Here is a 122,762-nt window from a genome sequence, read left to right on the forward strand (position 1 = left end):
CAAAAGGAATAAAATTCCTCTCCAACTTCCATTCTTTTTCAAACACTCATCCAACGGCAATAAGGATTTGGACACGCATCCCTAGGTATTGGGATGGATATGTTCAAGTCATCTTTATTGTTGGATGGGTGGTTGAAGAAGAGTTGGACGTCCAAATAGTTGGAGACAATCTAAATCCAACTCACAAGCCCAGCAACATCTTTATAATTTGGATAAAAAAGATCCTCTCAAACCCCAACTTCTCTTCAACCATCCATCCAATGACAGATAAGACTTGGACAAGTATCCTCAGGTGTTGGGATGCGCATGCATCCCAAACCTTGTAAGCCATTGAATGAATTGTTGAACAGGAGTTAGATGCCCAAATAGTTGGAGATATCCCCAACCAGTCATCACTGCATCCAAGTTTATCATTGATCTGAACATTTTTGAACCTCTTTTCAAGGTCTTTATCATCATTCGTAGAGTTTAGCAACGTTGACTTATCCACACAGATCCAATAAACGTACGGTCTTAGTCTTTCCCCTTATTAGTTAGGGGTATTAAATAACCTCTTTCCCCCAATAGAAATAGCACAAACGGTTTTTCAATATACCCATCCAACGGATTCTCATCTATTTGTGGCTACTGTTCCAAGTCAGAGACAGTCTATATAACCAGTTGAACCATTTCTTAAACTAAGTTGGTACCGAATGATACGGTATAGATGGTCGGTTTAATTTCTCTCTCTTTCTCTCTCATAAATAATACCGCCTAAGTTTATGGGTGAAATTCGTGAAAATGAGATACTGAGACGGACATTCTATCTTTCATTGTGGAAAAGAATGAAAAATGTTTCCAGAAGCTTAGATGATGTACCATTTGCATATGCTAGTAGTCCTCTCTCAGCTCCTCATATCACTTTCAATTTTAAATCGCTTTCACTTGCTCTTTATGGAGGAAGCTTTCAATAGCTAGCGATTAGCTAGTTGGGAGTGTGGCCCAATATTGAGTGAATTATTACTTTTTGGGTGTGACCATTGTGTAATATTGAACCATGCAAAAAACGACCTATAGTGACACTTGCTAGCTAATTAACATGTCCTAGCATTTGGATGTTGATCTCCTTAATTTGGATTTGAACGGTAGCTACTTATTATGGTGGTTGGTGTACACAATTTTAAAATTTGAAAGTTGGGAAAGGGTTAGCTGGCCGGTCGATCGTGGGGAATTTGATGGCATGAGAGGGAGAAAAAACAAAAACAAAAAAAGAATGGATTATCGATCTTTTGTCAAATGGAGAGAGAAATATTTGATTTTTTTTTTTATATAGAACTTAGACCACAGTGTCACTTATCTGGTTGATAACTAGAAGATTTCTCTTAAAAAATTGGGTTTCAGCATGTCATACATATCTAAACTACAAAATGGTACATGTATATTATCATTTAACCATGGTTAAAATTTTAGATGGATATAAACAAACCCTTGTGTTATTATAGAGGTTAAAAAAAGAAATGAAATGGAAAAGTTAGGGAAATCAATTCAATAGTGGTCATATGAAGATTAAGGAGGAAAAGCTTATACATGGCTAGTCATAAGATTGATATCATGCAATTACCATATTTGACATGTGACTTCCAAATTATTTTTTTTTTTGTTGAGCTCAGCACCGTTGGATGTCCGACCTGCCACGTGTCGAGATCTCTATCCCGAATTATCGCATTGCACAGTTTTAGGGAATTGGAGAGGATTATTTTCCTTTAAGTCCTTCCCTTCTTTGCTAAGCAGGAAGAACAGAGTCACCTAGCCAAGGATACTCTGTGGAGCACAAATGAACCTTCTTCTCCCCTTCTTTTAACAAAGAAGAGGAAAATGTATACATGAGAGAGTGTTGGATTTTGTGTTTTTCAAAAAGCAGTTTCAAAACTTTCCTTTTTGAAATATAAGTTTCAAATATGAAAAACCCTTTCCCTCCACTTTGTTTTAATTTTGTTGGAAACACTTGTATATGTGTGTGCATGGTGGTTTGAACCAAGGACCTCTTGTATAAACTTGTAAGGAAACTTGAAAAGGCTTGAGAACCTCTTCATGTTTAGTCCCACATTGATTGCGGACAAATAGAAAAGTGAGCTAATATGAGCTCATGTAGCTTACAAGGGATAGAGGGTTCTAAGGGAAGTCTCTTTTGTCCCATGTGCGAGGTTGGCGTCTGGGGTGCTTTTCACACACGCATGTGCTGAGCTGGGCCATGGTCGAGGTCGAGGTCGAGGTCGAGGTCGAGGCGGGTGTGGGTGTGGGTTCATAAGATGTATTCTTTTTGGTAAAATACATGCACATGCACCCCTTATCCGAGATGGCATCATGTACATGTATTGTAGTACATATAGGCACATGCATGTACATGCACCCATACGCAGGGACTTGATATGTATATATACCTATACGTAGAAGGGTCTATATATGGGGGTGTACGTGTACAGGTGTGTAGAGACACATCCCATACGTACAGGTACTAGTAGGCCTATGTATACAAATGGGCTTTGGGCTTCAAAAGATACAATTTATGCAAGTGTTTCCTGTGCTCTGTAAATAGTGTGCTCTCTGCATTCTGTTTGCTTCTGTTCTTGTTCTTCTTATTCCTTTCTGATTACTGAGTAATTACCTTCGGGTACTCCGTATTGTAATCACTCTTGGGTGCTGCCAATTGTGATTGAAGTGGTTTTATCTTGGAGGTAGAACGCTAAGGTCAACCCGGATTTGCACGTATAGGGGCGTTCAACACCTTAAGGAAAATACTCTCTGTACGACTCCACTTGTGTTGCTGTTTGCTGCTTAGGAAGAAACAATGAGACATTCGTTGTGATACTATAAGTTGTTTTATTTCTGTATTTATTTTGATATTTCATTCGGGTATATATATATATTACATACAAGTAGATTCTGTCAAGTCTTATACCGATTGTCTAGAATCCTATTTTTTACACATAGAGCGAGAGAGAGAGAGAGAACATGGATCAGTTTCTGAAAAAGACTAACAAACAAAGAAGCACAAAACAAAACCCAAAAGGAAGAGAAGAAAGTGAGAGAAATTAAGGAGAAGATATTAAGTGAAAGAAGTGGTACATAGGGTCGACCCAATAGCATCACTCCATTTCTGCCATCATTATCATGTTTGGGTAATAAATATCGCATTTAGTTATGGGGAGAAAAGAAGACTTGCTTTGATCTCCACTGCAATGACTATATATATAAAAAGCCCACAATTAATTAAGTTAATTAGATCTCAAAAGCAAAAGCCATCTCAACAAAGAAACCCATACACTCGATCCATTCATTATTTTCTTACAGATTCTAAATAATAAATGTGTAGAATGGAGAGACCACACTTTTGTACTTTAATTTCACAAACAACCAAAGTATATTTCATAGATCTCTTTAAGTCTTCATATTGGATTTGGTATGATCCTTAATTACTTCCATAATTTTATTTTTTTTTCCTGGTTGAAGACCAAATTAAAGAATGTTAAGGTTCCTTTTCTATTGTATTACTTTAGTCTTTATCAGACTCGATCACAGTGGAAACTTAAGATAATGGAAAAGAAAATTATTAGGAATTAAAAAGCTGATGTTTCAAGGAAATGGTTGGTCTTATATATCTGAAATCTTATTAATGAAGGCATTAGGAGGCTATTGGTTTCGAATTTTCCCTTTCCTCCTTTTTGATTGTTCCAAATTCATCTCAACCACCTAGGCCGGCTTGGTCCTTTTTTGTCCTTTATGTCCCATTTGGATAGGATTCTAATAATGGACTTCAATGATCCTAGCAAATTCTATTATTGAGCACCTAAATAAAGGGTAGTTTCAGATGGATCCAAATCCTCTACTGGCGAGCTGCTCGGCAAGACCGTGCTGCTCAGACACGGTGTTGCGTGCAATGATCGCCTTACCCTCACTTGGGCAAGGCGTTTGGGTAGGGGTCAGGCAGACATTGCACGCAACACCGTGTCTGAGCGGTCCTACCAGACAGCTCAGCAGTAGAGGATCCAAATTGGTTTTAGATTGGGCGCACCTTGTTGTCGCTAAGGTAGTGAAGTGAGAAGTTGTAATATTCTTTTGATTGTCACTTGTTTTATTTTCATAAGTCAATGAAGTTATTAGGGGTAAAAAGATTTTTCAAGAAAACGTACAAGGGACTTATCATTGTGTGATTCTCAAGAATTATTATTATTCATGTGAAATAACATGATTTACCCTCATTGAAAAAAAGCGCAATATTAAAGAGGACAAAAATATATGGTTACAACTTCTTTTTCACCAACTTTGGTTACAACAAGATTTTCCCTTCTAGATTTGCTTGCTGGTAGGGGTGCGAGTTTGGCCCTATCGGCCCAAACCCGCCCTGAGCCCGAACAGGGTCTAGGTTGAGATATTTGGTCCTGAGGGCGGGTTAGGACTGGAAATTTCTGACCCTGAGTCAGGGTCGGGTCGGGTCGGGTTAGGGTTGAGGCTTCAGGCTAAGCTTGGCCTGGCCCGGACCGACCCTAATTTAAGTTATACTATAAAATATATATTGATATAATATATACATTATAAACTTTAAATGTCACCTACATTTTTTTATATAATATATTATATATGACGACAATAAGTGATATAATACTTTTTATTATAGTGTTATTTTATGTAAATTTGATAATGTTCTCCCCGGCCCATTTCAGCCCATGCATTTCTTTCCCCTTCCCCATGATCAGGGCTAATCAGGGTCAGCCCGGCCCGACCCTGAGGGCGGGTCAGGGTTGGATTTTTCTGGCCCTGAGTAAGTGTCGGGTCGGGCCTGGGCCTAGCTAAGGGGACTTAGGGTTGGGCTAGGGTTCTATAAAGCCCGGCCCAACCCGACCCTGTTGCAGCACTACTTGCTCGTATGCACCCACGCAACTACTTAAAATGAGAATCTAAAAAGTGAATCACCATTATAATCTCTTAACCGATGTCTAAACTGATGTTAATTTGGGGGAGTTTCTCTCATTTATGCTTCTTGCATTCAAAAAACCAAATTCTATTGATTAAGATTTAAAAAAATTGTCTCATAAGAAAGAAAGATTTAAAAAAATTGTCTCATAAGAAAGAAAGGGACCAAGTCCTCTGTCACCCACAATAGAGAGAGAGAGAGAGAGAGAGAGAGAGAGAGAGAGAGAGAGAGAGAGAGAGTTTTTTCATTATTTATCATAAAAAATTTTAAAAATTTTATTCATCATTATCTATACAACAGTAGAAGGTGATGTTTTCAAAAATGATAAGACAAATCTGGGTCATTCATTTTTATTTTTTAATTTAAATAGTCGATCCATTACCATTCAAAGTTGGGAGGCTACATTCACAGTCATGTTTACAGTACCAATACACATGCATGGATCATGCAAGGGATGTATGCAAATACAAAAGGAAATATGAAACTCTAAATTTGACATGTGGCTAGTCTAGATCATGTTCTCTCTATCTGATGGTTGGATTGGACACATTATCTATCCACATGACATAATAGATGTTTTAATTATGACATTTGGAACAATAAAAGACCTTTGTAAAATAAATAATCTATCTTATTTATTTTTCTTTTCTATTCTTTTCCTGTAAACCAAACATACCCTGCAATCTAGAATCCAAAGTAAAGCCAAATAAACCCAAACGTAGGTGAATTCGTAATGGTCTATTGAAGCTTCTTACCTATAGGTAGAACCGTAGAGGTTAAGGGTAAGGAAATCTCTTAGCAAATAGAGTGGATAACGGATAAATGGGCATTACCTATTTACCCCTTTGGTTAGGGGCTATTAGCCAGTTAGGTGATTTTATGAGTATATATTTTATAAACATAACAGTAATCTTAGGCTCAGCTCATATATATCCCATCTAATCCATATATGGTTCATAGACCGTACCAATGACCTTTTCCCTACTCCTGATACCATCGATTGATAGTTTTCTAGTTTTTTTTTTTTTTTTTTTTTTGGTAAAAAGCAAATTCATTGATAAATCGAGTCGATACAAGCAGTGACATCTAAATTACAAAGATTTATCAGCCACTGAGAGGTAACTGGCCAAGCAATTGGGGACTCATCCGAAAGGGCCGACCGGGCCAAGGAGTCTGCAACTGAATTAGACGACCTTGGAACTAAACTAAAAAAACAAGTAGCAAAGGAACCTTGAAGCTGAAGGATATCAAATCCCACCCCAATGATCTCCAAATCGAAGCTTTTAGAGTTAATTTGGCAGATCAAATTTGAGCAATCCGACTCCACCACAATGGAAGAGAAACCACACTTCGCTGCTTGAAGAAGCCAAGTTCCAACAGCAACAGCTTTAGCGAAAAGACTTGAGACACCATCAAAACCTGCAGTAAAGGCATGAAGGGGAATCCCAATATGATCCCTGATGATGATTCCTAAACCCCCTCTATTGGTCTTCTTCACCCAGGTTGCATCGCAACTTACCTTCACAAAAGGATCATCAGGAGGGGACCAGCCGCCAGGAGGGAGAGGAGAACGAGCTGAAACTGCAACAGGGACTGAATTAGACTTAAAACAAACCTCAGAGAATTCATTGAAAGCCATTTCAGCCATTGATAGTTTTCTAGTTGAAGTACCATTGATGATGCTTTACACATTTTGTTTATTTGATTAGTAATAAAAATTTTAGAGAAAGAATATTCTCCAGCTATGTAATGAGAGCACACACGTTGGAATCATGGGGGTTGGGCTGTCATTTTGCCCCGCTCTGTATCTGGGTGTGGGTGCCTCATGCCTAGGCGGTATACACCCTCACAAAGAACTTATCTCCAAAGTATTTACACATACCCTACAAGAATGGTCTATACATGAGGATCTTTATCCTCTCAGGTTCCCTGCCCAGTACAGTTCCCTAATGCCTCTAATAAGAGGATGGTGGACCCCACCTGGGTAGTGTGTTTGGGTAGGGGATAAGGTGGTCATTTCTGCCCCCTATGAGTGGAACTGTACGAACTGCACTGTGTAGGAAACCTGGGAGGATAATTTTCCTATACCTGGTGATATTGGCTGCTCCTCTACTCAATAACTATTTCTTGGATTTGGTGCAGCACTTTGCCCGGGCTGCACGTGCAGCACCAGACTCAAGGTGGCACACATTGATCGCCTTACCCCTACCTGAGCACCTTGCCTAAGCAGGGGTAAGACGGTCAATGCACACCGCCTTGAGTCTGATGCTGCATGTGCAGCCCGAGCAAAATGCTCACAGGATCTTTTTCGTTGTCCCAGAGCCTTCGGTATTTGGTTGGTCCTTTGACCCAATTTAATTTGATTCCTTCCATTGGATTTCAATAAGAATATAATTTTTTGTAATTTGACTTTACTTGCCTTTGTTTCTCATTGCTTGTAACCAGATGGAACCAAATTAAGCATCACATTTCTTAATTCCCATAATAGTCACACACCTAAATAGATATCCCACAGAGTGAGGCATATTCATGCTTGCTTTTAATTAGGAGGACTTGGTGACAAGTAATCAATTAATTAAGAAGAAGGTTTTTTGGCGCCCAGGTGAAAGAGAATCTCTTCATCTAAGGTGGTTTGATGCTTTGGTTGAACTCTAAGAATAATGAATATCATTATTAACTCCATTGATCCAAAAACCCTTTCCAAGTCGTCCAATCAAATTCTGTGAATTAAGAGGTTGTCTCTTAATCATTCGATCCATTAACTAATGTAAGAGAACACAATTAATGAAAGCGTTGGGCAAAAGGGATTCATTTGAACCCCAAGGGGCAGTGCAGTTGGCGGGACGAGGCCTAAGGAAGTTAAAGGTCATGAGTTCGACTCCGCCTCCTCCCTTAGGGCCATCTGCCTGAGAGGAAACTCCTTGGTGAACTTGGGGACCCCAGTATCTCCCGATTCGTGTATGTTGCGAGATCATGCACGAGCCCTGCGGGAATTAGTCGACAAAAGACCGGACACCTCCAGTTCCCACAATAGGGACTCATTTGAAGGGAACCATTGATTATCGTTCCATCACTAAATTTCTTCCCAAGAGAAAGAGATATTTTAAAACACCAAACTCTCTCTCCTTGTTATTTTCATCACATCAAAATCGTTTTCTTAAATGCCTTGAGTCTTCAACAAATTTTAAAATCACAATTTCCACGGATCTTTATCACTTTCAGTTCCCTGCCCTGCCCAGTTCCCTTAGTTAGTAAAGTCGCGTATCATACGCGTATTATACATGTTCCCGTATTTTTAAACGTATAATACTCCCGTCCCCGTATTTTTATAAAAAACGCATTTTTTAAGCAAGCACGTATTATACTCGAATAATACACGTATTATACGTTTTTTTTATAAAAAAAAAATTATCCAAAAGATTAGAATTTAGGGAAACGATTTCACTTTCCCTTTCGTCCCTTTCGATTTGCGTTGAACATCCAACCGTAGCAGGCAAAAGTAGCCGCCCTCCATCTCCAATCATCCTCGCCATCTCCGTTCAACAAAGCGGCACTTAAGTCTTGTACTTTCCTCTTGTTTCTCTGGTCTTTCAACTTGCTCATGTCATTTTCAGACAATCTACATTCATTTCTTGTAGATTATTGATATTTTGGTATGTTAAATGATAATCTTAGAGATGTTATATAGCATATTATATTATTGTGTTTATTTTAGTTAATAAAATCATGATATTATTTTGTTTATTAGGTGGTGAATGCATGTTATATAATGAATATATGTCCGTTTTTTTTAAAGTATTATTGCCGCTCTATGCCATATTATATCCGTATTAAACGCGTACCGTATTATTACCGTATGCATTTTATGAAGCCGGATTTTTGAAAAGTATTATTACCGTCTAATCCGTTTAACTGCCGTACGTATCCGTTCCCGTTCAATTGCCGTTCCCGAACTTACTAACTAAGCCAGTTCCCCAGTTCCTCTAACAAGGGGGGGACTGAAATGACCACCCTACCTCTGCCCAAACACTCTGCCCGGATGGGATCCACCACCCCCTATTAGAAGAACTGAGAAACTAGCCAGGCAGAAAACTGAAGAAGATAATTTTCCGAATTTCCACCCCCTTCCCCTTAACAAAAAATGAAAAGCTTTTAATTGGCCAGTATTGAATTTGGATTTAAATCCATGTTCTTTTTCCATGATAACTTGAAAATACTTGGAAGTGACATTTCGATTTGAGTTTTATTAGAGAAAAGCTAAATAATCACTTTATGTTATTTCTTCTTATTCTCCTTACATGCAAATTACAAAAACCCATCACCAACCAGTTACTCCTAACCATAGATGGGATCTTTTTCTCCTAAAATTCCCTGCCCGTCCATTTTCTGCAATTCCTCTTATAAGGGGCAAAAATGACCACCCTACCCTCTCCCAGATGAGATCAACCCCACTATTAGAGGGACTTGGGTAAATGGACCAGACAGAGAATTGCAGGAGCTAATTTTCCCCATAGATGACAATGGATTGGGTGAAGAATGGATCTTTGTCCCCTCTAATTCCCTACCCGGGCCAGTTTCCCCCCTGCTTGTAATAGGCGGGGGGGGGGGGGGAGGGGGGCACAATGACCACCCTACCCCTGCCCGAACACTGCCAGGGTGGGATCAACCACCGCCCCTTATTACAGGCACTGGGGGAACCGGGCTGGCCAAGGAACTAGAGATAATTTTCCGTGAAGAACACACGTTGGCCTACCATCAAGGGTTAGGTTAGGTTGGGCTCATGTTTAATGGAAATTCCATGAACCAGGGACGGCTCGAGTATCTAAATCTGCTCGACTCAGTGATCGCTGCCGATTCTGATCCGAATAACCATGAATCGTCAATCAAGTTGAATCAGCTAAAAGAAAACCCTACAAAACCTGTCCAAATCAGCCGAAAAATCAGAATTTTGGTCCCCATTGGTCGATTCGATCTGATTCCTTGAACCCCAAGGTGAAAAAGTGTGGCAGAGTGAAATAACACTAAATACTAAAGCAGGTGCATGGATACATACACGGACAACTGAGAAAATACATGGATGCAGATAACTTGACCACCATGCTTAAGAGAGTTCAAATGAGAGTTCATTAGCTTGTAGTTGTAGAGTGGCTTCTTTTATATGTTGCATCTAGGTTTTTACTGTACAAAGATCGGACAAGCCAAATTGACCGGAATCAAGATCAGCCTCGACCAATTTGGCCAAATCAGATCCCAATTCTTTCATATTGAGGTCTGGGTAATTGATCGTATGAACTTCACCCCCCAGTGTAATGCAAGTCCGGATCAGCTACCCACTTGGGTAGCATATACCACTCCCCCCTTATCTCTTCTTGTGAGGTAAGCAAAGACCCCCTGAAGGAGACAGAGAGGGAAGAGACGGGGGAGGAAAGCAGAAACATTTCATTAAATATGTTGCAACTTGCAACAATGTAGAACCTTCATTCTACACCCACACAACGTAAATCTATCCTACTAACAGATACTGTATGAATAATTGGTAAATATTTAGCCTTTTCACCGTGATTGTAATCGCTTCTCCATCCAGTTGATTATGTCATCTGCTATTTCTTCACGCTCAGGCTCGAAAAGTAGGTCATGCAAGAAGCCTTCATAGAGTATTATGTCTTTGAACTCTGAGGCTGCTTCCTTGTAGAGGTCCTGAGAAGCAAGAGGGTCGGTGACTCTGTCAGCAGTGCCATGGAGTACCAGGAATGGGACACTGACCGTCTTCATGTTTCGTAGCAAGTAAGAGGATATTCGGAGAATCTCATGACCCGTTCGGACCCTTATGGGTCCAGTGTACACCAGCGGGTCTGTGTACTTGGCCACCATAGCAGCAGGATCCCTACACACAGGAATTCCCCTCTTATTGGCACCTTTGAATTGGAATCTGGGAACAACAAGAGAAAATAGAGGTGCCACAGCCTGCACAGAAAAAAAATATATGTAAAACAGCTCTCAGAAAAACGTGAGAAATTGGACGGTGAAGAGTGAGTGGACGGCAGTGGGTTTACTCCATCCTGGCAGATGAGTGGCTAGCAAATAACATGAATAGCATCTCCCAACCCCCAACCCCATTCCCCCAAAAGAAATTCCCCCAAAAGAAAAAGCAAATTTTGAGCCTAATTCCCTTCCTTGTATCAGCATGCATCACAATATATGTTCATGCACGCCAACTCATACTCCAACCATTACTAAATCTTCTCTAATTTTTTTATGCACGCTTATATTTGCCACTTTGGCAAACTCTGTTTGGGTTGGAACTACATGTGACCATAAGGTATATTGGGGTCTACCTGTCCATAAAATTTCAACTCATCCAACTTGCCACATGGCAAATATAAACGCAAGATCAGGATTTTTTTTCTAGCCGCCAGTCAATAAACCCCAAGCCAAAAGAAAAAGAAGCAACACCATGGAAAAAGCATTCAGGCTTCATTGTAAACACCCCTGAGTTAAGGCATGGTGATAAAAGAAATGTGGCTAAGACCCTAATAACCTTAGTTGTCTTAAACAGATACTGTTTTGTAAGTGAGATGGAAAGAAAATTACCCCAACTATCGGATGTGCCGGCTTAACACGCAAAGCTGGTGATGTCAGTACAATTCCCTCCAACATACGGTTGATGTGAGGATAACAAGCAGCCTAGAAATAGTACGGTTAACCACTGAGAAACATGCCACACACCAGAACTCCACCAAAACTTTGACAAGGTAAACTTCTGAGGTCTTACCTTCAACACCACAGCACCACCAGTAGAATGACCAAAGAGAAAGCATGGAATGCCTGGATTCTCCAATTTAATCTTCTCCAAGAAGGCTCCCTACAGGACATGGAATACACAGTTCTTCAGTGTCCAAGAAATTAAGGAACATAATTATTTTATAGGCCTGTATGTTTGGGCTATTGGGTATGAGTAGTGAGTACAGTCTATGCAAACAAGCTAGAGTTTCAGCCTGGATAGCCTTCCATAACAATGGAAACTCAATAAACTGACTGCCCTCTCACTGTTGTCAAGCAAATGTTTGAAGGTACTAAACAAAAAACTAGAACAAATTTAGGACAAACTTACAGCATCTGCAACAACATGATCAAGTGAAGGTACATATCCATGCAATCCATCACTCCCACCATGACCTATAAAAATTACAAAAAGGTTAAGGAGTGGCAGCAAAGATAATCCGAAAAGGCAAACAGTAAAATACCATGATGATTGGTAAGCTGACAAGTTAAAAGATTCCTATATCAAGGAAATGTTTTGAGATATATGTGAGGTACAACGAAGACAGCAAACAACAAATTCACAAAGCAATAGACCTGATGATGAGGTTTATGTCATCATATTATCAAAGGACACACAAGGTCAAGACATCAGAGAACATACATACATTCTAATGTGTCGACAATACTACAACAGCCAATTGAACCCAGAACAAGTATGGTGCCTCAAAACCCAGGTTTAGCCAATTCAATCTACAAACTTATTAGCAGGAATCAGATTCCATTGGAATGAGGTGTTTATGAAAGAAGCTACACAACTTGCCCACCTAATGAGATAGGTGAACAACCCGGGGGGGGGGGGGAATCCTCTACCTCGCATTCTTGGTTTGTATGCAAGAGATGTTAATTAAGCTTCCATGATTCTTTTCCAAATTCCGATCAGTTTTTATCTTCAATGATATTCCTCCTTTCTGAATTATATACAACATCCACACCAAAGCGGCCCCGAAGAGATTGCTTATGTTTGATGCATTTTACATCACAACTTTGAAGATTTTAGGACTGAAAAAAGTAATCACAAGGATTGAAAGAACTGACCTATCCAATCCATCGCATAAACCCCAAAGTTGCATGAGGTTAGTTGCTTAGCAAAATGAGCATATCTTCCACTAAAGACAGCCATCAATGATGAACCAGAAAGCTGTTAATCATAAATTGCAATGCAGAAAAGAGCTGAAACAAAAAATGAGGCAACAAAGTTGAAATACCATAGTGTTACCTGTGTTCATTAAGTCCGTGAATAATGATCATAATGCCCCTGAAAACACAAAGGGAAAATCCTTATCAACAAAATTTGGGGAAAAGAAAACAGAAACAGCTCAAAGTGTAGATCCATACATTCATGAGGCAAACCAGTGACAAACATATACAGAATAACCAAAAATATAAACACTACTGTGCAGAGGGAATAAACAAATTAAACAGAACAAAGCCTTTCCATAGCAAGGGAATGATAATAAGAAGTACTGGTGGGCCAGTGGGTTGGTGGCATTCCTTGGTCATTAGAAAGGGGTGATTGTTGCCTTTATACCTATCAAATTTAATAAATTCATTATCCATGTAGAAGTAGAAGAAGAAGAAGAAGAATTATGGGTCAGTTATATAATACTCAAACTGAAACAGGATGACACAATGCAGTCGCCCTGAAGGAAGGAACTCTATAATTTCTCTTGAACTTCAAATGTACTTCTCAGGGAAACATTTGGAAACAAGTATATTGACAAAAACAATCAATTGCATGTCAACAAAATTTCGAAAGGAGAATGCATATGCACAAGGGAAACCCCAAGCTGAAGCAAAAATTGTGAACAAAATGCAGAGCTTAAAGAAAGGTTGGTGAAACGGATGGAATTATCATTGCATCTACTTTATCCACCCAACTCTAATTCTATTAATGACACAATTATCATTGCTACTTATCAATGATTGAACAAGACTCCAGAAAAGAATGAATTTATAGTTTCTTTTGGAGTCTTGGTTATCAATCTTTTAAAATCCGCCATTTCTACACTACTTCACAGAAATTGATACCAAACGATTTTCCGTTAAGCCAGATTATCTCAAAACCATTTGGTTATAAACATATACAATGGCTCCTTAATCGTTGCTCATGGTGTGCTGATAAGCAACCACCTTCTCTAATACAATTTAGAGGAAAAGTTACAACTTTAAGAAGAAAATCAAGGATTGAAGCCATGAAAAAACAAGTTCCAATACAGGTAAAGGCACAGAAAATAAAAATCATAGCACTTCTCTTCACGTGGCAAGGCACATCACTCATCTGGCAAGGTTACTATAATCACCCTTCACAGGCTTCCAGCTACAAGAGAAAATGTGACAGACTTCCGAATTCAAAGACTAATCATGCATATTACCCATATTTTTTTTGGGTTCCTATGAGTAAATGTTGACTTCAACTAAACACAATACCACCGAAGCTATGTTAGCTGTGCACCGCCATTAATGCGTTAAATATAGGATATAAGCCATTTTGCCTCAGTTGATGACAGAACTAATTGAAGTCCGTCACCAAGTTAGCCGCGAAACATGAGCATCTAACATTACAACGAAGTGTTTGAATGGCAATAGCAAATCATTAGGATTGCAGTAGTAGTACTACAATGTCCTCTTAAGACTTTTGTAAGTTTGTAACCAAAGTCGCAGACTCGGTGTCAGAACTATGGTCTAATAAGACGAGAGAGGGGCGATTCACGACATTGTTATATCGTACCACCCAAATTGAGTAACTCAATTCCGTAAATAGCAGCTGGCAAGAAGGACAAATCACAACAAATAAATCCAACGATGCTAAAAAAAAAAAAAGCTCTTAATTCTTCCGAAAATTCAAAGAACAAAACCCAAAGGAAATTTAATGCAGAAGAACATCCAGCATGCGGCACCCAGAACTGTCTTCTAAAAGACTCGGCAAGGCTAAAACCGAACTAAAACTAAAAAGAGAACCAATTTTCTTCTCAAAGTCAAATAAACTGGCAACTATTGACCTTTCCAATTAGGAAGAGCTACACAAACCCTAAAAAAGAAAACAAGGGAGGGGGAGGAAGAAGCACCCCTACAAGAATCAATTCACACACAGAGGAAGAGGAAGAGAGAAAAACAGAGACGAGAACAATAAAGCGAGGTGGCTGGACCTTACTTCATTTCTCCAGAGATGGGAACCCAAGAGCGACAGAACAAAGCGTTCCTTCTGACTCCAAAGAATACTGACGTACTCCAGCGGCAAACATTCCCCTCCTCTGTTCCGGAGATCATCTCCAAACTCTCAGCCAAAGCTCTCCGCTTCATAGCATCTTCTTCATCTTTCCTCCTGCAAACCGAAATCCTCTTCGACACTTTGGAAGGAGAAGAAGGAGAGGAAGACGTGGAAGATGTCCACCACAAGCGGTTTCGAGGCAACAGAAGAAGAAACCAGAGGAAGATCGATTGAATGAAAATGAAGGCACGCCTCAGAGACTGCAGAGAAAACACAGATCTCCGAAGACCTCTGAAAACTGGAATTATTCGTCCACTCGCACCAGAGGTCAGCTCCTCCACCCGAATCGATTCCATCGTCGCCAACGGAAGAGATGGCAGAGAACCAGAGAAAGAGAAAGAGAATTCTGAAACTGCGTGTTTCCAGGGTATTTATAGGAAGAGACGCAGTAAAGAAAGTTCTAAAACTACGGTGTAGCTTTTTTTTAAAATAAGATTAAACTGCGGTGTTGCATTGGACGGTTTAAGAACCTACGATTAACCATGGCTAGGTTAATTATTCGTATCAAACGTGTAACGACTGAAAGAGCATTTAGGGGTATTTGTGTAAATATATGATTAGTGAAGGGGTTCTTTGGATACCTTTTCTACTCATTAAATTGGTGGGTCCAGATAATCGCTCACCCGCGGGTGAGAAAAATATGGACTAATGACGAATAAGACAAAATCTGAACCAAATGATGCGGCCTGGAAAACGACTTTGGAGTTTGGTCATCTCGCCCGTCCGATCTTCGATGCAAGAACCAAGGACCCACAACAAATTGGGACCCACTCAACACTTTCATGAAACCGTTTTCCTTTTCCCTACAGTGTTTTAAGGAGAGGATTCTGTCCCTGGCTGCGTGGCCCCTACACAGAGTATGGGACTAATCTAGCAACATTGAAGATTTTCATTTAATAGGGAGTGGGGCAGTCATTTTGCCCTTTTTCGAGTCTTGGAGAGTCATCTTTTTCGCTTAATTTTAATAAAAAAAAAATTTGGAAAAATTTAAATAAAAAATTATTTTTAAACAAATTTATCTTTTTTTTATAAGAATCATTCAATCAAGAGATCAACCATGTATTTAATCACAATGAGGGAGATCAACCTTCGATACCAATATTTAATTCTATGGCATAGATAACTTGACAGGTCTAATCACAATGAGGAAAATCTACCTCGGTCGAATATCAAAATTTAATTCCATGATAGGGAGAATATTTAAAAACTTTAAAGTGGGTGTTTGGATTTAAGATCAAATTTTGATTGAGCTCAAGAGGGGTATTTTGAACCTTCAATAAGAAGGGTAGGAATTTAAACAAAGAATTGCTCAAGTTTCTTTCTCATGAATATTTTAAAATTCTCTGGCATTTTTTTTCCCTAGAGTCTTAGAAATCGCTAATCTTACAGTTTAACTTTTCTAGTATTTCTTTTAATTGTCTAGAAGATACCAATCTTATAACTATGTTGACATATTTGGTCCGTAAAACCTTCATTGAGAATAATGGACATCTCTCTGAGGCCTCTCTTATAAATTACTATATTTTCTAATTAATATATTCTCTTTTTATTTAAAAAAATAAAAAAAGAAAGAAGGGTAGGAGTTAATGCTGATAGTCACTCTAGAAGTTCAATCATAGCGGCAAAAAATCATCAGATTCTCTACACCCCATATGATGAAAACTTTGCCATTATTACTTCTTCTACAAAACGAATAATCGAAATACCTCTATCCTCATTATTACACACGCATCTTATGATTTTCATCATTCACGGTGAATGAATATCTCTTTTATGGATTTATCGAAAATGAATATATACTTACCTCGTATATACATTTACTTTAATAGTGAATTCTACAATTGAAGAGTCAAAATCTTGTACTCAAACTCAATATAGACTCGAATCCACCATAAAAGTTTCCACCCCAAAAAAAGAAAAAATAACATAAAATTCAAATTAGCAGATAAAGGTACATATCCAAACACACATTTATGTAGTTGGACCCCTCTCTCTCTCTCTCTCTCTCTCCTTATATGGTTGGGTGGGCGTGGCTCATCCATATGAGTAGCAATGCTGCTTTTTTGACCATTTTGCTACCAACCAAATTATTAAGAAAGATAGTACCAAAAACGTTACCAACGAAAGTGAAATAAAAAGAGAATACTCCTACACTTTGGTTCATGCTTTTGACAATTTTGATTTGATAGATAATCTCTTTAATTGAGGTCCATCAAATGGTGAGCAGTCTTATTCGGTAGAGCCGTATCAGATCTTTAAAACTAATTACCCATCCACGTAGAGATTTTGAAATGTGATTATGTGACATTGCAATTATGGAGTGTTTTAAAGAATGAGACAAATTGAAAATTTGAATCCCCTTATCACAAATATGTCCAATACTTTGACAAACTCCATTTTGTTATGTCAAGTCATATATGTATATATGATGTGTGGTCCTAATATTACCCGTTAGGGGTGTGTATGATAGCTACGCGGGGGAGAAAGGAGAGAAAAGCACGAAACCTATAGAAGAAACCATGTCTCCTTCTCAAATAGAGAAAATATAAGAACTTCAAAAAATACTTTATTGAAATAGGAAAAATATAAGATAGATGGTTTGGAGACTATTCTATCTATGATGTTTGTTTTCTTGATTGAGCTTTATTTTCTCCGTTATCTTTCGAGGTTCTTGGTTCCTCAACGTTGTGGACTTGGCTTTTATGAAATCTATTCATGAGAAGGTCTTGGCAGTCCCTCTTCCATTTTCTAGGGTTCAAGATGAGAAAATATGGACTTCGACTCAATTGGGTGCTCATTCGGTTTAAATATGGGCATGGAACTTTATTTGGGACAAGTGTACTTTGGCTGCACGGTCCCCCTTTGTGTGACAGAAATTACGAAGTTATAAAGTTCCAAATTCTTTTGGTTTCACTATGCAATTTGTGAGGAGAATTAAAATTGAGCTTATGAACAGCTTTCAAGTAAGCTAATTGAATGTGCCAACATATACTAAAAGAAAGGGCAGGTAACCAATTCTTAGAATAATGGCACTGAAGTAATGGCCTGAGGAAGTAATAGTAGAGAGGCCGAATGTTAGAAAATCAACGCCCAGAATGGTGATTTCGCAAAAGAAAAACGAAGAGCAAGAGAAGAACAAGCATAAGACAAGATTTACGTGGTTCACCTCCAAGAAGGAAGGCTACATCCATGGTCGAGTGATAGAACGATTCCACTTCTTATGTACAGCAAAAATTACAAACCCTGATCAGTCTCAGGATAATAACACTTTATAAGAAAACTTTAACCTAGAAAGTACAAAACTACCTCTAGAGACCTGTCCAGTCTGGTTCGGACTTGAACCAATTTATGTCGAAATACATATCAAATCGAAGATCTTGACGACCTCAATCTCACATCTCTCAAGTAAAAGGTGAAACGGTCCGCCAAAAAATCAGTACAACACTTTCTGGACTGAGAGTCTGAGATCAGGCTTCACCAATAATGCCGAAGACATAGAAATACTAGTTATCCATGGATCTAATTCATTGACAATAGAAGTAGGCAATTTAAAGCATGAAATGTAATGTAGGGGAAGTCCAGAAAGACTTGATTGGATGAGATCATGGCAAAGAGATTTTCGAAGTTTACTTCCCACAAACGGAAGCCCTAGATAGGTGTCTGAACCTGAAGAAGAGTGAATCTTGAACCGATCAAAGAGGTGTTTTAAGACTAGAAGGAACGTTAGGAATGAAATGAGCCTTTGTCTTGTTAAGATTTGTGTAACAAGGACACAACCTAACTAAACCTACCCATTATTAGGAAAGAGCATGGTTGGATACGGTATTGCTTGAGACTGATACCAATCTGTTATCGATATGAATTAACTCGTATCAGATAGATTTTCTTCTCGATATATTTAATAATCAATATATATTTTATCATTTTACCCTTGGTTTGTACCAAGTCACAGATGTAGAATTGGCCAAGAATCGATATTGACCCCTACCAATACCAATACAATTTGACCAATTCAATCCGGCAGATCCGATACCGATACAGATACCTCAAACCAGGTTCCCATGTGCCTTATACAGTATACTGAATTAGGAAGCAATCTTGTATTTTCTTGGATTGTACTAAATACAGGGGTCCCCAATGGTTAGGCCACAATACACGGAAAGATCTTAAGATATTGCTAGAAAATCCGAATTGGATTTAATTTTCAAGGTGGGAATACGGCTAAAGTTAACCTGTTCTTCACAAGAAGCATTGAAGAAGCAAACAAATTTTTAATAGTTGAACTACAACTTACTTCTTCTCTCCCAGTTTCCAGGTGGGATTCTTCATTCATTCCTGGGTTGACACTTCCCGTTTGGACGTTTCGTTCTCATTCACAAAGAATCTCCTCAGGACTTAATGTTCATGTTCATGTTCATGTTCATGTTCGCTCCCTATTCTGACTTTTTATCAACTTTTCCCATTATTAGGTTTCTCACAGATTTCGAGATCTCAATTTTTATTACTATTAATATCTGCACCAAGATCACAACACGGTATCCTCATCAGACAAAAATACAGATAAGGTGGTCCACTCGTCCATAGTAAAGGTGTCAATTTGGGATTAGAATTAAGATTTACGAACCCTTTCGGAATCGATTCTATTTATCAAATAGGATGGGTTGGGAGTTGATTTTTGGGATTGATTATTACATAGAAGATGATTCTGGAACCATGGTTTTAGGGATTGATAGCAGATTGGTGGAACTGTACGATCCAAATTGGTATCGGCAATCCTCGTTTTTTATTCTTGGCTAATCTTGTGTTGGTAAATCAATACAGATGAAGGGTACAACAACAACTAAACCTATCTCAATTAAATAGGGCCGGCTAATAGATGAAGGGTAAAAATATAAAATAAAAAAAAAAAAATTTTAAATGAAAGAGAGGTAAATCTATCCAATTCAAATTAATACGGAATGATCTAGATTGACATCGATCGAGACTGATCTCGTACTAATACCAATTCCTTAAACATGTTTCTACCGATTACATAACTAAAGGACCAGTAAGGAATCAGCTGGAATCGGAATCATAATTACTAAGAAAAACATGGGTTGTTTTTTTTTTATTTGTAGATGAGGAATATATACCCTTCAATTATTTGTGCTTAGGAAGTTATTAAAAGAAGAATATTTGATTTTTTCCGATAATCGGAACTGATTACCCAAAACCGACTTTATTGACACCTGTAGGTTTTTTTTATGGTAGTTTGTTGACACCTGTAGTCAATGATGAAGATTTGATCCCTGGCTCGCTGCAGTCCTGGTCTTTATTTATGTTTTGGTCTTAAACATGGGCAAGGGTTAGATAAAAGATATCGTGAGCACTTGCCCTTCTGTTTTTGGGGATCAAAATCCTCTTTGAGTTTTAAATGGTTTTCCAAAATCTCTCACTCGCCCTCTCATATCGTCCTCCTCATCAATATTTTGAGTTTTAAATGGTTTTCCAAAATCTCTCCTCGCCCTCTCATATCGTCCTCTTCATCAATATTTAGATTAGGGATGTAAATGGATTGGATTCGGCTCGGATAATGTTATATCTATATCCGCATCCGATTAACTTTCGGATGGATTCGGATAGTGCTAAATGGATACTAACATAGATACAGATCGAATATTTTATCCTTTTACATGTAAATATAGCTTTTCGGATAGCTATAGCTTATTCGTATTCGTATCCGTTTAGCTTTGGGATAGATTTAAATAGTACTAAACGGATACGGACACAAATACGAAAACGAATTTCGATTATTCATTTACATCCATAATTTAGATTATCAACCATACACCTCTCTCTACAAAGCCCTACCATCTCACGACATCCCTATTCTCATTTGTAATGGTTGTGTAGACTTGACTTCCTTCTCATGTAGATGAGTGTTACATGTCTAATGAGATTCGATTTAGTGTATGAACACTAAATTAAACCAACTTAATATATAATAAAAGACTTGATTTAATGCATTCTATCAGCTCTGAAGCTTTTGGCATATCAATCAAGTACTAAACAATGGACTGCGATTTTATCATCCAATTCCAAATTTCACTCTCTAAATTGGGTGTTTCATAGAATGTGTTGGCATCAAAAGCCAGATGAATTATCTGGGTTTGTATCGCACCATGGAAGGACTCCGGCAGATAGCGCTGATCCCCCCATACATGGTTGTCACAAGGGGAATCAAAAAGACTGGCCGCCTGAACTTTTTGATAATTTCTTCAAACTCTATGATTGTATATCTAAAGGTCAAGTCTCTATTGTTTGTACAGATGAACATTTGGAATCTGTTGCCCCTAGGGCTGTGCTAAGCATGCTATTGTAGGTAATCTCACTATGACCCTTCATCAGGATATAGAAACGTCTCTAAAAAGCCTTTTCTTTTGCACCCAACAAGGAAAAGATGGAAAAGAAAATCATCCTTGGAGTTTTGGAATGGGTCTGAACTCTAGAGCCTGAGAGTTGGGACTTGGGACTAACCTGAGTCATTATCAATCAAACCAGAAGAATACACCAGCTTTCAGCAGAGCTTAATACACATCGTAATGGCTAAACAGTTGCTCCTCGTAGAAGTTAGAATAAGCTTTCCAGAATCAAACCCATGTTTACAAGAAAAATCAGAACCGAACCCTAGATTTAGATAAAAGTATAACATCCTTCCTTAGATAGGCTTTTCCTGAGCTGAGCCCAACACAGCTTGTAACTTGCCCATTAGATTAGAGTAAACAAACATTGGTGGAAAAAACTCACAGGCCACCAAAAACCAGTTTGGGCTCAGCAATTTGGCAGGCTTACCAAGAGCATATGGACAAACAATTATTCTCAGGAACCTGTATGCAGCAATCAAGCAAGGAAGAAAAGGACCCAAAGGGCAACTTAACTAATAGAACTTGTACAGTAAAATGATGCATTAAATAAAATACTCAATCGTCCATTATAGAAACAAAACTATTCACATTCCATTGTCACATCTTTCACCTGTCATACTAGCACTACAACCATACACAAAAAGCTTAATAGTGACATTATCTTTCTTTTTCTTTTTTTTTTATCAAATTTTAGATGAAAACGTGATTCCAAGTGAATTTATGTTTAATTTTCTCTAAATTAATTATCTAATCAAAGAAGTGGATCAGGCAAGAGGAACCCAAGGATCACTATTGTCTACAGTCCACAGTATGCCTAACATTTGACTTGAGATCTGATCAAGAGTCCAAACTTAAACACAGACAAATCCACCACACAATTGATATGAATAATTACAAGATCATACTCATTATAAAATTGAGAAAACAAATGCTTCAGACAGTAGTATGACATCCATTGGATTGTTGTATGGCAAACCTTGAGATATACTTGTAAAAAACAGAGATTTGCAAAAGGATCCTCCACCCAAAAGATGCAGATATTTTTTCAAATTTGAACTTATGATACAAGCCCTTTTGGCACAATTGCATTTTTGTCACTTCATACAAGTATGCAGGTTTTGTGTGTTGATCCCTAACCTAATTCTGAATTTTTCCTACAAAACTGTTTAGGATACTCTGTTACAAGGTGCACCTCTTGGGGCATACTCAATGACCATGAGTTAGGTAAACGAGCAGGTTGCTTTCATTGGGATTAGTCGAGTGCAAGCAGGACGAGCTCCTCCAGGACTAGGTTTCTCCGCCAGATCATTATCTGCCAGTAAAATTTACAAGCTGTCTTCTATATCATCTGGTACATGTAATTTCTCCATTGCAGACTGCAGAATTATAAACAGTTACATTAGCTTCCTCATTGAAGGCATTCCATGTTTGCCCATGGCCAATAAGTTATCCTTGACAGAGCGTCCCCCCCCCAAAGAAAAAAAAAAGAAAGAAAAAGAAAGAATGTTTCGGGTAATATTCATGCATGAAATGACTTTTTTTTGACAGCACTTCATTGGGAATGGTTAAACAAATGCACCCAATAATTTATGGTTTTCCAAGTTGTGTCATCTACTTGCTCTAGTATTCCTTATTTTAGGACTTTCCCAGGACGCTAGGGTACTATTTCCCTCTCACATGGGTTTTCTTTTACTATACTGTCTCTGGCTCTGACTATGTGCCCCCCCCTGTGGATGATACCATTCTCCGCACCTCCATTGGTGTGGCGTGCAGATTCCTCCCCACACTGGTATCTCAAGGAATCCTCTCCCTCCAGTTTGATATTAAATTCTTGATTAAATTTTGACATGTCTAGCTTCATATCACACTGTACTTGAACTTTTATAAGTATTTTAGCAGATGATATAAAAGGATATAACATCAGCTACATATGGTAAATAAAGAGGTTTAAGTGGCCATGACTTCATATAGAAGGTGGAAGACTGTTCTCTTTGAAAAGATGTCTCAATCTGTTACATGAAGACTGTCCGTTTTAAAGAAAAAATTACCTACTGTATCCTGCACCAACTACCAAAGTTAGCTTTCTAATATTGTCCTACATATAATTACTAGGCAAGAGTTTCCCTGGTTGACCAGGTAAGGGGGTTCCTGATCGGGAGACTCGGGACACCAAATTCCATCACGTGGAAAGATCAAATGATAAATTTGTCATTGGATACCTAGGAGATGGTTTGGATAGACCATATTTAAATTTCCGACCCAAATCCAATCGTTTATCCCCCAGTGTAATGCCATACTGATGCAGATAAATCACTTAAATGGGTTTATTTTATTAGAAATAAGCATTGGTTGGGTTATATATGTGTTGGGCATTTGGTCCAACGGGTTTTCTTTGTAATGGGCCACTTTAATGGGCCTAAATTATGGATAATAGGTAGGAATACAGGATTTACTTTATTAATTTAGTTCGAGTGTTTTATTTTATTAACTGTTATTTCCTTGCTTGTTAAGATAGGATAGAGTCTTGCCTGAATAGAAGTCCTATTCCTACTTTGGATAGAGTTTTAGTTATAAGGGACATCTATTCCTATTATGGATGGAGTTTCCTATTTCTTTCTTTCCTATTTCAAGTACACTTTCCTTTCCTATTGTATGTACACTTTTTCTATTTAAAGGTTGTAAGCCCGTAGAGCCCCCATGGTTTTATCAATAAAAAAATGCTTTGCTTCCTCAAGTTCTGCGGTGAATTAGAATTCTGTTGTGGTGCTTCAACAGGTGGGTTGGTGCCTGGTGGTGGTTCCAGTATCTGCCACATTGCAGAAGTACGAACTCAACCATAGCTTGTGGTAGATGTTGAATGAAGAATAACTTTATACCATGGCAACAGGTATTGGAGGGAAGTGGAAATTTTAAAAAGAGGGTAATTGGGCAAGGGCAGCCTAGTCTAATCATCCTCATTCTGTCCACTGGGCACTAGGTGCTCCCGTGGTTTGCGACTGGACAATTATGACGGGACAGTGAACACCCCAAAACAGGACAGTGTTTGTGCGACAGAGTAGCAAGTCTTACCAGCCAACATGGTCATTTCGTATTCACATTATAGGCTCCTGTTAATTGTTTACTCCATTGTATAACGATTACTTTCCGAAGCCTTCTACCACTATATGTATATAGCATATGCATAAACATTAATCCCAAATGATTTATTATATCTTATATCCCATTGTAATCTCTGTCATTTGAAAAGTACAACAATACAATACAGCCAAAACAAAGAATATTGTATGAATATAGAAAAGGCTTGGAATTAAAAAAAATATAGGGATGGAACAGAATATAAGGCATCCAATCCAGAACTACTTTATAGTATTTAATATCTAACAGTTTGTAAGAGCCATTTCCTCGATCCAGATGGTTCATAACGATTTTAGCTGGTATGAGCAGCAAAAGTGATCATTCCACTGAAGTGGCTAACTCATCTCAAAAAATGTGACAACCAAGGTGACACTTTTCTGCTCAGGTAACCAAGGAAGCTTAAATTCAGTCTAAAATCATGGTTAAAATATGCATTTCTCTATACTGTTACTGTGAGAGGTGACATTATGCATTCGTCTAAGCCTGTAAAGTGAGAGGGTTAAACAACACACTGAGATTCATTTATACTCTATTGGGAAGGAGAAAACAGTCTCTCCGCGAAGTGGGGGTAAGGCTGAGTACATTATGACCCTCCCCAGACCCCGCAGTGGTGGGAGCCTCGTGCACTGGGTATGCCCTTTTTTTTCGGAAGGAGAAAACAAGATTGGCAGAAGATTGGTAGAGATGGGGAGAGATGAAGACTCACCAGTGGTTGTGGAAAATAGGCTTGTTTCAAGGCTTGGATTGGGGTATCAAGATAGATACTAACTCGGTGAATTGGGTCAGATGTTGAAAAATAATAAATTTAGACATTAGTGAAATTAATGGGTAGATGTTGGATTATCAAAATGTGTCCACCTGCTAGAGGTGTAAGTGTAAACAGAAACCCTTCTTATCCATGTGTTTCTGCAGTTGTGTGCTTTACAACAACAACAGCAGATCAGTGACAATTGAGTACTCATTACACCTTGGTAAGCATTTAATTAATTTCAGAATGGAAGTCAAGATAAAAATGACAAAAACTGGAAATTCCAGCCTCAAAAGGCATGTTTACATAGGGATTGAGTGGTCCCATCTTTTCAAAATTTATGTTGCAGTAGACAACATCAGATTAATGAAAAGAGTGTGTCCAACAACTTGAGTGAAACTACTCTATCTATCTTCAATTGTGCTCATTGCAGCAATATAAGGGACGAGTATGAGTGAGGTACCTTAATTGTAGCAACATCAGCTGCAGATGGTTTTAAATCCAAGGCAAGTCCAAAATGAAGCATGGCTCTGTCATGCATATTAAGCCGCTTATAGATCTTACCCATCAATGCATAGACACTGCTTTCACGAGGGGCATACTCTTTAAGCTCCTCTAGAACCTTCAAAGCTTCATCTAATTTTTCAAGACTATAAAGTATGTTGGCTTTCTGATACATGGGAAGTGGATTCTTCCTATCAGCAAGAATGGCTTTCTCCATCATCCTCAAGGCTTCCTCACTTCTCTGTAAGATGAAAGAAACACAAACGCTAAACAGAACAATTACTGAAGAGTGCACTATAGCAAAAACTAAGAAGTACTATATGTGTTTTTCAGGAGAAGAATGCAACTTTGTTGGAACATTACAGTTAATAGAGCATAAGGCCAACCTTTAAAGCATGTGCAGCTGTCCCTAGATAACACATGATAACAGATGACCGTGGATTGATTTGGAAAGCCTTTCGAAAGTGATGCTCGGCAAACTCAAACTTCTCCTGGCGAAGATATACCATCCCAAGACCATACCACGAGTTATAGTGTCTTGCATCTATTCTAAGGGAACTCTGATAGCTCTTTATTCCATTCTCAAAATCTTCTAAGGCTACATACCTGTTAATGGACAGAATATAGTGCTAAGGACATAAAGCCAAAAGATACAGAAGTTAATAACATGGAGTAACCAGAAATATTTTTCTGGACCAAGCACAATTAGGATTCTTAATTGCAACTATGAAATTGTAAAGAAGAAGGTGAGTCCCTTACTCATGGCCACATAGGGTATGGGCATATGCAAATCTTGAATTGAGATTAACAGCACGCTGAAAATTTTTCAGAGCAGTTTCATGATCTTTCTGCAAGCTATAGCAGTTTCCTATTGCACACCTGCATGCCAATTGCATCAGAGAAGATCCCCGGGGGGGGGGGAAGTGAATTTTCCATGGCATTAAAAAATAAAGTATGAAATGAAGATGTTTCCCTCAGAATCTTACAAGCAGTTTAAAAAAGTCATCGAAGGCTAACTCATAATTAACATACTGGAAAAGAATCAAAATTTTCAACTGATAGATTATATTCCTCTTGGCATAATTTTATTTTCAAGATATTTTTAAAATTCTCCACTAGCATCAGACTCAAATACCACAACAACTCAGCCTTATCTCAATGGGGTTGGCTACATGGATCCTTGCCCTTCAATCAACTCTATTCGAGGTCATACTTGGTATAAGTAAGCAATTCATGTCTTTCCTCACCACTTCTACTAAGGTCATTTTAGGTTTGCCCCTGACTCTTTTAGTTCCTTCAACCTGAATCATATCACTCCTCCGTACTAGAGCATCTAAAGGCCTCCATTGAACATGGTCATGCCACCTCAAACTACTTTCTCGTAGCAGGATCATGTATCAGAGCTACTCCCAGACCAGCCCTAATATAATCATTCCTTACTTTATCCTTCCTAGTTTTGCAACTCATCCATCTCAGCATCCTCATCTCAACCACGCTGAGTTTATCTATGTGATGCTTATTAACTGTCCAGCATTCTGCACCATACATCATAGCTGGTCGTATGATTGTCCTATAAAATTTTTCTTTTAAGTTTTAAGGGAATATGCCAATCACACAACACTCCTGATGCACCTCTCCATTTCATCCATCCTATTTTAATTCTCTATGAAACATCATCCTCTATATCACCTTCTTTATTTATGATTAAGCCAAGATATCTAAAATAATCACTTTGCGGAATCTCCCTCTCATCAATTTTCACCACCTCATTATCCGTCGTAGTGTAACCAAAGTTACACACCATATACTCCGTCTTCGTTCTACTTATCTTAAAATCTTTTAATTCCAAAGTTGTTCTCCATAACTCTAACTTGGCGTTAATCCATGCTTTTGTCTCATCCACCAAAACAATATCATTACCAAAAAGCATACACCAAGGAATCTCATCTTGAATGTCTCTGGTTAAATCATCCATGATAAGCGCAAACAAATAAGGGCTTAAAACTGATCCTTGATGTAACCCAATTGTAATTGGGAATTCACTACCTTGGCCCCCCAAAGTTCTTACACTTGTCACCGCACCATCATACATATCTTTAATTATGTCCACATATTTAATTGAAACACTTTTCTATAGTACTTGCCAGATTAACTCTCCAGGGACTCTGTCATAAACTTTTTCTAAGTCAATAAAAACCATATGGAGATCCATCTTGCAATCTCTAAATCTTTCCATAAGTCTCCTAATTAGGTAAATAGCTTCTGTCGTGGATCTTCCTGGCATAAAACCAAATTGGTTCTTCATAATACAGTAGTTTCTTATTTCAAGTGGGTTTCAATACCCTCTCCCATAATTTCATAGTATGACTCATTACTTTTATGCCTCTATAGTTATTGTAGCTCTGAATATCACATTTATTTTTGTAAATTGAAACCATTATGCTTCTCCTCCATTCATTTGGCATTTTCCTTGTGTTCATAAGCTTATTAAATAGCTTGGTTAGCCAAGATAAACCACAGCTTCCTAAGCTCTTCCACACTTCTATTGGGATCTCATCTGGGCCTTGTTGCCCACTTTCATCCTCTTTAAAGCTTCTTTTACTTCAGACACCCTAATTCTTTGTATATATCTACAACATGTCGTGTCTTGATGGATAATGCAGTCTTCCGGAATACTATTACTCGAAGTTTATTCATTTAGTAGGCTGCAGAAATAATCTTACCATCTCTTCTTAATGTCCTCATCCCTTATTAGTACTTTACCATCTTCACTTTTAATACATCTAACATGGTCGAAATCTCTACTCTTCCTTTCCCTCACTTTAGCTATCTTTTAAATAGTTTTCTCCCCTTCCTTTATGCTCAGATTGTTATAAAGATATTCATGTTTCCTTGCCCTTGCTTTTCCCACAATCTTCTTAGCTACATTTCTGGCCAATTTATACATTTTTATAATCCTCTACATCCTTAGTCCTTTGCCATGTCTTAAAACTAGCTTTCTTAGTCTTAATGGTTATTTGAACCTCATCATCCCACCACCAAGTAGTCTCTCTAGAAGAATGGCGTTTTCCTTTCGATTCGCCTAGAACATCTTTAACAACCTTCTTAATACAAGTAGTCATCTCATTCCACATCGTATTAGTATCTCCCTCAAAGTCCCACTTTCCTCGTTTGACTACTTCATTAGTAAATGATTTCAAAGTATCTCCTTTTAAGCTCCACCACCTTATCCTGGGGCAAATAAGCTCACCTTACAATTCTGTGTAGTGAGGCACATATCCATAACCACTAATCTATGTTGTGTGGTTGAGCTCTCCCCTGGTATAACCTTACAGTCCTTACATAACAATCTATCAGACCTTCTAGATAGCAAGAAATCTATTTGGCTACTATGATGTCCACTTTTGAAGGTTACTAAATGCTCCTCTCTTTTCAAAGTAAATGTTCACAATGGATAAATCATAAGCCACAGAAAAATCTAAAATTGAGATCCCCTCCTCATTCCTCTCTCCAAAACCATATCTCCATGTACACCTTCATAGCCTCTACGATCTTTCCTAACATGTCCATTCAGGTCACCCCCCTATAATAATCTTTTCTCCTTAACGAAAACCTTGTACTAATCCATCCATGTGTTCCCAAAATTGTAACTTACTACTTTCATCCAATCCTACTTGAGGTGCGTAAGTGCTAATTATATTGACAACCTCTTTCTCCAACACAAGCTTGATAGATATAATCCTATCTCCGAATGTTTGGTGAGAAAAATATGGCAGTAATTTTTTCAAGGAGTCCAAACCATAAGACTTACTACAGTGAAATATAAAAAGAAAAATTCATGTTTGTTGGCAATAGGGTAGTACTCTGTAACTGGCCAGAGCATACGTGTGCTCTTTAAAAGCAATGGAGAAAGACAGTAACTATTGTTCGTTTCATAGGTTTGAAATACAAAACTAACAAAAAGAAGAAAAGTAAGAAGTTAAAAAACAACTGTTTTTCCCATCAAAGAAAATAAAGAAAGAAGAAAGGTAAGAAGTTCCACCTTGTAAAAACACAAGGCCACAGAATGTTGGAATTTGAAAGTGAAGTACAAAGCTAGTAACAAATAATTGTGCAGAATTAAACGGTATGTAATTGATTTTAACTTGGAAGAACATACCAAGATTGAGGAGCTAAACGATCAATTGAAATCAGCTCTTGAGCAAGGTAGCTTAGCTTCATCTCTTCCTTCAAATGCTGTAAAAGAGGAATATTGACATTTAGTAAAACATAGATGTATTTAGATCAAGGTCAAATGGACCGGAACCATCAAATATGGCAAGTACAGTATTAGTAATTTTACAAGGTATGCTCAGGGTACCGAGTATCTGATGTAATAGAGCTAAGTAATATACATCACCTCAATATGACAATCATCTACACTAGCATTGCTCCTATACTTTAATTTGCACAAAAAAGCTACGAGAATTAGGTAGAAAACAACTAGGTGCATTGGCATCCTGACGCAACTCACTAAGGCACCAAGTGATAACTAGGTTTCACCAACACAAGCAAAATAAAACGATATTTGATGCAGGCACTGCCATTAGTGGTAAAGGAGACTCCATAGTAGCTGTGAAATGCATGGAGGAGGTCCAAGAGATCTGTGGCATCTGCCAAATTTATTTAGGAGATAATGGTCTCTAGCTCATCGTTGAAAACCTCGTTTAGCTGTGAATCCAAGATCAAGCAACTCCTGATGGTGAACTCAATGAGAGAAGGGAATCGTTTCAAAGAGAAAAGAGAAAAGGAACTTGTCGACCAGGTCAGCAACTCACCACACACAAGCACTGAATGCAGATAAGTCACATAATGGGCTTATTTTATTGGAAATAAGCCTTGGGTGGGGTTATGTATGCATTGGGCCTTTGATTCCATGTGCTTTTTTTGGTAATGGGCCCACTTTAATGGGCCTAAAATGTGGGTTCAAGGAAGGCATACGGGATTAGGCTTAATAGTAGCTTATTTTCATTAACCTAGTTCATTCCTAGGTTAATTAATGTAATGGGTTTTACTTTCCTAGGTAGTATTGATTAGTCTTTTAGTTTTCCTAGCTAAATAGTTATTGTCTTTGGAATCCTCCACCCATGTCTTGGGAGTTTCAAAAGACCATTTAATGTTTTAGTTGTTCATGTATCCAGCCTTTTGGAATTCTTCCCTTTGTTTGGAAATTGCAAATGCTGACTAGGATGTAATCAATTGAGGCTCAGCCTCCATCTATAAATTAAAATCATGGGAGAGCACTCAATCAATCATCTAAGAATTCAAGAAAATCTGAAATATTTCTACTGCTTTCGTTAAGAGTTTTTCCTTGTGAGCTGCAAGAAGGTTTGTGAGACTCAAACGGGATCAAGGTGGGACTCCTTCGATTGTGGCCTAGGTGGGACTCCAACGGTTGGCAACCAATGGGAGTCAGGGCTGCACCTATCCAATATTCTCTACCAGAATTGGTCCTGGCGTGATAGCTTCCTAGGCTACACCAAATAGCCTATGAGTGCTACACCAAGCACTACGTATCCAACAACTCAAAACTCCATTCATCCATTCTAATTCTACTCTTTAACGTATTACATAGGTAATATAAAGAAAAACTCCCTTACATGATAATAGAAATCCAACTAAAACAGAAACTAAACAATCTAGGCAATGTATCCAATATGGAAAGTGGAAACTACCAAAAGAGATCCTAAGTAGTCTACCCACCCATATAAAATAAAGATTGCATCCTATATGGTCTACCCGCCCTTGCCAGATAAGAAAACTGGTTTAGGACCAGTTCTTGATTTAGGCCTTCAAAGTGGGTCATGTCTGTCCAACCAGGCTAAGGCAACAGCAACAACTCCATATCAGATGCACTCATTAAAGTCAGCATCTGTAAAGAGGATGCATATATAGGTTAGTAACCGGTAAGATCATAATCATATCTTTTCTCTTTGGGTTTCCCAAAGGAATGTCTTATGAGTTTCTCCTTTGTTGTGTTTCTTTGTCATTTGTTGTTAGTGGTGATGGATGGTAGATAGGTCAGTATCTGGATTAGCCACTTGTCAAATTTCAGAGCCACCTTAATCTTTTATTACCCCTGTATTGACATTCCTCCTTGAAGTTCAACAGTCTCAACTGATTTCTAGGACAAGTTGACATTTTCAATTTTTCTGAATTTCTATTTATTTGCATGGTGAAATACATTAAGCTGAAACTTGGCACATGACCAGAGCCTTTTATGAACAATAGGACCACAAAATTCATGTTCCAGCTGGAGTCCTACATGGCCATGGAGAGATCCTGCTCTCCCGCTGCCCCCCCCCCCCGCCCCCCTCCCACAAAAAAAGGGAAATTTGTTCATTTGTCTGGCATTCCTCGTCTGGCAACCTTCTTTGTAACTGGAGGGATGGGGCTGGTTGGGTAATTCAGGCCATTTAGGAAAGCTTTCCCTTAATGAGATCCATGAGATCCAGTAATAGTTAGAAACCAGGTATGGATTGATTCCACCAACGAAAAAGGAGCTGAGAAGATAGGAGGAAGAAGGAAGAAGGAGAAGAATTGAGAAAGAGAACCGTCGGGAGAGAGAATCGAATTCTCTCCCCTATATTGTCCATTAAACATTCCTTGAAATTACATGTGCCTCCCTAGGGAGGTAAAAAGTAAAAAGATAAAAAGGATAAAAATTACAACTCAATATGACATTACAGTAATCTAGTGACTAAAGTACCCCCTACAACATAAACTCTAACAGTAATAACATGTACATAAATAATAATAAGATGAAGATGATCGTGATGAAAATCGTTTCTTTCACCAGAATTTTTTTCCTCCACCCTAGGTTTTCAAGAGTACAACATAACTGAAAATGCAGTAGGATACCCAACCGAATATGAAAATATCATGCAGTACCAAATACAGCTATCAATACAAAAGAATATAAATACATGCATGGCCAAGCAACGTTTAATTAGCTTATGGGTCATCAAAACCGTTCAAAAGAAACTCACATAAAGAACTGTAGAGTATAAATCCATTCCTTCTAGAATATAAGGTGCTGCTCGGCGCGCAAGAGTAAAGGCTTGATCAGCTTCTAGATAATCCACCAGCTCAAAATATGCTTTTCCTACCTGCATTGAACATTAACTAGTATTGAAGAGCCAAGTATTTAAGTATACAGTAAAATTGGTACATGTTTAAAACAAAGAACCATATGAGGATGCAGATGCAATAAAATGTGAAATTAATCCACTCTAGTTGCACCCTTTTTTCCCAGAGAAGGGGATAATCAATAAAAAATTTCTGATTGAAAATCATAATGACAAAGTTTCAACCCTGAATTGCCATCAAAAGAAACTAATGTGTTTAATGAACAGAACATAAATCAGCAATAAGTAATTATAGATGATTTAGGGTTAAAGCCAAATATGTGAAGAAAATAATACTTCCAGATTTCTTCTTTGGCCCTTTCTAGTAGGAAAAACATCTTTTAGGCTCCAAAACCATCAACTATCATAAGAGGGACTGTTCTGGATCCCCAGAAGTGGACATTCCCATGTCTGAAGTAAGGGAGAGAAAAAAAAAAAAAAAAAAAAAAAAAAACTTATCAAAACTTAGATGCACTGAAGTGCATAGGCCTGACAAGGGATGGGGATCATAAGTTTCTGTCTTGCTTAGTATTTCCATTCAGTCACGATTCAGACAGCATCTAATAATCACAACAGGACATAATGCTCATTTTTTCGTGTGTGTGCGACAGAAGGGAGAAGAGAATATGCAAAACCAAAATTACCTGGGAAAGTACCCATCCTGTATTGTACTGCTTGTGAGAAAGCTTCAGAAAAACATCCAGAGCATCCTGTTCCCACATTAAAAAGTGCTCCCAAAAATCAAGTCCAGATGCATTTACATATAATGTTCACTCATTTGTTTTCAAAAGTCACACTGAAATACCTGGCACCTATACATACAGGAAAGCCTGTAGCCTTCTCCAAGAGTCCTCAGGAGGGCAAGTAGCTCTGATACACCACTTGCAACTCTTGAACCATTTGTGATAGCCCCACCCATTAACATGCTCTTTTGCTCCCGTTCAAGAGATCTATCGTCCCCCAAGGGAAATGCACTAGAAGAAGTTGTTGCTGAATTATCCATGCGAGCTTCAGCAAAAACCTCTGGTCGTTTCCCTGCAAGTAAGGTTGAAGCATGAGATACTACTATTGTTCTGAAGAGTAATGAGCCCTCAGGCAACAATAAGCAGAACAAAGGCAAAGAATAAAATATTCATTTGTAACAGTAGCTAAACAGGATTATTTGCAATCATATCAAAGAAACAACCAAATACACAGGCTTGACCTCAGCCGGCTGCAGTGAGAACATAGCAGCCTGCATAGGCTTCCACCTAAACAAAAACCACCCCATGCCTAAGACCAAAAGCCAATCCTATCCAAGGCAAATTAAAAACCAATCTCAGTTACAGTTTTTGGCGTAGTAAAAAATGATGCCAAGTGGTAAAATTAGCAGATTTTGGCCAAAATTTAAGTGAAATAGAAAATGTTGTACAAGCCTCGGCCAAAACCTGGAACTAATGAAATTCAAAAAATGCCATCAAATCTGAAACTAGGGGCCAACAGATGAAACATTAAATATTGAACCTAAATAAAAAGGTCAAAAGTAGAACTAATGAGCCAGAGCATATAAAATGAGTATTCCTATCCACAATTTAAGGTAAAAAAGATTTCTAGATTCCCCACAATATGATACCATGGATTGTCAATAGTTGTCAAGGTGTCGCCTAGGCGTCCAGGCGCCTTGGTCGCCTAGTTGGCGTCGCCATGAATTTGGACCCTCTCCGCTGCCGTGACAACTATGATTGTTATTAAATATCAGGCAGTCTAAAAGGAAAAGTATGAGGAACTCCAGGAGGCCCCATTCATAGTTGTCAAGGCGTTGCCGATGCCTAGGTAGGCGCCTTGGTCGCCTTGCGTCCAGGCCCCTCCAACGCCATGGTCACCTAGATGCCGTGTCAACTATAACCCCATTAATGGATGAATTGCATCTAACGGGCTCCAGATGACAAATCATGCTGTAACAGTTACATGCATTATGACGATGCTGAATTGCAACTAATTAAACATTCTAACATTTAAATATAGCTACTTTCATCTTGCCTTACTGTCACTGACATGACTTTTCATACATTTTTGCACATCAAGAAAACCAGGTCAATTTTCTGAGAGTTATTTGCAATACATTTCCCTGCTCATGCCCTCAAGATGCATAGCATGTAGTGGTAGGTTAACAAAAGGTAAAATGCTGGAGAGTAATGTTTTTAATACACCCTTTAGAGTTTAGATTACTATTAGTGACCTTCCAAGGGCATCATCAGGGAAAAATTTCCTCACGAGAGCTGAGTGCCAATTAAATATGTAGCTCCAACCATCACTCCTTACAAGTTACCAAGTACCAACAATAAAATGGAATTAGTTACAGTTGAAAAAGGATAATTTCCAGATGCCAGAATTTATTTTTCTTCCCCCATCCCTCCTATTTTAATCCTGTTCACTTCTGCAGAGTAATTGCAGTCAAAGAACATCCACTGAAACAAAACTTACGAACATAATAAAAGATGAAATACAGGGACATTATGTTGGCATGCCTAAAAATACTCAGAAATTGTGGTTTTATTCATTTAAATATAAAAAAATGCTAGGCATGATTGGGAATTAAAAAGGATGGACTGTTTCTGAATTGGGACCAGAAAATTACAGGAAATTTTATCAACCTTCATCAAAACTTTCGCTAGACCAGGATTGTCCCTTTCGAACAGTCACAGAACGAAGACTTGCAGAACTCAATTTCGATGATGATGATGAAGAAATTCCTCCAAGATATTTCGAGGAGGAATGATTGGGTCCATTTACTCCAGCCTGCATGATGTTAGAGTTTGAGCTAGCTGCTGCTTCTCCAGAAAGCCTTGTACTTCGTCTAAGCCCAGATTCAGAAAACAACCTCCCTGAAACCTGCACAAACTCATCAACGCAGAAGATTTAAGAAACATATAGGCCTCTAAAATTAATGTGATACTGAAATATACCCCAAGATGCTGTATTCTGTAATAATTAAAACAACCCACTGGGGCATGAATATGATGAGATATGATCATGGATGATAACATAGGTATAGAGGACCAAAGAAACAAAGGATGAACAAACACATGAGATTGTCCAAAAAATACAAGGAACATGAGCATGCACCTGAGAGCAACGAACACGAGCAGAGGATGGATGGGAATTCTGCACTCAAGTCCAACAACAGATAATAAGACGAGGACATAACCAAGATACAGAATTGATGGCTAGGTGAAAGGAGAAGACAAATAGCTTAAGGGTATAATAAAACCAAGGGGAAACAGAAAATACAGGAGATACAAGTTTACAAAGCCAACCGCTCAGATAGAAGGAAGATGTGGGGAAAAAAAAGTAGAAAACAAAGGACTGGAAGGAACCCAAGGGTATGAACAGAGGACCTAATAGATTCTGAAAAGCATTATATGTGAGAATCAAGGTTTCAGTTTTGAACTAAATTTCAGCGCCCTTGAAAGTACACAAAAGTCGTGGAAGTTTATTGAATACTGTAGAAACAAGGTAAAAATGCCAGAAATTATGCAACACTGAGAAGACCTTATGAAACATATTTCCAAGAAAAAAAAAATTTAGCTCATTAAACCATAACCAAAAAAACACCCAGGAAAAAGAAACAAGAATGAATGCAAGGGATAGAGTTTAATAACCAGGATCTGCCATGAACAGGGTAATTTGAATATGTCAAAATAGGTGTTTTTGGTTAAATTAGGGTTAGGGTTTAATGGAACCTAGGTTTTGATGGTAGGGTTATGCTAAGTTGATGTAGGGGAGTCTTCCAGTGAAGGTCTTGTTAAGTATTAACAAGTCTAGGCCTTTTAATTAGAAGCGGCAGCAAGGTTACGGTTAGGGTTTCGGGTTTTTGAAAAGAGGAAAAGATGGATTTTTAGGGTTTATGATCGTCAGATGAGGGAGCAACTTGGATCGAATTTTCCCTAGTATGAGAGGAGAATTCCATCAAAGTTTGGTGTGATTTGGCTGATTGGTTTGGTTTGGGCAGAATTTAGGTATTGGGAAAATTGAAAACAAAAGGGGGAATCTTAGGGTTTGGGCTGTGAGAGGATTAAAAGAAGAATTGTAGGGGATGCGGATTCTTCAAACTCATTGTTGTTGCAGAGAATCCTGGGTAGCAGCTTGTTTGAATAAAAATCAGAACTTGAAAAGAGAGCTTCAAAGGAACCACCCGGGCTTCACAGCGCAAGGGTATCGATTGGATCACACACCAATCCCACCAACCTTGATCAGCCACAAGACAAAACTCCAATGGAGAAGACAAGTTGCAGCAGCAGCTTAGAATAATTTTTCAAACATTCAATGGGGGAAACAGGATCCCCACGAATGGCTTTTATTAAAGGCCTAAAGCCAAATTCCTAATCAGACTAGGAGACTAAGGAGCCCCTAGCCGATTCTATTACAAATCACAGCCTCTCAAATTCGTGGAGAGGTGTGGACCCAAAATTATAATTTAACAAATAAAATAAAGGTGACTCAAGTCACTTAAATTGAACCACTGGTTCAAACCAGTTTTGGATCGGTTCAATTTAAAACACTAAAACATGAAAATAAACTAAGTATAGAAGCTAATCCCGTATGCAACCTAATTACCCATACTTTAGATCCATAAAAGTGACCTATTACATTGAAAACCCATGGGATCAAAGGCCCAACATGTATATAATCAAACCCTAGACTTATTTCTAAGCAAAGAATCCCAGTTTGGTGATAAATCTGCATCACAACACATTGCCTACTATAAGATCAGCCTTTACCGAGCTGCAATAGTGGATGGTGGATCAGCTATATGGGCCGACAACTTAATGGATCGGATCATATATGTCAAAACCCCTGTTCTATATTTTGATTGTTCAGTCTATAATGCTCCATCTACCTCTAACTCCAATTGAAGGGCTGGAACCCTTACCACCTATTTTTTGCATAAAACTTGAAAAGAAGGAGATTTGGAGAGGATGAAAGTGGTGCTGGAAGCCTGGAAGTGGTAGGTACATTGGCCAACAATTTTAAAAGATAAAATTTCCCATTTTGATCCCTTTTTCGAGTATTTTTGCAGGAACCCGTAGGTGGTGACATTCCCAAGTGAGAGAAGGATTTCATTAAGAAAAGTAGTAAATTTGAAGCATGTACGGTTGAATTAAAGCACTAAACCAAACCTTTTGCAAGACAAAATTTATAGCATTTTATGTAAAATATTGAGATACTTTTTATTTCCTTTTCCATTACTGTGTTTTCACCATTTCGGTGATTTTTAGCACTTTCCAATCCTTTCCTGAAACTTCCAGACTTGATCCTTCCAGCTCATCTCCTTGTATGAATTTGATCCTCTATGATCACTCTTGACACAAATACTTCTCTAGGGTTCAAATTTCAATATACCATCACAATCCTAGAAACTTGCTGCTAGTTTGTTCACAGAACCAAATCTACCTTCATCCATATTCCTACCCCCCCCCCCCCCCCCCCCCCCCCCCCCCCCCCCCCCCCCCCCCCCCCCCCCCCCCCCCCCCCCCCCCCCCCCCCCCCCCCCCCCCCCCCCCCCCCCCCCCCCCCCCCCCCCCCCCCCCCCCCCCCCCCCCCCCCCCCCCCCCCCCCCCCCCCCCCCCCCCCCCCCCCAACCCCCCACACACCCCCCCCCCCCCCCCCCCCCCCCCCCCCCCCCCCCCCCCCCCCCCCCCCCCCCCCCCCCCCCCCCCCCCCCCCCCCCCCCCCCCCCCCCCCCCCCCCCCCCCCCCCCCCCCCCCCCCCCCCCCCATCGGATACCATAAAACCTTGAATTGGAAATTTAATCCAATAAAAAAAAAAAAAAAAAAATTTGATTTCCTTTCGAAAAAAATTACCCCCCACCCGTAAAAACAAAGGTTTAAATCCAAAAAAAACCAAAACCCCCCCTTAAAAAAAAACACCCCCTTTCCAAAAGCAAAAAAAAACCCCCCCCCCCCCCAACCCCCCCCCACTAAAAAAAAATTAAAAAAAAAAAAAAAAAAAAAAAAAAACAACCAAAACAACCATCCAACAACAACCACCAAACCCCCCCCCAAAAAAAAAAAAAAAAAAAAAAAAAAAAAAAAAAAAAAAAAAAACAAAAAAAAAAAAAAAAAAAAAAAAAAAAAAAAAAAAAAAAAACACCCAAAACCAACCCCCCCCCCCCCCCCCCTAAACCCCCAGGCCCTTTAGCGACCAGTCCTAATCCTACTAGGAATTCCTAGTACAACCATCACAATCTAGAAACTTGCTGCTAGTTTGTTCACAGAACCAAATCTACCTTCATCCATATTCCCTAGGTTTCAATTCCCTAGGTTTCAATCTCAATCATCATGCCTAAAGAAACCTGCCACTTGTTTCATCTACTTGTTTTGGCTAGAATTGGCACACATCTGATCCTTCCCAAGTTCCTTTTCTCAGACCCGGATCTGATGAATTGAATTATATTCTCTATTACCAGATCTCCCTACATCATAAGGCCAATACAACTGTAGTTGAAGCACATCACACTCTTCTTCTTGCTCTTAAATATTTCAGTTATCCCCAAATGAATGCAATTTCATGTATGCAAAAATTGCGATTGCTATCGGGCACTCCATTATTTTGCAGTCAAGGTTCCCAAAGGAAAATATAGAATTAATTAAAAGGTGGGTCAGCTGTCAATATTTTATCCTTTGTTTTTCCTTTTCAAATGTCCTATCAGTTCAAGTCTTCAAGACCAATCTTAGTCCGCATAATCACCAGCTAACAGTTATGTACCTTATTGAATAAAATCTAGACAGAAAAAAGATGGGAAGCTTGAAAAGTTCGGAATGGGACTGATCCCAGGGCCTAACAGTTCGAAAACATGATTATAAGCTACAATAATGACACGGATGTTTTAACAAACTTAAGAATGACGATAGAAAAGATATAACCAAGTTGTCAACCTTTCGTAGTTTCCCTTCGTCCATGAACTTTCTTCGAGGGGCTTGAACAACAGCATTTGCAGTTGATCTTGGAGAGCTATCCCCACCCGACATGGCCAGATTTGGCTGCACATTTCTACATAGAGGTGGTGGGCCAACACTGGACAACTACAAGGTAAAAAAAAAGGTATTAAACGATGATCTACCATCAAGAGAATATTCAGATGGTAAATCATGAAAGGAAATGCAGCACCTTTCACAATACAAGCAAATAGTAAAAGAAGCATTATTCTATAATCTATAACTGTAAGTATATTAGTGCACAGTAAAAATTGCTAGCACGAGTACAAGCTACAGAAAAGAAAAATATGGAAAGATGAGGAAGGCAACCAATCATTATACTCTCATAGGATAAAATTTGAAACTAACAAAGTCAATCATACTATTACAGAACAAGGGTGAGAACACATTATTGGTGTACTGGAAAAAAAGGATGACTTAACAAAAGTAGTGATCCAAACACCCTTATTTCCCCGTCAGTTCAATAGACAAGGTTTCAATTTGGTGCAGAAAAGTGAAAAAGAAAACTAACACTGTTATGAAGGCAAACGTCTCATTGCTCACTAAAATAAAAAATCTTACCAAAATGCAATCACATAAGACCCTGCTAAAATGCAGCCATGCATTGTTAACTCCATATTCAGACAGCTCCAAAGAATGTTCAGCAAGATGACAGGATTCATTGCAAAAATCTATTCTGGATTTAAGTTCGAATTCTAGTAGCTTGATTGATAGAACAAAGACTGAATGAGAACCTATTATTTGAGAATTTTTTGGTGGCTCTACGTCAAGATCGCAAAGTCTAAAGGAATAGAAAAAGAACACCTAACAAAGAAGTATTTATGCAAATACTACTAAGCAGTTTAACGAATAGGGATAGGAAGAAGCCATTAAAATCCTACTTCTAACATGCTTAAATAAATTGATCAGAATAATCATTTCTGTCTTCTTGAATATCATTGAGATAGCTGAAAAAATAAATAAAAAAATGAATGCCAATTTGGGTGCAGCATGTTATCAACAAGTTCATAACAGGTACCCAGGACAATAAGAAGGAAGCCATTTCCTTTTTCTCCTCCCTCTTATGCTCTTCCCCCTCCCCCCTGGCCCCATCAATAAATTTGCCCCTTCCTCCCTCTTGATTCCCTCCAATCTATCCTCTCCGAGGAAGAAATCCTTAAAGCGGTCCTTTATCATAAATCCAACCGGGCTCCAGGCCTTGATGGATTCAGTATGGGATTCTTCTCGGCCAGCTGGGATATCATCAAAGATGACCTTATCAAAGCTATCCGTAGCTTCTTTTTCAACCCCAGCCAACTCCCCAAGATCATCCAAACCTTTCTTTGCCTTATCCCAAAGAAAGAGGGAGCTTCATCCATGTCAGATTTCAGACCTATCTCCCACTGCAACCTTCTCTATAACTTCATTGCCAAAATCCTGGCTAATAGCCTTCAGCTTTTAGTTCCTTCCCTTGTTAGCCCCAACCAATCAGCCTTCATTTCGGGCAGAAGCATCGCTAATAATATCCTTCTTTGCTCGGAATTGTCAGAGGTTTTGATCGTAAATCGCACTCCCCTGCGGCTCTCATGAAAATTGACATCAACAAGGCTTTTGACTCCTTGCGTTGAGATTTCAGTTGTGACATCTTGACCCAGATGTCCTTCCCACTAGTGTTTGTCCACTAGATCCGCTATTGCATCTCCTCCCCTTCTTCTCTGTCATTGTCAATGGCTCCCCTGCTGATTTCTTCCCTTCCAAAGTTGGAATCCGCCAGGGCTGTCCCCTCTCTCCTTTTCTCTTCTCCCTTGCCCTTGAGGTCCTCTCTAGGAGTATTTAGGCTAAAACTGACCAAATTCTCATCTCCCCCATCCCTAAGTGCAAAGCCCTCAACCCTATTCATCTTGCCTTTGCTAATGACCTCATAAGCTTCTCCAAGGCTTCCCCCTCCTCTATCTCTTCCACTATATCCTCCCTACAGCTCTTCGAGAGTCTCCCGGTCTTCGTATAAATCTTCTGAAATTCCACATTTTCCTCTCTGGTGTCTCCGATGCGGATAAGGATACCTTGCTCTGCCTTACAGGATTTACCCTAGGCTCTCTTCCTATGAAATACCTTGGCCTTCCCTTGATTCCGTCTAGGCTGACCGGTCATCATTGCACCTCTATGTTGGACCTTATCCGTAAAAGGCTCCAGCTTTGGAAAGGTAAACTGTTCTCCTTCGCAAATGCGATTGGGCAGATCCATTCAGTCCTTCAATCCTCGTACATCTACTGGTGTGGGATCTATGGGCTTCCTAGATCCCCCAGCAAAGGTATGGAATCTCTCTTCTGCTCCTTCATTTGGTAAGGCAAGGAATCTTCCAAATTCCTCCACCCGATCAATTGGGCTTCTATCTATCTCCCAAAATCTGAAGCAGGTTTTGATATCTGTAGGATCTGTGACTATAATATTGTAGCCATCCTTAAGCTGATCAGGAAAATCTCCACCGAGCATGATTCTATCTGGGTCAATTGGGTCTATTCCTACCTCCTCAAAAATGACTCCATTTGGACTGCCCCCTCCCCCCAACCAGCTGATCCTTCATGTGTTTAGCGTAATCCTCCTCCTCCGTCCCTTAGCCCTCTCAACCACCTCCTCTGTGGTCGCTAATGGGACTTCTATTTCTCTCTGACTAGATCCCTAACACCCCCAGGAGTCCTTTACAACTTCTTAGGAGCTCGTTCGGTCTACTCCTCTGGCATTCCCAAATCTGCCTTGCTCTCCACAATCATATCCCTAGGTTCTTGATCCCCTTCCCCCTTCCCACTCTGTCTCACCCAGGTCTGGGCGTTTCTCTCCCCTCCCCCCCCTCCAAAACCCCTCTCTCTCGGACAAGGTCATTTGGCTCCCCTCCCTTAATGGGGATTTTAGCCCTAGATCTGCCTAGGAATTTATTCGTCCCCATGCCCCCATTGTCCCCTGGCACAATATTGTTTGTGTTGGAATATATAATCCAGCATACCGTGGGGGTATTCTGGTCTTTTTGGGGTAGTTTTATTCTTCTTATGTTATTAAGTGTAAGTGGGCTATGTGGGTTTTAGTCCCACATCGCCTAGTTTAGTCTCTTTGTAATTTCCCCTCTATTATAAATAGAGGGGCTTACCTATCAATGAATACACACACTCTTATTCTCTCATTCTCTCTTTCTAACCCACGATTCTGCCAACATGGTATCAAAGATGGTCTGATCTCGGTTAGAAAAAGAGAAAAAACCCTACTCCATCTCTCCAATCGACCTCTCCTTCTTCTCTCTCTTTCTCTGGTTTTCTTCTTCTTCTCCTTGTAAGGGGGCAGTACTAATGAGGTAAAATCCCTGACCAATGATTTAGTTGTTGCCCTCCTCCATTCCATAGTTGTCATGGCGCCGCCATGGCGTCCTGGCGCTGGAGAAGCATGCATGTCGACCTACGCCATGGCGTCCCTCTTCAATTTCTTCTTCCTGTCTCTCTTTCCCTCTTCGATTTCTTCTTCCTGTCTCTCTGTCTCTGTTTTGCCACTAAGAAGTCACCAGATCTGATTCCAGGAATTAAATACTCCTTGTTTAGTTGATTTCTGTGATGAGTTCTTGCTGGAATTGATAGAACATGGTGTGGCGATGCTTCGCCTGAAGGTTTAGACTGGACCGAGAAGAGTTGAAGGAGTTATCTCCTTCGTATTGTGCTGTTTTCCGTCCCAGGCTGAAGTCGTAAGGTTGAAGACAACCATAAATCCATAATCCGATCGTGGGTTATTACAAACCCTTATTTTTGCCTTTTTCCTAAAGTACCCTTCTCTTCTTTTATTCCCCTTTGTCCATACTTTACACATCCCTCCAAGTTTACCCTTAGTCATTAAATCAAAACCCTTTTATGCCCTTTCTTAGATTCTGCTTAATTACAAGATTGCCATCCTTAAAACTTGAGAAACAATAGAGAAAAAATAAAACATGGCTTGAGTATACATCTATTAAAACATTAAAAATAGAAAAAATAAAAAATAAAACATGGTCGACATGATAGCCATGGCAACGCCATGGCAGGCGACATGTCGATATATCGACGTGACACCCCTCCACCGACTTGGATCGCTGTGACGCCCTGACAACTATGCTCCATTCTATCTACTTTTTTATAGTAAAATACTGCTGGAATCATCTTTGCGATTTGGGGTTTTCCAGAATTTTTTGGAGATCGACTTCCTATTACTATTGAAGGCTGACCTTCCACCATTGGAGCTCCCTATGCACCCTTCTCCAGCCCCTTTCTACCCTATTCCATTATCCTTATTCCCTATTTCCTTTTTCTCCAAGCTTTAATTAATTCCAGCCACCATACCCTAATCGATCTCAACTTGTTAGGGTTTTTCAAAACCCTGACTCCAATCGATTTTGGTGTTTCCTTTTTCAGATGCAGCTGATCTTTTGGGGGTGATTCCTTATTACTACAAGCCCTACTCGACCTAAGTTTGGACCCTTTCTGATGGCTGGATTTGTTTCTACTGCAAAAATTCCTTAACCTGCTAATTTGGTTACCTGCCAAAAACCCTGACTTTCAGATTTCGGTTTTTGTTAATTTTTTTAGGGCTGATTACTCCCACTTCAAGGACCAATCGACCTCAATATTGCACCTATCCAAGTTTCTTGAAGACCCCTACCCCAATTGATCTCTTCTTTTCAGGGTTTTCCAAAACCCTGATAAAAATCGATTTGTGCTAGGGATGTTTGCTGCTGTTCGAGTGCTTTGGAGGTGGTTCTAACATTAAAAGAGAACTCTCCTTCATCAGTTCAAGGCTTGAAGAAGGTCATTTATGCTAGTGTAGTGCTGTAATGCTGCCCTGCTCTACTTCTGCGATTTTTTGGAGTCTCTCCCTTTGAAGATCAGGTCTTACTCTTACTGGAGATTGATTGTTCACCTTGGAGGTTCCATTCTAGCAGCCTTAGTCAGTATCTATTACATGTCTGCATCAGCAATTACAGCCCCCTTTCCCTAAATTGATCTCAATTTCAGGGTTTTCTAAAACCCTGACAACAATCGATTTTAGGGTTAGGGTTTTCTTATCAAGCTCATATTTTGAGGAGAGTCTTATGCATATCAGAGGAGTATTCAACCAATATTTCAACATCATTCATCAGTTATTTTTGGAAAAAATTCAGGTTCATTCTTATGGCTCGATTTCTCCAATTATCAACCTATTTCCTTGTTCTTATGTGGCTGGTTGCTTCAACTACCTATTGGATCTACCGAGTGATTATCTTATATTTGCTGGTTCTATTGAGCTTTACTACCTAAATTGCTGGTTCTATTGATTGGCTTCTGTAAGCATGACTGGTTGACATGTTACTGCTGCCTTTATGTGGACTACTGCTGCCCTATTATTGAGATTGAGTATCCTACTATTGGAGATCGAATTTCTTTCATTATTGAAGACTCGAATCTACTACCCTGGAGATCAGCTTATTTGGGATTACAACAGTGTGTTCCAAGGTTATTGGTTGCAACTACGAACCTATTCAGTTATGTGAAGCTTTTTTGGTTCATATCCGGCTTACTTTGAGAGCTTGATCCTAGCCTTATTCACTAATTCAGATCTGATCCAAGTTTTTAGTTGAAGCTTCTTACATCCATTGCTGTCCAGATATCTTCGTCAATTCTATTTAGCATGTGGGAGTTTATAGTTTGGAAGTTTGCACACTGGTTCTTCCTTGTGTGAAGATCGATCAAGTTTTTGAAGAATGGTACCTTCTCCTTCTAAAAACCAGACCTGTTTTTTTATAATTCAGATCTGATAATTGGAGATTGGTGTTTTTGGAATTAGTTTGATCGATTGAAAAAGGTTGAAGATTACTGTGTTGCAGTGTTTTTGTCCATGGTTCATTATCCCATTGCTCTTTTCACTTCACCACCTCCCAAAACATACCTTTGGCATATACCCATAACCACTTTGGACGATAATGGTATTCTCTAATTTGCCATTTCTTCCTTTTCCATTACCCGTAGCACCTCTTGGAAAATTCTGGAATATTATGTGTTTGCCCTATCTCTTACATCATCTCTGTTATGTCCACGTGTACTACACGTGAGGGGGAGATTATGTACAGTACACCAACAGACATTGTAGAAGCAGAACTTGCAGGAACACTTGGTGCAAAACATAGAAGATCAGAGTTTCCACCATTGCCATTGGGTATCTCCTTTGTTATTGGGTTGAGTTTGCCGTAAGGGGGTTATTGCCTGCCTATGTGAGGTTCTACAGTTGGGTTGATCATTTATCATTTCCGTTGCCTGATTCATTTATTTTCGCTGCTTGCTACCCTTGTTACTTATCTTCAAGATTATCATTAAGAGATTCATCACTGGACAACTGTAGAAGATTGGTGAAAACTGCCTTTTTAGGAAAAAATTCCAGTCCCTGTTTGCTAATCAAGTCTGCCCAGGTTTTGAGGATCTATTTCTCAAGTTCTTGAAGGTTTATTTGGGAGTTGCATTCGTCTTAAAGCTGGATTTTGCTACAACTTAGTTTTTTCCCTTTTTTTGTTTAAGTTGGGCATTAGTACCTTGTATACGCCAACTTGAGGGGGAGTGTTAGCATTATTAGGAGTTATTTTTTCTTTAGTTCAAGCTGGATCTTCTTTCTTTGCTTATTTGTATAATCCAGCTTGAGGGGGAGTGTTGGAATATATAATCCAGCATACCGTGGGGGTATTCTGGTATTTTTGGGGTAGTTTTATTCTTCTTATGTTATTAAGTGTAAGTGGGCTATGTGGGTTTTAGTCCCACATCGCCTAGTTTAGTCTCTTTGTAATTTCCCCTCAATTATAAATAGAGGGACTTACCTATCAATGAATACAACACATTATTTTCTCTCATTCTCTTTTTCTAACCCACGATTCTGCCAACAGTTTGGTTCAAAGGTCACATTCCCCGCCATAGGTTTAATGCTTGGAGATCCCTTATCTATTGCCTCCCCACCCAAACATTTCTTCTCCATCGCCATATCCCTGTCCCCCCCCCCCCATCCTGTGTTCTTTGTTGGAATGACATTGAGGATGTCTATCACCTCTTTTTACCTACCCCCTAGCACACAGTATTTGGAAAAAGGCCTTAGACTCTATTTGGCCTCATAGTAGAAGACCTCTTCCCTTTGCTAGGGAGTATCTTTGGATGGTGAGAGTTTTCTAAGGTGGTACAATCTGCGATACTGCTTGTATGCTAGTGTTCGGGGCAGCTATATCTCACATTTGGATGGAGCGGAACCTCCGAAGATGGACCTCCAATTCCAGTTCTATTGACATGATTTGGAAAGCCATCTTTTTTTATGTTAGCTCCAAACTCTACATGCTCCCCCTTCTTGATACCCCAAGAAACAAGCATATTGTTGTATCGTAGGGCCTAGATGATTCTCTTCTTCGGCCTCAAGGCCCGCCTTCTTAGGGCTTGTGGCTTGTATTGTTCCCACCCACCCCCCTCTCTCCCTGTGTATTCTTCCCCTTCCCCCCCCCCCCTTCTGGGGTTTTGGTAATGATATTTATTCATCCAAAAAAAATCTGCGAAGTGTAAGGAAAGAGATTATAAATCTCACCTGTGTTGTCACTGGAGAAGGAGTATTATATAATAACGCATTAGAAGAACCACCATTGAGAGGTTGGCTAACAGAAGCCACAGATAGACCTGCTCCATGATAATTTCCAGGTATATCTCTAAGATTGCTCCCATGAGCATGTTTTGATTGCCTTGGGCTTACATCTTCAGGGCCCAAGTTTCTACTAGGAACCACAATATCATCACCAGAAGTTTGCAAGTTTTGCAATCCCAATTCACAATGTAGATGTTTCTTTTGAATGCAAAGAGCAGCAGCTTCCCCAAAAAATCCATTTGCTTCTTCCACGGCACCTGAAACATATGCAACCAAACCTTGATTTAACATGGATGATATGTAAGACAAAAAATTCTAGAACACCCTAAGAATAAACATTAGATTCCTAGGTCCCAGATATGCAATCATTTGATCATATGGAGGGATGAGTAAAATAAAAATCATTCTAGAATATATTATAGAACACAAAGCATAAATTACTTTACAGTAGTTGACCAACTGATCACAAAAAAAATCCAGACTAGACAGCAAAGATGCCCAAGTACTGAACAAGAACTTCAGTAGGATTCCACATTTCCAGAAAACCAAGGCTACATCTAACATGCTGACATTATGCTTTGGCTTTTTCTTTCCCTCTAAATTTCCAGGAAAGCTATTTCATATTTTTTTTTCTTGTATTCAAATCATGCAAGGTTTAAATAAAAAATAATTAGAACATACAGCTTGCTCTCCAAGGTGCCACAAGATAGTGATAATGTTACTGGGGGTGTAGATAGCACCCAATTGGCCAGAGGATTAGACCCTAAATAGAGGGATTTTAAATCACTTCTGGAAACCAATCAATAATCAGATCAGGTACGGAATTGAGTGCTAAGACCAGATTAGATTTCAGGTCCAAATCTAGTTACATATCAAATTATCATGACTGGTTTCTTGTAGGTAAAGATGTACCTTTTAATGTTTATTTGAGTTTTTATTACTTATCAAAAATAAAAATAAATAAATAAATTTGAGTATTTTGTTGTTTTAACTTTTATACTAAATCAATACCTTTCATAATTAACTAGTGCTCATCTCCCGTAGTCCCATAAAGTTCTTCACTACTTCTAACCTTCCAAACATCTTGGTCTCCAACCTACTTATGGCTACTTAATGGTCATGCCCCTTTTCCCCCCACTTTGTGGGAAGAGCGGTGTTAGAATATGTAATCCAGAATACCGTGGGGGTATTCTGGTCCTTTTGGGGTTAGTTTATTTATTATGTTATTAGTTTATGTCGGCTATGTGGGTTTTAGTCCCACATCGCCTAGTTTAGTCTATTTGTAATTTCCCCTCTATTATAAATAGAGGGGCTTACCTATCAATTAATTCATTCAAGTATTTTACAACTTCCATCTTCTCTTCTCTCTTTTCTTCTCTCTAGAGTTACTGGTTACAGGTCCTAGGTTTTCTACATGGTATCAGAGCTAGGCAACCAGTGACTGATTCTCTCCGAGATTGCTGTTTTGAGAGTCGTTTAGGGTTCCTTCTTTTTAGAAAGAAACCCTAGTTCATCGAAGAAGAAGAAGAACTAGGGTTTCATACATTGAGTTGCTGATTTGATTTGCTCAGGTTCAGATCCGATTTTTCGGAGATCTATTTTCTATAGTGTGTTTTTTTTGGAATCGATTGCTGTACTGTTTGAAGATTCCTTGGAGATCGATCAAGGTTATTATTGGGAACAGCTCTTTTTTTTGGCCAATTTCGGATATGGTTCTTGTTTGCCGCTACTTTTATTTAAGGAATTTATTCCTTGTTGGGTACGTGATAAGCTGCCGCTACTACAATACCCTTGCCACGGTCAATGGTTGAAGAAGCTCTACTGCTATGGTTGAGTTCTTCGATTTCTGGTTTCCAGGGTGATTCTTGCTGTGGGAAACTTTATTTGGATAGATTCATCAACTGTCGCTGCTGCTGTTTACTTTGATTGCTATCGAAGGTTTACTTGTGGAATCAAATCTGCAGTTCTTCTGTTGCTTGCTGCCTATTTGAATCGGTCCCTGGTTCTATTGTTGCTATTGATTTGCTGCCTCTGTTTCATGAGGAATAAGACTTCCTCTTCATTGTGGCCATTTACTTCTATCTATTTGGTGCTGCTATTTCTTCCGGGGTTCTTGAAAGTTGATGGGTTGAAGACAATTCCTATTCTGGTTTCTCAGTTGCTGGTTTCGTGACTGTGCGGAAGACAGTCGCGATTCCTATTCGAAGGTTACCACGTTGATTTCTGCCGGATTTTCTCCTCTTGATCGATGGATTGAAGAAGGTATACCCCTTGGTTTCCCCTTTGTTTCCGCTGGTTCAGAGCCGTGATTGTCAAGAGGTAGAAGACAGTCGGGACTCTAAATTCTCATCATTTTCTTTTCCCATATTACCCCTAGTTGGTACCGTGAAGGTCTCCAACACTTTCTCGGTTAAGCCCTATTTTTCAGGTTCCACCTTGTTTTATTGCCTATTTTCCAAGTTTGCCCCCATCTTCTCTATTTGTGTTAGTGAAGTATCTTTTTACGAATGGCTTCTTTGTTGTTGGTATTTAATGCTATTACCCTACCTTTAATTATTACCCCTCCTTTCTCTCTTTATTTCACTTAAGCCATTCTCTAAATTTTCATGTCATCATGTGCCATCATTACCTTATTTGAGTTTCCAGCTTTACCCTTATTTTTTGAAGTTATTTACTCTTACACCCTATGGCCTTCTTTGTTTTTTTTTCAAAGGAATCCTAACTTGTTCACCATATTTACCAGAATGCGATCCCTTATTCAACTTTATGTTATTTGCAATGTTTCTTTGATCCATTACTTTTTTATTTACCAAGGGCCCCTTACAAAATTCTGGTTATTTACGGAACTGCCATTCTCTTTTAATACATTCCCCTATTTGACTACCCAATTGACCCTTGAAAATTCTGATTTATTACCAGTTTGCCCTTTGGCTTGGTTTGTATTTAAAAATGGATTTCCACCGAATTACAGCCATGCCATCCTTTTTTTTTCCAACACCATTCCCTTTCAATAATTCTAATTCCCTTCATATCCCATACCTTTGGCATATACCCATAACCACTTTGGACGATAATGGTATTCTCTAATTTGCCATTTCTTCCTTTTTCATAACCCTTAGCACCTCTTGGAAAATTTCGAAATATTATGTTTTTGCCCTATCTCTTACATCATCTCTGTTATGTCCACGTGTACTACACGTGAGGGGGGGATTATGTACAATACACCTGCAGACATTGCAGAACGCAGAACATGTAGGAACATTGGTGCAAAACATAGAAGATCAGTTTTCTCCACCATTGCTATTGGGTATCTTTTGTTATTGGGTTGAGTTTGCCGTAAGGGGGAGATTGAAGTATTGAAGAGTATTGAAGATATTTGGTTGTTGCCTATTTGAGGATTTTCAGTTGGGTTGATACGGTATTTTTTCTGTTACCTGATTCAGTTTGTTTTTCGCTGCTTGTTGCTCTAGTTATTTCCCTTCAAGATTCTATGTCACTATGACAACCTGAGATTCATCACTGGATAGCTATTGAAGGTCGTTGAAAGCTGCATTTTTTGGAAGACATTCCAGTCTCAATTTGCTGATCATGTCTGTCCAAGTTTTGAAAATCTAATTTTTCAAGTTCTTGAAGGTTTATTTGGGAGCTGCATTCATATGTCAAACTGGATTCTGCTGCAACTTAGGTTTTTTTTCCTATTTTGTTCAAGTTGGGCATTAGTACCTAGTATGCGCCAACTTGAGAGGGAGTGTTAGCATTATTATGGAGTTCTTTTTTTTATTTAGTTTAAGCTGGATTTTCCTTCTTCTCTTATTTGTACAATCCAACTTGAGGGGGAGTGTTAGAATATGTAATCCAGAATACCATGGGGGTATTCTGGTCCTTTTGGGGTTAGTTTATTTATTATGTTATTAGTTTATGTCGGCTATGTGGGTTTTAGTCCCACATCGCCTAGTTTAGTCTATTTGTAATTTCCCCTCTATTATAAATAGAGGGGCTTACCTATCAATTAATTCATTCAAGTATTTTACAACTTCCATCTTCTCTTCTCTCTTTTCTTCTCTCTAGAGTTACTGGTTACAGGTCCTAGGTTTTCTACAAGCGGAGAGTAATATCACTGTCCTCACACACTATTGATTAGATATGTTTGCAATCAACTACACTCCAGCATCCAGTATTTTACTACATGGGTGGCTAAAACCAAGAATTCAAACAACGGCATGGCATATGTATCAAAGGATCTAGGTGTAAGAATAGCTGGCCCAAACCAATCACAGCTTGATGAGGCTCCTTTCCTCTACCCCCCCCCCCCTAACAAAATAAATAAATAAATAAATAAATATATATATATATATCAGCAACATCAATAAACAAATTAAACAATGAATCGCAACCACCAAGTAGGACACAAAGATCAATTTTGAGACACACGGATGTTTCAAATGTAAACAGGCTCCGAAGAGGGTGGATGGAGCCGTTGATGGGCACTGGAGAACCTTGGGATTTATCAAGTATTACTCACACCTTCTACTAATGGCGGCTAGGAAATCCTACGCTAGGGCTGTGGGAGTAAATTCGTGGCCTGAAATCGATTCTCTTCCAGAACCGATTCAGGCAGGAAACTTTAGACGGATTGTCATTCCTCAACTGGAGTATGAATCAAAAAGGCAGATTTTTTTATTTGCTCTTATTGGTCGCGTGAATTTCTGTTTGATTTCTCTGGATGATCTGCGGCAAGAGGCAAAAGAGGTATGGAACCTTCAGCAGTGTGTGATAATGCATCCTTTGGGAAAAGGATTTGTTATATTTCAGTTCCACTGCGAGGGAGATATGGCAGAAATATGGCACCGAAGTCCTTTGAAGATCGGTTCTCAACTGATTGGGTTTCAACGCTGGAAACCGAATTTCAGTATTCATGAGAAGCAATCTACAACAAAACTTGGTTGGGTAAGATTCCCAGATCTCCCACTCGAGTATTGGCACGAGAATGTGCTTGTTTCCATTGCGAAAGTAGTAGGTCGGCCAGTTGCTTTAGACCGACGAACACATCAGGGTATACTAGGTTATTTTGCCCGTATCCTAGTGGAAATCGATGTGTCTGATCCAGTCTCGCGTCTAGAGGAGGTGCAAGTGGAGCATCGTGAACCTGGTTCGAACACAATGTTTAGCATTTTTAAAAAGGTGATATATGAAGAAGGGTTAGGCCGTTGTGCATATTGCAAGCGAGATGGTCATCAGGTTTCGAAGTGCCGCCATAAAAAGTTTGATGAAGCTAAGCAAGACACCAAGGACAAAGCTGCGGAGGTTCCTGGAGCAGTGTATGTGGAAGGGATTACCTCAGTTTCTAGGGGTAATAGAGTCAACTCGCAAGCTGGGAAGTCTCCGAATTTGGAATGTTTTCAATCTCTTTCCATTCAAGGTGTGCAATCTTCCCATTTAGTTGGGAACCCCCTTAATAGTGGAGAGAAAGAAGGGATAACCACGGCTGGGCTTCAAGCCAGCACGAGTTCTGCTCACATGGGAAATCTCATTGAGGGGTTACAAGAGAATGAGCTGGCATTTGAAGGCGGTGGAGACACTCACATTTCTGGGGTCTTGAATGCTCAAATCGGGTCAGGGTCTGATTTGGGTCATGGATCGAAATCCGATCCAGAAGATCAGATTGAAGGTTGTGTCGAGGAACATGGTACTATTGAGACGGGGCATCAAGGTAAATCTTTGGTGCCGAACCAAAGAGAGGGAGGGAGTTCGACGGTGCATATTTCCCATTTTCAAGATGGGGCTATCGTTTTAAATATGCCTAATGAGGTGGATTCAGTTCAAAGATCGGATTCTCGTGAGCCGGGTTATGACCAATCTGATCAAGAGGAGGTGCAAGGCGGGTGGACTCAGGTGTTGGGTCGAAAAAATCATGATGGACATAGGAATGCTCTTCGAGGTGGTCGTCTGGATTTCCATTTGGCAACTCCATTTATTGGCAGAACTCGAAGTGAAAGGAATGCAAGTCTTGGTGTTAAGGCGGTGGATGTGGCGGCAGAAAAACATCACCTTGAAAAGGAGTTAGGGGTGGATTTGCAAAAAATTCCATCTCCCTTTTCCCTAGAGGAGGAGGCTCTTTTGGCCCGTGTAGCTCTTGATCGGCCTGGCTTATATGCTGAGATCCCCGGACGATCGAATAGGATAAGGACCCCCTCAGTGCACCTCACAGAACCCCCGTAGCCTTATTTTATTATTTCTCTTGGGTGAGTGAGTGGCTTGTTGCCCTCGCCAATATGTTTTAGGTGTTAGTCCCATTTTTAAGCTTTAGCTTTCTTTGCCTTTAGTCTGTCTTTAGGCTTGTTTGTCTCCTTTTAATCTTCAATAAAATCTTTATTATAAAAAAAAAAGGACGCAAAGATGTTTAATCGTGAAAAAAAAAATTAAACAATGAATTGAACCTAATGTTGACTATTTGATGCAGCTCAAAAAAAGGAAAATGCTAATAAGAAAGATAATGAAAAAAGTACAGGATAATAAGGGTCAGAGAGGACCACTTAATTCTAGGACTCTTGGAGACTCACTCAAGTGTGTTACTCACCACATGAGGACCTCAAACGGCATAGCCACAAGTTCCAAAAATATAAATTACAAACTCTACTTCTTCAAACAAAAAGATAAATGCATATATACACACATATATAAGGGAGGGGAAAGTGATGAGGTATGGTAGGCTGAAACAGGTCAACACTATCAAACCTAACAGAAAACCAGAATCGCAGTGACTAAACACAACAGAATTTGTGGACAGATGATAAAAGATTTAATTACTCTAAATCAAACCAATGGATGGTGCTGAAATTACAATCAAAGGAAGGTCCTGTGGGGCTGGTTATGCAACAACAACAAACTCAGCCTTATCCCAACTTAATGGGGTTGGCTACATGTATCCAGGCAAAACAAAGTAGGGGAAACTGGAAAATGACAAATGAAAGATGAAAGCAAGAGGAAAGAGCCCAGCAAGTCAGCAGAATCTCAGCTAAATGGGGTCTGCTACATGGATCCTTGCCCTCCAATAAGCTCTATCCGAGGTCATACTTCAAACAAGACCTAAACTATGCATGTCCTTCCTCACAACTTCTCCTATGGTCATTTTAGGTCTGCCCCTACCTCTTTTAGTTCCTTCGATCGGGATCATATCACTCCTCCTTACTGGGGGCGTCCCTAGGCCTTTGTTGGCAATGACCATACCACCTCAAACAACTCTCTCGGAGCTTGTCATTCATCGGCACATTTCCCAAGTCAGCTCTAATACGTTCATTCCTTACTTTGTCCATCCTAGTTTTTCCGCACATCCGTCTTAACATCCTCAACTCTGCCACACATAGCTTCTCAATGGAAGGGATTGGGAGAAACAACCAGTAAGAAAAATTAGAATGTTTTGAAAACAGAAATTAGTAACTAAAGAGAATTAATAGAACTTCCAATCCAGCAGTCTGATGGACTTCAGACTTGGATTGGAGGGAGCAGAACAGGGGAGAAACAACATATCTAAACCTCAGATCAATCTAACGGTTAGATATTCTAAAATCAAAGACTGAAGATCAATATATGATGCTTTCAAATAGGCTATCGCAGACACAAAATAGGGCTGGAAATTTTCAAAACTGACTAAGAAATTGAGGACCAAAAAATATAAGTTAATCAAGCATTAAGACAGCACTGATATACCTGATAAGATCCACGACAATGAAAGATGGCTGCTGGACTACTGCTGGACAGAGATGAGAGAAAAAGGGAAGATAAAGAAAGAAGAGGGAAATGGGGATATGACCTGGCTTCACCACCAAGGTGATGCAAGCGTCAGGATAGGCTGCTGGACTCAGATCGGGAGAGACAGAAAAAGTTCCAATAAACTTGAACTTGGATACAGTATTTTTCAGAACTGCAAAGCTTGGGAAAATGGACAGAACTCTCTGGATATGACTCGAAATGAGTTGATTCCAAAGCCAAATGAAAGAAGAACCGTGTTTGGTGAAAGATTTCTCCGATTGTGACTGTAGGTTGGTGAAAACTGGCTGTGAAGATAGGATTTATGTAAGGACGAATTCTGGAAATAAAAACAACAAAGTATTTTGGATTTTTGTAGAAGGGATAAAAATGGGACTGAAACACCTCTCTTCTAGGATGTGTTGCAGCACCAAGAGTGTTGTTGCAACTCTTCTAGGAAGCAAGTAACACAAGGAAAGCACCAACTCTTCAAGGATGGTGAGAAACTCTTCTAGGTTTCAATGAGAACTCTTCTAGATTCAAGGGAATTCATCAACCACTTTGTATTATCAAAACTCAATGCCTTCCAAGCACCATAGCTAGGTTTTTAATAGGCAAATAAAGAAAACCCTAAAAATTATTGTAACATCTCAACCCTTGATCTCAATGGTGTACCAATGGTTGAGATTAAAAGAAGAAAAGAAAAACCCAAAAGATAACATAGGGGGTTGCACTTGTCATAGATGCTTCTAGCCTCTTTGTAGTCTTCAAGAAAGACTCTCTTGGACTCGTGGAATTTTGTAGTCTCCAAGGAAGACTCTTGGGAGTGGCCTTCTTTGTAGTCTTCAAGAAAGACTCTCTTGGACTAATGGAATTTTTGAAAGAAGGGCTGCCACATCATCAAACATTAAGGTAATTGAAAGTTGAAACAATCACCAAGGAGACCATGTTTTGGGGCTGGACCTGGTCCTTGGGTCTTGGCGCATGACTTGGTTTGTCCTTGGACCACGTTTTGGGGCAGGGCCTTGCCTTGAGTCTTTTGGGCTTAAATCCGAGCTGAACTCCTTAGATGTTTTGGGTGGTTCAAGTGTTCATAAATCTGATTGGTCATATGGGTGTGGGCTTGGCCTGCATCACAAGGCCTGTGGGAAAGGCTTCACCACCAATCCCAACCTAGGAATCACCACCTAGGGGTGCATCTTGATTCACACTACTGTTCCATTGAAGAAGACATTGTCATCAATTCTCAACCAAATCATGGGCATAGGAGGCCCATCATCTTTATTTATAATCTTCAATTCAACACTACAAAATTAGCAACTCTCAATAGTGAGGGGAAAATGATTGGCTGCCAAGATAACTGAAAAAGTAACTAATCTCAAAATAGAAACTTCTATCAATCTAGCTATTAACTAGAAAGCAATACATTCCAGCAAGTACTGAAAATAGAAACTAAATATATAAGATCCTAAAGAATATTGGCAGCATCTTTCATCCATGCCAACTGTCCATATGGCCCAAAACTGAAGCATGAGAACTGTCCATATGCTGGCCCAAAGGCTGGCTTGAACTAGGCACCAGAACCAGAACCGTGGCCATTGTTTTGGACCTCGTTCTGGCATAAAACCTGGCCTATCTTCTTCGAAGTTCGAACTGCATTAGAAAGAGCCGTTGGAATATAGCTCTAAGATCAAATTGATGCACCTCAAAAAAAAAAGGAAAATGCTATTTAGATAGAAAATGAAGAAAGGTACAGGATAATAAGGGTCGGAGACGACCACTTAACTCTAGGTCTCTTGGGGACTCAGAGGACCTCAAACTTACAATAGGGATGGCACACCCACAAGTTTCAGAAATAAAAATTATCAGCTCTACTTCAAACCAAAAGACAGTTAGGTCGTGGGAAATATATATATATATAGCCATTAGAAAAGACCCGCGGGAATATAGCCATTAGAAAAGACTCGTGGGAATATAACCGCTAGAAAAGAGCTGATGGAAACGTATTGGAGAGAGTGCATTTGAGAAAAGAACCATTGCTTGAGAAAGACATTGGAAGAGTGGGAGAAAGTGGAGCAGGCATTAAATGCTCATCATGATGACTACATCACTATCATGTCACAAATTGTCATAGTCTACAAGAATGAAAGATCATATGAGGATAAGCATTGTCGTTAAGTACATGTTCACCCACAACTAATTTTCATAACCATCACAGGGTAATATTAAGTATTAGAAGAGTTGATGCAAAAGAGCGATTGTCATGACTAACAAGGATGATTGAGTTGGTCTAGTTGAGGATGGAGTTCACTCATGATGTGATTATGTGAACATTGCCACATGAATTAGGGATCCTCAATTACTTTATATTAACCACAAAGGGGGGGGGGGGACAATTGGACAGCCATAAGGAAGGTCATCAAAGTTGACAAGGTGCCGCCTAGGCATCTAGGCACCTTGGAAACCATCGTCGTTTTGTTGGTGTCGCCTTGCATCTAGGCCCTCTCCAATGCCTTGGGTCACCTAGACAACTGACAACTATGGAGGCTAAATACACAAGTTTAGCCCCCCCCCAAACCCAAAAAAAAAAAAAAAAAAAAAACTTAGCAATAATGGTTACAGTCAAAATACTCAGAGAGAAAAAATATCTTATCAACCTCACAAGAAGTGCATGGGTGTGCTTTGGACTGACCTAATATACACAGCTCTTCATACGCAGCCCACAATAAGGGATCTATTGATAAAGCCTGCTTGAAGTGATCGACTGCACTTTTTCTTCTATCAGTGTACCTGAAATGGAAAAACAGAAGGATGATGAGCTTAAATGTTTAAAATGCAATTGATGCAACATATGACTGCAACAAAGGATATATCACACAAAGCCAGAAAAACTCTGTAGCATTCAAGATAATCAAAATGACAGAGAGCAGTAACACAACAAATACATGGCACTACCAGCAAGAATAGACGACATACCATTTAGTTCTGAATCAACAACAGAGAGCAATAAAATATCTATCAGCATGGATATATTATATTATTCCAAAATGAACCATTCATCTACAAAATTCAATAATTCCAAAATGGCAAATATGCTATTGCTGTGATGGAAAAAGGAACAGGGGGAATTTCCTAAAGCTGATCTTAGAGAGAGAAAGGTCACACATAAAGTACAACAGAGTTGATTACCACTGGAATGCCCTGGACCAGGCAATAACACTGTAACACCTAGCTTTCAAGAAAGAAGAGAAAAGGGTAGATAAAGCCGCCTAGGGGCTAATAAAACACTGAAACATTCCCCTCCCCTTTTCTCTTAACATAATCTGCTAACTAATTGAAGACCAAAAAATTTCCCTTTCCTTTCCTCTTGAAGTAAATTTTTAACTAATTAAACTATATGTGGCTTCTCTTAGAGTCCAAAAATTCAAGTTCATGTGAGAAGAGGATCGATTAGAATGTCAATCAAAGACTTTTATAAACAAAGAGGAACATAAAAGAAATAAGGGATCAATCACACGACATGAACTGTTTTCTATACAAAATGTTATTCAAGTCCAATTGAAAGAACAAACTTAGCAGCAAGATTTCAGAATAGGAAGAAATTGATTGTAGACTTTGAAAATATAAATCAGTTATGTAACACCATAATACCATATATGTCGCTGGGATTCTGTATTGTCAGCAGAATATTACTAACTCAACACAAACGGCTAGTAATAAAGAGGAGGCAGGTTTAATCAAAGGACTGAGGGCCATAAAACAGAAAAAAAGGAACAACAGAAGACCAAAAGCACACAAAAATCACCAACTAAAGATGGAAAATAAACAACCAACCAAAAATAAGCCCACCTCCTAAGGGAAATTTATGCTGCGCACCCCACTCGTGCTACCACCTCCACGTCCAAAAAGGCAAAAACCCAACATCTCCATCTACTCGAAAACATTCTCAGAATTATTAAACTCTTTCTTGCCCTTTCTGCCTCATCTATACCTCTTCCCCTAGTATAAAAGCTACTGCTTTCAACTGTCACCTTCTCTAAAGATTAAAGAACAATTAGATATATTACAAGACGTTTCATAAAATCCAATATTCAATTGTTCCATAATTGATTCTTTTCTTGCATTCACATCATCCAAAATGAAAAATAAACACCGACGGTTATTAATGCATTTCCGATTAAAAAATAGGCCCTATTTTTATGTCTGAAGGTTATGGGTTTTCAATTTTGTGGGTGTTAACTGTAATGGCCAGAATGACAAAGCCCAAAAGTATAGTCCAAAGGGAGCATAGTTGTTATGGCGCCGCCATGGCGTCCTGGCGCTGGAGAAGGTTGCATGGCGACCTACGCCATGGCGTCCCTCTTTGATTTCTTCTTCCTGTCTCTCTTTCCCTCTTCGATTTCTTCTTCTTGTCTTCGATTTCTTCTTCCCTCTTCGATTTCTTCTTTCCCTCTTTGATTTCTTTTCGATTTCTTCTTCTTTCCCTCTTCGATTTCTTCTTTCCCTCTTCGATTTCTGAATTTTCTTCTTAAAACTTGAGAAACAATAGAGAAAAAATAAAACATGGCTTGAGTATACATCTATTAAAATATTAAAAATAGAGAAAATAAAAAATAAAACATGGTCGACATGCTCGCCATGGCGGGCGACATGTCGATATATCGACGTGACACCCCTCCACCGACTTGGATCGCCGTGACACCGTGACAACTATGAAAGGGAGCACGAAATTCTTTTAACTAATCAGCCGCCACGTCAGTGTTTTTATTGTGGTAAGCCTAATCACACTGTCGATAAGTATTGGGCTAAGTATGATAAACCTGAGTGGGCACAGCGGTCGACCGATTTGACAATAAATGAAGGGTGTTCTGACGCGGTGTTGTCCAATGACACCAACTCTGCTTCTACATCTGGATCTGGTCCATCAAACTCTGTATCTCGCGACGACTATACCAAGATACTTAAAGGTCTTCAGCAGCTTGAAGCTTCCTCTTCTTCATCCATTGTCACACTAGCCCACACAGGTACTACTGCGCTTCTTGCCTCCTCCCTCTTCTCCTACCAGTTGGGTTATTAACTCAAGTGCATCCAATCATATGGCCCGTAAGTGTAATGTGTTTTTTTTCTTTCCATAAACTAGTTGTCCATCCCGAGTAATTCTTGCTAATGGGTCCTCCATTCAGGTTTCCAGTCATGGTGTAGTCTATCCCACTTCATCTTCATTGTTGTCCTCCGTTTTTCATGTACCTCAATTACCATTAAATCTTTTGTCCGTTAGTCAAATTACCAAGTCTCTAAATTGCTCTAATACCACATAACAATAACAGAGAAATAAGAGATCAGTACCTGTACATGGTGATGTGAGAAGAAGAAGAATAAGATGAAGAAAAGTAAAAAAGTGAACAATATGGCTCATGGTTTGACCGTCTCTCCAAACTGTGAGCAGTGTTGTACCTATATAGCTGAAATATAAAAACATTACAAGTATACTACGTATACCCCTGATCCACATTTACACAAAAACCTCATAACATAAGAATGTATGGCTAAAATACCCCAGTGGTAGCACTATTAATCCAAATATTCTCAACAAATACGACTAAGAAAAATAAGAAAAGCATAAAACAATACAACATAAGCACCTTTTTTCCTATGTCCTCAAAGGTTGGAACAAATCATGTTGGTAACCTTTATGTTATCGCTGACCAGTGTAATTAACTATGTTAATAATGAGACAAAAGAAACTTTCTATAGCTTTAGACACATCAATAAAAGAAGATCATAAGGAAATTGCATGACAGGGAGACAATAGATACTAAGATGAGGGTAAAAAATGCATGAGCTTTGATAAAATTAAATTTGAGACTAAAGAAATTGCATGACAGGGAGACAATAGATACTAAGATGAGAGTAAAAAATGCATGAGCTTTGATAAAATTAAATTTGAGACTAAGGCAAGAAAACAAAAAACCTATAAATGAGCCCAAGAAGGTAACAACCAGCGGCACCATTTGGAACCTGCAAGAGTAAAGACAATCAAAAACAAGAAGCATGTCCTTTTGTATTGTTTTTCCCCCACCCCCTCCTTTTACTTGTTCTTGTGCAAAAGCAACATGCAATTTCATTAAGAACAGAAATGTAAAGTACAATGATAGAAAGAAAGAGACTTAACCTAATTACAAGGCTACATAACATTACAATACAAATATGATCTCTAAACCCCTTAGTGTAGCATGAATATATTCAAAAGAATTTGTTCACCAGAACGCAAGAGAAGACACATTCAATTTTGTCGTTTATAATGGACACCTGATGTAGCAGCAAAGATGACCAATCAGTTTCAGGATCACTTTGACCGATCATTTTCTGTTAGGCCTGTAAACAGATTGGGTTCGGCTCGGATACGGATCAGATGTGATCGGATCCGGATATTCCCTGGCCGAATATGAATACCTCTAAACGGATTCGGATGGATTCGGATGCAAATCAAATTAGGATTTTCGATCATCCATTTACATCTCTGCCTTGTGTAACCTGGACCTCCCTCCACCTAGCGGATACAATTCACTCTCAATCCATATCTCTTAGATCATGATTCTCTTTTCCTCATATTCTTGAACCTGTTGAATCTTCAAAAACCCTCAAGATCATTATTTACTTAATTTTTTATTATTAAGTATTCGGATTTTTTTCCGGACAGATTTTATTGGAGTATTCGGATTTTTTTCCGGATATCTCTAAACGAATACGGATGTCCCTAAACGGATACGGATGCGGATCGAATTCGGATTTTCGGTTATCCATTTACAGCCTTAGTTTTTGTACAATGACCCACAAACATAATTAACTATTTGGATGACACAAGAAGAGTATGCAACATTTATCTGTTTTTATTCACCACCACCACCACCCAAAAAAAAAGAAAAGAGTATGCAACCTCATACAAATCTTTCGTAATATTGTTGTCATAGACTCATATCTACAGTCATTCAAAGTCAAAGCCCAATGAAATAGATGAAACTTTTGTTGAGATATGATTTACTTAGGTTTGGTGATTACTAACTGCGTGTGTCCATAAAGGAAAAAACCTTTAACTTCTGATATCTATTCTCATTTGTTGTTGTGTAAGTTGTGCAAGATGATTTGTGTGATTTGGTTCCTTGGATGGTCAATTCACTATTGTGATCTTGGCTTTCCAATATATGGCAACAAGTGGCAATTGAATGGTATATAACTAGCCCTTGTGTAAACCCATGCCTACGGTCAAAAGACCATAACTTGGCATGAAGTGTTCATCACTTCTACAAGTTCTTTTCGGTATCAAGTGACACCTTTATGTATTACTATTCGCCTTGTATAAATAAGTCCATCTTATTTTTGACTTGTTTGGTGTCACTACCATTGGGAATTCATCAAGAGCATCTCTCCAAGTCTTTAAAGATTTCATCAACATCAAGTCCAAAGATAATATTGGGTCAAGAGCGAGTCAAGAGCTTCAATGGAATCATCAAGGGGCTCCATCAAGTGTAGATGACTTCTTGTAGTTAGGAATTTGTAATTGTAATTTGTATATTTTTAATTCCTAGCACACATGTAAGGTGATTCTCAACTTAGGACATCCTAAAGACACCTTGAGCAAAAATTCCAAAATAAAACATATTGGCATTCTTAGATTTAGACTTTTTGGTAGACTTACCTCGGGAAGCCACATGACCAAAATTGAGTATTTTTTACTTAGAACACATCTAAGTTGCATTTGAAATGAGTGGTCAAAAATCAGAACTCAACCTTATCAGCAACCAGCTCACCTGATTAGCAACCGGCTCACCACTTGGCAACCGGCTAATCTCTTTCCTAGAGCTCTAGGTCGAACCGGCTCACCGATTCCAGTCGGCTCATGCACCCTATTTCTGCACATTGCACAACTTCAAACCGATTTTAAGTGGCCGTGCACTTAGAATTGGACTTTGGCCAAAACATGAAAGTTGTAGCTCTCTAAGTCTAGTTTCAGATAAAAAAAGAATCAGGTCAATCCAAGCTAGTTATATCAAAAATACCGGGCAAAGGTCAGGCAACCGACTCATGTAACTGGCCCGCCAGTAACAGTCCAGTTCAAATTGGACTTCGGACTTTGGCCAAAACATGAAAGTTGTAGCACTCTGAGTCTAGTTTCAGACCAAAAAAAAAAAAAAATCAGGTCAATCCGAGCTATACCGAATTAGTTATGTCCAAAATACCGGGCAGAGTTCAGGCAACCGGCTCATGTAATCAGCCCGCCGTAGCATTTCAATTACCGTAGCAACAGTCATAAAACAGCTACACTATCAACGACTTTATTCAAGCAGGACACCTGTTGGGCAAAATTTTTCCCGCTGAAGACCTTTTTGTGTACAACTTTTTGCCCTTCTTTTTCCTATAAATAGGGGAGGTTTAGAGGATTTTTTTTACAAGTCTTTGGGCACATATTGGAATACCCTTTAGGGTGATCTTTTGAAAGACGATGAGGGTCAAGCTTGGAGGATCTCAAGTACACCATGAGCCAAACTTGGAGAAGTCATTCAAGGGAGCTTGAGGAGAAGAACCAAGCCTAGTGAGCCTCAATGGAAGATTAGCCTTCAGGAGGTAAATGATTTGTTATGAGCTTAATCTTGTATATCTACATCAGAGAGGTATATGGTTTGTGCTTAAGTTGTTTATCTCCCTACAAAAAGGGATTGTGTATTGAGCTTGTATTGGTATATATACCTAGAAGAGGTTTTGTTTGCTTGAGTTGAATAACTCAAATCTCCTATAATGGAGTTTGTAAAGGTTAATTGTGAGCCTTAAAACACTCATGTTTGGTGTACCAGCGAGAAACACCAGGTTTGATGGCAAACCTGAAAAATCATTGGGTTAGTTGTGAGCCCAAAAAACAATACGGTTTAATGGTGAGCCATGGAAAAGCATTGGGTTTGTTGCAAGCCCACAAAACAATTGGTTGTGTAGTGACATAGGCAAACACCTTTGTAAGGGTTTAATTGCCACCCGGTAAAGCAATTGACATAATGGAAACGCAAGGAGCAAGGAGCTTCTAGGAGTGGATGTAGGCAAGGTTACTGAACCACTATAAATGTTTGTGTCTCTCTTTGTCTCTATTGCTGTCATCTTCATCCCTTACATTGTAGTAAACGGGTGTTAAGTTCTAACTAAGTCTATCTTTAGTTTGAACACAAAGTTTTATTTGGGCAAATGTTTTTAATAGGTTACTATTTTCCGCAATACCTAATTCATCCCCTCTTGGGTTGCCACATGACCCAATAACTTAATCAGCTTACTATTTCTATGAATACCTACCACCATTATGAGAGTTGCTTTTGCAAAACACTACCCAACTTCTACCATGAGGCGATAGGTGACTTCCTATAAACACTTGATATATAACCATTTAAAATCTAACAATAAATAGACGTCCTCCCAACATTGTTTAGTGTAATCCATATGAAGAGAAAAGAAAGGTTTATCTTATACTTCATCTATGAAACATATCTTAAAACCTACAAAAACTTAACCTAGTAAAATACAGTATAATTGTTGACCATGGGGTACATGCCTCATTTTTTATTTTTTTTTTGTGGGGGGAGGGAGTGATGAAACAGCCTTGGCCCTTGGGTGATGATAAGATTGGGATTACTAACATGTATTTGTATGTGAAAGGTTTAATCAATCACATAAGATTTTTGGCACCAAGAAGGTTATTTGTGTGTATACAGGCACCAAGGAGCAAAAGCCAATGGAAGTCTCAAGTTTAACTGGAAAGATTCACTAAGACCCAAGCTGAAGAAACTAAGTTTTAGAAGCATCATGAAGAAGACAACTCCATTAGACAGAGGTTTTTAAGCTTTATTGTGCAATTCTTGTAAACCTATGACGTAATATCTCTCACTTTCTTAAAAGCCACTAAAAGCCAATAAAGACCTAAATGGTTTAATCCTGCACTTAGGTGGCTAGCAATCTGGGTTAAAATCTGTCTACACAGCATCTTTGTTGTCAGCAATCATCAGCATACCCATGGAGACGTCTGCTTAAAATTGAAATATTTGTTAAGTCTTTTTTCAGAGGTCATCCGCATAACAAAGGAGACGTCCATGTACTTACACAGAAATCCGCATAACCATGCAGATGCCCGTTCAGTGTTAGGCTTTAAATGGGTCTTTGAGCCAAAGTACATCTGCAGAAAGATGCAGGTGTCAACGCTACTAAGGAGACGTCCGCTTAATCATGCAGACGCTTATCCAACAGCTTTGACTCTCAGACATTTTAAGGTCCCTTAGTCTGACAGATATCTGTGATCCTTAGTAAATGTCAGCCCAACTAATTCAGATGTCCGCGTACTTGTATAGATGCCTGCATGGCATAAATTTCAATGGATATATCTCTTGACCGTTGGAGGGCTAATGGCTATATTTTGAACCGTTGGAGGTCAGCGGAAGTCCACATAATCCGAGCCGTCATACACATGGTGTTTTTGCTTGAAAACAAGCATTTTATTTCAAAACACCTTTGGCCTATATAAAGGGGACTTTTGGATAGTCAAAAAACAACTATTACAACAGTGTTTGAAGAGCTTTAACTGAGCATTCTTTTCATTCTTTGGCTTTAGTGTTTGTGAGAGATTTGTGCTTTTATTTTGCTATTCACCTTCTTAGAGGTTGTATTCTTTTCTCACTTTGTAAAATTGTTGTGTTGCATGTGTGGAGGTTGGGGCCACACAAGAAGTGTCATGTGGTGACAGTGTCAATGGTTTTGGTGTGATACTAGAAAACACCTTTAGATTTATAGTGAGCTGTGGAAAAACTAAAATTTGTAAGGATTTGATTGCTACATGAGAAGCAATTGAGACTAGTGGAAATCCAATTGCTTGTGTAACCTTGGTAGTGGACGTAGAGAAGTTGCCCTAACCCCTCTAAAATTTTGCCTCTCCTTTGCATCATTTCTCTTATTCTCTTACTACTTCTTGAGTGTAGGTGAGTGTTCAAAAACTAGTTTCTTCCGCGTTTATTACTGATCAAAGTTTTTGAACTTCAACTTTAGTCTTTCAAACTTAGAATCCCAATTTTCACCCCCTCCCCTCTTGGGAGCTCCCTGATCCTAAAATAATATATCTACAACGATAATTTACAGAAAGTGGTATGATACCTCTGCATTAGGCTCATTAGCAGGGCAAAGTGCTGCTTCAGCTTCACTAAGAAGATCCATCTGAAAGCATGATATTGCAAACAAGTAGCGGGATTGAGCCATCTTTGTTCCTTCATATTTTAAGACCAAAAAAGAATAAGGTTTATAAGAATCACATTTATTCTTTACAAATAAAAACTAATAATGGGAAACTGAGATAATATGAATCAAGGCAGTGTTTGGATGAACAAAGCACTTCTCTATTTTCTGAAACAACAACAATGTTTGGTATTTCTTAAAAGTAGTTTTTGAAGGATTATGAATATTTGATGAATTTTTCAAGAATTGTAAATTGCTGAATAGATATGACCAATGAGATGCATGTGTGTTCCTCTATAACAAAAAATTTCCGCATTTGTGTATGTCTAGCACATGGAAAGGAAGCATGACCTTGTGAGGATGCTAAATGTGAGGAAATTACCTTTCAAAATATGGTATGCACAGTAAGCTTGTTTATTGTGCAAGTAACAACTGGCCAATAATTGCAAATTCAACTGCAATTAAGAGTAAATTCAAAATCAGATTAAATAAAGAGATCTAAAATGACAAACAAAAACGAGTTGCACTTCAATGATGAAAAAGAAATCGGTTCTGACATAATATTGCACTTGAGTTATAACTTATAAGCAGTGAGACAGTGATCACTATCTTAGGATGAAGAGATGGAGCATCCATGTAGAGTACATGATATACACTTTCCCTGCCCCCTCGTTCTTTACTCTAAAAAGATGGACAAAATAACCAAAGCTGCACATTTGATTTTATGATAAAAAAAAAAAGGGCGTACCCAGTGCACGAGGCTTCCGACACTACAGTGTCTGGGGAGGGTCACAATTTACGCAGCCTTACCCCTGCTTTCGCAGAGAGGCTGTTTCCAGACTCGAACCCGTGACCACTTGGTCACAATGGAGCAACCTTACTGTTGCACCAAGGCCCGTCCTCATTTGATTTTATGATCACTCAATAAAATTTATAAAATAAATTTCAGAATCTCCACACCAGCCCTAACCTTATGTAGGGTCATAAAAAAAAAATTGCATACTTTAATAATATGGTTAGTCGAGGCTGTTAATGAGTTGCAAAGATCCTCAAAAGCACCTTAAGATTCAAAACATTGAGTGCATAAGAAGGGAAACAAGCCTAAGAGGGATAGAACCATAAACAGATGCATCAGAAAAGAACTAAGGAGTAGCACAAAAGGGTTATAAGATGAACGAAAGCTGACTGACCTGATTTGGTAATACGCAGTGAAGAACAAATCAATACACAAGTAAGGAGTGTAGTGGCGAGCTCAAAGAGTTAAAAGACAAGCAAGAACCAAAAATGACTTGGATTAAGTAGCAAGCAAGGACATTAAGCTTACATTTTACAAGAAGATGTAACCCTAAAGAGACTGGAACAGAAGACATCTGGCCAAAACCTAGTAGTTTGGAAAAGATTTAAATGAACTAAGTTGAGCTTTCAGTTTCTAATAATGCTAGCTGTCGAGAGATTTGGTGGTCAAATAATTAATCACAGCATACATTTACCAAATGGTATTATAAAAATAAGGTAAAAGTAGACATTCATATATGCCTGTTACCCTAACTCATAAAAGTTATAGAACAACATCGCAATTAGGAATTTAAATAACTTGTTTTTCTAATTGTAATAGAGAGCTGCACTTAGCACCTAAAAAAAATTTGAGTGCAGTTCTGGAGTAAATCTCATTCAGAAACCCCCTTCGCAGCTACAAACCCACAGTCCATAAAAAAAAACTCCTTTTGCTCCTTTCGTAGTAATATGCAACCCTTAGTTCACCTCAGCGAAAAGTGTGTGTGTTTGTGAGAGGGCACATATTCATGGCATTCCCCGTCTCGTTTTTCTCTCGCATTTGAAATACTAGTAAGTTTCAGCAATTAAACTATACTCCTAACAATTAACCCATGTAACGCATAACCAATATAAATCGCTAACGAGTCGTGAGTTTCAGCACTACTACCTCATTTTGAGATCGATCAAACTTTGTCTCGCAACTATAATTTACTAATAAAAGCTTAATCAATAATAAAACACTTCAGAAGCACCGTTAAACATAAATAAATACATAAAACCCCCCAAAATAACTGATTAGAAACAACTGAGCCAACACGTAAAAGCTCCGCCAACTGAATCTCTGTGATCGAGGGGAACTCTGGACATAGGCAGAGAAACATATACAGTAAAATAAGAAGATGAATTTAGATACAGACCTCTGATGGAAACTCTGCACAAAGGCGCTCGCAGAGAAAAATGGCGTTTCGGTGCATGAAATGACGAAGACTGCTCTGCACACAGTCGAAGAGTAGGGTTTCCATACCGACGGTACAGAGAGAGAATGGGGGAAGAGACGGAGAGAGAGCCAGCTTCAAAGGCAGTGAAATTTGGGTTTTTGTGTTTGGGGCTTTTAATTCAAAAATGTAGAACTACACGTGCGAACCATTAATGGTTCTTTCGATTTCAAACGCACGGCACGTGCCAACAGACGAATCTATCTGGTTCTCAACTTTCATGTGTGGGAGAACAGTGAGGCACTGACTTTGGTGTGGGTAACGTACTCAAGCGGCTTAACCGACGCAAACACTCACAACCGTTTCCTTATCTGATCAAATTCTAATACAATTATAATCCTCTTATTAATGTAAATAAACTTCTAATTAAATATCTGGAATCAACAAAGGAATCGGCTTCCTTTGAATTGAAATCATTCGAAAATCGATTGGGAATCAGCTGGAATTGTCTTGAATACTAGAAAAAACAAAAATTAGGTAAGATGAATACTAGAAATTCAGTATGGGTCGGAAGCTAAATTGGTTTGCCTCCGCAAAATGATTATATTAAACTATAGAGAATGTACAACATTTAACATCCAAGCATACCTAGATAGGAAACATACAAAATTATCTAATAGTCCACCTTCGGTGTGGCTTTCAGCGGAATTATCGATAACCAAAAGATTGACTCAAGGATCCATCTTCGGCATAGCCATCAAAGGAATCCATAAACCAATAAACAATAAATAATCAGAGTCCGTACTGTCAAACAATTAATTCACAAAACTATAATGAGGTCTATCTTGGCTATCGGCTATCCCAAGCCATATTATCACAGACAAATCTTGGGCATGTATCCCAGACGGATGAAGATTGATGAGATGCACATTTCTTGGCTAGAACATTTGCCACAATGTTTAATTTCCTGTAGCAGTGAGTAATTCTCCACCTGATCAAATCCAAATATGACTTCAAATAGAGCCTCTTTTGGGGGAAAAGCCATGAGATAGATAAGTTATAAACACTAACCACTTCCGCGTTCAAATCACATTCAATCCACAGATTTGCAACTCCACTGTCAATAAAAAAAGCCAAAAATTATGCATACTTATTTGAATGATTTCCCAGGTAAGTAACAAAGCTACCCACTAGTATCTCAATTGAGGTTCTAAAAATTTTGGCCGCACTTGAATGTCTTGGGTTCCCAAGTGTACATCCATCATTATTCAATTTGAATGTCCCAATGTCCCAATCTCTGGCTTATTCCATATGATTTTAATAATTCTGCTAGCTACCGAGTTGGGGAGAGTAACATTCAAGATTCTAGTTACCATCAAGTCATCAATAGAGGAGATCTTGCACGATACCATAGTAGATGTATCTCAGATATCTTTCATAATATCAGAGATGACATATTTAGATTGTTTCCCTTTGTCTTCAATTCGTCTAGCATTTCTCTCTTTCTATAAGCATAAAGATGCCAAAATAAATACGGACATCCATTTAAGTTTCAAGGGAACTATAGTAACCTTCATCTTCCACCAGTTATATAGATCTCGAAAGGGACCTTAAAGAAGTTCAAGAAAAAATCACAAACTTTTTTGAAAAAACTGCAATCGCAAAATATATGATTCAAACTAACAATAATTCTTGTGCATAAATTGCATCTCGCTAGAAGCCATGTGCACACCATTTTTTTCACCACCTTATCATCGGAGAGAAGCTGATTGTGCAAAAGAAGCCATATGAATAATTGAGATGTATTTAAGGGGAAGAACGGATACAAAATCCTTTTTTCATGATGAACAGAAATATCCATCATCTTTGGTGGACCTTGAAATCGTAGTTATCAAGGTGTTCAGACAATGCCTAGGCATCCAGACGACTTCGTCACCTTGCATTTAGGTCCCTTCCAATGCGTTGGGTCACCTAAATGTTGTGACAACTATACTTAACATTATCATATCGCTAGATCATCAACATAGATCATTGAACAAATTCCAAATGTGTTTTTTTTCAAACCAATGTTTTAAAGTGAATGTGTGAATTGTGTCATCCAATTTCCAATTAACAAATTATAACTTAATTAACCCCATAACCCCTTTGCATCCTAATTTTGAAGATGTGATGATCAATACCACGTACATAAATCCTCACAAAATCCTTGTCCATTCCTATTATCTAGATGAGGGTTTTGAATGTTGGGGTAATTTGACAAAAGACATTCTAGATTAATTGCATTGAAGATTTAAAAAACCCGGATTCGGGCATGAGATCGGTCTTCATCGGTTCAGATCAGATCGAAAATTGGCTATAAATCAATTAAAAACAGCTTTAAAAAAAATAGAATTTTTATGCCTTCATGGCCCGAATCCAAAAAGAATTTTGAGAATCAAACATAATCGGAAGCGAGAGGTCAATCAATTCATATTTTAATTAGCCAGCCAACCCCGACCCCAGTTTTTAAAGGGACTTTGAATGTATTTGGAACTTCCTCGTTTACATCAGTTTCATGCCACTGTTAGGTGTTTGCACTTTTTTCATGAGAATAATTAGTTTTAAATCACATCAATGACGTGCTTTCAGTCTCATTAGTCGAAGATCCCAATCTAATTCTTGCTCTTTTTCTTTTTCTTTTTCTTTTTTAATTTTTGGTACCAAGATGAGCCCACCACGGTGGTGGCCCGGAAGAGGACTGGCGGCCCAGGAAGAGGGGAGTATGGACTATGGAGTAATAGAGAAGAGAAAGTAGGTGCCAGGCTGCCACCAATGGGAGAATGGATCATCTGCATGTACCAACAGGTGAACGTACATGTGAAAGCCAATCACATTTTAATTTTGTTTGCATAAATACCTCTCTTCCCCTTGTAAATGGTAAAACTATGATAGGTGGTTGGCTCTCACATGTAGGTTCACCTGTTGGTACGTCTAGAGGAATCGAACTCCACCGATGGTGGGTAGGAGTCGATCACAAGTTGGGTTTCCATTCTCGTACATGAATGTACAGGAATGGGTTCAAGCCATCCAGATGGTATCCATTATGTGTGGGTCCCACCATGTGGATGCCATTTGGATGGCTGGAACCCATTTTCATATGTTCACGTAAGAGAATGCGAACCCGCCTTGTCAATCACTCGATATTCCTAGACTTGCACCAAACCCAGTAGATGGCAGCCGACCACTGCGCCTTCCCCGCCGGCTTCCTGGATCCTTTCTTTGAAAGGATATGCATTGCTATTTTCATGAAAGAACCATGATGGTATCACAGCAAAGAGAGATCTATGACCTATCTTGAAGGCAATGTTATGGTAAAGAAATTTTTTTTTTTTGTGCATGCTATATCTTTCTTAAATATAATACAAAAAGTGGGGATGCCATTTAATTCATTTGTTAAGGAGCCTTCCCTTGAAGTTCCACCCTTCAGAGTTTAGAGTCAAATTGATGTCTCCTCACGATTCCTCTTAAAATTACCCATATCCCAATTTTTTGATCCAATCTCTAACATATGGTCTATCATGCTAGTATTTTATTCTTTTATATTCAATGATTAGATGATTAAAAAATTATATTTTCAAAAAAAAAAATTTAAGAAAATATATCTATACATGAAATTAAAATGAGATTAGGTTGAAAATTATTGGATATACAGAAGATGACGTGGGCTATACATCTAAAAAAATTGAGTCCCAATAGATAAGTGAAAATTATTGGATTTATAGAAGAGGACGCGGGCTATGCATCTAAAAACTGAGTCCCAATAGATATGTAGTGGAAGACATTTGGAACATCAAGAAAACCTGATGTAGGCCAAACTCAAAGGGTAAAGAAAATAAAAAGAGGGTTTTCAAAATAAGTTGAAAGTAACTTACTATTATGTCAATTTTAAAAGCTATCATAGTCCATGTGGCCATGGGCTTGGGCCTAATTGTGGTAACCAACTTTGGTCTCCTGATAAAAAGAAAGAGATGTTGGAGGAGCACTGGTTGGAGAGGCATGTGACCATGGTCTTGGGCCTAATTGTGGGCAGCACCAAAAAATTTCCTTGAATGGTATTGTCAAGGAAAACTCTGCCCATACAAATAATAATCAAATTAATATTATTAGGAGACCAATACACAAATATTAGAAAGCCTAACAGACTCCTTTTCTAGTTTCATATTCATTAAAGTCGTATGCATTTAGACGGTGGGCCTTGGTGCAACAGTAAAGGTTACTCCATTGTGACCAAGTGATCATGGGTTCGAGTATGAAAACAGTCACTTTGTGAGAATAGGGGTAAGATTGCATAAATTATGACTCACCCTAAACCCCGCAGTGGCAAGAGCCTCATGCACTGGGTATGCCCTTTTTTACATGGAGTTACACTTGCACTTGGATAGGTAGTTCAACATGGAAATAGATGGAAGGTTATGCAAAGTAACCATAATCTCAAAAATGCTAACCTTAGAAATTATGTGATCGAGTCTCGTGAACCTTATGGTCCAAATCAACTTTTGGAAAAATAATTTTTATTTTTCCATTCTCTCTATGAACCACCTTTCCTCCTTCCAAGATATCTGTGAACCACCTTAATTTCCCGTGGCCACTCTCCTTTTCTCTTAGCTTCTCTCGTGATCCCTTAATTTAAGGTTTCTTTAGATCTTTATGTTCTTATGGTTGAGGAACAAACAGTACATCTAAACTTTCCTTTTCGATCATGCTTTCCCAAGAAAATTAAAAGAAAGCGAAAATCCAATAAAGGAAACCACTTGTCATATGGTCACAGAATGACCAAACGTGAATGACCAACTTATTTCACTTTTTACCCATCAAAACCATTAAAAACAAACAATAGTTCCCTCACATTTTACATTTTAACTTTTTTGGTTTTGTTTTGGTATGACATTTTACATTTTAACAAGTGAAGGTGATAGTAGTTGCTATATTTTGTGGAGGAGAATGTTTTCTGCGTGGGACATAGGGTCACGGGCAATTTGGATCCTCTAATGCCGAGTTGTCCGGTAGAACCCTACTGTCAAGACACAGCAAGGCGGTAAATGGCCACCTTATCCCTAATCGGGCAAGGCGCTTGGGCAGGGGTAAGGCGGTCATTCCTCGTCTTGCTGTGTCTTGGCAGTAGGGTCCTGCTGGGCAGCTCGGCAGTAGAGGGTTAGGGTCCGGGTCATGGGCCATGCCCACGCACAACAGGGGTCGGAATGACCGCCATGTCTCCCATGTATGGCAAAAATTCTGTCCCCTTTTGTGCCACCGCATACGCTCTCATTGACTGGAGCGCGCGCAACATGGCCCTGCGTCCCACCCAGAAAACAGCACCCCATTTTGTGATTATCTCAAATTATAAAAATTGCAGCTTCTAGGTTTTAGCTCAGTCTAATCATGAAAAAATCTAGTGCATTCATGAGTTCTCTTTTTCTTTTTTCTACATTGATTGCATGCACGAGAGTTTGCAGGTCCAATCGTATCAACCCTTTTGCTTCCAAAAAAGAGTTGAGCTGAAATGATATAAATTAGGGTTAAGTGGCAAATTTCTTCTCACAAGAGATAATAGCCGCGCGGTTTCTCAAGTTTAATTATATGAGTCATGGCACCAAATGGAGAGACACTTGTTACTTCTTACTCGAGGAACAACACCTTCTGCAAAACACCTAGGTTCTCAATGGAAGGTCTCCATAGGACTGTTTCCGATATCTCCTTCGAATTAAGCATAGAAGCCATCGATGCAAAGCTTCCAACGATCTCTGAAGTAGAGGATGCTAAGTGTGAGTGTTGTGGTATGAGCGAGGAGTATACGCCGGAGTACATTCAGCGGGTGCGTGACAAGTTCTCCGGCAAGTGGATATGTGGGTTGTGCTCGGAAGCTGTGAAGGAAGAGGTGGAGAAGAATGGTGGGAGAGGAGAAGAAGGTTTGAATTCTCACATGAATGTGTGTGTGAGGTTCAATAGAATTGGTAGGAGCTACCCAGCTTTGTTCCATGCTGATGCAATGAGGGAGATATTGAAGAAGAGTACTATAGGGTTGGAAGGGAGAGGAGTTAGGGCTAATAAGACTATGAGCCCTAGGGATAGGGGTAGTGTGAAGAAGGGTGGGATTGCGAGGAGCTCAAGCTGTATCCCTGCCATTACCAGGTAGATGACTGACCTGAAAACGGTGGCATGAGTTGATGGTAGGCAGGGTTGTGGGTGAGGGATAATTCCATGGTTCTTGAAACCAAAAGGAGCTTCCTTAAAGAGTAACCTGATCTTCACCTCTGTTCCTTAAGTCAAACTTCTATCATTGAGAATCTTTTTGCCCTTTTTTAGGGTTTCCACTTGAGTCCGGAATCTCTACCCACAAGGGGGTGTCACCGGATTAAAATCCTTTCAGTCCGAGTATCTGGTAATGTACTACAATGTAGTCCTCAGAGCTCGATATGGTGGAAGAAGCTTCATCTAACGATGCGAGCTCAATGCAAATCAATTTTTTTTTTTCATTTTCTTTTCTTTCTTCTCAAGCTTGGCACCGTTGGATATCTCATCTTTCAGGTGTCGAGCTCTCAGACCCGCATCGCAGAAGATTTTTTCCTAGGTGTCTCCACGTACACATGGATCTCATCGTCTATGAGGGGGGTACAATATTCACTATTTGCATGCGGGACCCATATCCCATGGACAGTAATATCCATGTAGACACATTTCATCGTAGAACTGTACGTGAAGCCTTCACTTATGGGTAGATGTGATCCATGTTGGAACTGCATGGGTCCAGCAGGTCCCACACATACCTCCTTCACTTGCTTCACCGGTGCTTTCAAGACTCGAGAGGATCCATTGTTTTGATTAACATTTACATCCTAGTACATTTCCTGCAGGGTGATTGACCTTTTTCTCTCTTTGAACCTTTAATGCATTCCTCATGATCAACTCTTGCAGTTACCCTCTAGGGTTTTATCCTCTAATGTTCTTTCTTATGTAATTAGGGCTCTCTCTCTTCATTACAAGGCCTCTTTTTGTGCCTTGGTTTGAAGTTTGACTTAAATTATGTTATTGCTTCCCATAATTAAACAACTTAATGGAATTAATTGTATTTCTTTCTCCTTCATATGATAAGGCAGGATCTCATATTACTTGAAGAGTTCAAAGCTATATATTATGTAGAAAACTCCACATTTAAGTTCCTCAGCTTTCTCCTAATTTCTCAAAATGCTCAAAAAATTAATGCATTGTGTGATCAACCGTTAAAAGTGAATCGCAGGTCATGAAGATTTTGCAAAGTCATATGATCATGGCAATTTGGGCATAGAGAAATCCATTTAGTAGGACACTAATAGCTAAGATCACTTTTTAAGTTAGTTCCTTTTTATTTGGATACATTGATGCCTCTAAGTTCAATTTATGAGTGCAACGCATACTCCAAGTGGTTCAATGTGTATATTCTGTGATTCTTCCAACTCGAATCGGAATTGAATCGAAATTGACAAGAGCCATTTCTGATCCGATTCTATTCTTTGAAAACTTGACTACAATGGTTCAAAAGCATTCAACCACCACAAAAGGAAAAACGACTTTGATTCACAAGGTGGAGTCATATCTGATCTTGACTTGACCAGAATTTTGATGTTTGAGACATAAGACTTTGATTCCTAGGTGGGTCCTTTCAACCTCAACTTTTTGAGAAAGTTCAACATTTGTGTCCTTCATTTCTTATTGAAATAATAGTCTTCATGAAGGTGACCCTATATAGTTTGGAAAAGGAACCTTGGAAAAGGCTTTGTTGAATTGTATAAACCCAAAATACACTCCAATGCGACCCAAAATTTAATTAAGTGAACTAAAATTCTTTTTACCAATAAATTTGATAAGTAAATTTTTTTTGATGATTTACCAAGAAAGAACCAAAACTGTTGGGAGAAGCTCTATGCACTTAGCTGCAGAGCTATTAAGTCCTCTACTAGTTACAAAAATTGGGCCAAGATCTAATTGAACTTTTGAGATATCATGAAATTTTGGGCCAATTCTATTTAACAAGTTTTCTATTTGCAAAATGAAGGTCATATTTCTCAGGATCCGGTTCCACTACTTCCATCGACTGTACTTCTATCCTACTTCTATTGCCTCACACCACGCCACGTGTCTTGACACACATCCAATGTTTGGGGTTGAAACAAGTCAAAAAAATTCAAAAAAATTGATGAGACCTTGAACCAAACCTTAAACCCCTAAACAACCCTGTGGAAACCAGTCATGCCAAGATTGCTTGGCTTAGGTTTAAATCATACGTGAGGGCTCTGATACCATTGTTAGTTTATAGATATACAGTGATAAACCCTATCACTATCATGTCCATATGAAATCTTAGAACACAACAATAATAGAAATAAAAGGGGAGGGATTGTACCCTTCACCTTCGTATGTTGACGAAAAATAATAATAGAATACCCAATTGAGATCTCCTCCTCTAATCTGCAGCCTTAGACCAATAAACTTGAAGGGATCTTCTGCAGTCTCCCGTTCTTACTGTGAACACCCTTTTCTTGTGGGAGAAATAAGAAAGTGAAGTAACGAGACTACAGGGACCCTCCTTATTAGTATTTATAAAAATATTGTCCCAAAACCCTAACTCACTTTCACAATGGGCTAGGGTTAGCCCATTCCAATTAGAATCGGGTGACATGCTTGAACCAGCTCTAATATTAGAATCCCCATCAATTAACCAGTCTAAGTAATTAATTAAGCCCACAATTATTGAAAATTTCTTACAATCCCAACTCAACCAATTCAAAGTGACTCAAACCCCAAACCCCAAACCCATCAACACTCAAATCAAATCTCCTCTCTGTATACGATAAATCCCCAAATTAGGACTTTGACGACCTTTTTTTTTTGGTCAAAACTCTCTGATGACTTTGACTAAAGAGTAAGGAGTATTGATCGGACAAAAAAACTATAGTTTGTTTGGAATTTGAAGTCTTGGGCGCATTCAAAGGATGGAAGAAATTAGATAACACAACAACTACAATCATGGATTAAAGATTGAATCGAAATTGGATTAAACTCATTCACCGGATTCAACACATACCATTTATGTCATTTCTCTCTTGTTTGATCACCTTAGTGCCAGAGTAGGAAGTATCCGGGTTAGATCTTGTTCTAGCATTCATGATCCTCGAGTCTTCAAAGTGATGCAAACCCTAATTCCAACGAGAAAGAATTGCAAATAAAGCAATTAAATCATAAATTTCAAGATGATTTTATTTTGTCCAAAAAGACCCATATATAAAGAAATCGGATTACAAAAGGACCAAAAAAACTAAATAAAACAAGAAACGAAATAATATAAAATAGGAAACTAATATCCTGAAATTGTGTACAAAAGACAAGAAAACCTAAATAAAATAAGAAACAAAACAATAGAAAATAGAAAGCTAATATCTTGAAATTGCGTACAAAAGAAGAATGGTTGTTCTATTCGAAAAGGTTTTATGGTTCTGTAACTTCATCCTAGAGAAAAGTTATGGCCATCAAAATTTGAGATGGAAATTAAAATCTTCGACCTGATCGTGTGAACTTCTATCGACCTAGAAATTCTTCGAAAACCTCTACATCATTTAGGGTTTGTATGACAATATTTTTGTTCCAAACTATTGTTTCGGAGTCAAAAACAATTTTTTATATTTTTGTGATTTTGGAGTAACTCTGTACGAACAAACGATGTATGGTAAAAACTGAAAAATTTTGTTTTTGCCACTAGAAAAAAAAACATGTATGGATTGCATATTAAGAGAAGAATTTCTTCTATTTTGCTGGGTGGTGGTTGTGATTATGTACATTTTTTCTTCAATTTGTGTTTCTATTTTTTCGAAACTTCTTTTTTATGTTTTTCAAAATCGATGTTACAACCATTTCTTTTACCTGATTCATTTAAAAAAACTCAAACACAAAAACGGATTGAACAACACATACATGATCTGTTACATTGAACCTGAAAGCTCGTTATCAGCTAATTCCATCCAACTCGAATCAAAATTTGATCAAAACCGACAGGAGCCAATTATGATCCAGTTCCGATCTTTAAAACCCTTGACTGAAAAAATTTAACCCAACAAGAATTGAACACATGGTATTGACTTGACCATAACAATTTTGATTTTTGATAACACACAACTTTTAAAATTCCTAGCTGGGTCCCTTCAATTAGTTTCAACCTCAACTTCTCGATAAGAAAGAAAGTAAGTTCGTATAAATATCATAGTTATGGCAATGATCGATGAGAGCAAAATTTGTTCATTAATGGCGTCGTTCATTTCATTTGTATTGAAAATAGTTTTTCTCACCACTGTGATGAGCCCTGCAACAATAACAGTAGCGTCATCTTCTTCTTCTTCACTAGTTGAAGCTAAGGCTCTTCTCAACTGGGTAAACGGTAGCTACAACTATACTGGTTCCTGGAATGCAGCTGATACAAGCCCATGTACATGGTATGGGATAACTTGCAACGATGCTGGAAGAGTAGCAGAGATCGACTTATCTTATCCCTACTACGTTTATCCCAAGAAGCTTGAAGATTTCAATTTCTCCTCTTTCCAATTTCTACTCCATTTCAATCTCAGTGGGAGTGGATTGTACGGAACAATCCCACACGCCATTGGTACGCTTTCCAAACTCACCCATCTTGATCTGTCTTCCAACATTGATCTCCAAGGGGAAATCCCTCCTACCATAGGTAAGTTGAGCAACCTCATCTTTCTCTCTATCTATGGCAATAGTATTAATGGTTCAATACCTGGAGAGATAGGAAACCTCAGAAATCTCAATCACTTGGGCCTAGGCAATAACAGAGTTTCAGGTTCAATACCTGCAGAGATGGGGAATTTGAGAAATTTAAAGTGGTTGAACCTAGAAAGTAACAACCTTTCAGGTTCAATTCCTGCAGAGATGGGGAATCTGATAAATCTAAAACAGTTGATGTTAGGATATAACTCAATTTCAGGTTCAATACCCACACAGATTGGGGATTTGAGAAATTTAGAACATTTGAACATAAAAAATAACAAGGTTTCTGGTTCAATACCTACAACAATGGCGAATCTCAAGAATCTCTACGAATTGGACTTGAGTAATAACATGTTTACTGGTTCAATTCCCATGGAAATTGGCGATATGAAGCAGTTGCAGAAACTTAATCTCAGCCACAACAAGCTACATGGTTCAGTACCTGAACAGTTGGGGAAACTCGATTTTCATAATTTCTGGCGGGATATGGACTTCTCCTACAATGATCTAGAGGGTGTTGTTCCGGACAAAATAGCTTCTGAATCTCCATATCGAGCATGGAAGAATAACAAAGGTTTGTGTAGTCATTATTGGGGTACCACATGTAAAAACAGAGAGAAAGGGCTTAAATGGAAGATTTCCATTATTGTATCAATTTCTAGCATCATACTTGTTGCACTTGTGATTGTTTCTGTCTGGTTCATCCTCTCCAGGAAAGGACAGTCCATAAATTTCATCAATGATACAAGAACACCAAAAAATGGAGATTTATTTTCCATATGGAATTTTGACGGAACGATTGCATTTAGTGACATCATGGAAGCAACAGAAGAATTTGACATCAAATATTGCATTGGCCGTGGAGGCTATGGGAGTGTTTACATGGCAAAGCTACCTACAGGGAAAGTAGTAGCTGTGAAAAAAGTTTCATCGCTTAGAAGTTGAAAAGAAAAACCATGAGAAGAGCTTCACTAATGAGATACACGTATTAACAACAATTCGGCATCGGAACATTGTGAAACTCTACGGGTTTTGTTCTCATCGAAGGGACACTTTTTTAGTTTATGAATACATAAATAAGGGAAGCTTAGCCTATGTACTTGAAAATGAAGCAGAAGCCGTGGAATTGGATTGGAGGAAACGTTTAAATGTCATCAAAGGGGTCGCTCAAGCTTTGTCTTATTTGCATCATGACATTATGCCACCAATAATTCATCGGGACATATCAAGCAATAATGTATTGTTGGATGCAGATCTTGAGCCTCATGTCTCCGACTTTGGAACTGCTAAATTTCTAAATCCCGATTCTTCCAACATCACTATATGTGTAGGCACATATGGATATATCGCTCCAGGTAAGTTAAAATGTATTCATCCTTTTTCAATGCTTATAATTCTAAGATTGTGTATACTGATTGTGAACCATTCAATCTTTTTCACCTTAAAAGAAATTCAGGTTTCTTTTGCAACGTTGCAAGGGATATTTGAAGTGGAATATATTTTACTGGAAATATAAATATTTTCTTTCACTTCCCCATCCCACTTCCCTTTGGTTGCAAGGGATATTTGAAGTGGAATATATTTTACTGGAAATATAAATATTTTCTTTCACTACCCCATCCCACTTCCCTTGCAACTAAATGAAGCACAACCTCAAGTTTAAACAATTCATCTTTTAGGAATGTACTGGGTCTACATATAAATAGGGTTGGTTAAGGTCCCAACTAAAATCCAAGGTTAGGCCCATCTAAAATTCAGTTTCTCAGTCCAAGTTCCATTCATATACTAGTAAGCCCATCCGAAATTTAGTTACACAATGTTCATCACTGGTTGGCCCAAGCCCAAAGGCCATTATCTTATGAAGTGCTCATGCAACTAACTACACACTAGCTAGCTGGTCTACCTTGGTAAACTCTCATTCTAGCCCTCAGTTACTTATCCCCCTTGCTCCCTATCCCAAAAAATAAATAAATAAATCAAATTGCTACCTCGTTGATGTATAATATTGCATATTTTTCGAATTGATAATCTTTGAATTTGAATGTTCCATAAGATAATATGAAGGAATTGAGTTTTTTTGTTTGTTTTCCCCCCCTTTTTTCAGAGCTTGCTTATACAATGGTTGTGACTGAAAAATGCGATGTTTATAGCTTTGGGGTACTGGCACTAGAGACAATTATGGGAAGACATCCTGGTGAACTCATCTCTTCATTATCATCGCCGAATGCAAAAGATATAATTTTAAAGGATGTGTTAGACCCACGTCTCCCACCACCAACAGAATTGGTAGCTCAGGATCTGACTTTCTCAATGATGCTTGCAGTTGCATGCTTGAACACCAATCCAAAATCTCGTCCAACTATGCAATTCATATCTCAGGAACTACGAAGTCTAATGAAACCTCATCAGAATCCTTCAGCATAATTCATTCATTGTGGTCATCAAGGAACCTCCAAATAAAATCAGGTCAATAAACTTTCATGAATATGTATCTTATATTGCAAAGGTGTACGTTTTTTCTTGTATTATTTAAAGTATTGTTAGTTTCTTCCTTAAATTGAACCCCTTTGTTTTTAGGTATTCCTAAATTGAATCTTTATAAGCACATCGTTGCATGAATTAAATAATAATAATCCATGGAACTTTTTCTTTAGAATGGATTCATCCACATGGTGTCTTTGTTATATATACATTATCAATACTTCAAGAAATATAAGCTTTATCATCATATAGGTTTTTGCTTGGTTTGTACTAAAATGAATTCTTGGGTAAGATTTTTGCTTGGTTTGTAACATATTTCAAATCTCAACCCCTTCATGATCTAGTCCAATATTGCATTATGATGGAATGGACTCATGACACTTGAGCTTCTCTATTGGGTCAGTTTGAACTGAAAACTATGGGCCGGATCGACTTCAACGGAGCCAAGCCCTGGTTCAATTAAATCCTTGCTGAGGCATTAACCGATGAATCGTATTTTTGTTTCTTCACCAGAGAAAGAAATAAACACACACATAATGAATGATCAACCTCTTACAAGGGCTTATTGATCTTCTCTTTCCCTTTTATTGAGATTCTTCCATTATTTTGGGTTAATCGATCCAAAGAATTATCAAGCTCTTACAAGGGTTGTATCTGATGGAGTGGAGAAGGCAGAATGCGCGAATGTTGCGAGCTAATTGAGGGATTGTACTATGAATCGTTATCTCTTTCAATTCCTCCAATTTCTCACATGGAGGGCAGAAATGATCATCCTACCTCCTGCCCGAATACACTGCCAAAGGTGGGGTCCACTCCCCCTAGAGGAATTGAAGGAATTGGAAGTGCCCGCAAATTGGAGAGAATAATTATTTATTGTACTATTGCTTACATTGGGAGTGTTATGGAATCCCACTGTGGTAATTAAATGGGTTGGTGTGCTTTGTTCTGAAGCTATGAAGGAAAGAAAGATTAAAAGGGGGTTAATTAAAGGGATTTTTTGTTTTATAGAAAATGTTTTATTTTTGTTTTTTTTTTTAAATATTTGTTGACCACCGGAAAATAAATTGTAAACCACTTAGGAGAATCGGCTGATTCCTCCAACTAGAATCAGAATTGGATCGAAGTTGTGAGGAGCCAATTCTGACCCGATTCCATTCTTTAAAACCTTGACTATAACGGCTCATAATAAGCATACAACCACCACAAAGGATAAACGACAACTCAACAAAAATCTATTATAGCTTTAATTTCCTAGTAAAGGGTGTTTGAAAAACTTGTGATATTGACTTGACCAAAATTTTGATGTGTGAAACACAGGACTTTGATTCCTAATTGGGTCCCTTTCAACCTCCACTTCTTGAGATTCACATTTGTGACCTTTATTTAGTTTGGTAAAGGTTTTGTTGAGTTGGATAACCCCAAACAACACTCCAAGGTGACCCAAGATTTAATTAAGTGACCTAAATGTTTTGTTTACCGATAAAGGTTTTAAGGTGAAATTTTATTGATAGTTTACAAAGAAAGAACCAAAACTGTTGGGAGAAGCTCTATGCACTTGACAAAAATTGGATCAGTTTACATCTAATTGAGCTTTAGGCTATGTTTGGAAGTTCAGAAAAGAAAAGAAAAAATTCAAAAAATTTTGAATTTGAAGAGAGAAATAGACATATAAACCAACGATTGTATCATCATGTATTTTGTCTTAGGGTAAATTACATGTCATCCCCTGATTTTCAAACGAAACTCAAATCATCCATTGGGTTTTGAAAAAACTCATCTGTCCTCCCCTACAGTAACAGTGTTATCTTAAATCAAACCAAAAAGTAAAAAGGAAATTTTAACCTCAACTAACATAAGATAAACAATGACAATTGAGGTATCCAACGTTTGTAGAAAATGCACTTTAGATACCCAAAGCTATAACAGAACCACCGCCACCCCCTCCAACGTTGCCGGCAAACTTACCATTACCAAAAATACAACAAATGCGGTGGAGAGGGTTGAGGGTGGTTTGGAGGTGATAGTGGGTTTCAAAGTGGCGGCAATTAATAGGTGCAAGAGGGTTTCATTGTTAAAACCCTAACTCCATTCTGTTTAGCAATTTGGGGAAGGAGAGGGAATATTCCCTCCTCGATTCTTTATTTTAATTAAAAAAAAAGAAGTAAGACTTCACATTGTTTTGGGGTTTTTAGACCAAGGGTGAAAAAATAACTCTACACTAGGTAAGGGTAATTTAGGGATTTAAATTTATTTAACTGGCTAACATCATCACTTTACAGCATAAAACTAACGGTAGAGACTAATTTGTCATATTGGGATCTAAATCAAGGGGTGATTTGAGTTTTTTCAAAAATCAGGGGGGTGATCTGAGTTTCATTTGAAAACCAAGGGGTGACATGTAATTTACCCTTTGTCTTATTATGTTTTTTTTTTCTTGGCTTCCAAACACCGCCTTAGATCTTGAATTCGACTTTGTTGGGTGATCAATTCTATTTAACAAGGTTTGCTATTTGCGAAATTAAGGTCATATATATTTCCGGTAGATGAAAATCAACCCAAACTGGGAAAGTAATTGTTTTGCATTTGTAATCCTTCATCACTTGTCTAGTTGTCTACAAGGTTTTAGAAAATGGAATTGGGAATCGTATTGGATAGTGCTGATTCAAGTCTAAATCAATCAGAATTACTCAGAATTAGTTAGAACCAATTACCAAATTTTTTTTTTTTGGGTAATGAATTGCCAATTTTTAAAACTACGCACATCTAATCACTTGGGTTGGGAAGTTCTATTGTTCTATAATTCCTTTGTTTCTAAATGGTAATGGCAATAGACCTCTTTTATTTTATTTTTTGTTTTAGTTTTGAAATATATTTATTAGAGGCTAAGAAGCAAAAAAACTAGAGTTTGGAATTTGAAGACCTCGTTGACTCTTATATCAACTTTCCTTGTGGGAGGGGCAAAAGACTTTGATGACTTTGACACAAGAGTAAGGACTATTGAAACCCAAAAGCTAGCGTTTTGGAATTTAAAGACCTTTTTGACTCTTATATCAACTTTCCTTATGGGAGGGGGGCAAAAGACTTTGATGACTTTGACTCAAGAGTAAGGAGTATTGAGACCCAAAAACTAAAGTTTGGAATTTGAAGTATATTACTGAGATGGCTTAACAGCTAGGCAAATTAGAAGGATGGAAGCAAGCAAGGAAAACAACTACAATCATGGATTGGATCGATTCACCTGATTCAACTTGCAGGAAAAATACCATTTATGCTATTTTTCCCTTTATTTAAAAAAAAAATAATAAAATTGGTACAAGAATTTTTGTTTTTGGTCCTCGTTTCACTACCGTAGCTTCTAAAACTTGGGAAATGTTATCATTTTTTGGATGATTTACAGACCCTATAGTTTCAAATTAAACCAAAAATCTTCGATTTGGGAGATGTATGGAACAATTTTCAGAATTGGGAGGTTTATCATGGAAACTGAGGTAAAACTTGATTAGTCACAATAATTTGTTATTTAACTTATTTATTTTAAAATTAATAAATATAAAGTTTTTTATTTTTTAAATACTTTTAGACTGATTAATTAATAATAAGTTGTGAACCGGTTAGAAGAATCAGCTAATTCCATCCAACTCGAATCGAAATTGGATCAAACCCCGACAAGAGCCAATTATGATCTATAAGATAATAAGAACCTTGAGTACAATGGGTCAAAAGTGTACAACCAGACTTGTGGATGGTATCAAAAGAACACATGATCGATCTTGACTACTTGACCATAACAATTTTGATTTGTGAAAGTTCAGATAAGAAATCTTGTTATAATTTGTGGCAGTGGTTCTAGAGCAAGGACATTATAAGCCAAAATTAAGCAGAATCAAAATTAGTTCATCCATGGCTTCCTTCAATATTGCATTTGTTGTTCTACTATGGGCTTCTTTCACCACTGTGATGAGCCCTGCTGCAACAATAGCAGTACTAGCATCTGAATCATCATCATCACCAGAAGCCAGAGCTCTACTCAACTGGAAAAATCTTAGCAGCAACTTTCCTGATTCTTGGAAGGCAACTGATACAAGCCCATGTAGTAAGTGGGATGGGATAACTTGCAACGCTGCTGGAAGAGTAACAGAGGTAGACCTATCCGAATTCTACTTATTACAGGCTGAGCTCAACAAATTGAATTTCTCATCTTTTCAATATCTAGTTCGTCTCAATCTCAGTAGGAGTAGATTTTATGGAACCATCCCAGACACCATTGGTACGCTTTCTAAACTCACCCATCTTGATCTGTCTTCCAACATTGATCTCCAAGGGGTTATCCCTCCTACCATAAGTAAGTTGAGCAACCTCATCTTTCTCTCCCTCTTTGGCAATAGTATCAACGGCTCAATACCCACACAGATGGGGAATTTGAGAAATCTAAATGAGCTGGACCTAGGAGAGAACTCGCTTTTAGGTTCAATACCCACACAGATGGGGAATTTGAGAAATCTAAATCGGTTGATGCTAGGACATAACTTTCTTTCAGGTTCAATACCTACATGGATGGGAAATTTGAGAAATCTAACTGAGTTGGACCTAGAAGGTAACTCACTTTCAGGTTCAATACCCACACAGATGGGGAATTTGAGAAATCTAACTAGGCTGAACCTAGGAGTTAACTCGATTTCAGGTTCAATACCTACATGGATGGGAAAATTGAGAAATCTAACTGAGTTGAACCTAGGATTGAACTCGTTTTCAGGTTCAATACCTACAGCAATGGGAAATCTTAAGAATCTCAACTCATTTGATCTGAGTTACAATAAGTTTACTGGTTCAATCCCTAAAGAAATTGGAGATATGGAACATCTGGTCCGACTTGATCTCAGCAGCAACAAGCTAAATGGTTCAATACCTCCACAGTTGTGGAAACTCAATTTTATTACTTACATGGATCTCAGCTACAATGATCTAGAGGGTGTTGTTCCAGACAAAATAGATTCTAAATGTTTATATGAAGCATGTAGGAAAACCAAAGGTTTGTGTAGTCATTATTCGGGTACCACATGTACAAACAAAGAGGAAGGGCTACCTAAAATGAAGAAGATTTCCATTATTGTATCGCTTTCTATCATCATACTTGTTGCACTTGTAATTGTTGCTGTCAGGTTCAACCTCTCCAGAAAAGCAAATTCCATCATTGAAACAAAAACACCAAAAAATGGAGATTTATTTTCCATATGGAACTATGACGGAACGATTGCATTTAGTGACATCATGGAAGCAACAAAAGAATTTGACATCAAATATTGCATTGGCACTGGAGGTTGTGGGAGTGTTTACATGGCAAAGCTACCTACAGGGAAAGTAGTAGCTGTGAAAAAGTTTCATCGCCTAGAAGTTGAGGAGAGAACCTATGAGAAGAGCTTCATTAATGAGATACACGTATTAACAACAATCCGACATCGAAACTTTGTGAAACTTTATGGGTTTTGTTCCCATCGAAATGGCACTTTTTTAGTTTATGAATACATGGATAGGGGAAGCTTAGCCTATGTACTTGGAATTGAAGCAGAAGCCATGGAATTGGATTGGAGGAAACGTTTAAATGTCATCAAAGGGGTCGCTCAAGCTTTGTCTTACTTGCATCATGATTGTATGCCACCAATAATTCATCGGGACATATCAAGCAATAATGTATTGTTGGATGCAGATCTTGAGCCTCATGTCTCCGACTTTGGAACTGCTAAGTTTCTAAATCCCGATTCGTCCAACCGCACTATATGTGTAGGCACATATGGATATATCGCTCCAGGTAAGTTGAAATGTATTCGTCCTTTTTTCAATGCTCATAATTCTAAGATTGTTTATACTGATTTTGAACCATTCAATCATTTTCATTCACTTCCCTATCCCACTTCCCATGCAACTAAATGAAGCACATCCTCAAGTTTATGTGATATGTGATACTATTGCTTGTCTTCCCTTGTTTCCTTTTTCTAGTAAGCATATTAATGTTTTCATTGTTTGAGTGGAACTATTCACCTCTTAGAACATCATTGTTTTCAATTCATCTTTTGGGACTGTACTTGGTGGATTAGTGTACATATATATAGGGTTGTTTAAGGTCCCAAATAAAATCCAAGGTTGGGCCCATCTAAAATTCAGTTTCTCAGTCCAAGTTCCACTCATATACTAGTAAGCCCATCCAAAATTTTGTTACACAATGTTCATCACTGGTTGGCCCAAGCCCAAAGGTCATTATCTTATGAAGTGCTCATGCAACTACACACTAGCTGGCTGGTCTACCTTGGTAAACTCTCATTCTAGCTCTCATTTACTTATCTCCCTTTCTCTCTGCTACACAAAAAAATTAAAATTGCTACCTTGTCGATGTCAAATACTGCATATTTCTCGAATATATAATCTTTGAATTTGAATGTTCTCATAAGATTATATGAAGAAGCTGAATTTGTTAATTTTCTTTTTTCCTCTTTTCAGAGCTTGCTTATACAATGGTTGTAACTGAAAAATGCGATGTTTATAGCTTTGGGGTACTGGCACTAGAGACAGTTATGGGAAGGCATCCAGGTGAACTCATCTCTTCGTTATCATTGCCAAATGCAAAAGATATAATACTACAAGATGTGTTAGACCCACGTCTCCCACCTCCAACAGAATTGGTAGCTCAAGATCTGATTTTCTCGATGATGCTTGCAATTGCATGCTTGCGCACCAATCCAAAATCTCGTCCAACTATGCAATATATATCTCAGGAACTACAAAGTCCTATGAACCTTCGTCACACTCTTTCTGCATAATTCATTGTGGTCATTAGGGAACCTCCAAATAAAATCAGATCCATACATAATGTTTCATTAATGTGGATCTTATATTGGTAAGCATTTTCTTGTATTATTTGAAGTATTGTTAGTTTCTTTCTTACGATCATAATGGAGCTGTTCTGCTGTGTTTCACTGAATATCAGGGAGTTGGTACCAATTTCAAAGCTGAAATGGGCGCTTTCTTTTCAGGTATAAGACTGGCTTGTAATCTCAAAGCCGAGAAGCTGTGGATTGAATGTGACTCGGAGGCTACAGTCATGTCCATTCTTTCAAGAAAGTTTCCTTGGTTTCACATGCAGGATTGGTGGTCCGTGAGCACCTTGCTTGACTCCATTCAATGGTGTATTACCCATTGCTTTAGGGAATCTAACTCTGCTGCAAATTCTCTAGCAGATTTTGTAGCCAAGAGGAAAACAACTTCTGTTTGGAATGCCCCCCTAGCTTCATTTTGCATACAGTTAGTTGGGAAGCGCTTGAGCGCCCTCACTATAGATTTAATTAACTTGTAAGTCTGTCAGGCTCAATGCTTGGCTTTCTTTAAGACCCTCTATAGCCTTTCCATGTATCATTATTTTTTACTTCAATATATTCTTTGCTGATCTTTAACCAAAAAACGTTTATTTCTTAAATTCAAGAAACCTTTTTTGGGTATTCCATTATTGGGTATTGCTAAATTGAACATTTATAAGCACATTGTTTCTTGAATTAAACGAAAAAATAATCCAAGGAACTTAATCTTTTTAGAATGGATAATAGAATATTCCAACCAATATGCACATATTTTTTCTTCTTTTTATCAACAAATTAAATCATATATGTTTATCATAATAAAGTGAATCTGTAAAGCTCTGTTTGGTTGCAAGGGGAATTAAAGTGAAGGTAAGTGAAATTTTCATACTTAAAAAAAATAATTTTGTAATCATTACCCAATGTGATAATATCACTAACTTCAAATCATTCCATATTTGGTTATTAAATTTCACTTTACTTTGCATCTATTTACCTTTGGTTTAAAATGTAAAATAAATATTACATGTAAAATGTATCATTCTTTACCAAAAAAAGAATAAGAATGTATCATTACTAAATATGGTAAGAAATAGAAGTAGTTTATACAATCACATGGGGTAATGATTACAAAATTTCTTTTTAAGGTTTGAAAATTTTGCTTCCCTTCTCTTTCATTCCTCTTGCAACCAAATGGAGCCTAAGGAGTTACAATGTGATACATTGTATTACAACAAACAAGATTTATTTCCCTGATGTTTCCCCCTCTAGCTACACTCGATGGAAGTACTAGAAAGGGAAAATCAAGATTTGATATTTGCAAAATGAAAGTCATATTTCTCATAGGTGAAAATCAACCCAAAAGGGCAAAAAGAATTGCTTTGCATTTGTAGCCCCTCTTCGCTCATCTACAATGTATCAAAAAGGTAAATTTGGGAATCGAATTGGATTATTCCGATTCCAATTCGAATCATTCAGATTCGATCAGAATTGACCATAACCAATTGAAAATAGAGTAGAATCATCAATAAACAGTAGGATCAGTCATAGCCGATTTCAATTCAAATCGACCAATTCACCGATTCAATTCCCGATTTAAAAAACCTTGCACATCTAATCACTTGGGTTGGGAGGTTCTATAATATCTTTGCTTCGGAATGGTAATGGGTATTAGACCTCTTTTACATATTTTTCTTTTTCTTTTTCTTTTTGGTTTTGGGAACTGTTTATTAAAGGTTAAGAAGCAAAAAATGAGGACAATCCCTCCTTCAATACCAAGTTTTTTTTTTAAAAAAATAAAAAAAAATTCTTATCTAACTTCTAACATATATTAAAATAAGGATTGAGTTTCCGTTCAGCCATGGTGAATGGACCCATTCACCGAGGCAGGTTCAAATGCGTGTAGAGGGTATCGGAAGGTATTTTGGAAAAATACTAAGCCTAAGAGGGGTTTGCCAACTCTAGAATTCTGGGAATCTATTGCCTTGGTGGAGGGATACTTGGTCCCAAAAAAAATTTTGTGGGAAGACCTTGTTGACTCTTAAATCAACTTTACTTCTAAGAGGGGCAAGAGACTTTGATGATTTTGACAGAAGAGTAAGGAGTATTGATAGACCAAAAAATAGAGTTTGTTTGGAATTTGAAGTCTATGATTGAGATAATTGGTGAATTAAAAGGATGGAAGAAAGCACAGAAAGAAAAAAACAACTACCATCATGGATTAAAGATTGAATCGAAATTGGATTGGATTCATTCATCCGATTCAACAATACCATTTATGCGATTTCTCCCTTGTTTGACCACCTTAGTAACACAGTAGGAAGTATGTGGTTAGATCTTGTTCTAGCACCCACGACCCATGAGTTTTCAAAGTAACGAAAATCCTAATTCCAACGAAGAAGAAGTGCAAACAAAACAATTAAATTACAAATTTCAAGATGATTTTATTTCGTCTAAAGAGATCCTTATGTAAATAGGTTAGATTACAAAGGAAAAGAAAATCTAAATAAAACAGAAAATGAAACGATATAAAATAGGAAACTAATATCCTGAAATTACGTACAAAAGATGTAGAGCATTATTATGGTTCTGTATCTCCATCTTAGAGAAAAGTTATGACCATCAAAAGTTGAGCTAGGAATTAATATCTTCGACCCGATGAAGGGGAACTTCTACCGATCTAGGAATTCTTCGAAAACCTCTACATCAAAGAGTCAGAAATAGTTTTTCGTATTTCTGTGATTTTCACATAAGCCAATTATGATGCAGTTCTGATCTTTTAAAACCTTGACTTACTGATGGCTCAAAAGCGTACAACTAGGGCTGCAATCGGGTCGGGTTTTTTAAAACTCTAGCCCAACCCTGAGTCCCCTTAACTGGGCCCAGGCTCGCCCTGACCCTGACTCAGGGCCTAAATATCTTGACCCTAACCCTGACCCTAATGGGCCAAGCCCAGCCCAAGCCCGCCCTACAATAATTAAATTAAAATAACAAGACTATGGACAATGTGAGAGAGGATGTTTGAACCCAAGACCTTTTGGTAGGTCATGGTTTTTACACGATACAAACTGCCAAAGGCGCTAAACACTTGTTTATAATGATAGTTTCTATTTTTTAATAGATAAAGAAATTTCTTTAGGGCCAAAATCAGGGTCTGGCTAATACAAGGTCTCAACCCTGACCAGACCCGACCCTGGCTCAGGGCTAGGAATTTCTGGCCCTAACCTGCCCTCAGGACCAGAAATCTTAACCCAGCCCCTATTCGGGCTCAGGGCAGGTTTGGGCCGACAGGGCCAAACTTGCAGCCCTACGTACAATCACAATTGAAAAATCAATATTGACCCAACAAGAATTGAACAGATGGTATTGACTTGACCATAACGATTTTGATTTGTGATAATGCAAGACTTTTTAATTCCTAGGTGGGTCCCTTTCAACCTCAACTTTTTGATAAGAAAGTAAGTTCTTATAAATATCATAGTTGTAGCAGTGACGAGAGCGTGGAAATTAATAAGCCAAAGAAAGACGCAATTAATCAAAATTGTATTAATGGCGTCGTTCAAAGCATTTGTATTGAAAATAATTGTTCCATTAATCTCAATCAGTTGCACCTAGGCCAAAACAGCCTTTCAGGTTCGATACCTGTGCACAGATGGGGAATTTGAGAAATCTAAAACGGTTGATGCTAGGAGATAATTCACTTTCAGGTTTAATACCGGCACAAATGAGGAATCTGAGAAATCCAATTGAGTTGGACCTAACAAATAACAAGCTTTCAGGTTCAATACCTGCTGCACAGGTGGAGAACTTGAGAAATCTAAAAATTTTGGGCTTTGGAAGAAACATCCTTTTTGGTTCAATACCTACAGCATTGGGGGATCTTAAGAATCTCTACGAATTGGACTTTGAGTAATAATATGTTTACTGGTTCAATACCTATGGCTTTGTTTGGTTGCAAGGGAAATTAAAGGCAAGAGAAGGGAAAATTTTCAAACCTAAAAAAAAAACTTTTGTAATCATTATTTCATGTGATTGTAAAAAATACTTAAATTTCTTACCATATCTAGTAAAGATACATTTTACATGTAATATTTATATTACATTTTAAACCAAAGAAAAATGGATGCAAAGTAAAGTGAAATTTAATAATCAAATATGGAATGATTTGGAATTAGATATATTGTCACATGGTGTCATATGGGGTAATGATTAAAAACGTTCTTTTTTAAAGTATGAAAATGTCACTTCCCTTCCCTTTAATTTTCCTTGCAACCAAACGAAACCTATGGAAATTGGAGATATGGAGCAGTTGGAGAAACTTAATCTCAACCACAACAAGCTACATGGTTCAATACCTGAACAATTGGAGAAACTCAATTTTCATAATTTCTGGCAGGATATGGACTTCTCCTACAATGATCTAGAAGGTGTTGTTCCGGACAAAATAGCTTATGAATCTCTACATGGAGTACTGTGGATGAATAACAAAGGTTTTGTGTAGTCATTGTTGGGGCATCAAATGTACAAACAGAGAGGAAGGGCTTACAGTGAAGATTTGCATTATTGTATCGCTTTCTATCACCATTCTTGGTGCACTTGTTACTGTTGCTGTCTGGTTCATCCTCTCCAGGCAAGCAAAGTCCATAAACTCCATCACTGATACAAGAACACCAAAAAATGGAGATTTATTTTCCATATGGAATTTTGACGGGACGATTGCATATAGCGACATTGTGGAAGCAACAGAAGAATTTGACATCAAATATTGCATTGGCACTGGAAGTTGTGGGAGTGTTTACGTCAAAATGTTACCTACAGGGAAAGTAGTAGCTGTGAAAAAGTTTCATCGTCGGGAAATTGAAGAAAAAATCTATGAGAAGAGTTTCAGAAATGAGATACACGTATTAACAACAATCCGGAATCGGAACATTGTGAAACTTTATGGGTTTTGTTCCCATCAAATGAGCATTTTTTCAGTTTATGAATACATAGATGGCGGAAGCTTAGCCTATGTATTTGAAAATGAAACTGAAGCTGTGGAATTGGACTGGAGTAAACGTTTAAATGTCATCAAAGGGGTCGCTCAAGCTTTGTCTTACTTGCATCATGATTGTGTGCCACCAATAATTCAGCGGGACATATCGAGCAACAATATATTATTGGATGAAGATTTCGAACCTCATGTCTCTGACTTTGGAGCTGCTAAATTTCTAAATCCCAATTCGTCCAACCGCACTACATGTGTAGGCACATATGGATATATCACTCCAGGTAAGTTAAAATGTATTCCTCCTTTTTCAATGCTTATAATTCTAAGATTGTTTATACTGATTTTGAACCATTCAATCATTTTTATAGCAAAAGAAATTCAGGTTTCTTTTGGTTGCAAGAGATACTTGTTTCTTCACCAGAGAAAGAAATAAACACACACACATAATGATCAAGCTCTTACAAGGCTAATTGATCTTCTCTTTCCCTTCTATTGAGATTCTTCCACTATTTTGGGCTAATTGATCCAAAGAATTATCAAGTTCTTACAAGGACCCGTATCTGATGGAGTGGAGAAGGCAGAATGCGAATGTTGCAAGCTAACTGAGGGATTGTACTATGAATCATTATCCCCTCCAATTCGCTGTCTTCTTCAATTCCTCCAATTCCTCACATGGGGCAGAAATGACCATCCTACCCCTTGCCCGTAAGCACTGTGCAAGATGGGATCCACTCCCCCTATTAAAGGAATTGAAAGAATTGGAGGTGCCCGCAAATTGGAGAAGACCGGATGCATGAGAACGCAATATATTATAATCCATTCTAAAGAAAAACGTTCCGTGGATTATTGTAGATTTAATTTCCTGGTAAAGGGTGTAAGAAAAACATGTGATCTTGACTTGACCAAAATTTATGTGTGAAACACAATACTTTGATTCCTAATTGGGTCCCTTTCAGCCTCCACTTCTTAAGATTCACATTTGTGGCCTTCATGTAGTTTGGAAAAGGCTTTTGTTGAGTTGTATAAGCCCAAACAACACTCCAAGGCGACCCTAAAATTCTTTTTACCGATAAAGGTTTTAAAGTGAAAATGAAACTGAAGCTGTGGAATTGGATTGGAGTAAACGCTTAAATGTCATCAAAGGGGTCGTTCAAGCTTTGTCTTATTTGCATCATGATTGTATGCCACTAATAATTCATTGAGACATAAAACTGTTGGGAAAAGCTCTTTTCCCTTACAAAAACCCAACTAAGAAAAGAGAAGAAAAAATAAAAAAAAAATTTGAATTTGAAGAGAGAAATAGATATATAAACCAATGATTGTACCATCATGTATTTTGTCTTATTATTATTTTGTTCTTAGCTTCCAAACATAGACTTTGATCTTGAATTCAACTTTGGGTGATCAATTCTATTTAGGGTTTTTGATAAATGCCACCCTAAAAATGCCCATTTGTCCAAATGTTTTCCTACAACTTTTTTAATTGCAAATGCCCCTTTACTTTCAAAACATTGTAGCATTTTGGTCCAATCCAGAATAGAATGTTAGAGGTTAGTTTTAGGGAATCTACTGATTAAAATGCCCTTCTGATTAAAACCCACTAAAATTAAAAAATAAGATGACCAAATTGTCCTCATCTTCCCCAATGGTTTAGGGTTTGAAACTGAAAATCAAACCCTAAATCATTTGGAGAAGATGAACCCTAAAATCAAGATTTTATCCAAAGAATCCAAAATAGATGAACATGAAAGAAAAAGAGAACATAAATGACTGAAATTATGAAGCAAATTTCATTTTCATTTTCAAACCCTAAATGATTTGGGGAAGGTGAGAGCAACTTAGTCATCTTATTTTTTTAATTTTAGTGGGTTTTAATCAGAAGGGCATTTTAGTCATTAGATTTCCTAAAACTAACCTCTAATGTTCCATTCTAACGGATTAGACCAAAATGTTACAATGTTTTGAAAGTAAGGAGGCATTTGCAATTAGAAAAATTGTAAGGAGGCATTTGTCAAAAACCCTTCTATTTAACAAGGATTGCTATTTGCGAAATTAAGGTCATATATATATTTTCTGTAGGTGAAAATCAATCTAGAATGGGAAAGTAATTGTAATCCTTCATCGCTCGTCTACAAGGTTTAAGAAAATGGAATTGGGAATCGTATTGAACAGTGCTGATTCAAGTCCAAATCAATCAGAATCAGTCAGAATTAGTTAGAACCAGTTGCCAATTTTTAAAACTACGCACATCTAATCACTTGGGTTGGGAAGTTCTAATGTTCTATAATACCTTTGTTTCTGAATGGTATTGGCAATAGACCTCTTTTATTCTATTTTTTATTTTGATTTTAAAATATATTTATTAGAGGCTAAGAAGCAAAAAACCTAGAGTTTGAATTCCTTGTTGATTCTTACATCAACTTTCCTTATGGGAGGGGCAAAAGACTTTGATGACTTTGACTCAAGAGTAAGGAGAATTGAGTAGAGATGTAAATGAATAGTCGAAATCCGTTTTCATATCTGTCTCCGTATCTATTTAGCACTATTCAAATCCGTCCGAAAACTAAACAGATACGAATACAGATAGGCTATAGCTATCTGAAAAGCTATACTTTCATGTAAACTGATTAAATATCTGATCTGTATCCGTGTTCGTATCCGTTTAACACTATCCGAATCCGTCCGAAAGCTAATCGAATACGGCTTAGATGCAGATATAGCACTATCCGAACTGAATCCGATCCGTTTACATCCCTAGAATTGAGACCCAAAAACTAGAGTTTGGAATTTGAAGACCTTGTTAACCCTTGTATCAACTTTCCTTATGGGAGGGGGCAAAAGACTTTGATGACTTTGACTCAAGAGTAAGGAGAATTGAGACCCAAAAATTACGGTTTAGAATTTGAAGTTTATTACTGAGATGGCTTAACAGCTAGGCGAATAACAAGGATGGAAGCAAGCAAGAAAAACAACTACAATCATGGATTGGATTGATTCACCTGATTCAACCTGCATGAAAAATACCATTTAGGCTATTTTTCCCTCTTTTTAAAATTTTTTTTTTTTTGGTACAAGATTGTTTTTTTTTGTCCTTGTTTCACCACCGTAGCTTTTAAAACTTGGGAAATGTTTTCATTTTTTGGATGATTTACACACCCTATAGTTTCGAATTAATCCAAAAAATCTTCGATTTGGGAGATGTATGGAACCATTTTTAGATTTGGGAGGTTTATCATGGAAACTGAGGTAAAACTTGATTAGTCACAATAATATGTTAGTTAACTTATTTATTTTAAAATTAATAAATATAAGGTTTTTATTTTTTAAATACTTTTTGATTGATTAATTAATAATAAGTTGTGAACCGGTTAGAAGAATCAGCTAATTCCATCCAACTCGAATCGAAATTGGACCAAAATCCGACAGCAGCCAATTCTGATCTATAAGATCCTCTGACTACAATGGCTCAAAAGAGTACAACCAGACTTGTGGATGGTATCAAAAGAACACATGATCTTTGACTTGACTATAACAATAATTTTAATTGATTTGTGAAAGTTCAGATAATTAGAAATCTTGATATATATAACTTGTGGCAGTGGTTCCAGAGCAAGGAAATTATAAGCTAAAATTAAGCAGAATCAAAATTAGTTCATCCATGGCGTCCTTTGTATTGGAAATAGTTGTTCTACTATGGGCTGCTGCAACAATAGCAGTACTAGCATCTGAATCATCATCATCACCAGAAGCCAAGGCTCTACTCAACTGGAAAAATGCTGGCAGCAACTTTCCTGATTCTTGGAAGGCAACTGATACAAGCCCATGTAGTAAGTGGGATGGGATAACTTGCAACGCTGCTGGAAGAGTAACAGAGGTAGACCTATCCGAATTCTACTTATTACAGGCTGAGCTCAACAAATTGAATTTCTCCTCTTTTCAATGTCTAGTTCGTCTCAATCTCAGTAGGAGTAGATTTTATGGAACCATCCCAGACACCATTGGTACGCTTTCTAAACTCACCCATCTTGATCTGTCTTTCAACACTATTCTCCAAGGGGAAATCCCTCCTACCATAGGTAAGTTGAGCAACCTCATCTTTCTCTCCCTCTCTGGCAATATTATCAATGGTTCAATACCTGGAGAGATACGAAACCTCAGAAATCTCAATCATTTGGACCTAAGCGATAACGGAGTTTCAGGTTCAATACCTGCACAGATGGGGAATCTGAGAAATCTAACACAGTTGAACCTACGATATAACTCACTTTCAGGTTCAATACCTGCACAAATGGGGAATTTGAGAAATTTAAATTGGTTGAACCTAGAAAGTAACACTGTTTCAGGTTCAATACCTACAGCAATGGGAAATCTTAAGAATCTCAACTCATTTGATCTGAGTTACAATAAGTTTACTGGTTCAATCCCTAAAGAAATTGGAGATATGGAACATCTGGTGCGACTTGATCTCAGCAGCAACAAACTAAATGGTTCAATACCTCCACAGTTGTGGAAACTCAATTTTATTACTTACATGGATCTCAGCTACAATGATCTAGAGGGTGTTGTTCCGGACAAAATAGCTTATAAATATTCATATGAAGCATTTAGGAATAACAAAGGTTTGTGTAGTCATTATTGGGGTACCACATGTACAAACAGTGAGGGAGGGCTACCAATTGTACCAAAAAAAGAGGAAGGGCTACCTAAAATGAAGATGATTTCCATTATTGTATCGCTTTCTATCATCATACTTATTGCACTTGTAATTGTTGCTGTCAGGTTCATCCTCTCCAGGCAAGCAAAGTGCAAAAACTTAATCACTAATACAAGAACACCAAAAAATGGAGATTTATTTTCCATATGGAACTATGACGGAATGATTGCATTTAGTGACATAATGGAAGCAACAGAAGAATTCGACATCAAATATTGCATTGGCACTGGAGGTTGTGGGAGTGTTTACATGGCAAAGCTACCTACAGGGAAAGTAGTAGCTGTCAAAAAGTTTCATCGTCTAGAAATTGAGGAGAAAACCTATGAGAAGAGTTTCATTAATGAGATACACATATTAACAACAATCCGACATCGGAACATTGTGAAACTTTATGGGTTTTGTTCCCATCGAAGGGGCACTTTTTTAGTTTATGAATATATGGATAAGGGAAGCTTAGCCTATGTACTTGGAATTGAAGCAGAAGCCATGGAATTGGATTGGAGGAAACGTTTAAATATCATCAAAGGGGTCGCACAAGCTTTGTCTTATTTGCATCATGACATTATGCCACCAATAATTCATCGGGACATATCAAGCAATAATGTATTGTTGGATGTAGATCTTGAGCCTCATGTCTCCGACTTTGGAACTGCTAAGTTTCTAAATCCCGATTCGTCCAACCGCACTATATGTGTAGGCACATATGGATATATTGCTCCAGGTAAGTTGAAATGTATTCGTCCTTTTTCAATGTTTATAATTCTAAGATTGTTTATACTGATTTTGATCAATCATTTTTACCCTGAAAAAAATTCAGGTTTCTTTTCATTGCAAGGGAAATGCAAATATTTTCTTTAAAAGTGAAATATATTGTACAGAAAATATAAATATTTTCCTTCACTTCCCTTGCAACTAAATGAAGCATGATCTCAAGAATTCTCCATGCAAAAGACTTGAGATCCATTCCTATTACTGTTTTCATTTTCTGACTGGAACTATTCCCTTTTGCAACATCATTGTTTAGTGTAAAGTCTAAACAGAATTAGTGTTGGTTAAGGTCCCCATTAAAATCCAAGTTTTTTTTTTTACCAAACAAAATTATTAAAATTCAAGGTTGGGCCCATCTAAATTCAGTTTCTCAGTCCAAGTTCCACTCATATACTAGTAAGCCCATCCAAAATTTAGTTACACAATGTTCATCACTGCTTGGCCCAAGCCCAAAGGCCATTATCTTATGAAGTGCTCATGCAACGACACACTAGCTAGCTGGTCTACCTTGGTAAACTCTCATTCTAGCCCTCATTTACTTATCTCCCTTGCTCTCTGCTACCCAAAAAATTAAAATTGCTACCTCGTTGATGTCAAATATTGCATATTTACTCGAATTGATGATAATCTTTGAATTTGAATGTTCCATAAGATTATATGTAGAAGCTGAATTTGTTCATTTTCTTTTCCGTTCTTTTCAGAGCTTGCTTATACAATGGTCGTAACTGAAAAATGTGATGTTTTTAGCTTTGGGGTACTGGCACTAGAGACAGTTATGGGAAGGCATCCTGGTGAACTCATCTCTTCATTATCATTGCCAAATGCAAGAGATATAATATTGAAGGATGTGTTAGACCCACGTCTCCCACCACCATCAGAATCGGTAGCTCAAGATCTGACTTTATCAATGGTGCTTGTATTTGCATGCTTGAGCTCCAATCCAAAATCTCGTCCAACTATGCAATACATATCTCAGGAACTACGAAGTCCAATGAACCTTCGTCACAATCCTTCTTCATAATTCATTGTGGTCATTAGGGAACTTCGAAATAAAATCAGATCCATACATAAAGGTTGATGAATCTGGATCTTAAATTGGTAAGACGTTTTCATGTATTATTTAAAGTATTGTTAGTTTCTTTTTTAAATTCATGAAACTTTTTTTGAGTATTCCTGAATTGGACCTTTATATGTGCATTGTTGCCTGAATTAAAAGAAAAAATAATCCATGGAACTTGATCTTTTTAGAATGGATTATAGAATATTCCAACCAATATGCCATCATAAAGTCGTGCTGTACAAATAGTCATTTCATCCCTTCTCGAAAAAAGAAGGTTTATACTACTAAACCAAATGATAACAGTTGGTTTCAAAGTAGAATTAGGAATAAATTTGTCGATACAGACTATCCATGATGATATCGTATCAATATCATATCGGTTTTGCAGGTGATCGATACCCCGATCCGATACCGTGCACTAAAACCATGCCTATATCATTGAAATTCCAAAATGCAGTAACTGTGATCCAAGAATCTGATCTTAGATATAGAATAGAGTGGTCACATCGGTTTAATCTTAGTTAGTGGTTCCTTAGGATCCTTATCTCAAAATCATCAAAACCAATCCTTGTCATGTCGATGTTGGCTCCTTCATCAGGTAAATAATATTTTTATTCCTAATCAAGTTACTATTAGCCTAACATCATTTAAATTAACTGCCTCATATGCAACAAAAGATGATGATTAACATATAGACTAGCTTGATTTTACTTTTCTCAACTCTATAGCTAAGGTAGCTAGGTTTACTTTAAGAGTAATCAAGAGCTATTTACTCTCATTGTTGTAGGGATTAGAGATGATAATGAAGTTGTTGTGTTCTAAAGCATTTAGAACCCTACAATTGTGCCTTTTAGTTGACATTCCTACTTGTAATTGTATGTATGACATTTTGGAAGATGACATATTTTGCCAGCTTCGCACTTGGCCATAAAATAATAAAAATACTCTTACTCATCTTAATTCTCTCCCTCTCATGCTCTCTAAGTTTCGGTTAAAAACCCTTTCTCCGACTCTATTTAATAATATATTATTATATTACCAACTCCAAATTATTTCATATTTGCTGATAAAAATTCATTTAAAAAGCATCATTACTAGTTATGATAACATTACAAAATTTTCAAATTTTTAAGTTTAAAATTTTTCACGTCCCTTCCCTTTAATTCCCTTACAATCAAATGGAGACTCCAACAATGTTGAGGTGCCATGTAGGGATGTTGATGATGAAACTGCACTGGTTGAGCCGTTTGAAACTAATTGGACAGATACTGAAACCAATTGAACACCTTATTGGTCTGGTTTCAGTCTGACCTAGTATACATATTAAACCAAAAATTGATCGGAATTGGATCAAACTAACCGTTTGACACATCCATGCATGGGCAAAATCCGGTTTCCACATTTGGCAAATCCACTGGGATTGAACCCAAGTGCATGTGTGTTTCCAATCCTTCACTCGGAATGTGAAGAATATAGTCTTCTCCTTTTTTTTTATTTTTTTTTATTTTTTGTGATTGAAAAAAAAAGGAAAGAAGAAGGCTGCTTGGTTGCACCCCCTACATCCAGACACATGGATGGTGAAATGACCACCTGCCCCCATATTGGATGCTTGGGTGTGCATTCCCATTGATCCCTGCGCTGATGCAGAGGCGACACGACCAAGCAGCGCTCTCTCTCAAAAAATATAATCCTGTTGGAAACTAATAGAAAACCAGATGCATGGTTGGGCTTGGATTTGTGGGCTGATTTTTCACATTAAAGAACCAGGTAGCCAGCCATATCTGCTTGGATGACCCCATCCTTTCAATCCAAATTGTAGCCCTAGCCCTAGTAGTAAGTGTAATTGCAAAGCCTCAAATGGCCTTAGAGCAAGGTTACTTGAATTCGCCTTGGCACATATTTGAAGTTCTAAAGGATATTTGTAACTTAAAATAGTACTTTGGTGTGTTATATTGTGTTCTCATTGAGATATGAACAATGAAGCCCACAATTTAGTTAATTGGGATCAGTTAAATAATATGCCTACAACTAGGTGTGTCAACCGCTCAGTCTTGGTCGGGCTTAATGTTCCCACCAATTTAAAGCCCTGCACCATTATCCCATTGTCTAGGTAATCGGGCCTCATAAATTAGGCATGGACACGTTTACAATTTGATGGGTCAGTTACCAACCCATAATTAGGGTCATGTTAATCAGACTAATGGGGCTATAATCAATCTTTAAACAGTCTAATTGGGCTAATTATGTTATAAAAGGACTGTAAATAGGTCATAAACGAGTTGATCAAGCTATAAATGGTCGTTTTCAGTTGGATGCCCATCGAGGTACAACCAAGCACTGGACCATTTACTAACCTATTGGTCCGGTTTTGGGCTTCAATCGATCAATTCACGTCGGGCCTATAAGTGCAGACGAAACTTATTCTACTACAGTGAAGGTTGTAATGTGTGCTGGGCTCTCCACTGCGACTATTATAAACGGAGGACAATATGGGCTGGGCTTGGGCATTATCTATTTGCCAGTGAATTCTCTACTCCATCCAACCTATTCTTGTCTCTGCCTACAAAATTTAAAGAAAATAAAATTAATCACGGATTAATATCATCGTTATGCATTCATTTAATCTTTAATTAAAATTTAAACAACTTTTCAGTAATTCTTGTTTGATTATTTCAAGACCTTGGCTGAGTGATCACATTGAGACATTTCTTAGAAATAAAATTCTCCCCTAAATATGAGAACCAGTTGCAGAGTATATGAGTCTTCTTCACGTCATGCATACCTCAGTAATTAAGGGAAAAGTGATTACTAAACTAATAATAATTAAATAAAAGGTATTAAGGTCCAGGATGGCTAATTAACTATTATTAGTACAAAAGAAGCACTAAAACCTAGTTTTGTATGTTAATGGTCTTCACAACATAAAGGCAAAGATGATCTTTTTTCTAAACATAAAAGATAATTAGTGGGAGATTACCTACTATGGATGGATACTTAAATGTTAATGGAATAAAAATGGTCATGGCTTAAACAACTAAAACAATAATTAATTCCAACAAACCTCTAAGGTGTGAAATGTTGTTTTGTCATGTCCGTATTAAGGTTTAGAAAGATCGGCCAGTAATTAACCTTGGTATTATTGCTTAGTATCATTAAGCTTGTACTAGGCATATTATATTGATTGGCTGCTAAGTATCATTCATCATCATATAAAATAAAAGTATTAATTAAACAATTAATCAAAAAAAAAATCCAATTAAGGACGTGGACCATCATGGATCCTTGAACCGGCCGGGAACCAATCGACAGCCGAGATCAGAAAAAATGGAAGCTAATCAATGGTAGAGATCGATGGAGGATTATACATTAAGTTTATTATAGAAATTTAGTGGATCATATGATTATGTCTTTTTTTTTTGTTCAAATATGATACAATTGACAATAATGATAAGATCTCTTCCCCTCCTCTCACGTTATCAAGCCAAGAAAGAAAGAAAAAAAAACCATAACTGCAACTCTAAGGACCCTATCACCATCATTAATCACTAACAACTAGCACTTCCCTTTGAAAATGCCATAATCTTCTTTGAAGTTGTGGGGATCCTTCTTAATCTCAAATGGTTGTTATTTATGTAACACTCTTCTTATAGTCTAGTGGCATACTAAAGCATGAAATTATCTTGAATTTTTGTTAAATTATTAAAGTGAGATAGTCTCCGAAATACTACTTGTAGAGGTCTCTCCACTTAATGCCTTAAGGTTTTGGTTAGATGTTCAATCGGTATTTCATGGGCCATTCTACTTTATTCAACATGGTATCGAAACCCATAGTCCCTCTGTATATTCTCTCGCGTTATTAGAAATTCTAGAATTATAATCCTACATCAGTTTGTTCAGGTTCTTGGTGTCTTCGTATATCTAAGGAGTTCTCTCAACGTAATGCCTTTAAGGTTTTGAATTAAACCCTCCAAATTTTTTTTCTATGAAAAGCTTTTCAACAACAAAAAAAATTTCCAGATAGGATTTTGGGTATGAAGCATAGATGAACAGATAGATACATGTATAGGCAATATCCTTTTCATTCATAAAATATTAATGATCTAAAAAGGGAATATATAGTGGCCTCTAATAATAAGTTAAGAATGGGAATGTAGTGGAATAATCACAGACGACATAAAAGGGTAGGTTATGAAAGAGAATATATTATATACATTAATGTTTAGTTGCTTATAATATTTGACTACTCAAAAAGTTGTGAGACCTCATTGCCTCAAAGAGAGTGGTGAGTGGAGGGGAGAAGAGTGAAGAGCGAAAAACCCTAGAAAATGGAGATGAGGAAAGCATGCTGTGTGTGATAAAGACCACACACTGTATATTCCTTCGAGAAAGAGATGAGTGGGTCCAGTAAAAGGGTGCACGAGCAGTAACATAAAGACACTCAACTTTTCTTTTTAAAAGAATTTCAACTTTCTTCTTTTTTTAAGTTCTTCTTTTACTACTTATACTGAATCCCTCTCAGTAGCTCTATCTTCTCATTCCTCTTTGCCTCCCTCTTTTACTGATTCAGTTTCAGACTCTGCAAGCCAGCCAGCAGAGAAGACCCTAATGAGAAAGAATCAAAGTTCATAAATAAAGTGACCTAACAAAAGGTGTAGTAAGACTATTAATTTCTCTTCTTTACAATATTGCATTGCATGAGGTTATCTTACTTTGATTTCATACTCTCTCTCTCTCTCCAAGTTAGGGCTCTTTCCACATCAGAATTACTGTCACACCATTGCTTGGTTTAATCTATCTGTACATCAGTACATGGGGTTTAATTCTTCATATATGATTAATATGGCCCTTTAATCCTAATAATTAGTCAACTTTGATCCTTGTTGGTCATACTATTGTAGCTCTCTCTCAAACCTATATTTTAGATTTTTGCACTACTTCACCTGCCACCTCAAAAAATAGTATTGAAATTGGAGAAAGTTTTCTTTTCACCATGCGGTGAAGGTTTACCCACCATCCTAGGGTTCACAAACCCCTACAGGGTTTTAGTAGGTTCCCCAAAATGCCCTCCCAATATCCTCTCTTAAGCATCTGAAGCCTCACAATGAATGGATTCTCATTCACCGTGGTTTAAAGAAAACTATGTCCAATGGAGTTTTTACAATAGCGGATACTACTCATCTACCTGAATGAATTATCATTCATTGTACTTGGTTTAAGGGGTCCATTGGAGTTTCTATAATATCACATGAGGGTTCTCTAAGCAAGCGGAGGTGCGATAAAAGGTGCTAGTGTAACTCGCTTCGGCGACTCAAAGAACTTTTTTCCAAAAATATAATAAACAAGTAAATACTTATAATTTTAATATTAATTGCTATGACATATAAACTTAGGTTATGAGATTGGTGAGATACATTGTTGTGGGATATTAGTCTCTCTAACATTAAGGAACTTTTCATTCTTATCCAAGAGATATAGTGGTTGAATTGTGATAATGGAAATTTATTTCCTAATAGAGTTAGCATTTCCTATGGTGAATATTTCCATTTCCCCAAACTGTAAAGTTTCTCATAAGAGAAAAAAAAAAATGAGAGAGTAAACATTAGAAGAAAGAATCATTTAAATTGTTGAAATATTCAAAAAAGGAGTGCTCAAAATGCTAATTAGAAGAGATATAACATTTTCTCAAAGAAAATAGCACCTAATTAAAATAAAAAATAAAATATTTTAATATTTAGATGAGGCCCTCATAAATCACCCACAACTTTCAAACTTTAAAAAACACCTCACACTCATTAGATTTTAGAGTGTACATGTAACTATCATTGCCTTAAGCCAGCATTTAATTGAATTAGTATGTGCAATGAGATTAGATAAAGACACTTAGATAGCTTTTGATAACTTTTACTAATTCTATAGTTTGTATTCCTTGATTAACCAACCATATATATATATATATATATATACATACATACATTACATGACTTATGAATATGACTGTTTCTCATTTTACTTTTCTTGTGTTTCAAGAGAGATAGACATAGGGATACTAGTGTACACTGTGCCAACATCTCAGAAAACCTTTTCGCAAAAAATATTGATCGAAATATACAATTAATTTGAGCATTCTGTTATGATGACTTTGGTCGGTTTTTTCACTCATAGATTCTCTCCAGTCACTTGCAAGTACTTGTGAAATAGGGCGTTTGAGGGTGGGATCAATTGTCAATTTTGGTCATAATATAAAATTATTAGAGAAAGTTTTCAGTCACCTAAGGTGAATAGAGAAATCTATTCATCAATTGTGATTGGGCTCTTGGGGCGTGAGTTTTTTCATAAACTCTCACCCCTATTATTATCACTTATAACCATAGGTGGAAATAAACTTGTTCCAAAATTCTTTATATTGTATTTTTTATATGGGGAACGATGCCAATGTAAGAGAATCTCCCACTTCATACTAATAGCAGCATGGGAAATGGTATAATCCATACGAAATCTACATGGTCAGGATGGTATAATCTCATGTGAGAGGATGATAGTTCATTGGCATAAGGATAATAGTAATTTTGAATCAAAATTGGCCGTAATCAAACCAATAATTCCGATTTATTTTTTGTTTTGAAAGTGAAAATTTCACACACCCGATATGGGACTAAAGTCACTAAACCAACGCACCCAGCCCATTCACTATCTTTTTGATCACTTGGTCACAATATAGAGCAACCTTATTGTTGCGCCGAGACCAGCCCTCTCCATTTTATATCTTAATAATAAGCAAGAGATCTCTACTTGGTCGCATGTTCTTTACATAAGCATTTGGTCTAAAGGGGGAGCATGCCTGAGCATCTACCCAGAGGGCAGAGGAGTCATTTCACGGTGCTCTGTGAGAGGGCATAGGAAACACCACTAAGTAGTAGGGATGTAAATGGATATTCGTAAATCTGTATTTGATCCGCGTTCGTATTCGTTTAGAAGAATCCGAATCCGTCCGAAATTAATCGGATACGAATATGATAATCCCCCTATCCGATCGATTATTATCCGATTCGTTTAGCAGTCCAACGGTAATAAAATATGTGAAATATAACTTTGTGTTTGTCTATCCTTTTAAGTTACCTTATTGGATTTTGTTATCTTGTTTTTATAAATTTATAAGTTAAGATAATGTGATTCTTTTTCTAGATTTGTTATTGGTTTATATATATTATTTTATGCAATGTGTTACATGGAATTACATATCTATTAAAAAATCAAAAGTAAAAAACGTAAGAGAATAAAAGACTAAGAAGAGTAGAAAAAAGGGTAATAACTGAACTCTTAAGTTTCAACCCTAACCTTCATCATAAAAACGGTAACTATGTCAACGGATAGTCAAAAAATCGTATTCGATCTGTATTCATATCCATTTAGGAGAACCTGTATTCAAAAAATCATTATCCTGAAATTATTCGAATCCATCCGAATACCGATAGGATATTATCCGAATCCGTCAGAATATAAACGGATACGAATATGATAATGTCACTATCCGACCGAATTCGATCCGTTTACATCCCTACTAAGTAGAGATTTTTTCCTTTTAAGGGCAATAATTTATGCAAAAATAATTTAAAAAAAAAAAAAAAAAAAGAAGGTATGATTTGGGGGTATTTTTGTAGATTTTATCAAAAGATGAGTTACTTTTGTAAAGTTATATGTACAGCAACAGCTTTCAAAGCTTTCAACGGTTACAGGAAAAAATTTCTTGTCCCCATTCATCGTCAGTCAAAGATGAAATTGGTAATAACCCGACAAAATCAGAGGTTTATGCAACATCTGTCCCTGTTTCCCTTTCAATCCCAGTCTCGTGTCAAACTTTTTAACGGAAGTCAAGGGTCATTCTTGTAAATTCACTCAAAACTAGGGCCACTTCCAAACGTTTTTGCTCCACTTCTATTTAAACAAACAACCCTTCCTTCTATTCCTCTACCCTCACCTTGGCCTACGCTGCTCTCTCTGCTCACTCTTTTTGATTTCTCTCTTCCTTATCTGTTCTTCTCTTTCAAATTCAAGCTTTGTTAATTTCTTTGTAAATTTCTTCTTTTTCGGAAGAGAAATGATGCGATTTAGGTACGTAATCAAACGTTTCACCTGGATTCCTTACATTAATCTCTGTTTTGGCTTTTTGATCATCTCTACAAAATTCTGAAACAGCTAACAATTTTCCTTCTTTTTTTCTTTAACTTCTGTACGATTTCTTTAATTAAAAGTATTCTCTTCTCCTTGATGACAGTTTTAGTGTATCACCAAGCTTGATTAAGAATGATACCATGGCCTGACGTACTTTTGATCACAAAATCACAGTAAGTACTTCACTGAAACACTTCTCTTTTCAGATTCTGAATCTCTTCTTGCATGCGGTATAGTTATTTTTTTATTTTTTTTTAATTCCTATTTTCTTCTGTTATCAGGATTAGGTTTGGAGTTACAACAAGATTTTGTGTTACGAGAAGAGAATTATTGGATCGATTTGCAGGGAATTTCAACATAGATGATATAGTATAGAACTCGAAGGTTAAATCAACTTCGTGTGAGGTTTTGGAAGGCAGAGAAAGAGATGGACAAAAGAGGAGGCCAAGCCTATGTTCTACTTCTTGTTTTCTTACTCTTCAGCTCCAGCGTAGTACTGAATGGAAAGGAACTCGAACTTCTTTTATCATTCAAAGCTTCTATAAGCGATCCATTTCAGTTCCTCGCTGACTGGAATTCGAATTCCAGTTTCGCTTTCTGCAACTGGCACGGTATCACATGCGTCAATTCTTCACATGTTGTCTCAATTGAACTCTCTGGAAAGAATATCTCCGGCAAACTCTCTCCGTCTCTTTTCCTCTTACCGTCCATCGAAAGCATCGATCTGTCAAACAATGAACTCTACGGACAAATTCCGTTGGAAACCTTCTTTGGTTCCTCGCTTCGACACCTCAATCTCAGCAACAACAACTTCACTTCTCTGGTTCTTCACGGCTCCATCTCAGGCCTTGAGACGTTAGATCTATCGAACAACATGCTCTCCGGTAAAATCCCGGCGCAAATCAAACTATTTACGAGCCTAAAAGTTCTTGATCTCGGTGGAAATGTCTTGCAAGGAAGTATTCCTACTTCCATAGCGAACCTCAAAGAGTTGCAGTTTTTGACCTTAGCTTCGAACCAGTTGGTCGGTGATATTCCGCGGGAGTTGGGCCAAATGAAGAGTCTGAAGTGGATTTACTTGGGTTACAACAACCTCTCAGGTGAAATACCAAAAGAAATCGGTGAACTAACTTCTTTGAACCATCTTGATCTAGTCTACAACAATCTCACAGGGGAAATACCGTCGTCACTCGGAAACCTCACTGATCTTCAGTATCTCTTCCTTTATAAGAACAGACTCACTGGCTCGATTACTCGATCGATGTTTCAACTGAGGAAGCTGATTTCGCTTGACCTAAGCGATAATTATCTCTCTGGACAGATCCCGGAGCTTATAGGTCAGCTGCAAAACTTGGAGATTCTTCATCTTTTCTCCAACAACTTTACTGGAAGGATTCCGGAAGCCGTGGCTTCGTTACCTCGTCTCCAAGTTGTCCAACTCTGGTCGAACAGATTATCTGGCGAGATTCCAAAGAACCTCGGAAGATGGAGCAATCTCACTTTACTGGACCTTTCGACGAACAAACTCACTGGAAAAATTCCAGAGAGTCTCTGCAATTCCGGTCGTCTTTTTAAGCTTATCCTCTTCTCCAACTTCCTTCGAGGCAAAATCCCGGAGAGCTTATGTCGATGCAGAAGCTTACAGAGAATCCGAATACAGAATAACCTCTTATCCGGTGAATTATCTCCAGAGTTCACGAAACTGCCACTTGTCTACTTTCTTGAAATCTCCGATAACAGCTTCTCAGGCAGGATCGATCAGCAAAGGTGGGATACGCCCTCTCTTCAGATGCTGAGTTTGTCAAGGAACAAATTCCTCGGAAAATTGCCTGAGTCCTTCGGCAGCGAGAAGCTCGAGAAGTTGGACTTTTCGGCAAACAGCTTTTCAGGAAGTATTCCCCGGTCTTTCGGCGACCTATCGGAGCTTGTGGAGTTGAAGCTCAGCAAAAACCAACTCAACGGTTTCATCCCCAACGAATTAGCTTCATGCAAGAAGCTGGTGAGTTTGGACCTCAGTGGAAATCAGCTCAGCGGCCCAATTCCGGTTTCTCTCTCCGAAATGCCGGTTCTGGGTGCGCTCGACTTGTCGGAAAACAAGTTATTCGGTGACATTCCACCTACTTTAGGAACGGTGGAATCGCTTCTTCAAGTGAACATCTCTCATAACCATTTACACGGGAGGTTGCCATCCACCGGAGCATTTTTGGGTATCAACTCGAGTGCCGTCGCCGGCAATGATCTCTGCGGAGGCGAAACTATAAGTGGTTTACCGCCATGCAGAACAGGAAAAAAGCCTGTATGGTGGCTTCTCATCACTTCGTTTTTAGTTGTTTTGGTTGTGCTCGCGCTTTCGCTTTCTGTCGTGACGTTCATGCGGCGTAGGAGTGGAGCGCAGCTCAAAAAGGTTGACCATGAGGATGGGACATGGGAGTTGCAGTTCTTCGATTCAAGCGTCTCAAATGCCATCACGATCGATGATATCTTACTGTGTATGAAGGAAGAGAATGTAGTCTCCAAAGGAAGTGAAGGAACGTCGTACAGAGGGAAATCTTCCGTTCACGACGTACAGTTTATTGTTATGGAAATAAATGATAAATCTGTGCCATCAACTTTCTGGGTTGAAATGACGGAGCTGGGAAAGCTTCGACATCCAAATATTGTTAAATTAACAGGGATCTGCAGGTCGGAGAAGGGTGGATTTCTCATTTACGAGTTCGTGGAAGGAAAGAGCTTGAGAGACGTTCTTGGTGGTTTAAGCTGGGAGCGTCGAAAGACAATGGCGATTCGGATCGTAAAAGCTCTTCAGTTTCTACACCATCGTTTGCCGAGTTTTCTAATCGGAGACCTCTCGCCGGAGAAAATAATCGTTGACGGGAAAGAAGAGCCTCGCCTACAACCCTGCCTTCCTGGTTTCGTCCGTAGTGACTGCAAGAGCTTTCCGTCGTCAGGCTACATTGCACCAGGTACGTGCCTGAACTCTGCACTCCCATTCCAATGACCAATCCCAAGCGCAAAACAGTTATGGGTCTGTTACAAGGGTAGTTTAGTCTTTTAATAATGACCGACACAGCACTAAACCTAATTCGTTGGATTTAAAAAGAGATCTTTTACCAAAAAAAAAATTAAAATCGAGACCATGACCCCCGATCCCACCACCGCACTTAAATGTATGTGGATCCCACCAAAATCTGATTCGTGTGTTAGTGCCACGTGTGTTTTTACATACAAACTTTTCATTGACTTGACTGAAATACCCTTGAGCGTAATGAAACGCATTTTGGGGGGGACCCAACTGAAAATCTGAAAACCCTTTTTAGCGTTTCTTTTTACTCTTAAAATCCCACTCACTACCCGTGCGTGGACTGTCATGCACTCATGCACAGAGCACGCTTCAAGGACTGAAGAGCATTTTTTGTGTGCAGAGATAAGGGAGAAAAAGGATATCACCGAGAAGAGTGAAAAGGGTGACATATACAGTTACGGTGTACTTCTGATCGAAATCCTAACTGGCAAAGGCCCAGCGGACACGGAGCTCGGCGTATACGATGGCATCGTTGAGTGGGCCCGTTACTGCTACTCGGATTGTCACCTCGACACTTGGATTGATCCTGCAATCAAAGGATTCGACTCCAAGTTTCAGAATGAGGTCGTTGAGACGATGAATCTAGCCTTGCAATGCACCGCCACAGACCCAGCAGCAAGACCTTGTGCGACCGATGCATTGAAGATCCTACTAGACTGCGCCATCAGGTCAAGTTCTTGCATATCAGGGCTGAAATTCTCAGCTAGTATATAGTTTCGATTTTCTGTTTTCTTAAATTCTTTTTTTTTTTTTCTTCTTCTTCTTCTTCCTGTCTTTGATATTATCTTTATTTTTAACCCTCATAAACTATTAGGTTTTTTTTTTTTTGGGTAGGAAAACTATAAGGTCTTACATGAGTGTTACTAATGTTTTGTTTGTTATTATGCCAACATACTAAAGAGTGTATAAATGTAAATAACTAAATGCCATCATGTGGATTATAGGTTTTTCCCCTCTAAATATTTTCCTTTCTTATTATAAGTTTTTGCATTTTGAGATTGTAAAATGTATTCAAGAATACCTAAAATGAGATCCAACACAAAGAGATTCTAAACTGATTTTTTCTAACAATTTGACTTGTTGAAACCTATAGAATGTAGATAAGCTACTTCTATTCCAATTTACACGATTTAGGTCAAAATTTTGGAAGTGTTGTATATCATTTTGAATGATTTGGATGACCAGAATGAACATAGCGCGATGTTTATCTTTTTCTAATAGTTCCTTCTCAAATAAGTCATTTGATGGTTCTCCAAGGATATTGGACAAGTCAATGGCTTTGAAAAATTGAAAAGACAAGGCTTTTCTTATTAGTGGATCAGTTGTAGAATTGTGCTCTCCCTGGTGATATAAAAGCACAGTTCTGCGGAGTCCGTCGGCCATGGGGGTTGTCGAGGCTCTCAACGAAAGCACTATTGATACGATTGGAAGAATTCACTCTCATAAACCGATCTACAAGGGGAGGGAACCCAATATCATCTATGCCCACATCCAATCCCTTATGGGACCGATGTGGGACTATTGCACATAACAAACTACATTCGAAAAAGTATAAAGAAATATACTTATTGTGCTCTCCTTGGTGATATAAAAGCACAGTTCTGCGGAGTCCGTCGGCCATGGGGGTTGCCGAGGCTCTCAACGAAAGTACCATTGATACAATTGGAAGAACTCACCCTCATAAACCGATCTACAAGGGGAGAGAACCTAATATCATATGTGCCTACATCCAATCCCTTATGGGACCGATGTGAGACTATTGCACATAATAAACTACATTCAAAAAAGTATAAAGAAATATACTTATAGTGCTCTCCCTGGTGATATAAAAGCACAGTTCTTTGTAGTCAGTTTCCACTACAAAGCACTTTTTGATCCAAAGATTGTTTCTAACATCCCATTACGCATCGCGAAGTCTTCACCCAATAGAACCGATTCAAAGTGAAACAATTCCCAAATTGTCTCACGGACTAGACCTGATGATCTTTGATAATAATCCCAATGGCTACAAAGAAATGACATGAGTCTGATAGAATAGATGGAAGCATTTAACTCTTTTTTTTTTTTTTTTTGGTGCAAAGATCTACTCACTTTGATTGATAAAAGGAATTACAATGCTCAGGAGATCCCTAGGAAAGGGGGGCTCCCTAAAACAGCTGACAGGACAGGAGAGTGCCCACTTAGCTAAGTTGTGTGCCAATCCGTTTCCAGATCTGCTGATAAAGATAAAATCACAAAAAAAGAAGGAGGCTTTCAGGATGCCGATATCCTTTACAATACAAGAAATGCAGTGGAAAATAGGGGGAGAGAGGGGACCAAGCATTCAATAAGGGAGAGACAATCCAACGAAACCACAAGAGATCGGATCCCCAACTTGCAAGCAGATAAGAGAGCCAACCAGATTGCCAAAAGCATTTAACTCTTCGAGCATTAAATGCATAACTCTTCGAGCATTATGCATTTGACCAATGATTCGGTTCTTCAAAACTGGTCAAAAGTGTAGGGCCTTACGAAACACTCTTCGGAAAGTAAGAATAATGAAATAATTTCGATAAATGTGAAAAAATGAAAATAGAAGAGGAAAAACAAACACCAAGTTGGTTTCATCATTGCATCTATTATTGCCACTAATAAAGAGTGCCTTTCAATCTTTCTTATGTCTGTTGATAGATAGGGAAATTTTCTAGATCGGTATATATGTTAAATTTGATGAGATGTTTAAACCATATGGTGTGGCAACAGCCATGTATAACCTTTTCTTTCTCTCTTTATATTTTTCAAAAGTCAATTTTCTTCAAACAGAGTTGATTTTTGAAATAAACTTTTAAGCATTATACTAACAAGTGGTAAATTAAATTGACAAAAGTTTTAAACTGTTTTGAGATGATGGCGTGAATATAATATATTTAAGGAGAAAGTTTTCCAGCATTCCTACTCAGGGAACTCTTTATCCACAAATCTATTGTCATAATTATCTCCCTTATGTTAGATACGAAATGCCTCTTTGCTATTACCAGTTTCATCATACTCTCATCCACTATCAATGATAGCCGATGGATTAAGAGATTCCTTTTCATCGTGAGGCAATGGAAACTCGATCCTATAATTAATTTGAACATTGCACTAATCTAATTATGGGAAAAGGAACGCTACCCGGTTGTGTGTTGTGGTGTGTATCTGCGCCCAGACATAGCCGGGTACAAAATTAATCGGCACACCCCCGGGGCCTTGATGCCTTCATATACTTGAAGATTATCTCCACTTAATGCTTTCATATAGTTTGAGCTTGTAGTTCTTTTTCTTTCCCTCAAGTTATAGACTTATAGTCTCACTTCGATTTGTACAAGTCCTTGATGTCTTCATATACTTGAAGAGTTATCTCCACTTAATGCTTTCATATAGTTTGAGGTTGTAGTTCCTTGTTCTTTCCTCAAGTTATCTTTCCACGTGTATTACGATGTTTCATTCTAGCTACACATAAGGGGTACGTATTGGGAACGTGGTTTGTAATCTTGGATCGGATCGATCGATATCGACAAGATTGGATCGGTATCGATCATGACCGATCCCGAGTATGGCCTATCCTATCCAGGTTTAATGGAACGGTGGCTAGATCAGGTAACCTGCAGGTATCGGGTGATCCAGTCCGATATGCATGACTAAAAGGGTTTTAAAACTCATATTTTTCCTTGTTCTTTGTCCCGAGCCTTTCAAGTTGTGATTCATTGATTTGAGACCTCAAATCTGTGAGAAAATTGGGGGTTCTTACCCCTTTTGACTGGGGAATCAATTAAGGGAAGATTTCATTCCATGCAAACATTGATCTACTTCACAGCAGTGCATAAGGTAGTTAGAGTTTTAAAACAAAGACTTTCATGTTCTTTGTCCTGAGCCTTTCAGTCCGCGATTTGGAGATTTGGGAGCCTCAAATCCGCAAGAAAAGGGGGGAATCTTACCGCTTTTTATAAGGGGAATTGAATAAAGGAAGATTTAATTCCATGAAAACATTGATTTGATCCCGCAAAACCTGGAAATAGGGATAAGGTGGCGATAATGGTGGTGGTGGGTAAGGTTTGGGAGGCAGAGAAGATAATCTCAACAGAGAAATAGGGATTAGGGAAACCGTCATAACTAACCCGTAAAACCTGGAAGACCTTGTGATTATCATTTTTTAGATTTTTGTATTTTTTTATATTTTTTGACTAATACACTAACCTTCGTTGGGAGTTATATAGTTATAGTCCCACATCAGTTTGTTTAGGTCATCGGTGACGTGAAAAGGAGTCGTGACTCTCCATATCACATTCCTCCGTTACACACAAGGGGATAGGGGTGCTCTCTTTCTATCTCTCTGTTAGGAATTAACAGCGCAGCTGAACAATGATTAACAAAAGAAAAACGAAAAGAGATCACACAAGCATAGAACATAGATTTACGTGGTTTACACAAGATGGGTTACATCTACTACCGAGCGATACCAAAGCTACCATTATTCTGATGAAGAAATTATAAAATAACACACGAACTCTCTTGACGAGATCAACCCTATATATAGCGTTTTGACGTGTTATATTATAAACACTCAATATAAATGATTCCAAAAATTTTGAGACTGCCAGTATTGAAGAAAGTGAAAAGTACTTCTTGGATTAGACTGAGATTAAGGTTTTCACCAGTAACACTTCTCCTCACATGAAATGACCTCGCTATTCTCTTATGTAAGAAATTAGTGCGCTCCTCTATATTGCTTGTTCAAGAATGTTCTCCCGTTAAGTTAATTTTGGATTTCATCGAGTAAACTATGTTAGAACAAACACCAACCAAAACACGAAAAGAAACAACAGCAGAGCAAGATGACACAAAGATTTAACGTGGTTCACACACCAGTAAGGTGTGCTACATCCAAGGGCGAAGGTGAAACTGTTTCACTATGTAAATCGGAGAAAGTTACAATGGAGCTCTCAAGAACACCCAAAACGGTGCTACTGCTCTCTCTCCTTGAAACCTTAAAACAAAAACCCACAAATCTTTCTCTTTACTTCAAAGTGGGTAAAGAACATAAATACTCTTCCATCTGATCTGGGTCGATCACAGATCTCAAAAAAAGTTCCATTCGGGTCGCCACCAAAAAATGTCGAAACGGGTCCAAGAATTCGAGACACACATAACAAATAACAAACTACTTTTTCCATGGATCTTTATCACCTCCTGTTATTGCACGGTGTAGTACTACATCATGCGGCGCTATAAAGGCCATGTGGCACAACGGACCCCACATGGTGCACATGGCCTCTGCAGCCGCTGCACGATGCATTACTGCACCGTGCAGTAACAGGAGAGGATAAAAATTCCTTTTTCCATCGGTTAGTTTTGAATTTCATTGAATAACCTACTTTTTGACTCCATTCTATGAACCCACATAGAAGGGTTATCCTTGGGAAATGTTAGTGCACCCCAGCTACCGAATTAAGAGAATCCACTCATATTTGGATGTGGGGATCCACAGAATCAATTAGTACCAGGGAAGCCTGTGCTTCGGGCTAGCTTGCAGTCCCCTAACCCTGGAATGCATATTCTTAGGGATCCACTGGCTTGTGCCTTTGTGGCCAAGAAGTGATAGGTCTTCTCAAGTTTGAAATTGGTAAAGCAATTCCAAACAGTGAGATGAGAGTTTAGGGTTCAAAAGGGGCAGGAAATGTGGGAAAGCAAAGCTTCTTCCCCACCCTGATCTGAAAGATTGAGACAGGTGTATATATATATACACCTAAAGCTGAAATCCACTGTCTCAACTTAATTGATTGCTTGTGGGACATGAATCCAAAGTACCCTTATATTACCTTTTTAAACTGAAAGAGAGAAGTTTATATTAGTGGAGATCCCACTGGGAAGTGTCCCATTCAGAGCTCCCCCCAATCTTTGCCTTGATCTTGGAAAGTGATTCAGTGAGAACTTGAAAAGAGAAAAAAAAAAAAAAAAAAAAAAAGTTTTTACAAGTTCCATCCCTTAGTTCTTGTGAAACTAATATTATTCATTAATCAAAGTGAGAAAAAGGGTTTCGTTAATTAGTGTCTCTGAGCAGGCAGGCATTGATCAGAGGGAGGGAGGGAGGGAGGGAGGGACCATTAATAGTTATCTGTTCTGTTGATATTACTGATTGTCTCATTGTCGGAGGTTTCTTTTTGGTTGGAGGAATCTGCAAACACCAACAGAATTAAACATGAAATGTTAAAATGTAAAAGCTAAGAAACAAACACAGAAAGGAAGCAGCTTTGGGATGATGATCAGAAGTCAGTGGGTAATGGGATTACACTGAGAACTGACGAGGGAATGAATCATGAATAAGCCTGAAGGTCCGTTTTCACATGCGATATGTAAAGGGTAAGAGAAATTCTTGACCCAATCCATTGCAATCCCACTAACTCTTGGTTACGTACCCTGGTATACATATGAAAGTATACATCAGATTCAATATGGGATCATTGCTTTCGCGTGGAATCCAACAATCTCCCCCTCTATGCGGGAACACATATATAGAGGGATTGAGCAGATCTTCTCTGATGAATTTTCTCTATCCTTAGAGCCACACTAGAATTGCATGCCTACAATTTCTAATATCACCCGCTGGGATTCTGGTAGAACTCATCCATAAAAGCTAGCCATCTTGGAGAGAGTGTCCAAGTCCTTATAAGCCTTCACATCCGGCATCCAATGTAAGATTGTTGATTTCGCATGGAACTCAACAATGTTGACTGATGTGGGAACGTAGGTTTCATATTGAACCCAACAATTGCCCTTTCACGTGCGAATACACATATATTACCACCATCCTCAGAGATATATTTGTAGGTCAAACTACGGTCTATGGGATCATAACGGTTCACCATGGTAAACCAATAGTAATATAAGTTCAAGTTTTCTGATTTAGGAAATTCCAAGGTAGTCCCCAAGGAACCCTAGGGTTGTCCTAAGGCACCCTAATCTGACTTGGGCACCCTGTTTTCAATTTTAGGGTTATCCATGATCGTCCATGGTACCCTACAGGAACCCTAGTAGAGTTTGGTATGACAAACCAATGCCCAGTCCAATCATCCCTATTCCATCTCATGGGTAGGGGGATCCATCCCACACCCGAATGCGCAGCGAAAAACAATCGATTCGGGTTACTTTCACATCCCATAAATAATCAATAATTAAATAACAAGGGGAATTAACATAGAATTGCTAACCTAATGAGCCTCAAGTGTTGCTCCTCCAATAGACAATGGTTCTTCCTCCAATGAGTACTCCAAGTAAACAGATCTAAACCTCCAATGGTGCAGTCAAGGTTTTTCAAGCCAATCCCAGATGCTCTTCAGTTCTTCAAGTAGATCTGGGTTTCCAAAACCCTAACTCTCAAACAAGTGGAGAGCAAGAAGAAGGAAAAAAAGAGACCACAAGAGAGAGAGGGGGAGCCAAAAACCATCCAAGAGAGGGGGGGAGCCAAAAACGTGGAGCACTGCTCCCTCTGCGTTTTTGGCTCCTTTTATAATACTAGGGTTTTTTAAAACCCTGGATAGAAAAATAAAAAACCCAGTGAGGGTCTGACTCTCTCTCTCTTTGTTTGGCAGTTCTGTTTAAACTCAAAGTGCTTCTAATTGGTGAAAAAGGAGAATCTAATAGGGAATGATATAATTAATTACTTTATTTAATTTATGGATAATTACAATTAACATCATATCCATTAATTAAATAAAGAATTATTTATATTAGCAAATTCCAAATAACTTCCCTACATGATAATAAATTATCATGTACAACCCCCCCCCCACTAATCAACACCATCATTATGGAATCTAGGGCATGTACACTTATACTGCCAACTCCATTCCATAGGACATGTCCATATAAGAGAATCTGTGTATCTGATCGGGTCCCGCAAAACACGATAAAACACTTTATTCAAATAACTACATATAATCTATTATTTTATGTAAAATAGGTTTTCCAAAAACGATTTTCAAAACGGCACTGGATCCAAATTCCGATCTAACCATACACAGACAACCTCAATCTTGGTGTTCCCCAATCGGGCAGTGGTGACCATGTTGAGTAACTCCTTCACTCACAAAATGTTCATGCATTCCCAGAACATCGACTTTGACTCACTTGAGTCTCAGTCATTGATGAACCAAAGAATGCGATCACACTTTGCAACGACAGGGTTCCCTCAGGTAAAGGGTGTCGATGACACATGTCTATCCCTTCCTACATCTGACAGTAATACATGAGGGAATCGACAAAGTAGATTCTTCGCCAATACACACATCGATCATATGAATACTTGCATTCGTACCTTGACATCACATGTCTAGGCATACCCAATGCAACGACCATATAATAAGGGTGCCCAGCCCAAACTGTAGTCGTGACTATCATTTTAAGTAAAACTTACGGACACATACTGCTCAAAAAATTTATATCGCATGTGATAATATTAAACCAAAAAGTATAAAGGTTCAATACAAAGTAAAACCAGATTGAACCGGACCGAACCGGATTTGTTGGATACATAAATCCAACAATATTGCCACGCTTATGGCTCTAATTAATGACACCTGATGGGACTCGAGTGTAGAACTTATCCTTAAAAACTAGCTATTAAGAATAGTGTCCAATCATCCGATCATTGCCCCTTTCACGTGCGAATACACATATATAGGAGTTGAAATCTTCTTCGAGGGATTTTCTTCATCCTCAGAGGTACACAGAATTGCCAGCTATATATCTACAACTCTAATGTTAAGAATTATGGTATAACTCATTCTTAAAAATTACTACTAAAGAGATCGAGGATACCCAAATCCTTATAAACCTTTACATCGCATGTGATATAGAATCGTTGGTAGCTTTAGCGTAAAACCCAACACAGCTGACTAATTAAGAAGATCAAAAGAACAAACAAAATCCCACATATATAGTTTAATAAACAAGTCTTATCTTAATTAGTCACATTGCATGCTATGCTTAAGCACTAAATGTGCATTCCAGTAAGGTCAAAAGGAGGAAAGTTGTGAGATAGATGGAGACGCTTTCCAACCAGGGCAGGGCAGGGCAGGGCAGGGCAGGGCAGGCCACACAACTATATAGAATCCCGTGACCCACTTCTCTTTGTATGTTCTAATAATGATGCTCTAATGTCTTTCTCTCTTTGTCTATTCCTTCTAAAATGATGATGGTGTTGACTAGAAATTAGAACCCTTTCCTCTCCTTTCCCTCTTCTGTTCACATTCATCATTTACACACACACCCACTATTACGTGTAACAGTGTGATTCAGATCGGAATTGAAAAGGACTAATCTCGATTCTAGCTGATCTATGCTGTGTTTGGTATACATTCTTGAAATGCATTTTCAATCAATTTCGTATTCTTGAGATACGATTTTCATCCAAAAACTAGGGTTAAAGCAGAATTTAGCTGATTCCAACTGATTTTTGGATTGATTCCAGGATTGCTATAGAACTCGAATTGATCAGACCTGATTCGGAGTTTTGAATCTTTCATACATACATACATACATACATACATATTAGTATGCCACCAATGTGAAAATTAAGATGGGTTCAAAAGCACCTTTATACAGATTGAATTAGTATTGCAGCTACACATGACATGGGATCTGATGTCATCAATGAGATCATGAAGTGGCTTTTGATTGAACTTAACGGAGAATGAATCTTGGTTTGGTGGGAGTGGAAGTGTGGAAAATAATGTTTCTTTCTTCTTTGTGGTATCATGAAGTGGAGTTTTTATCCTTATCAAATAGACTATAGTAGTAGTAGAGTTACCACCTACTAAAAAAGACTGATAGGGCCTTTAGAGCATTAATCCAAATCATACATGGAATGTGACAAAGGTATATACAGTTATTTGAAACATCACTTTCAACTTGTCATACAGAATAAAGCTTAGTTTGAAAGAGACCTAAATTTAGGGATCTGAGTCTAACTACCAAAAAAAAAAAAAAAAAAAAATGAAGGCAGATCTGTCCAATATGACCTGTATCAGTCGATCCATGATCAGCATTGGTCTAGGTGCAACAGTAAGGTTGCTTTATTCTGATGAAGAGGTCATCAGTTCTGAGTTTGAAAACAGCCTTTCTGTGAAAGCTAGGGTAAGGCTGTGTACATTATGACCTTCCCAGATCCCGGAGTGACGGGAGCCTCGTGCACTCTGGCATTGGTCTAGGATTCTTTAATGCCACGGAACCCCAGATTCTAGTCGATCTCTACCCCTTATAAATTAAGGGTAGACTCCAAAGTAAAGGTACTTCTTCAAATTAGTTCAAAATCAACAATTGCTAGTTTGCAAGTTGTAACCAAAAACAAAAGACAGAAGGGGAAGTACAGACCTGTTTGCCTGAATTTAAATTTGGTCATGTCACGCACACGAGGGCCAACATCACTTTCTTGAGTCCTATCCAACTGGACCAATAGGTGCTTGCCACATGTCCTCCCTCTTCTCCAATCTTTGGCATTAAAGCAAAAGCATATATTGCTCATTGGTGTGCTTTTCATGAGATTACAGAATTAGGGATCATTGTCATTGAATACTTCCAACTTATTTCATGTCTTGGGTTTAATGAAAAGCCATATCTGGCTGTGCAACACCGGCCTTGAGACAATTATTGGTAGCCATTGTTTCAAAAATTGAAATTGAATGATTGAATCGTGATGACCTATCTTGATTTTGGATTTTCTAAATGGCCGATTCTAAGATTTTTGGGTTCGGATAATTGGGTTTTTAGAATTTGAGGGGTCAATTCTTTGGTGTTTGGGATCGATTCGACTTCTGATTCCAAGGTTAAAATCCTTGTTGATAAGGTGTATAGAGCTTAGAGTAGAAAAAATATCCTCTCCAACTCTAGTTCCAACTCCTATTTCTTATATCAATCACCTATGCAATGGCGGGGCGGATTTGGACATGCTTCTCAATGTGTGTCAGATGTTGGGATGCGTGTCCATGTCCTCCCAATCGTTGGATGAATGGTTGAAAAAGAATTAGACGCCCAAGT

The 122,762-nt window shown here is 38.2% G+C and overlaps 8 protein-coding genes and 1 pseudogene across 14 annotated transcripts; 6 read left to right on the forward strand and 3 right to left on the reverse strand.

Moving 5' to 3' along the window:
- Window positions 1–6,002: 6,002 nt before the first annotated feature.
- Window positions 6,003–6,599, reverse strand: LOC122654900. Its single transcript, XM_043849162.1, has one exon. It carries the CDS (start codon window positions 6,597–6,599, stop codon window positions 6,003–6,005), a length of 597 nt encoding a protein of 198 aa, XP_043705097.1.
- Window positions 6,600–10,372: 3,773 nt separating this feature from the next.
- On the reverse strand, window positions 10,373–15,402 carry LOC122654568 (monoacylglycerol lipase-like). Its single transcript, XM_043848710.1, has 7 exons — window positions 14,925–15,402; window positions 12,990–13,028; window positions 12,809–12,879; window positions 12,063–12,127; window positions 11,724–11,813; window positions 11,543–11,635; window positions 10,373–10,915 (listed from the first exon to the last, which is right to left on the reverse strand). The coding sequence occupies exons 1-7, from the start codon at window positions 15,335–15,337 to the stop codon at window positions 10,505–10,507; spliced, it is 1,182 nt and encodes a 393-aa protein (XP_043704645.1). The 5' UTR covers window positions 15,338–15,402; the 3' UTR covers window positions 10,373–10,504.
- Window positions 15,403–22,363: 6,961 nt separating this feature from the next.
- LOC122654566 (cell division cycle protein 27 homolog B) lies at window positions 22,364–68,970 on the reverse strand. 7 transcript variants are annotated; one of them, XM_043848705.1, is made up of 17 exons: window positions 68,796–68,968; window positions 66,986–67,058; window positions 66,526–66,635; window positions 61,322–61,368; window positions 58,043–58,140; window positions 47,551–47,861; window positions 39,916–40,062; window positions 36,104–36,142; window positions 35,632–35,869; window positions 33,804–33,988; window positions 33,643–33,708; window positions 32,861–32,980; window positions 29,992–30,068; window positions 26,592–26,711; window positions 26,219–26,438; window positions 25,792–26,073; window positions 22,477–22,821 (listed from the first exon to the last, which is right to left on the reverse strand). In XM_043848705.1, exons 1-17 carry the CDS (start codon window positions 68,898–68,900, stop codon window positions 22,771–22,773), a joined length of 2,289 nt encoding a protein of 762 aa, XP_043704640.1. In that variant the 5' UTR covers window positions 68,901–68,968; the 3' UTR covers window positions 22,477–22,770. The 7 variants fall into 7 exon arrangements, with proteins under 7 accessions (XP_043704641.1, XP_043704640.1, XP_043704638.1 ...); XM_043848703.1 differs by having other exon boundaries at window positions 33,804–34,033; XM_043848707.1 differs by lacking the exon at window positions 22,477–22,821 and having other exon boundaries at window positions 25,789–25,868; window positions 25,925–26,073; window positions 33,804–34,033.
- Window positions 68,971–74,475: 5,505 nt separating this feature from the next.
- LOC122656353 lies at window positions 74,476–75,020 on the forward strand. The gene has a single exon (XM_043850833.1). It carries the CDS (start codon window positions 74,512–74,514, stop codon window positions 74,983–74,985), a length of 474 nt encoding a protein of 157 aa, XP_043706768.1. The 5' UTR covers window positions 74,476–74,511; the 3' UTR covers window positions 74,986–75,020.
- A 4,101-nt stretch (window positions 75,021–79,121) lies between these two features.
- Window positions 79,122–82,040, forward strand: LOC122654901 (annotated as a pseudogene).
- A 3,945-nt stretch (window positions 82,041–85,985) lies between these two features.
- On the forward strand, window positions 85,986–88,901 carry LOC122654902 (MDIS1-interacting receptor like kinase 2-like). The gene is made up of 2 exons (XM_043849163.1): window positions 85,986–87,891; window positions 88,578–88,901. The coding sequence occupies exons 1-2, from the start codon at window positions 85,986–85,988 to the stop codon at window positions 88,895–88,897; spliced, it is 2,226 nt and encodes a 741-aa protein (XP_043705098.1). The 3' UTR covers window positions 88,898–88,901.
- Window positions 88,902–93,227: 4,326 nt separating this feature from the next.
- LOC122654903 (MDIS1-interacting receptor like kinase 2-like) lies at window positions 93,228–94,350 on the forward strand. The gene is made up of 3 exons (XM_043849165.1): window positions 93,228–93,424; window positions 93,558–94,198; window positions 94,286–94,350. Exons 1-3 carry the CDS (start codon window positions 93,228–93,230, stop codon window positions 94,348–94,350), a joined length of 903 nt encoding a protein of 300 aa, XP_043705100.1.
- Window positions 94,351–97,575: 3,225 nt separating this feature from the next.
- Window positions 97,576–100,420, forward strand: LOC122654904 (probable leucine-rich repeat receptor-like protein kinase At1g35710). Its single transcript, XM_043849166.1, has 2 exons — window positions 97,576–99,352; window positions 100,101–100,420. The coding sequence occupies exons 1-2, from the start codon at window positions 97,576–97,578 to the stop codon at window positions 100,418–100,420; spliced, it is 2,097 nt and encodes a 698-aa protein (XP_043705101.1).
- An 8,485-nt stretch (window positions 100,421–108,905) lies between these two features.
- Window positions 108,906–112,591, forward strand: LOC122655903 (leucine-rich repeat receptor-like serine/threonine-protein kinase SKM1). The gene is made up of 4 exons (XM_043850285.1): window positions 108,906–108,936; window positions 108,980–111,591; window positions 112,051–112,463; window positions 112,497–112,591. Exons 2-3 carry the CDS (start codon window positions 109,056–109,058, stop codon window positions 112,422–112,424), a joined length of 2,910 nt encoding a protein of 969 aa, XP_043706220.1. The 5' UTR covers window positions 108,906–108,936; window positions 108,980–109,055; the 3' UTR covers window positions 112,425–112,463; window positions 112,497–112,591.
- Window positions 112,592–122,762: the final 10,171 nt, after the last annotated feature.

This window comes from Telopea speciosissima, chromosome 3, assembly GCF_018873765.1.
Source record: "Telopea speciosissima isolate NSW1024214 ecotype Mountain lineage chromosome 3, Tspe_v1, whole genome shotgun sequence".
Classification (NCBI taxonomy): domain Eukaryota; kingdom Viridiplantae; phylum Streptophyta; class Magnoliopsida; order Proteales; family Proteaceae; genus Telopea; species Telopea speciosissima.

Excerpts from the sequence above, each read along its gene's own strand:
- LOC122656353 (XM_043850833.1), top strand. The coding sequence starts at position 74,512 with ATGGAAGGTCTCCATAGGACTGTTTCCGATATCTCCTTCGAATTAAGC.
- LOC122654566 (XM_043848703.1), bottom strand. The coding sequence starts at position 68,900 with ATGGAAACCCTACTCTTCGACTGTGTGCAGAGCAGTCTTCGTCATTTC. Across the intron at positions 35,870-36,103 it reads CTCGTGTTCGTTGCTCTCAG|GTTTCAGGGAGGTTGTTTTC; the intron begins GTGCATGCTCAT and ends GAGTTTGTGCAG. Across the intron at positions 26,439-26,591 it reads CATACCCTATGTGGCCATGA|GTATGTAGCCTTAGAAGATT; the intron begins GTAAGGGACTCA and ends GTCCATTAACAG.
- LOC122654902 (XM_043849163.1), top strand. The coding sequence starts at position 85,986 with ATGGCTTCCTTCAATATTGCATTTGTTGTTCTACTATGGGCTTCTTTC. Across the intron at positions 87,892-88,577 it reads ATATGGATATATCGCTCCAG|AGCTTGCTTATACAATGGTT; the intron begins GTAAGTTGAAAT and ends TCCTCTTTTCAG.
- LOC122654568 (XM_043848710.1), bottom strand. The coding sequence starts at position 15,337 with ATGGAATCGATTCGGGTGGAGGAGCTGACCTCTGGTGCGAGTGGACGA. Across the intron at positions 13,029-14,924 it reads CCCATCTCTGGAGAAATGAA|GGGCATTATGATCATTATTC; the intron begins GTAAGGTCCAGC and ends TTGTGTTTTCAG. Across the intron at positions 11,636-11,723 it reads GTGGTGCTGTGGTGTTGAAG|GCTGCTTGTTATCCTCACAT; the intron begins GTAAGACCTCAG and ends TACTATTTCTAG.
- LOC122654900 (XM_043849162.1), bottom strand. The coding sequence starts at position 6,599 with ATGGCTGAAATGGCTTTCAATGAATTCTCTGAGGTTTGTTTTAAGTCT.
- LOC122654903 (XM_043849165.1), top strand. The coding sequence starts at position 93,228 with ATGGAGCAGTTGGAGAAACTTAATCTCAACCACAACAAGCTACATGGT. Across the intron at positions 93,425-93,557 it reads ATGAATAACAAAGGTTTTGT|GCAAGCAAAGTCCATAAACT; the intron begins GTAGTCATTGTT and ends CATCCTCTCCAG. Across the intron at positions 94,199-94,285 it reads ATATGGATATATCACTCCAG|CAAAAGAAATTCAGGTTTCT; the intron begins GTAAGTTAAAAT and ends TCATTTTTATAG.
- LOC122654904 (XM_043849166.1), top strand. The coding sequence starts at position 97,576 with ATGGCGTCCTTTGTATTGGAAATAGTTGTTCTACTATGGGCTGCTGCA. Across the intron at positions 99,353-100,100 it reads ATATGGATATATTGCTCCAG|AGCTTGCTTATACAATGGTC; the intron begins GTAAGTTGAAAT and ends CGTTCTTTTCAG.
- LOC122655903 (XM_043850285.1), top strand. The coding sequence starts at position 109,056 with ATGGACAAAAGAGGAGGCCAAGCCTATGTTCTACTTCTTGTTTTCTTA. Across the intron at positions 111,592-112,050 it reads GTCAGGCTACATTGCACCAG|AGATAAGGGAGAAAAAGGAT; the intron begins GTACGTGCCTGA and ends TTTTGTGTGCAG.